This window comes from Bos indicus, chromosome 4, assembly GCF_029378745.1.
Source record: "Bos indicus isolate NIAB-ARS_2022 breed Sahiwal x Tharparkar chromosome 4, NIAB-ARS_B.indTharparkar_mat_pri_1.0, whole genome shotgun sequence".
NCBI lineage: Eukaryota > Metazoa > Chordata > Mammalia > Artiodactyla > Bovidae > Bos > Bos indicus.
Window position 1 is genome coordinate 76,853,827 of NC_091763.1, and position 140,273 is coordinate 76,994,099.

The 140,273-nt window shown below is 50.4% G+C and overlaps 5 protein-coding genes, 1 long non-coding RNA gene and 3 other non-coding genes across 22 annotated transcripts in view; 6 read left to right on the forward strand and 3 right to left on the reverse strand.

Moving 5' to 3' along the window:
- The window catches only part of TBRG4 (transforming growth factor beta regulator 4), a 9,171-nt gene extending 5,191 nt beyond the window's left edge, over window positions 1-3,980 (forward strand). For both annotated transcript variants that reach the window (XM_019958908.2, XM_070787995.1), the window contains exons 5-11: window positions 31-188; window positions 782-892; window positions 1,854-1,998; window positions 2,353-2,598; window positions 2,728-2,839; window positions 2,954-3,068; window positions 3,676-3,980. In XM_019958908.2, coding sequence (XP_019814467.2) covers window positions 31-188; window positions 782-892; window positions 1,854-1,998; window positions 2,353-2,598; window positions 2,728-2,839; window positions 2,954-3,068; window positions 3,676-3,777 — 989 coding nt within the window. In that variant the 3' untranslated portion in view covers window positions 3,778-3,980. The remainder of the gene's footprint in view (window positions 1-30; window positions 189-781; window positions 893-1,853; window positions 1,999-2,352; window positions 2,599-2,727; window positions 2,840-2,953; window positions 3,069-3,675) is intronic.
- A 5,703-nt stretch (window positions 3,981-9,683) lies between these two features.
- On the forward strand, window positions 9,684-20,675 carry NACAD (NAC alpha domain containing). Its single transcript, XM_070787994.1, has 8 exons — window positions 9,684-9,919; window positions 12,031-19,095; window positions 19,231-19,343; window positions 19,425-19,499; window positions 19,889-20,035; window positions 20,113-20,262; window positions 20,374-20,496; window positions 20,594-20,675. Exons 1-8 carry the CDS (start codon window positions 9,853-9,855, stop codon window positions 20,606-20,608), a joined length of 7,755 nt encoding a protein of 2,584 aa, XP_070644095.1. The 5' UTR covers window positions 9,684-9,852; the 3' UTR covers window positions 20,609-20,675.
- A 1,423-nt stretch (window positions 20,676-22,098) lies between these two features.
- On the reverse strand, window positions 22,099-75,592 carry CCM2 (CCM2 scaffold protein). 8 transcript variants are annotated; one of them, XM_019958914.2, is made up of 14 exons: window positions 75,371-75,529; window positions 74,787-74,879; window positions 74,185-74,241; window positions 72,896-72,959; window positions 59,120-59,275; window positions 52,809-52,982; window positions 32,127-32,210; window positions 31,444-31,627; window positions 27,169-27,305; window positions 26,211-26,346; window positions 24,879-24,936; window positions 24,415-24,553; window positions 23,607-23,745; window positions 22,099-22,613 (listed from the first exon to the last, which is right to left on the reverse strand). In XM_019958914.2, exons 5-14 carry the CDS (start codon window positions 59,216-59,218, stop codon window positions 22,333-22,335), a joined length of 1,431 nt encoding a protein of 476 aa, XP_019814473.1. In that variant the 5' UTR covers window positions 59,219-59,275; window positions 72,896-72,959; window positions 74,185-74,241; window positions 74,787-74,879; window positions 75,371-75,529; the 3' UTR covers window positions 22,099-22,332. The 8 variants fall into 8 exon arrangements, with proteins under 8 accessions (XP_019814473.1, XP_019814472.1, XP_019814471.1 ...); XM_019958913.2 differs by lacking the exon at window positions 74,185-74,241 and having other exon boundaries at window positions 72,896-72,954; XM_019958912.2 differs by lacking the exon at window positions 74,185-74,241.
- A 43-nt stretch (window positions 75,593-75,635) lies between these two features.
- LOC109557530 (uncharacterized) lies at window positions 75,636-86,382 on the forward strand. Of its 5 annotated transcripts, none has more exons than XR_011566275.1 (6): window positions 75,636-75,980; window positions 76,199-83,396; window positions 83,719-83,767; window positions 85,276-85,365; window positions 85,774-85,893; window positions 86,194-86,382. It is a non-coding gene; the product is annotated as an uncharacterized lncRNA (long non-coding RNA). The 5 variants fall into 5 exon arrangements; XR_011566278.1 differs by having other exon boundaries at window positions 75,636-75,962; window positions 85,771-85,893; XR_011566277.1 differs by having other exon boundaries at window positions 75,636-75,962; window positions 86,026-86,382.
- LOC139182846 (small nucleolar RNA SNORA9) lies at window positions 84,197-84,328 on the forward strand. The gene has a single exon (XR_011566415.1). It is a non-coding gene; the product is annotated as a small nucleolar RNA SNORA9 (small nucleolar RNA).
- Window positions 86,383-89,137: 2,755 nt separating the features above from the next.
- MYO1G (myosin IG) lies at window positions 89,138-105,114 on the forward strand. 2 transcript variants are annotated; one of them, XM_019958919.2, is made up of 22 exons: window positions 89,140-89,349; window positions 90,819-91,027; window positions 91,198-91,291; window positions 92,087-92,252; window positions 92,527-92,580; window positions 93,290-93,385; window positions 93,639-93,758; window positions 94,877-95,098; window positions 95,194-95,339; window positions 96,035-96,149; window positions 96,326-96,496; window positions 96,705-96,775; window positions 98,155-98,229; window positions 98,416-98,548; window positions 99,332-99,498; window positions 99,924-100,131; window positions 101,648-101,871; window positions 102,450-102,594; window positions 103,293-103,397; window positions 103,603-103,716; window positions 104,648-104,802; window positions 104,884-105,114. In XM_019958919.2, the coding sequence occupies exons 1-22, from the start codon at window positions 89,255-89,257 to the stop codon at window positions 105,038-105,040; spliced, it is 3,042 nt and encodes a 1,013-aa protein (XP_019814478.2). In that variant the 5' UTR covers window positions 89,140-89,254; the 3' UTR covers window positions 105,041-105,114. The 2 variants fall into 2 exon arrangements, with proteins under 2 accessions (XP_070644100.1, XP_019814478.2); XM_070787999.1 differs by lacking the exon at window positions 104,648-104,802 and having other exon boundaries at window positions 89,138-89,349.
- Window positions 105,115-107,869: 2,755 nt separating this feature from the next.
- Window positions 107,870-107,941, reverse strand: TRNAC-GCA (transfer RNA cysteine (anticodon GCA)). Its single transcript has one exon. It is a non-coding gene; the product is annotated as a tRNA-Cys (tRNA).
- A 17,529-nt stretch (window positions 107,942-125,470) lies between these two features.
- LOC139182878 (U6 spliceosomal RNA) lies at window positions 125,471-125,577 on the reverse strand. Its single transcript, XR_011566437.1, has one exon. It is a non-coding gene; the product is annotated as a U6 spliceosomal RNA (small nuclear RNA).
- A 12,227-nt stretch (window positions 125,578-137,804) lies between these two features.
- PURB (purine rich element binding protein B) overlaps window positions 137,805-140,273 on the forward strand; it is an 8,486-nt gene continuing 6,017 nt past the window's right edge. The window contains exon 1 of the mRNA XM_070788000.1: window positions 137,805-140,273. This exon is cut by the window's right edge and continues 6,017 nt beyond it. Coding sequence (XP_070644101.1) covers window positions 137,834-138,748 — 915 coding nt within the window. The 5' untranslated portion in view covers window positions 137,805-137,833 and the 3' untranslated portion in view covers window positions 138,749-140,273.

Below are 140,273 nucleotides of genomic sequence, written 5' to 3' on the forward strand. Positions count from 1 at the left end.
ACCAGTTAAATCTCAGGCTCTGTCCCCAAGGCAAACTCGGCTTCCACCAGACCCAGGTGTTCCAGCGCCTGGCAGCCGATTTGCTGCCCCACACGCCAAGCATGACGTCCAGCGAGGTAGCCCGCTGCACCAAGTCCTTCGCCTTCCTTAAGTGGCTCAACCTGCCCCTGTTTGAGGCCTTCGTCCAGGTGAGCTGGGGCGCAGGCATGAGGCCTGGGTTCTGAGGGCCCTCTTTGCCTGACCCCCTGCTTAGGCACACTCCATGGGCATTTCAGACGGGAGGCCCGGCCAGTCTAGAACACTTGCTAGTGGCAGATAATGGAGTCCTTACTCCAGTTTCTTTGGAGAGAAGCAGTATGACTCAGTTGTGAAAGAAAGCATAGTTGAAACCCTTTCATTCTCTCACCAAACTTTGTAGGTGACAGACTGTGTGTGTCTTTGGGTGACTGTGCAGGGAGCTAGGCCTAGAATCCACTCAAAACTCTCCCTAAACTTCCAAGAGCTGCAAAATGGGAGTTGTGAAGAAAGAGGATGTTTGCGTTGAGGTTTAGGTGCAGCAGGTTGCAGCTGTGTCTATAGGCTGAAGAGTATCTGAAGCTGTTGTCAGGGGCCTTTTGTGTGTGTATGATTGCCTCAGGGAGGACAGGGGCTAGCCCTCTGCCCATCGCCCTGTGTAAATTACCCCTTTGGGCTGGGAGCTCATGGGTTCTGGGGGAGGGCCAGGTCTGCGTACCACCGGGCCCCTCTCATCCTGCCTTTCTGTCCTCCCTGATCGGCCTAGCATGTCCTGGACAGAGCCCAGAGCATCACTCTGCCACACCTGTGCAACATGCTCCTGGCTTTTGCCCGTGTGAACTTCCGCCCGGAACGGGAGGATCCATTCTTCAGCCTGGTACAGTCTTCACACCCTCCACTGCTATGCTTGGAGCAGCTTGGGACTGAGAAGGAGGGAGGGAAGAGACCGGATTTGTACTGAGGAGCCCTAGGTGGGGAGGCAGAAATGAAGAAAGCCTGGTGGGAGTGTGGAAGGAGCCAGCTGGAGCCGTACATCCCAGGGGTTGTCTGGGGACAGGCGAGAGCCAGCATGGCAGCCAAGGACCAGGAAGGCATCCAGTGGCTCACTGGCAGTGGGGCTGGAGGACCCCTGTTCTTACTTCCTATGTGTGTGTTAGTCCCTCAGTCATGTCCAGCTCTTTGTGACCCCATAGACTGTAGCCCACAAGGCTTCTCTGTCCATGAAATTCTCCAGGCAAGAATACTAGAATGGGTTACCATGCCCTTCTCAAGGGAATTTTCCCCACCCAGGGGTCAAACCTGGATCTCCCACATTGTGATCAGATTTACTGGTTGAGCCACCAGGGAAGCTTTGAGCTATCTTACTTCCTGGTGTTCCCTTAATGCCCTGTTGGGACTCAGAGACTCAATCCAGTTGCCAGGGTGAGAGCCTCCTATGAATGAAGTGGGTATGACCCCGGCCCCCACAGTGGGTGTTCCCCCAGCCGGCCAGCTGCTTCCCTTTTCATAATCTCCAGCTCTTGGGGCCAGAAACACCTCCCCTGTGCTGGTGGCACGGTTTTGTGCATAGGTTCTTGCTAGTGGGTGGGAGGAGGGGGCAGTAGGGGTAGCCCAGCTGCTGTCCTGATTGGGCCTAAGGGAAGAGGAGGGTTTCTGGTACCTGCCACCAAGGGTCCCCCAAACCTGACCAAGGGTGCCTTGGCCAAGGTTATTCGCCTCACCCCCTTGGGCCTCAGCACGTCCAGGTCAATAGGGCCACTCCAGCTGCTGCCCGCCCAGGGATGCCTGCGGCTACTGAGCAGAACCTGCTTTCCCCACCCTGCACTGTTCTTGCCCAGGTGCATGAGAAGCTGGGGTCAGAGCTGGTGGGCCTGGAGCCAGCCCTGCAGGTGGACGTGGTGTGGGCCCTGTGTGTGCTGCAGCAGGTGCGGGAGGCCGAGCTACAAGCTGTGCTCCGCCCTGAATTTCACACCCAGTTTCTAGGTGAGCGGCGGGGGGACATCCCTCCCTCTCCTGAGTGATGGCGAGCCCGCCGTGTGTGCCCCCTCCCCCACCTCACCCAGGGACCACTGCAGCTGGGATGGCTGCCTGGTTGTCAGCCTTGGGCTCCACTCAGCACTGGGGAGATGGGGCAGGCCAGGGCGCACCCAGCATCTGCTCCTTCTCTGTCCACTCCTAGTGGGTGACCGGCAGACCCTCTTTCTGCTGCTCCTGACCCAGAGTCCAGGGTGAGACTTGGGTGTGGGGGAGGGTGCTGCCGACTCTCCCACCTGGCGCCTGTGTCCCTCCATCCCGGTCCTCCTGAGCCTCTTTTCTCACTCCATCGTCTCCCCTTAGGTGGCAAGTCCCCAAAGGATCAAAGCACCTTCCAGAAGCTGCTGCATATCAATGCCACTGCCCAGCTGGAGCACCCTGAGTACACGGGACCCCTTCTGCCTACCTCAGCCTTGGTCCCCAGCCCCTCAGCCCTTGAACAGAAGATGACCCCGTTGCAGAAGGAGCTGCAGGAGACGTTGAAGGGGCTGCTGGGGAGTGCCGACAAGGGCAGCTTCATGGTGGCCACGCAGTATGGCTGGGTTCTGGGTGAGGACCCATCGTCCCCTTCCTTCCCCACAGTCCCATCTGGTCATCCATCGTAAGGGCAGGGGCTGTGAGCCCCGTTGATCTCTGAGGGATAGTCCCCACCACATTTTCATTCTTTGCCCTCCTCAGATGCTGAGGTACTGCTCGACACCGAGAGCCAACTCCTGCCCCTGAGGGACTTTGTGGCACCCCATCTCACGCCCCCCTCTGGCAGCCAGCCACTCCCCCCTGGGGCCAAGAGGTAGGTGGCCACACCACCCTTGGGGGCCGTGTGCATTTGGTTCTGAAATTCCCTCTTCCCTCTGAGGGCCTGAGGGAGCTGTCAGCATCCACAGCACCCCGTCTGCTCCTCCAGGCTAGCCTTCCTTCGCTGGGAGTTCCCCAACTTCAACAGCCGAAGCAAAGACCTGCTGGGGCGCTTCATGCTGGCCCGGCGCCACCTGCTGGCCGCTGGCTTCCTGCTGGTCGACGTGAGTATCTGCTAGACCCAGCTGGCCGATGGGAGCCAGTGTCGGACCCTAGCTCTTGAGGTCACCTGTGTTGGGGTTCCCCCTTCACACATGAGAAAATAGGAACTTAGAAGGGTGTTAGATTTCTCCCAACGTCACACAGCTTTTAAGTATCTGATGCTGTTCACATCTCCACAGCCAGGGTTTCTGAGAGGAAGAGGTAAGACAAACCGGGTGCCCAGGGCCTTGTGCTGGCCTGCGCCTCCCGTGGGGCTCTGTGCTGAGCGCCGGCCCCAGGCCTGGCCCCAGGTTCTCACTGTGGAGACATCTGCACCAGAGAGCAGGCTCTCCTGTATGGGGCCAGAAAATACACAAGTGACTCGATTTTGAGTGTTCTATTTTGCTTTTGATACGGCTTTTAAAATCTTGAAGCCACTCTTGGTCCCATTTATTCATGGGCCTTTGCAGCTCTGAGCATGGACCAAGTGGGGGTCTCTTTCCCACCCATTCTGCTCTAGCTCTATAGGCGTCTTCCTTCAGGATTTGGGGGCCAGGGATGTGATGTGCAGGGCGGGGGGCATGACAGGGATCTGCACCTGCCCTGACTCATTTCCACTGCCTCCTCCAGGTCCCATACTATGAGTGGATGGAACTCAAGTCTGAATGGCAGAAGAGCGCCTATCTCAAGGACAAGATGCGCAAAGCAGTGGCAGAGGAGCTGGCCAAATGACCTGTCCCATAGCAAGGACTGTGTGCCCAGGGGGCCGGACTTCTCCAGAGGCCTAGCCATGGGCACTGGGTGGGCAAGACGTGGCACGCTTCAGGACAGACCTCAGTGCAGGACCTTGGCCTTGGAAGTGGGGGAGTGGGCTGGTGGCCAACGTCTCTGAGTAGCAGGTCATTTCTCCCATGAGTAATAAATTCTTAATCAACTGCCCGACTATCCTGGCTTCTCTGCCACCCACAGAGGATCCCTCTCATATACATTCGTGCACGGCTGGCCTGTTGCTCAGAAGCCTGCAGTCAGCCCCCATACGGGCTGAGTCCTGGAGTTCTGAACTCAGTCAGCGTGTGAGGACCTTCCCAGGGGAGGCCAGTTGGGTTTTCAGTGCGTGGCATCCTGGGAGGTCCCCTCCCATCCGTTGGTCTTGGGTGAGTGGGGCACCCTGATGGCCTGTGCTGCCATGTGGTATAAGTGCCAGTCCCTCAGGAGGCGCTGGCTCTGAGAAAAAGAAAGGAGTGTACTTGACTGACACTGCAGGGCCAGAAGAGACCCCTTGCTGTCACCAGACTGCCATGGTGGTGTGCTGCCGCCTTGGTAACCATCTGCCTGAGGATCCCAGAGCCCCCTTCACCACGTCAGCAGCAGCGCCACCAGGACTTCCCCGGCAGTGTAGGGGTTAGGACTCCTTGCTTCCACTGCTGGGGGCCTAGGTTCAGTCCCTGGTTGGGGAACTAAGATCCTACAAGCCGAGTACCAAGGCCCAAGAAAGGCTTTCTAGCTTCTAGTCCATCACAAGAGACTTTGTTGTGGAGCTGAGCAGAAAGGGGCCATCTGGCTTCTCTGGGCCCCCCTCTCAACTGATCCCCACTCCCTCTAAAGTGGTTCCTCAGGAAGCGAGTCACACAAGCTTTGGGTTAGAGGAGGAGCTGTAGAGCAGCAGCTCTGAGGATGTGGGTGCTTGGCACTCGGCACAGGCTGGCTGAGGTTCTTGCCCAGAGAACAAAACAGCCAAGATGGCTTTTTGAAGCTGGTGACTCAGAGCCCAGACAAGGTGAGGGAGTGGGGAAGAAGGTGCCAAAGTGAAGGGCCAGCATGGACAAGCATCAGGGGTGCTGAGCCAGGTTCGGGAGCCTCTGGGAGCACCCACAAAGGAAAGCTCGTGTTCACCATTCAGGATCTGTGGCTTGTAGTTGAGATACTTTGACAGATTACCCCCGCAGCTGAAAGAAGTTACACAGTGTCCCCTGTGCCCTCTATCAGTTGCCTCAAAGGTGATGGGCACGTGTCACACCAGGATACTGACAAGAACGAGCCCATGCGCGGGACACTTGAGTCACCATCAGGACACCTCATGTTGCCCTGTATGTTCATGCCTACCCCCTTGGCCTTGAGCCAACCGGCAGCTACCAACACATCCTCCATTTCTATTTTGTTACTTGGAGAATGTTCCATACAGGAATGATGCAGTATATGAAGCTTGGAAATTGGGTTTCTTCACAGGCACAGTTCTCTGGAGTTTGATCCAGTAGGTCCTTGTTATTGCTGTTAGACTGTGGTTCAGTCCCACGTGTGGGTGTTCGTGTAAACCCAAGTTTTCATTTCTCTGGGATAAGTGCCTGTGAGTACAGCTGCTGGGTCATACGGGATTTATATGCTGTTTGAGAAACTGCCACCGGTTTCCCAAAGGTGCTATGCCTTGTTATATTCCCACCAGCAGTGTGGGAAGCAGTGAAGTTCACATCCCAGCCAGCCTATGGTGTTCTCAAGGATTCCCAGAGCAGTTCTGATGGGTGTGGAGTCATCTTTTCACTTGCATTTGCCTAAAGGCTAGGGATGTGGAACACTTAACCTGACTTCTAGTCATCTTGGTGGGTATGAGGTGGTATCACTGTGGCTTTGATTTTCATTTTTCCATGATGACTAATGGTGTCTTTTCATGTGCTTATGGCCTATTTACATGTAATTTTTGGAGACATACCTGTTCAGACTCTTTGTCCAGTTTTTAACTAGTCTGTCTTACCAAGTTGTAAGAGTTCTTTATATATTTAGAAGCGAACAAACAAACAAAAAATAGAAACAAGTCTCTTATCAGATAGAGGACTTGCAAATACTTTCTCCCATTTTGTGGACTATATTTCCACTTTTTTTTTTTAAGAAGTTGAATATTTTATTATTAAATTGTTTATTCTCCTGCAAGGCTGTTGCTTCACTGTATAAAAATAGCACCAGCAAACACAGTGTATTGCAAAATTAAGATAGTAATATTCTTCACTGGACACTATACAACTAACAAACTTTTCTCCACTGGCAGTTATTTCTAGTGGAAAGATAATTTTGACCCAAATCCAAGGATAGCTGTAAGCAAGTTACAAGTCATATAAGGTTTAAGATAACCATGTTATCCTTGAATTACATAATTTTTGTAATTAGTTTTACCAGAGATAATTTCAGGAATTCTGAATATTATAACTGGAGCCTAGCCGTGTCCTTTGAAACACAAAAAGTTCCAAATTTGGGTGAAAGAGATTGTCCAAAATTGATGTTAATTCTACTTTAAATGAGAATTAACTACTCATTTAAACATGAGTTTAAGCAAGCTTCATGAGTTGGTGATGGACAGGGAAGTCTGGCATGCTACAATCCATGGGGTTGCAAACAGACATGACTGACTGAACTGAACTACTTTACTTCATCGAACTCAAAACTATCTGGGCCTGAAGATTTCTTGGGGGAAGCTTTTTTTAAGCTACAGATTCAGTTTCATGGTTTTAGGACTATTTCATCTTGTTTGAATTTTTGGTAGATTTTAATTTTCAAGTAATTGTCCATTTCTTCAAAGCTGTTGAATTTATGAGCATTAAGTTGTTTGTAGCATTCCTTTAGTATCCTTGTAATGTCTTCAGGCTCAAGTGTTAGCCCTGTTATTAGTCAGCATTCTGCAGAGAAAGAACCAGCAGAAAATGAGAGAGAAAAACATGAGAGATTTATTACAGGAATTGGCTCTGCAGTTACAGAGACCAAGGAGTTCCACAATTTGCTGTTCTCAAGGTGGAGAACCAGGAAAGCCATAGCCACTGGTGTAAATTCAGTTCAAGTGCAAAGACCCAAGAATGGGAATGGGTGGCAGGTGGGGCTGTGGTGTCACTGGTGTCAGCCCTGGAGGCCAAAGACTGGAGAACCAGGAGCTCCCATGTTCAAGGGTCAGAGGTGGACATCCCAGCTCAAGAGAGTGAATTCACACTTAGCCTTTTTGTTTTTCTCTGCCCCTACCCACCCTCCCCCCAGCAGCAGATTGGTTGATATCCACCCCGCACTGGTGAGACTGAATCTCTTCACTCAGTCTACTGAGTCATGCTCATCTCCAGAGATGCCCTTGCACACACACCCAGAAACATCATTTAATCCACTATCTGGGCATCCCTAAGCCCAGCCAAGCTGACACATAAAATTAACCATCATAGCCCCTGTGGCATACTGGTCATTTGTGTCATCTCTATTTTTGTCCATCTTGCAATTTTACTGATTTCTCAAAGAACTATTATTTTTTTTTGTTTCATTGATTTCTTCCGCTGTTTTCCTGTTTTCTGTTTCATTGATTTCTGCTCTTGGCTCTATTTCCTTCTTACTGCTGAGTATAGTTGATTTTGTCCTTTTCCTAGTTTCCTGAGGTAGGAACTTCGATGATCGATTTGAGTCCTTTCTTCTCTTCCAACGTGCTGTAAATATCCCTCAGCATTTCTACCTGCAGACCACATAATTTAATGTCTTTATTTTCATTCACTTCAGTTCTGTGTTTCTTAACATTTTTCTTATTCTCGTTGTAATTTTCCTTATTGTTGGGTTCGTCCCTGATTTTCCTGGTATGATGGGTGGTTTTTTTAAAAAAACACATACCCCAGATAGGCTGTCATGTTCAAATTTTAGCAGGCAGTCAGCCTGTTTGGGTTCAGGCTGCAGTCCTGGGCCACATGGCCTGTGGTTCTCATGACTCACAGCACTGTGTTGGTCTCCTGCCACTGGGCTCTCTGCTGGTGCTCTTGAATGGATATGAGGCACTTCCTGCTCTGGACCATCCTGTGCCCTTGTGGGGGGTCGGGGTGGGGTGGGGAACCCAGCTTACTGGGCTGAAAACCTGCTGTGGTGCAATTTCCTTTGCCAGTGGCCCCCACCCTCCAGAGACTCGGGTGGGGGGCAAGAGCTAGAGAGGGGGTGCATGAGGTGGGGAGGAATGGCTTCCCTTGGCCCCTTATCAGGAGGCTTCCCCTTGATTTTCAGTATCAGTTCTGCCACACTCCCTAGAGTTGTCACAGGCTCCAGTTCATATGAGGGTGAATGCCTGGTCCTCCCAGTATGTAGTAGCTGGTGGTGACAGGAAATGCCAGGCTTGGGTCCCCTTCTGTTGAGTAGGCTGCTCTGCTGTTCCTCCAATCCTGGAGTCCTGGACCCCAATCCTGGGGTCCCTCCCCAGCTCACCTTTCTCTTTTTGTCTTAGTTCAGTTCTGGTGGTCTCTAATTTACCACATCTTTATAGGAGGAGCAGAGAGACAAACTTGTGTCATCCTGTCCAAAGAGGAAGCTACTCAGGCACTGATGAAAGCCTTTTGTTTTCTGGAATGTCAGTGGTGTTGGCCAGGTGGTAGAGGTTGGCAGAACGGTGAAGACTTATGAAGGACTCAGCTAAGGCGATGAGAGAAAGGCCATAGGAAGAAGCAAGTTTTTTTTGTTGTTGTTGGTCATGACACAGCTTGTGAGATCTTAGTTCCCCCACAAGGGACTGAACCTGGGCCACAGCATTGAAAGCACTGAGTCCTAACCACTGGGCCACTAGGGAATTCCCTGGAGGAGGCAACTTAGAAACTCTTAGGAGGTGAGGATGAAGATGGGTGTGGAGAAAAGGGACAAAGAAGAGGAGCTCCCCATCAGTGGATAGATGGACAGATCTCCAGCGACTGAGAGGGATGCAAGATGCAGGGCTTAGATTGGAACATAATGGGTCTGGTGCCTGGTGTGTTGGGGAGATGCCCAGCAGGCAGCCCCTGGCTCCATGGGCTCCGGGGTAGAGCCAACAGAAGATTGAGGATAGAGGAGCCTCCCCCACAACAATGGCCGTTCTGATTGCCTACCCCCGCCTCCGTCTAGCTCTGGAATGGTGACAATGTTCAACTGTCTCCCAGAGCCTGGCACGGGGCGGATGTTCGGTGAATCTGAGTGCAGGAGGGCCTGTGTGGAAGCAAGCGCGCATCTCTGGAAAGCTCAGGAAGGGTTTGCAACCTTGGGGGTGTGGCAGGGAGTCTTCTGAGAATGGAGGAAGGCAAGCTTCTCCATCTTCCTTCCATTGCCCAAGAGCTGAAGGATGGGACAGCACTGAGCTGCGGGGAACCCCGGGGACCAGTCAACCCGAGGCTCCGCTGGGGCTGCTTTCCCTGATGCGCTCCTGCCTGCCGGCTCTGGTTACCATAGAGCCAAGAGGCGGTTGCCACGGAGACCGACGTGCGAGGACCGACCAATCAGTGAAGAGCTGCGGCGCCAGCTCACCTTTTGGATGGAGGCACCGGGCTAGGATGAGGACCCCTGCCCAGGCAGCTGGGAGCCGGGTGTTCGAGCAGGGGACCTGTGGCGCCGCCACCCCCAAAGCGCCGGTCCCCCAGAATCCCCAACACCCTCCCCGGTCCCGCACCCCGAATTCTGACGACCTTCTGCCTCTTCCCGACCCGACTAATGGGTGATACCTCCGACTGGCCCTGAACCCCTCTCCCGTTAGTGGAGGGGAGGAGGGGGCCCAAGGGCTGGGATGCTGCGGGAAAGGCGGGGCCGCGGACCGCGGGAGAAGAGTGCAGTCGGGGTGGGGTATGGGGAGGGAGGGAGGGAGGCTGTCCCACCCTCTGCGCTCCCGGCACACCGCAGTGCCTGGCGCGCCCGCGCAAGCTCACTAGCTCACTCGGGGCGCTGGGCGGGCGGGGCGGCGCTGACGTCACCCACTGACCCCTTTCACCCCCCGGCCGAGGGGCGGTGGCCGCGCAGGCTCCGCGGGACGGACTCACGGACAGACAGGGGACGGAAGGACGGGCGTACGGCCAGGCCATGCCCGGGGAGGCTGCCCGCGCCGAGCTGCTGCTGCCGGAGGCGGGCGGGCCGGGACCCCGCACAGGTGAGGCCGCGGCGCGCTCTCCCTCCCGCTTGCGTGTGTCTCTGCCAACCCCTCTCTTCGTCCCTTCTCGTCTCTACCCCTCTCCCTCTCCGACCCTGTCCCTCTACCAGCTCCGTCCCATTTTCTCTTCGCGACCCCCTCCCCGCCCTCTCTCTGTTCCCGTCCCTTGTCCATCCCCGCACTGTCCCCTTCCTTGGTCCCCAGTCCTCGCCCAACGTAGCCCAACCCTGGCCCCTACTTAGGACCGCAGGGAAGGGCGGGGTGGATTAGATGTCCTCCGGGAGCCAAAAGCGACTTGAAGGCGTGAGCTTCCCGGCTCCGGTGGGCGGGCGTCCCCCGCCGCGCCCCATTGTGGGGGGGGGGGTGGCAATGGGCCTCACGGCCCCTGCAGCGTGGGTTGTCACCTGCACCCCAGCCACTGGGGATGCAGATTCTAGGGGCGCCTGCCCTCCCCACTCCCTACCCCCCTCCACCCCCCCTATGCTTGAGAGCTGCCTCCAAGCGGCTGGCGGCTGGCGGGTGACTGGTTCTGGCTCGGAGGGAGGAACAGGGCTGGAGCTGGAGCCTGGGGAAGCCCGAGGGCTGGAAGGTGGGAGGCCCTGGGGGAGCAAGGCCTGAGGAGCATCAGCCCTGTAGTGCAAGCCCAAATCCTTGGAGAGACTTAGGGAGCAAGCGTTGGAGGGGATCTGCCTTAGGCCCAGGAAGACCAGCCAGGATGGCCACTGGGCAGGAGGTCAGCCATGTGTGGCTCCGGGAGGGCCAAGGGCACTTTGCTGTGGGTGAGAAGTCCCCTGGCGATGAAACCCATACTGGGCCCAGGGGCCTGGCCTCCCTCTGGGTTCAGTAAAGTGGGTCGGGACTGTTTCTGCTCCAACTGTTTAACAACCTTGAATGAGGCACAAAAATCTCTGACCTTTGGCTTCCCTTCCTCTGTCTTCTTGGCGCCCAACCCCACCCTCAGCCTGCCTCAGGGTCCTGGAGTCCAGTGAGGGTGCGCAGGGGTACCCTACCAGGCCAATGCCAAGAGCCTGGTCTCCAGCACCCAGCCCCGCCAGCCACACCCACCTCCAGGGTTTAGGTGTTCATCACACTCCCATAGACCCAAAGGACCCCCTTCTCAGGACCCTCTGGCCACGCCAGCACCCCAGCAGTGTGGCCCAAGGGCCCAGGGTTCTGCCACTGCTGCAGCAGATGGGCAGAGCCTGGGGAGGGGGTTGCCCTAAGCTTCACCTCCACTTTGCAGACAGAATGCTGAAGCACAGGAGATGTACTTGTGGGTGGTCATGGGTGAACGTGGAAGCCTCCAGAGAAAATGGCCAGAGCTGGGCAGCCCCTATCCACTGCCATGGGACCCACACAAATGAGCCTCAGCTCTGTGAGGGTGGCTGCTGCTGGCAACTCAGTCGGATGCACTCGGAGTCCCAAGAGCCCACAGCCCCTCAGAGCTGCTTATGGGGCAGGGCGGGGCCCCTGTGTGCTCCACCATTGGCCATCACCGTGCCAGCAGTGAGCTGGGATGTCCTGCCTGAGGACAGCACACCGTGGCCCCTGCTTTCCCTCTTGCATGTGCCAACTCTAGAAACAGGGGTGGGGCAGTGGAGCCCAGTGAGACCCTGACAGGTTGTCCTCAGGTGTAGGCAGCAAAGAAAGGAGAGAGATGAGGCAGAGAAGCAAGACTCCCACTTCACAGCAAGTGTGAGATCTGGAATGTTCCAGAGCTGAGTGGAGAGCAGGCTTCCTGCTCCCTGGGGGCCCACTGACCTAGGAGGTCATGAGCAGACCTTTCCTGGCAAGCCCGGCTGAGGCGGCACAGATTACGTGCATGGAGTCAGCAAGTTAGTGTCCTAAGAGACAGGAGCTGGTCTCATCTTTAACGAGCATCTTGGAGAAAAGCCAGACCCCAAACTGCTCGCCATGGAAGAACTCTTGGAAATCATCCCTCAGGCACAGCAATACCCTTTCCTTCTCCTGACCTCGCTTTTCAGCGGACACTCACCCTCGTGGGCCCCCACTTCTGTGCTCAATTCTTGTCTGAGAGAGGGGCAGCTGCAGCCAGGGAGCTGCCTCTCAGGGAAGATGCCTGCCCTTCTCACGCCCTTCTGTCTCCACAGATCTGTCCTGTGATGCAGCTGAGGCTACCACCCCTAAGGGGGACCGGCTGGAGCACTGTGCCCTGACATCTGGGCCCAGCACCCTGGCTCTCACGTTCCTGCACGGCAAGCCTGGTGCCCGGCCCCCACCTGAGGGAGCCAGCTGGGATGCAGGGCCGGGCCGCGCCCCCTCAGCCTGGACAGTCCAGGCAGAGGGCGGCCCCAGTCCAGGGCCTGCTGAGGTTCGGCCTACTGAAGGTCCTCTCCCAGCCTCCCTGGAGCCCCGGATTGTCATGGGCGAGGAGACATGCCAGGCAGCCCCATTGCCCAGGGCAACCATGCCGGAGCTCAGGGACTGGGAGGGTGGGCATGCTAATTTGAACCCACCCCCCGAGTTCTGTTCTCAGGGTGACCCTCCTGTGCCTTTCCCCGCCCCAGACTCTGATTCCTACTTCACGCCTCCCTCCACCCCCACCAAGACAGCCTCCACCCTGCTCCCTGGCCCCGGGCCCCACAGGGACGCCCAGGATGCCCAGGCTGAGCTGGGGGACTCGCCGCCAGCCTCGCCCACTGGCTCGTACATCACGGCAGATGGGGACAGCTGGGCCTCATCCCCATCCTGCTCCCTGAGCCTGCAGGCCCTGGCCGAAGGGCTGGATGTGCCCTCTGGCTGGGGCTTTTCTCCATCTGGATCTGTGGTCGATGAGAGGGAGCTGCCCCCTGCCGGGACCCCGGACAGCTCGTCCCCCGAGTCCAGCCTCTCAGCAGACAGCAGCTCTTCCTGGGGCCAGGAGGGCCACTTCTTCGAGCTGGACTTCTTGGCCAACGACCCGATGATCCCTGCTTACCTCCTGCCCTTCCAAGGCAGCCTGATCTTCCAGGTGGAGGCGGTGGAGGTGACACCCCTGCCCCACGAGGAGGAGGAAGTGGAGGAGGAGGAGCAAGAAGAGGAGCAGGAGGTCCCCCTCCCCAGAGGGGACCTAGCCGGGGAGGGCGAGGATGATAGCACATTCGCATCCTCCCTGCAGTCACTGTCCGACCTGTCCATCACTGAGGGCGTGGATGAGGCCTTCGCCTTCCGGGATGACACCTCGGCTGCCTCCTCTGACCCCGACTCGGCATCCTACACGGGGGCGGATGATGAGAGGCTGTACAGTGGAGAGCCCCACGCACAGCCCGCCACACTGCTCCAGGACAGCCCCGGGGAGGCTGCCTCCTGGGGCCCAGAGCTCGCTCTTGGGGTGTCCAAGGGAGAGGCTGGCCAGGCTGCCAAGAATCAGGAACCCATCTCCGAGATAATGAGGGTGGGTCCCGCTGCAGCCCAGGTGTCTTCTGCTATGGCCCCTCACATTCCACAGGAATCTCTGGACCTCACTGGGGTGAGCCCTCAGGCCCAGGGAGAAGAGCCAGGCTCCACCATGGGGCCAGTACCTGTTGCCCCAATCATGTCTCAGCCCCTGCAGGAGGGAGATACTGCTACTTTAGGCCCAGAGCCCTGGATTTTGAAGAGAGAAGCAGACCTCAACTCTCTACAAACCCTGAAGGAAGACACAGGCCAGGGGTTTGCCGCTGCAACCAGCCCTGAACCCCAGCCAGAAGTGGACCCAGCAGCATTCCCACCCTTTCAGGATGCAGGTATCCCCTGGGTCCAGGAATCTGCCTCCGAGACCAGCCCTGAGCCCCAGCTGGAAGAAGAGGAGCTGACAGCATCCTCACACCTGCTCCCCTTGGTCCAGGGATCTGCCTCTGAAGCTAGCCCAGAGCCCCAGTCAGAAGAAGATCTGACAGCATCCTTACCCCTGAAGGATGAAGGTCTCCCCTTGGTCCAGGGATCTGCCTCTGAAGCTAGTCCGGAGCTCCAGTCAGAAGAAGAAGATCTGACAGCATCCTCAACCCCGCAGGATGCAGGTCTCCCTTTGGTCCAGGGATCTGCCTCTGAAGCTAGCCCGGAGCTCCAGTCAGAAGAAAAAGATCTGACAGCATCCTCAACCCCGCAGGATGCAGGTCTCCCCTTGGTCCAGGGATCTGCCTCTGAAGCTAGCCCGGAGTCCCAGTCAGAAGAAGATCTGACAGCATCCTCAACCCCTCAGGATGCAGGTCTCCCCTTGGTCCAGGGATCTGCCTCTGAAGCTAGCCCGGAGTCCCAGTCAGAAGAAGATCTGACAGCATCCTCAACCCCTCAGGATGCAGGTCTCCCCTTGGTCCAGGGATCTGCCTCTGAAGCTAGCCCGGAGTCCCAGTCAGAAGAAGATCTGACAGCATCCTCAACCCCTCAGGATGCAGGTCTCCCCTTGGTCCAGGAATCTGCATCTGAGGTCAGCTCTGAGCCTCAGTCAGAAGAAGATCTAACAGCATCCTTACCCCTGAAAGATGAAAGTCTCCCCTTGGTCCAGGGATCTGCCTCTGAGGCCAGCCCAGAGCCCCAGTCAGAAGATCTGACAGCATCCTCAACCCCTCAGGATGCAGGTCTCCCCTTGGTCCAGGAATCTGCATCTGAGGTCAGCCCTGAGCCTCAGTCAGAAGAAGATCTAACAGCATCCTTACCCCTGAAAGATGAAAGTCTCCCCTTGGTCCAGGGATCTGCCTCTGAGGCCAGCCCAGAGCCCCAGTCAGAAGATCTGACAGCATCCTTACCCCTGAAGGATGAAGGTCTCCCCTTGGTCCAGGGATCTGCCTCTGAGGCCAGCCCAGAGCCCCAGTCAGAAGAGGATCTGACAGCCTCCCCACCCCTGCAGGACACAGATCTCCCCTTGGTCCAGGGATCTGTCTCTGAGGCCAGCCCTGAGTCCCAGTCAGAAGATCTAAGAGCATCCTTACACCTGCAGGATGCTGGTCTCCGCTTGGTCCAGGGATCTGTCTCTGAGGTCAGCCCTGAGCCCCAATCAGAAGAAGATCTCACAGCCTCCCCACCCCTGCAGGATGCAGGTCTCCCCTTGGTCCAAGGATCTGCTTCTGAGGCCAGCCCTGACCACCAGTCAGATCTGAAAGCATCCCCGCCCCTGCAGGATGCAGGACTTCCCTTGGTCCATGGACCTGCCTCTGAGGCCAGCCCTGAGCCCCAGTCAGAAGAAGAGGAACTGACAGCATCCTTACCCCTGCAGGACACAGGTCTCCACTTGGTCCAGGGATCTGCCTCCAAGGCCAGCCCTGAGCTCCAGTCAGAAGAAGAAGTGACAGCATCCTCACCCCTGCAGGACACAGGTCTCCACTTGGTCCAGGGATCTGCCTCCAAGGCCAGCCCTGAACCCCAGTCAGAAGAAGAGGAGCTGACAGCCTCCCCACCCCTGCAGGACACAGGTCTCCCCTTGGTCCATGGATCTGCCTCTGAGGCCAGCCCTGAGCTCCAGTCAGAAGAAGTGACAGCATCCCCACCCCTGCAGGACACAGGTCTCCCCTTGGTCCAGGGATCTGCCTCCGATGCCAGCTCAGAGCCCCAGTCAGAAGAAGAGGAGCTGACAGCATCTTCGCATCTGCAGGACGCAGGTCTCCCCTTGGTCCAGGGATCTGTTTCTGAGGCCAGCACTGAGCCCCAGTCAGAAGAAGAGGAGCTGACAGCATCCTTGCACCTGCAGGACACAGGTTTCTCCTTGGTCCAGGGATCTGCCTCCGATGCCAGCTCAGAGCCCCAGTCAGAAGAAGAGGAGCTGACAGCATCTTCGCATCTGCAGGACGCAGGTCTCCCCTTGGTCCATGGATCTGCCTCCGAGGCCAGCCCTGAGCTCCAGTCAGAAGAAGTGACAGCATCCCCACCCCTGCAGGACACAGGTCTCCCCTTGGTCCAGGGATCTGCCTCCGATGCCAGCTCAGAGCCCCAGTCAGAAGAGGAGCTGACAGCCTCCCCACCCCTGCAGGACGCAGGACTTCCCTTGGTCCAGGGATCTGCATCTAAGGTCAGCCCTGAGCCCCAGTCAGAAGAAGAAGACCTGACAGCCTCCCCACCCGTGAAGGATGCAGGTCTCCCCTTGGTCCAGGGATCTGCCTCCGATGCCAGCTCAGAGCCCCAGTCAGAAGAAGAGGAGCTGACAGCCTCCCCAACTCTGCAGGACGCAGGTCTCCCCTTGGTCCAGGGATCTGCATCTGAGGCCAGCTCAGAGCCCCACTCAGAAGAAGAGCTGACAGCCTCCCCACCCCTGCAGGATGCAGGTCTCCCCTTGGTCCAGGGATCTGCCTCCGATGCCAGCTCAGAGCCCCAGTCAGAAGAAGAGGAGCTGACAGCCTCCCCACCCCTGCAGGATGCAGGTCTCCCCTTGGTCCAGGGATCTGCCTCCGAGGCCAGCTCAGAGCCCCAGTCAGAAGAAGAGGAGCTGACAGCCTCCCCAACTCTGCAGGACGCAGGTCTCCCCTTGGTCCAGGGATCTGCATCTGAGGCCAGCTCAGAGCCCCACTCAGAAGAGGAGCTGACAGCCTCCCCACCCCTGCAGGACGCAGGTCTCCCCTTCGTCCAGGGATCTGCCTCCGAGGCCAGCTCAGAGCCCCAATCAGAAGAGGAGCTGACAGCCTCCCCACCCCTGCAGGATGCAGGTCTCCCCTTGGTCCAGGGATCTGCCTCCGAGGCCAGCTCAGAGCCCCAGTCAGAAGAAGAGGAGCTAACAGCCTCCCCAACTCTGCAGGACGCAGGTCTCCCCTTGGTCCAGGGATCTGCATCTGAGGCCAGCTCAGAGCCCCACTCAGAAGAGGAGCTGACAGCCTCCCCACCCCTGCAGGACGCAGGTCTCCCCTTGGTCCAGGGATCTGCCTCCGAGGCCAGCTCAGAGCCCCAATCAGAAGAGGAGCTGACAGCATCCCCAACTCTGCAGGATGCAGGTCTCCCCTTGGTCCAGGGATCTGCCTCCAAGGCCAGCCCTGAGCTCCAGTCAGAAGTGACAGCATCCCCACCCCTGCAGGTTGCTGGTCTCCCCTTGGTCCAGGGATCTGCCTCCGATGCCAGCTCAGAGCCCCAGTCAGAAGAAGAGGAGCTGACAGCATCTTCACATCTGCAGGACGCAGGTCTCCCCTTGGTCCAGGGATCTGCCTCCGAGGCCAGCCCTGAATCCCAGTCAGAAGAAGATCTCACAGCCTCCTCACCCCTGAAGGACGCGGGTCTCCCCTTGGTCCAGGGATCAGCCTTCGAGGCCAGCCCGGAGCCCCACTCAGAAGAAGAAGATCTCACAGCCTCCCCACCCCTGCAGGACGCAGGTCTCCCCTTGGTCCAGGGATCAGCCTTCGAGGCCAGCCCGGAGCCCCACTCAGAAGAAGAAGATCTCACAGCCTCCCCACCCCTGCAGGACGCAGGTCTCCCCTTGGTCCAGGGATCAGCCTTCAAGGCCAGCCCGGAGCCCCACTCAGAAGAAGAAGATCTCACAGCCTCCTCACCCCTGAAGGACGCGGGTCTCCCCTTGGTCCAGGGATCTGCCTCCGAGGCCAGCTCAGAGCCCCAGTCAGAAGAGGAGCTGACAGCATTGCCAACTCTGCAGGACGCAGGTCTCCCCTTGGTCCAGGGATCTGCGTCCAAGGCCAGCCCTGAGCCCCAGTCAGAAGATCTCACAGCCTCACCACCCCTGCAGGACGCAGGTCTCCCCTTCGTCCAGGGATCAGCCTCTGAGACCAGCCCGGAGCCCCACTCAGAAGAGGAGCTGACAGCCTCCCCACCCCTGCAGGACACAGGTCTCCCCTTGGTCCAGGGATCAGCCTCTGAGGCCAGCCTGGAGCCCCACTCAGAAGAGGAGCTGACAGCCTCCTCACCCCTGCAGGATGCAGGTCTCCCCTTGGTCCAGGGATCAGCCTCCGAGGCCAGCCCGGAGCCCCACTCAGAAGAAGAGGAGCTGATAGCCTTCCCGCCCCAGCAGGATGCAGGTCTCCCCTCCAGTCAAGTATCTGCCACCAGTGCCAGCCCTCAAGCCCTGATGACTGACACAGGCTGTACCCAAAAGACAGAGCCCACAACCACTGCAGCCCATAGGAAAGGAAGAAAGACCCTGGGACTGAGGCCAGCGCCTGAGGAAAGAGACCCAGACCACACTGGAGGATCAGACTCTCTGGCCTTGGATCAGATACATCTGGGTGGCCCAGACCTACCTGCAGATGCTCGGACACCCTTGGAGGGAGATGCAGGCCCCTCCAAGCCTGCCACAGAGATCCCAGACACACCTAAGCCTTTCACAGCCGCCCAAGGTCCCCCAAAGCCTGACTCCAGCGGGGAGGAAGTAGCGGAGGGCATTTTGGCACCTGAGCAGGAAGCCTGTCATGATATCTGTGCACATGGGGGTGATGGAGCTGAGTCCAGCTCACCCCCAAAGGTGGCCCTGGGGGTTGAGCACCAGGGGCATGAGGCCCTAAAGCCAGTGGTTCATGGCCCAGGGGTGTGTCCTACTGCCAGCCTAGAGGTTGGCCAGTTGGGGCCCCCAAGCCCAGTGGAGGAGGGAAGGGCCACTCTTGGGCACAGGCTTCCCATGGCTGTGGGCTCAGAGGCTGGGCTGGGCTCCTGCTCACAGTCTCCTTCAAGAGCTGTGCCCAGGCTGGGAGGGCACTGTGCCAAAGATCCTGCCCCAACATCTCCACTGCCCTTGAGGCAGCCAAAGCCTGTGCTGGGCCCGGGCAAGGGAGAGCGGGCTCAGGCAGCACTTGGAGTCCTTGGCCCCTCCCCACTGCAGCCTCCAGAAAGCCCCATAGGGGGCCTGCCCAGTGCACCCCAAGACAGGATCCAGGGCCCTGAGCCCCCCGCTCCTGGTATCCTCATGGAGGCAGTCCCAACCCCCCTGGCATCCCCTGCCCCCTGCCCTTGCCGGGGCCCCCGGGAAGACTTGGTGGAGGGCGCGGAGCCCCTGGGTTCTCCGAGCCACCCACCACCTCGGCCAAGAGCCCAGCGGGCGGTGGCCGCCTCCTCAGGGATCACAAACCCCCCTGGGGCTGGGCAGGTCAGCCTCCCACCCCACCCCACCCTCCTCAGCCCCAAGGCAGCCCCCAAGAGGGGTACCCATGCCAAAGACCCGGCCTCGAGGCTCTCGCCCCCTCGCCAAGTGCCTCCTGGCTCTGGGCCCCGGAGCCCAGCCGGCCCTCGAGGGCTCCCAGCCACCGAGCAGCAGGATGACGGTGACAGTTTGGAGGAAGGTGAGTGGGATGCAGGCGACAGCACTGTCCTGAGCCAGGGACCCAGGGGGCAGAGGGCTGGGCAGGGATGCCAGAGCTGCTCGCCCCGTGCCCCTGTCCAGAAGGGCAGGCCATCCTCATACTCCCCTTCCTCAGACTCACCCCGCGCTCTGGGCTCCGGCCAGCACTCGGACAGCCACGGGGAGTCGTCAGCTGAGCTGGAGGAGCAGGACCTCCCAGGACCACAGACTGCACAGTGCCCAGCCCAGGTGCCCAAAAAGCCAGGTTGTGAGCCCAGGGGAGGACTCCGTGCCCTGCCCTCGGGTGCTCAGACCCCCTTTCTTCTCCAGGCACCAGCCGGCAGCGGGAGCGAGGAGACGGTTGCCAAAGCCAAGCAGAGTCGCAGTGAGAAGAAGGCCCGAAAGGTGTGCTGGGCACCCAGCTGGGACTCTGCTCCCTCCAGGAGGGGCCAGGCTGGCCAGACAACCCCAGCCACCCCAAGAGTGGGGCTGGCAGCATAAGGGGACCCTTTCCCACCCCACAGCTTATGAATCCCATCGATGGGGGCCCTGGGATAAAGGGAGTAACTGGATGCCTTGGGTGAAGTAACTGGGGCCGGGCTGTCAGTTCAAACAGACACAGCCTGAGTCCGACGTCCTATTTGCTCACATGGGGAGCCACCTGGGAGGCTCCACAGAGGGTGGGTGGCGGAAACCCTTGTGTCCCTGGCGTTTCCCCTGGACTTGCTCCTCTCCCCCAACCCGACTGGGAACTTTGGGGCCCATGCCCAGGTCTGAGACCATTGTGCTTCCAGGCGATGTCCAAGCTGGGCTTACGACAGATCCAGGGGGTCACCAGGATCACCATCCAGAAGTCCAAGAACATCCTCTTTGTCATTGCCAAGCCCGATGTCTTTAAGAGCCCAGCCTCAGACACCTACGTGGTCTTCGGCGAGGCCAAGGTCTGAGCGGCTGGCCACGGGCGCGGGGAGGGGGTCTGGGGCGTGGGCTCAGCTGACAGCTGACCTCTGTACTGCAGATCGAGGACCTGTCGCAGCAGGTGCACAGAGCTGCGGCTGAGAAGTTCAAAGTGCCCTCGGAGCCCTCCGCCCTGGTGCCCGAGTCAGCACCTGGGCCGAGGGTGAGACCCGAGTGCGAGGAGGAGGAGGAGGAGGAAGACGAGGAGGAGGTGAGGCCAACGGGCCCACAGCTCAGTCTTGTGGAGGGGAGCAGTTTTGCCTGGGGGCCTCTCACTGGGGGAGGGGGCCATTCCAGCACCTCCCTGCATATCCCGCTCCAGGTGGATGAGGCAGGACTGGAGCTGCGGGACATTGAGCTGGTGATGGCGCAGGCCAACGTGTCAAGGGCCAAGGCTGTGCGGGCCCTGAGGGACAACCAGAGTGACATCGTCAACGCCATCATGGTGAGTGGCTGGCCCCTTCGCAAATGCCCTGCTGCTGTCTCATGCCAGGGACTGCCATGTCCCTCAACATGACCCTCTCCTTCTACAATTCTCACAGGAGCTGACAATGTAGTTGCTGACCAGACCCGGCTCCACCCCTGCCCCCTAGCTCTGCTGCTCAATAAAGTGGTGTCCCTTCATCGCCTCTCTGCTCCTCCAGCGCAGGCTCTGGCTAAACGGATTGCAGGAGGTGTGCAGACACTTCCTGAAGCCACACAGGTCCTAAGGAGGGTGGTGGTCCCTCCCCCACGTCCCAGGGAATCCACCTTGCCCAGGGATTGTGGGCAGTCCAGTCACTTGGCTGTGGCCCAAATCATGGGCCTGGGAATGGCAGTTTCTGGAAGGAACTCCCCAGATGCAGGGGCCCCCAAGCTGGAAGAGCTGTGGGAAGTAGTGTCTGCTAAGGTGAGCAGCACTTAATCTCCCGAAGTTCCTGGCCCCCCGCTGTGGCCCAACTCTAGGAGTCACCACCTCTCCCTGTCCTCTCTCTCCTACAAAGTCCAGGGAGCCGCAGGGTGGGGGTGACGTCCCAGGACAAAAGAGGGAGACCACTGAGTGCAGGACCATGTGTGGGTGGAGCCCCTGGAGAAGAGGAGCAGTTCCTGACCATCACAGAAGGCTCAGGGGACACAAGGTCCCCACTGTTCACAAGCACAGGGTGGGCTATGGAAGGGATGGCCCCTGGCCCACGTGGCTATCTTTAGCTGTTCCAGATGCTTCCAGGGCAGGTTAATTCACACACTCACCTAGAGACGGCATCTACCAACTGTCTCCCTTAGCTCTGCCCAGCCCAGGCCCACAACCAGCACCTGGTCCGCCAGGGCCAGAATGAGGTTTGAGATCTCTCCTCCAGTCCTGCCCCTTGTCAGCAGGGAGGGAGCCTAGGGGACTGCAGACCCCTGCCTGGTTCCCACAGAGCTGGACAGCGAGCCCACATCTCTGCCCTCCCTCCCGGGGGCCCACCGGGGCTTCTTGCATATGCAGTCAGGAGCCTCGAGGTGCGGTATCTTGGGGGTGAGGAAGGAGTCCCAGAGCTGGGCCTCCCCGCACCTGCACTGCAGTGCCCAGGCCCCAGCCTCCAGGGAGATGGCCCTGAGGTCACCCCCATGGCCTCCCCACGTCCCAAGGGCACAGGAGGGGCCCCACCCAGGGGGGACCAAGGCCACAGGGTTTGACTGGCCCCCACTGGCCTCCCTGATGACAGGGACCCTGGGCTCCAAGATGCTATGCTCTCAGGGTGGGGATGGCACTTCTGGTAAAGGCGTGGTGTGCAGGTTTGCTGTGAACCACCCTGACGGTGAATGTGGCCTGAGGTCATGGGCTCAGGTGAAGGGCTAGAGGACAGCGAGCCCCTCCGAGAGCCCAGTGCTCATGTCCACGTGTGCTCAAGACACCTGCTCCCTGCCCTGTGTCCACAAACCCCAATCAGGCCCTCCCTGTAGGTGTCGGGCACAGGTGCTCAGTCCACTGTGCCCAGCCAGGGCATGTGGGTCTGAGACAGAGGCCAGAGTGGAGTCCCCAGCTCTTGTCCCACTGGAGCAGAAACACAATGGCAACCAGAGATAAATTATTCACATTGCAGTAAACTTCTTTTAAGGTCTCTGAGAGTTTCAATAGAAACGTCGTGTGCAAAATGACAGCTGTCCAGGGTCTGGCTGACAGGACCCCCTCCCGAGGCAGGGTGGCATGCAGGTGGGTGCGGCTTGACTTTCTGCCCCAGCACGGGGGTGCCTCCTTCACAGTAGAGCCACCTATGTCCGGGGCCCAGGAGGGCGACTGGCAGGGGCCCGGGCACCATCAGGCCGAGTCCTGATCCATGCTGCAACCCAGCGCCTCGATGTCATTGCTGATGTCCGAGATCATGCGGTCCCACTCATCCCCCTCTGAGGGCACGGACTGGTCGTCAGAGCTGCCCGCGGCCCTGTTCCCGTTGGAGGTGGAGGTGGAGGTGGAGCTTGTGGCCCGGCGGTACCTGCCGAAGCTGTCCGTGATGATCCCACGGCCATCCTTCACCCCAATGGTCTCCAAGAAGTTCTCGAAGTGCTGGCTGTCTTTCTCAGGGATGAAAGGCCGCAGACCTGCAGACACATGGCCCACGTGACCCTGAGCCAAGCCTCTTGCTGAAAGCACACATGTGCCTGTCCCAGGGGGCCCATGGCCTGGATAAACCCACCCCACCCACACCATGTGTCTGCCCCAGTCCTGACAGGTGCTGTGGACTGGCCCTGCCTTGGCAACAGGGCTGGTGCAGGCCAGAAGCCACACTCTTACATCACTGCCCTTGGTCCTCAGGAAAGCCCCACTTCACAGGCTTCCAAACACAGGAGATGAGAGGGTGCAGGGGAGGCTGACACAGGGCTCCAAGCACCAGGCCCCACTGCCCAGCTCCCAAGTGACCACCTACTTCCTGGAAAGTAGGTGTGACAACACCTACTCTGATGTGAGAACAATATGAAACAGGCCCTGGACCCCAGGCTTAGCTGTTGGCTGACTCCAAGGGGCCTGTGGGGTCAGCAAGAGATCAGACTGGATGCAGGTCTGCACTTGACCCTTCACCTCCACCCCACCCCATCAGCATAGCACCCTCCTTGGATTGTCGGGGGCAGAGCCCAGGACCTGGGAGCCTCCACCAGCCATGTTCTCTGGGATCAGCACAGGGAAAGCAGTCGCTCCACTGTGCTTGTGCATGTGGACACACATCCAGGGCTGTGTCTGGCTGGCTGTGGCAGGCACTGAGTACCCGGCCGCCCTGCTGACTCTGCAGGCTCTGCTCTCGGGGCCTCAGCTAAAGCTGCTTTTCCCTGGGAATGGTGTCATCACTCCTCCGCCCAGCAAGTTCCTGCCCACTCCTCCAAACCTGTCCCTGCACCAACTTCCTCTGAAGAGCCTCCCTCAGCCCTTACCGGGCAGTACAGTGGCCACCTCACCCCGAGTCTGGCTCCCAAGGGGCCCCTCCTGCTTCCCTGGGGGCAGGGTCCCCAGAGCCACTGGGAAGCGCCATTGGAAGAACCACTTGGCTTGCTGGCTGGCTGGCCTCCACCCCTAAGGGAGCCCACCCACCCCGCGCTCACCGAGCAGCAGGAACTTGCGGCTGTCCCCATAGAGCTGCCGCAGGTTGATGCAGAACTCGTGCACCGAGGCGCCGTCACGGTATTCGTGCAGCAGCGCTGCAAACTGCTGGATCTCCTGCGACGACAGCTTGGTGCGCAGCTGCCGAGAGAGCGGGACCGCATGGGGAGGTGACTGGCGATGCCTCCACCCTGCCCACACCCAGCCTGACCCCTGCAGGAGGGCCAGCAGGAGGGAGAACCCCACACCAGCCCCGAGGTCCCCACACCAGCAGAGAGTGCCTCGGAGACCAGCCTACACCATCTGCTTTAACCTGCCACCTGGCTGGCCACCAGGTGGCTGGGTGGAGGCTGCATGTCTGACACCACTGCCAGGAGCCACCGAATTGTACACAGAGCCCAGAGTGATATTCGGTGTACTGACCAAGTTTTTAATGACGTGAAGTCGAGGGACAGGGGAAAAGTCTGCTGAGCAATAACAAGGCCCATCTGGCCCTTCCATGGTAGCACCCCATGCTACCATTCACCACCAGGGACCCAGAGACAGGTCTGTGGTTCAGCCCCAGAGGCCAGAGCAGCCCCAAGCTCAGGCCTTGGTCACCTCGCGCTCTTTCCAAAAACTGACCTGGTAGGAAAGACTTCAAGGCCCAGTTGTAAGCAAGGCATCCACGCTCCCCCCAGCTCCACCCACGGGGAAGCAAGCCTTCCTCCCATCTCTTCCAGGGAGCTCCTAGCCTGAAGGCACTGCACACAGGCCTGCTGGCGGGGCCAGCGTCTTCTGACCTTGGTGGGCGAGTGGCAGGCGGCGTACCGTGAGCATGTAGTCCTGCAGAAGCTCCGCAGCCGTGGCACTCAGCTCACTCTCGCTGACCGTCTTGGCGTGGGGTGCCGTCTGCATGCAGAAGGACAAGGGCGAGACGCCGCCTGCATGTGCACACTCGGGGAAGGAGCTGCAAGGCGCAAGCCAAGTCATGGGTGGGCGGCCCCCTAGCCCTGCCCCAGGCCTCACCCTCACCCCCCGGGATTCAGTGAGAGCCAGGGGCTGAAACAAAGAGGAGGCCTGTCATGGAGGAGGTGCTCGGGCAAAGACAGAGAAGGACATGTGCAGGGAAGGACCCAGAAGGGGCCAGCAGCCTAGCAGGGTCTCAGTGGAGCAGTGACATCACTAGTGTGACCCGGAGGAGCCCATTCACTGGAAGACTCCTGAAACTGGGGAAGGAAGGTGGGGCCATGCAGCTGCGTGGGCAGCGCTGAGACCCAGGTGGGGGTACTCACAAAGTGCTGGCTTCCGTCTCATATGGCTCCTTCATGTCCACCTTTGTGGAAGAGTCATCTGTGTGGAAATGCAGAACACAGAAGCTTCTGGTTATCTGAGGGAGGGGGCCCTGAGCCCAGTATTCAGATGCTAAGCAGAAGAGGCCGAGCCCTGGTGGTGGGGAGCCGCCCAGACCCCTGGGGTGCACCCTTTGGGCTGCACCCACACCTTCTTCTCCTGAGATGCACCACCTGCCGTGGGTCTGGACAGGAGCCAGGACGATGCTCTGGTCCCCAGAAGATGTGCCAAGTGGTGGGGCTGAAGCAGGCTCCCCAGTGGCCAGAACGAGAGAAGCTTCATCAGCAGACAGTGAACATCCCTATGTCTACTTTGTGAAAACTCATTCAGCTGTACACTTTCGATTTGTGTGTATCTTTTAGTAAAACAGTTTATTATAAAAACAAACAAACGCAAGGGCCAAAGCAATCACACTAAAGCTGAATGTTTAAATATAGCTCAATAAACCACCTGCTGCCCACTGGGGCCTCAACCTTCCCACCTGCCCATGAGGACAGACTACCAGCCTCACCAGGCTATCTTTGTGGGGCTGCAAGCAGCTCCAGCACAAACAGCGACACGAGGACGCAGCCAGGGAACCAGCCCTTTCTCAGAGAGCCCCTGCAGCTTCGTGTTTACACGCAGAGGGTTCTGCGCTGTTCACAGGATGTGTGAGTTGCAGTGAAGGGAGTGGGGCTGGACTCCTCTCCAAAGAGAGACCAGGGGCCTCCAGCCCTGGAGGCCACCGCTGAGCTGTCTCCAATATCTTTCTTCCTGTTCCCCTGACTGACAGAAGCCACAGATCCTCAGTAAACTATTTATTTGAAAAGTAGATGCTCCGGTGTTTAGAAGACTGAGCTTCAGTGGGCTACGTGTAAACTAAGTGTGCTGTGAGCTTACAATTCCCAGAACAGTCCTCTAGCTCCGAGCGCCAGTCCCCCTGCATTGCTTTTGGGCTCTTTGCTCTTCCTGCCGCCGCCCCCACCCTGCCCTGGGCAGCCTGCACCTGGGAAGGGGCCCCACACCCATGGTGGGGCCTCACTTCTAAGTTTGGTACAGTGACTTTAGCCACCTGTGGTTCCAGAGTAAGTGTTCTTGGCCCCCAGAGTTACGCAGGAAGCCACCAGGGGGCCTAAAGGAGGGAGCTGGGGGGAACACGTGAACAGTGAAGTCTGGAAACGAAGGGTGTTGACTCAAAGTCCGCCCTGGATGGTGGCCACCCAGGTGCTATTCTGCCAGGAGCTTGCAGCAAAGCCCTGGTGGGAAGGGGAGAGGGAGCTCAGCTGCTCACGTACCACTGTGAAGGGATAGGTGGTGGGTGGGTGTCGAGGCCCCATCAAATATGGCTCTGTCCAGGAAGTCAATGGTGGACTCCGTGTACACGATCTGGAAGACCTGGCCAAGCAGGGAGCACAGCTCTTCCGCGGCGACCTGCCAATTGAGGACAAGGCTGAGCCTTCCAGGTCACTTCCTAGGCATCCGACACCTCACTTGCAGAACGAACACCTAGAACCAGGGCCCACTGTCTCCCACTGCCCACTAGGGCCGCGAGGATGCCAGCCACACCCAGGAGGCTCTCCGGACCCGCAGGAGCGTCACCTCTGGCCCTCCTCCTCCACTGCTCTTCCACCCACAGCCATCTCAGCACTCGTGCCAGCCTCAGGAAAAGGGCAGAGAGCAGACAGCACCTGAGCCAGTTCACATGGACAGCATTCTGACACGTATGCTGTCAACGCAAGTCCCATCTGGGAAGGCTCTTCCCCCGAGACAGGGGACAACATCTGGAGGAGCTCCCAGTGGGGACAAGCCAAGGAGGCGGCCCCAGAAGGAAGAACTACTCAGGTGGAAGGTGGGCAGAGATGAGGAGGAGGGATACTGATCAGAGGCTGCCAAGACCACCATCCGTGTTTTGGTCTTACTAAAGGCGTGAAAATTAAACAGAAGGCAATCAAGGGGCTCCCTGAGGCTGGCAGCTCTATGGTGGGCTCAAGCCACTCCCCCAGAGTCTTCCCCAATGTCACAGCTTGGTGTGAAAACAACAGCCCCCACATGGGGGAGGGAAAGGGGGGTGCCAACCAAGAGAAGAAGGAACCAGCATGGAGATATCAGACTGGGACTCAGTGGGACCTGGGTCAGGTGGTGGGCAGGGCTTGGGCTAGAATGGGTAGAGCCTGGTCAAGCTATTGGTGGGGCTGAGTCAGGATATGGGTGGGGATGGGCAGGCCCTGGGTCCTAGGTGCCAACCCTGCTCACCTTGCTCTCCGCGGCCAGGATCACCAGGCAGCATGCCTCCACAGGCCCCACTCCACTCTCCGACAGGGAGCCTGTGGTGAGGCCTCGGGAACTTTCTGCACACAAACTCTGGCTGGGGGAGATGCCAGGGTCCTGGGCTGGGAAATCAACACCATGGCAGGTTAGGGCCCATGTGGGAGCTCAACGGCAGGCTCTGGGCAGCCCCTACCTGACTTAGGTGGGGACAGATCGAACCAGGCAAGCCCCCGCCCTCATCTTCCCTTCACAAGAGCACCCTTCCCTGCCACTGCCCACTCAAAACCACCACCTTAACATGACTGTCTAGCTTCTCTGCCAAAGACAGAGTGAATATCTCAGACTGAAACTGCGAATATTTAGCTGCTTCTGATCTTCACAAAAGAAGGTATTCACAGAGTTCTACTGACAGTCTTAAGACACAATCCTGACAGGAGATGAGGAAACTGAGGCAGAGGGGGCAGAGGGCTGGGTCTGAGGGTGCATGAGAGGCAGAGCCCAGGTTGGGATCTAGCCATGAGAGCACCCACCTATTCGTTAACACTACACACTGCCTCCTCACACACAAGGTCTGGTAGGACGTGTGGGGGATTCCTGAGGCAGGAAGTGGGGGCTGTGGCCCAGGGCTCCAGGCACATCCACGGAGACACACCCGGGAGCAGGAAGTGCCAGGGAAGGCTGGAGCTCCCCTGATGCCAGGATATCTCAGGGCAAGCCCAGCCCAGCAGGAAGACCACCCATAGCTCAGACAGTGCTGAGAGAGAGGACCCCAGCTAGGAACAGCCAGACTCTGGGTGTATGGGCTGGCAAAGACCAGGGCTCTGTAGGGCAAGGCTGGTGGTACCCCATGTGGAGGCTGAGCCCCATGAATCTCACTGTTAGAACATGACTGTACCATCTCACCGGAGAAGGCAATGGCAACCCACTCCAGTACTCTTGCCTGGAAAACCCCATGGACAGAGGAACCTGGTAGGCTGCAGTCCATGGGGTCACTAAGAGTTGGACACGACTGAGCGACTTCACTTTCACTTTTCACTTTGATGCATTGGAGAAGGAAATGGCAACCCACTCCAGTGTTCTTGCCTGGAGAATCCTAGGGACGGGGGAGCCTGGTGGGCTGCCGTCTATGGGGTCGCAGAGAGTCAGACATGACTGAAGCGACTTAGCAGCAGCAGCAGCAGTACCATCCCACAGCCATGGGCCACAGGCGCTGAGCTGTGCCCCAAACGAAAAGCCCCCACAGGGTTTGAGAATCAGGACAAAGAATACTGTGAGACTGCTCACTAGTGACTGCTACACTGACCATGCTGGCAAGGTGTTCTAGGACATTTTAAATAGCTTTATGGCTCACAGCCGTGGCTGCTCCCAAGGAAGCAAGTGTGTGGCTCTGAAGCCACGCACAGTGAGCCTACTTCTAATCGCCCAGCAGCATTCATCCCCAGTCCCACAGGCTGTCCCCACAGGTCCTGGTTCAGATCCACTGCCCACTTTCCTATGTCCACAGAAACACCCCTTAATGAGACATCTCCACAAGCCATGCTTGCCACACAGAGCCTCCTGCAGCCAGACCTGACCCTGACCCCCGACACAACATTGTCCCCAAGGCCAGCACAGCCCAGGCCAGGGGAGGCATAAAAGACAGGCCCCTATGTAGGAGGCACTTAGTAAGTGTTAGCTACCACTGCCAGTGCCAGTGCTGAGGACAGCCACGTGCATCACCTCACACACAGCCACTCGCTGTGACAGGTGCCTCTGGGAGACCGGGAGGCCCCTGGGGCTGGCGACTTCCCTCAGGAAGAGCCACTAAAATGAGGAGGCCCTCCAGAACACAGAATGGAATTCACTCTCCTTTTAACTGGAAAGCTCTCAAACCCTGGGGGGTCCTGGTTTTCATCTCTTTTTGGAAAGCTTCTCCTGTGGTGTTCATTCTGTCTCTTAGAAAATCGGTTACTCATTTTCCAGACAATGTGTTCTACAAATAACACTGACACATGTTCTGGACACAAGAAACCCAGGGGTTAGCTCCCCTCCCACCAGCCCTAAGGCCTGAGGCCCCCAGCCAGAAGCACTCACCTCACTACTTGGTCCCCAGGGAGGCCCCATACCACGGGCCTCCTGCAGGGACAGTCCCCACGCAGGGAACAGCAGTCACCACAGTGCTTCGCAGCACTGGTGGAAGCAGTTACACAGTACCTCAACCAATCAGCCACCATCTAACAACCGGGACCCTGCCAAGTCACCCAACCCACCTGCTCCCAGTGAGTCCACCGGTAAAGGTGGAAGGAAACAGAATCCTCCTTACAGGTTTCTTGTGGAGACTCAACAAGATCATTCATGCCACATGCTTTCTACTAGTTTGAGCCACATTAAATTGCATTTTTTTTTTTAGATTAAAATGGTTAAAAATTGGCAGCTTTGTGTTGTTCAAAATAATGCCTGCATTAACAGACACTTGCTCCTTGGAAGAATAGCTGTCAAACCTAGACAGTGTTTTAAAAAGTAGAGACACCACTTTAATGACAAAGGCCTGAAATAGTCAAAACTATGGTTTTTCCAGTAGTCATGTATGGATGTGAGAGTTGGACCATAAAGAAGGCTGAATGCCAAAGAACTGACACTTTTGAACTGTGGTGCTAGAGGAGACTCTTGAGAGTCCCTTGGACTGCAAGGAGATCAAACCAGTCAATCCTAAAGGAAATCAGTCCTGAGTATTCATTGGAAGGACTGGTGCTGAAGGTGAAGCTCCAATACTTTAGTCACCTGATGTGAAGAACTGACTCACTGGAAAAGACAGTGATGCTGGGAATAATAGAAGGCAAGAGGAAAAGGGGTGACAGAGGATGAGATGATTGGATGGCATCACTGAGTCAAAGGACACGAGTCTGAGGAAACTCAGGGAGATAGTGATGGACAGAGAAGCCTGGCGTGCTGCAGTTCATGTGGCTGCAAAGAGTCGGACATAACTTGGAGACTGAGCAACAACAACAACACTACTGAACACAATGAAGGGAAATGAAGAATAAGCAGAGCAGAGGGGACCGTGCTCAAGTGCAGTATGATAGGAGTGTGTGTGTGTGTGTGTGTGAACAAGTGAGCATTTGTGAGTGTGTGTGGGACCTGAGCACGTGAGTGCATGTGAATGAGTGTGTGTGGATGGGTGCACCAAGTATGTGCAGTGAGTACGTGTGGTGTGTGTGTGTGTGACTCTGCGGGGGACACTAAGCCACAGCCATACAAAGTCAAGGGACTATGATACACTCCAGCAGCCACCTTCAAAAAACCTTCCCATTACCTGTGCCGGTGGCCTGCCGCATCCCCACCAGATTCACAGGCCCTTTAATACGAACTTCCTTGAAGCTCAAGGGGTCAGTAATGAGAAAGCTCCTCGGGGCCCTGGCTCTTATAAGCCCTCAGATCCCTGTGGACTACCTACCTCAAGCAGAAACACAACCTTCCCTCTGCACTGGCCAAAGCAGTGTGTGGCCCAGGCTGATCCAGCTGGCCACCCTCATACACCGCCACCAGCCCCCTGAAAATGAACAACTCCTGGGTGCAACCCAGCCATTGCCAGTGCCTAAAGGAGCCCAGGGATGGCGTCCATGCTACAGTGACAACCTGAGAACCCACCTGGGAAGGGCATGGCATGAGTGAACCGTGATTTCTCTCCTCACTTCTCAGGGACTAATGCCGGGGCAGAGGTTCTAGACCCCGACAGACAGCTTGTCAGGAAGTGCCAAGTAAGGTGGTACTGTATCCTCATCAGGCGAGGGGAGTGGGCTGGGTGACGGGGACTGATGGCTCTCGGGTTCTCCTACAAGGACATGCTCAGAGCGTCTCACAGACCAAGAGCTCCTTGCTGGTCGGGTCTCCTCCCTGCACTGCCAGCACTGGGAAGGCTGTGTGGCCAAAGGAGGGCCTGAATGTTGATTAGGCTGAGCTAAGGCCCCACCCTCAGCCTCTGGAGCTGCCTGCGCCCAGGGTGTCTACTAGGCCTGGGTGCCAGAGGCCACTCTAGCATCCCCAAAGGGGGCTGCACCGAGTGACAGTGGCTGAGCTCAGGACCCAGAGACCACAGCCTCCTGGGTCACTGCCCTGCTCTGGAGAGAGGGCTAGTTCCCAGGCACAGCGGGCAGCAATTGGCTGACCCAACATTGTAGAAAACTTGTCTCCAGAGTGCCATGAAATCTACAATGCACGCCTCAGGACAGAGGTGGGGGCTGCTTCTGGCAAGGACCCTCCTGACCCCGCCCCCGGTCATACCTGTCTTCAGGACCACCAGGTGTGAGGCGTCATCTCGCACATAGGACACAGCGGCAATGTCATGGATGGGGACCCTGAGGATGGTGTCCTCCCCGTCCCTCCAGGCCAGCTTGACGTTGTAGGCAGACAGACTGATCACAGCGTCATGCTCCTGGGTCAGGTGTCCGGGGAGCTGGTGGGCTCTCTGGAAGGAACCACACTGCATCAGAAACACAGGGAACACAGGGCCACGGGCTCCCCTAGGACCCTGCACCATGTGTGGCGCACGCAACCCACATAGCCAACGCTGACAAGCAGGGTGCCACTCCCATGCTTGCTCCCGGGATACTGCTGTGTTCAAACCACATGGAGAATTCTTCTGGAACTGCCTTTAGATTCAGACCTGTGGGGTGTGGTTTGGATATCTTGAAAACATGAATTTTGAAAATAGTCCAAAACCACAAGGAGCAAGCCTGGAGAATAAAAGTTAATACGCAGGCTGAGGAAAAATAAGGCCAGGGGACCAAGTGCACCCTTAATGTGATAGGACTGGGTCACCCCTCATGGTCATAAAGGCCCAGGGTCAGAGGGCCAAGAGTTGGTGTCAGAAAACAAGGGTCAGAGGTCAGGGTTATGAGGTGGAGCAGGCTGAGGGTCAGAGGTCAGGGATGGGGGTAGAGCAGGCTGTCAGGCAGAAGGGTTACCTTTGCATTGTCTATGAAATGCAGGATTTCGGTCCTACTGGAAGGATTCAGGTATCCTGGTATGGACGTTAACTGACCTAAATACTGAAAGAAAGTGGAAAGAGGAAGTGCCATGAGCAAGGGAAGATGAGCCAACACCATCAAGGGCCATAGAACATCGCAAAAGCCTTGTATATTCCCACCACAGGCTGGTTGGCCGTAGTCCCAGCTCGCAGTGGGGGCCTCCTCTAGGCAGCATGCTCCAAATTTTTAGTAAAATCTCTACTGGCTGAGGAGGACACTCCCACGCTTCCCACCACACTGCATCAATGTTGTCATCAAAGTCCTGCAAAGGACACCTCAAAACTAGTTTGGTGGAATTTGTATTCTAAAAAGGCAGATAAGAGAATTCCCTGGCAATCCAGTGGTTAGGACTCCGGGCTTCCACTGCAGGGGCCCTGGTTCAATCCTACAAGCCACATGGTGTGGCCAAAAGATAAAAAAATAAAAGGATAAGACAAGGATGGCTTGTGTTCCCGGATCACAGTTGGAAATTGAAAACAATAGCTCTGAACAATCTGCTAAAAAGGAAACATATTAAATCATAAAGGGCCAGGCAGCTGAGCGATGAGCACAGAGAAAGAAGTGACAGGAGGCCATGAAGCACTTGGCTAACAAACCTCAAGGGTCTTGAATATGGCGTGGACACAGTGAGAGCTGTGTTCACATCACCACCAATTACCACAGGTGTTATATGTGCTTTAATGGATTTTACTGATTCCTCTCCAAGAACAGATCTCTTACACTCGACATTTCTGAGCCTCTAATTTTTAAGGTTGCTGTTAACAGGATGACAATGGACTTTGTGTATCTGGTTCCACATGTAAAGTCGTCACTACTGTTCTCAAGAGAAAAGAGCTGAACAAATGAACATGTCTTCTCAGATCCATCAGAGAATGAGGTCACAAATTGCTTCCCCCAAAACTGGAGAGAGCAACAGGGGACAGAGAATCACAGCCCCCAGGGAGAAGCTGCAGGGGCCAGGTGGGCAGGCGCATTGGAAGGGGGCTGACAAAAGGCTGGACGTGGGCATGGACGAGCTTAAGACAAAACTCTGGGGCCAGTCATACAGGGTCCCAGGTTTACTTAAGCTCTACCTCCAGGAGGCCCCCCTAGCCAGGATTCTCAGAAGTTGTCTGCAGCTTCTGGTGGGGCGGGGGGAAGAAACCACTTCCAACTATGACCAGTAATTTGCTCTCTTCAACAAGGGTCTTTTTTCAAGGAAAACTATTTGACCAGGGCCTGACCCACCTGGGGAAAGGTAAACACCAACTCCAGCCCCCCAGCAGCTCTGTCCCTCCTAAATAAGACATGTGTGTGACGGTCACAGCCCAGGGGCACAAGCTCACAGGACGACAGAGACCTACTCATCAGAGGGCTAGTGCGCTCCCCTCCCCAGCAGCCCCACTGCATCCACGGGCGCCTGTACAACAGGAGATGACATGTATCGGACCCTTTTAATAGCACACAGCTGCAGCCAACAGTAAACACAGCCTAATTCCTGGCCACATAAATACACAGCCTCACCTCTTTACCTCAGCTCCTCTCACCTGAATCACCACACCCAGCTTTCAACAAAAAATTACAAGGCATGCTAAGGCAAAAAAACACTGAACAGACAAGGCAAGCATCAGAATCAGACTCAGATACAGCAGAGGTTTTGGAGTGATCAGACCAGGAATTTAAAACATCTATGATTAGTAACTCCAGTATTCTTGCCTGGAGAATTCTACGGACAAAGAAGCATGGCAGGTTACAGTCCATGGGGTCGCAAAGAGTCAGACACAACCGAGTGACTAACAATTACTTAGCCTGGTGGCTCAGATGGTAACAAATCTGCAATGTGGGAGACTCAGGTTCGATCCCTGGATCAGGAAGATTCCCTGGAGAAGGGAATGGCAACCCACTCCAATATTCTTTCCTGGAGAATTCCATGGACAGAGCAGCTTGGCAGGCTACAGACCTGTAGCCTGTAGTCTGACTCTTTGCAACCTCATGGTGGCAACTAATACTTTCACGATTAATATGCTAAGGGCTATAATTAAGTGAACATCATCCAAGAGCTGATGGGCAATGTAAGCAAAGAGACAGAAATTCTAAAAAAATCGAGGGGAAATGTTAAAAACCAAAAACAGTACAACAGAAATGAAAAATGTTTTTGATGGGTTCATCAGCAAATGGACACAGACAAGAGAAAAACCAATGCGCTCAGAGATATGTCAGTAAAAAGTCTCAAAACTGAAAAGGAAATTGGGGGTGGGGGAGGAAAAAACAAACAAAAACGGAACAGAATATTCAAAAGCAGAAAATTACAAAAGGTATAAATAATAAATGTGCAATGGGACTACCAGAAAAAGGAGAGGGAAAAAACACAGGAAGGGACTTCCCTGGTGGTCCAGTGGTTAGGACTCTGCACTTCTACTGTCGGAGGGCCCAGGTTTGATCCCTGATCGAGGACCTAAGATCCCACCAGTTGCATGGCACAGCTAAAAAAGAAAGAAACACGAGAAATACCTGAAGTGATAATGGCTGAGAATTTCCTCAACACCAAAACCACAGACCCAGCAAGCTCAGAGGACATCAAGCAGGATAAACAGCAAAACGAAAAACAAAACCAAAAAACTGCACCTAGGCATATCATATTCAAACTGCAAAAAAAAAAAAAAATCAAAGACAGAGAAAACCCTGAAGCCACAAGAAAACAGCAAATAGCACCTTACCTACAAAGAAACAAGAATAATAATATAGCAACAACTGTATCAAACTTGTCCTCAGAAACCATGCAAGCAACAGAAGAGTGAGATACTAAAGCACTGAAAGAAAAACCCACCAACCTACACTTCTGTATCTGGTGAAACTTCAAAAGCGAAAGAGAAATCAAGATTTTCTCAGACAAACAAAAATTGGGGGATTTCATGAGTACTTGGCAAGAAATGAGAACTTATTCGGAGAAAAGGGAAATGATTTGGTCAGCAACTGATCTATTTCAAGGAAAAAAAATAAGAGAAGAAATACACAAAGGTAAAATAATACCTTCTACTTTTTTAATTGTAACTGACCTAAGAAATAACAGTTTGTTCAAAACAAAGATTGTAAGAGGTATTCAATGATTATAGCTTAGGGAAAAGTGAAATGAATGGCAGCACATTATATGGGACAGAGGGAGGAACTGGGAATATTTGGTTATGAGGTATCTGCACCACCTGTGAAGCAAGGTACTGTTATTTGAAACTGGATCTAAATTAGATATAAATGTATTCTGCAAACCCTTGGGCAACCACTAAAAGTATTCATAAAGAAGTAAAACTGATACGTTAAGACAGGAGAAACTATGGAATCATACAAAATGCCCAAATAAAACCATATAAAGGGGACTTCCCTGGTTGTGCAGTGGATAGAAATTTGCCTGCCAATGCAGGGGACACGGGTTCAATCCCTGGTCTGGGAAGATTCCACATGCCGCAAAGCAACTAAGCCCGTGTGCCACAACTACTGAGCCTCCGCTCTAAGGCCCGTGTGCTGCAACTCCTGAAGCCCGCGCGCCCCAGAGCCTGTGCTCCACAGCAAGAGGAACCACTGCAAGGCGAAGCATGAGCACTGCCGTGGACAGCAGCCCCTGCTCACTGCAACTAGAGAAAAGTCAAAGTGAAGTCGCTCAGGCCTGTCTGACTCTGCGACCCCATGGACTGCAGCCCACCAGGCTCCTCCGTCCATGGGATTCTCCAGGCAAGAGTACTGGAGTGGGTTGCCATGTCCTTCTCCAGGGGATCTTCCCGACCTGGGGATTAAACCCGGGTCTCCCACATTGCAGGCAGATGCTTTACCATCTGAGCCATCAGGGAATCCCTCCACAAAGCAATGAAGCAGAGAAAGCCTGCACAAAGCAACGAAGACCTAGTGCAACCGGAAAAAACAAAAAGGTGGAAGACCAAACAAAAAACAAGAACAAACAGGAAACAATTAAAAATATGGTAAATATTAATCCACTGATATCAACAATCACTTAAAGTGTGAACCGTCTCAATATACCAATTAAAAAACAAAAACTGTCAGATTCTAAAAAAATTCAAAACACAACTATCTTTTGTCTACAAGAAACCCACTTTAAGGACAGGTGTTAAATAAATACATAAAATAAAATGAAGTAATTTCACTAACACATAACAATCCTTAATGTATGTGCACCTGATAACAGAGCTTAAAATTCACATGAGGCAAAAACTGAGAACTACAGGGAGAAACAGATGAATCAACTAATACAATCAAAGACTTCAGCACCCACCTCCTCTCACAAACGGACAGATCCAGCAGGCAGAAAATGATTAAGGATGAAGGCGAACTCAACCTTCTCAATCAACTGAATATAACTAACAACAACAGACTACTTCATCCAACAACATCATTCAAAAGAATATACTTTCATTTCCAGTTTACATGAACATTCACCAGGATGGAACACATTCTGGGCCATAAAACACACCTAAATAAATTTAAGAGAATAGAAACCATATAAAGTTATGCTCTCAGATCCCAGTGGAATTCCTCGAAAGACACAATCTACCAAAATTCACACAAGAAGAAATGGATAATGTGAACAGGTATGAGTTATTAAAGAAACTGAATCAATAATAACTTCTAAAACAGAAAGTATCAGGCCAAGACAGGTTCCCTGGTGAATTCAACTTAATATTTATTTAAGGAAGAAATTATATCAAGTTTCTATACTCTTCCAGAAAACAAAAACAGAGAAAATACTCCCTAACCCATTCTATGAGGCAGCTTTACCTTAGTACCAAAACCAAAGATACTGTAAGAAAGGAAAGATCAATATTTCTCATAAAGAGATTAAAAAAATCCTCAACAAAATATTGGCAAATCCAATCCAATGTTTAAAGAGTTATACACCAAAAGCAAGTGGTATTTATCCAAGGTATGCAAAGTTGACTCTACATTCAAAATCATTTAATGTGATCTATCACATTAACAGGCTGAAGAAGAAAAATCGTAATATCAAACAAATGCAGAAAAAGCATCTGATGACATCTAATATTCATTCATAACAAAAACTAAGCAAACTTGAAACAGGGGAATTTCCTCAACCTGATAAAGAGCATGTACAAAATCCCTACAGTTAATATCAATACTTAATGGTAAGAAGTTCTAAGATGGCCTAAGATCAGAACAAGGACACAATGTCCCCTTTCACCACTGCTTTTCAATACTGTATTGGAAGTCCTAGCTGATGGAATAGGACAAGAGAGGGAAATAAAAGGTATAGATTGGGAGGAAAGAAATCAAACTTTGTTTGCAGATGCCTCTCTGACCGGGGAACCAAGCAGGCAGGTCACTCTGGGGATTATCAAATGCAAGGAAGGTAAACACAGAAGCTTGAGTCAGTTCACCAACTGCTGTGCCTGGCAACCACCTGCCCACGCAAAAAAGAAAACTGGCACAGAGAGGAGAGGAACTAGCAGAAGCTCACACAGGGCACAGTGGCAGACAGAGGCTGAATCTAAGCAGTCAGTTCCACTAAACTTCAGAAAAGCTGCTTCCAAAAGCTGTTCAGTGAGTGCTGGGGAACTCCATAAGGAAATGCATACTTATTCTGAAAAGTTTTAGAGTTTATCCTTTCTAAGGTGGGGGTGAGGGACAGAAAATAAAACTAAACTCTGTATTGGGGCTTCCATGATAGCTCAGTTGGTAAAGAATCCGCCTGCAACGCCAGAGACCTCGGTTTGATTTCTGGGTCAGGACGATCCACTGGAGAAGGGATAGGCTACTCACTCCAGTATTCTTGGGATTCCTCTGTGGCTCAGCTGGTAAAGAATCCACCTGCAATCGGGAGACCTGGGTTTGATCCCTGGGTTGGGAAGATCCCCTGGAGAAGAGAAAGGCTACCCATCCCAGTATTCTGACCTGGAGAATTCCATGGACTGTACAGTCCATGGGGTCGCAAAGAGTCAGACACGACTGAGCGACTTTCACCTCACTTCATTTCAAACTGTGTATTTATTTCCCCACTCTACAGGGCCGAGAATCCACTCCTCTGATAGAGCAGTTTAGAAATAAATAAGCGGCACATCTAATTACTGGCTCATACTTAGCGTGTCACAAGTGAACACTCCAGAACGTTTCTACAGATGTACAGTTAGCAGAGGTCTTTCCATCCTCTTCTTATGTGCTCATGTAAACCACATGCAGACCCTTGCATATCTATCCTCACATTTCCTGATTTCAAGTCTTACTGCTGCTGCTGCTGCTGCTAAGTCGCTTCAGTCGTGTCTGACTCTGTGCGACCCCAGAGACGGCAGCCCACCAGGCTCCTCCGTCCCTGGGATTCTCCAGGCAAGAACACTGGAATGGGTTGCCATTTCCTTCTCCAATGCATGAAAGTGAAAGTGAAGTCGCTCAGTCCTGTTTGACTCTTAGTGACCCCATGGACTGCAGCCTACCAGGCTCCTCTGTCCGTGAGATTTTCCAGCCAAGAGTACTGGAGTGGGGTGCCATCGCCTTCTCCACAAGTCTTACTACAAAGCCACAATAACCAATAGTGAAGTCTTACTACAAAGCCACAATAACCAATACTGAGGAACTGGCATAAAGACAGACATACAAAGCAATGAAATAGAACAGAGAGTCAGAAATAAACCTGCACACACAGTATCAGTTGATCTCCGACACAGGGACCAAGACCATTCAATGGGAAAAGGACAATCTTTTCAACAAATGGTACTGAGAAAACAACATTCCATACACAAAGAATAAAGTTGGGCCCTCACCTAACACCATATACAAAAATTAACTCAAATGGATCAAACACCTAAATTTAAGACCTGAAACTCTAAGACTCTTAGAAGAAAACATAAAGAAAAGCAGCTTCACGGCATTGGATGTGGCAGTGATTTATTGGCTATGATACCAAAAGCACAGGCAATAACAAAACGTGGAAACACCTCAATTCTTGGCAGAAGAATGGATAAACCCAATGTGTTATAAACAATGGGATATTACTCATTGTTAAAAAGGAAATTCTGACACATGCTACAACATGGATAAGTTCAGTTCAGTTCAGCCACTCAGTCATGTCTGACTCTTTGCAACCCCAGCACGCCAGGCCTCCCTGTCCATCACCAACGCCCAGAGTTTACCCAAACTCATGTCCATTGAGTCGATGATGCCATCCAACCATCTCATCCTCTGTTGTCCCCTTCTCCTCCTGCCCTCAATTTTTCCCAGCATCAGGGTCTTTTCAAATGAGTCAGCTCTTCGCATCAGGTGGACAAAGTATTGGAGTTTCAGCTTCAACATCAGTCCTTCCAACAAGGCGGATAAACCCAGGCACAAAGAGGCAAACACTACATGATTCCACTTATATGAGGTACCTAGAGTGGTCAAATTCACAGAGACAGACAGTAGAACGGTGGCTGCCAGACGCTGCGGCCAAGGAGACATAGGGTTACTGTTTAACAGGTACAGAGTGCCAGTATGGCAAGGTGAAAACAATTCCGAACATGAATGGTAGTAAAGGGTGCACAGCGATGTGAATGTCAAAACTATTCAAAAAACAAAACCCATTCAACTGTACACTTAAAAATGGTTAAGACAGTATGGCAAAACCAATACAATATTGTAAAGTAATTAGCCTCTAATTAAAATAAATAAATTATTTTTTTTAATAAATAAATTATTTTTTTTTAAATGGTGAAGATGGTAAATTTTACGTTATGTGCATTTTACCACAATTTAAGAAAAACTTTTAATGGGGGGGGGAAGCATAGGCAGCAAGAAAAAAAATATAATAAATCAGACTTCATCAAAATTTAAAACTCTGTACATCAAAATATAAATATTAAATATTAAATATCAAAGGACACAATCAACCAAGTCCAAAGGCAACCTACCCAATGGGAGAAAATAACTGCAATCAGATATCTGACAAGAAGTTAATACCCAGAATATACAAAGAACTGTAACTCCACAACAAAAAACTAACAACCTGATTTAAAAATAGGCAACAGACTTAAATAGGCATTTCTCCAAAGGTGATATACAGATGGCCAACACACAAAAGGATTCTCAATATCACTAGTAATTAGGGAAATGCAAATCAAAACCACAATGAGATATTACTTCACACCCATCTGAAAGGGCTAGTCTCAAAACAGAAAATAATACGTTGCTGAGGACATGGAGAAACTGGAATGCTTGCACACCGCTGGTGGGAATGTAAAATGGTTCAGTCAATATGGAAAACAGTATGGTCATAACTTAATAAAACACAGAATTAACCTTTGATGCAGCAAGTCCACTTCTGGATACACATGTAAAAGAATTCCAAGCAGACGTTAAACTCTTAGAAGAAAACATAGGGCAAAAGCTTTGTGATATTGGATTTGGCAATGACTTCTTGGTTATGACACCAACGGAACAGGCAATAAAGGGAAAAACAGACAGACTTTGAAATTTTGTACATTAAAAGATACTATCCAGAGTAAAACAGCAACCAGCAGAATGGAAGAAAATATCTGCAAATCATCTATCTGACAAGAGAACTCCTAAAACTCAACAAAAGACATCTGATGCCAAATGGGCAAAGGACCTGAATAGACTTTTCTCCAACGAAGACGTGTGTGCGGCATGCTCAATCACTCAGCTGTGTCTGACTCTGCAACCTCATGGACTGTAGACCACCAGGCTCCTCTGTCCATGGAGTTTTCCAGGCAAGAATACTGGAGTGGGTTGTCATTTCCTACTTCAGGGGATCTTCCTGGCCCAGGGACCAAACCTATGTCTCCTCCACTGGTAGACAGATTCTTTACCACTGAGCCACCAGAGAAGCCACAAAGAAGGTACACAAATGTCCAGTGAGCACATGAAAAGATGCTCAAGATCACCAGTCATTAGATACATACAATCAAAGCAACAATGAGATAGTGCCTCACACTCATTAGGATGGCTAGTGAAAAACAAAAACAAAGAAACAAAGGGCCTCCCTGGTGGTCCAGTGGCAAAGACTTCAAGCTCCCAACGCAGGGGCCCGGGTTCCACCCCTGATTGGGGAACTAGATCCCACGTGCCACAGCCAAGAGCTCGCAGGCCACAACGCAAATCAAAGATCCCATGTGCCCCAACCAAGACCCAGCACAACCAAATAAATATTAAAACACACACACACACAGAAAACAACAAGTTGTTAGTGAGGATGTAGAGATACTGGAACACCTATGCGCTGTTGATGGGAATATAAAACAGAATTACCATATGACCCAGCAATTCCACTCCACACACACACACACACACCTCATCCCCCAAAAGAATTGAAAGCACAGTCTCAAAGAGGTTTTTGTACCCTCATGTTCACAGCAGCATTATTCACAGTAACTACAACATGGAAGCAACCCAAGTGTCTACTGATGGATGAATGGATAAGCAAAATGAAGTATATCCATACACTAGAATATTGTTCAGCCTTAAAAAGGGAGGAAATTCTGTAATACATTACAACATGGGTAAAAATTGAGAATACTATGCTAAGTGAAATAAGTCCGTCACAGAAAGACTAATAGCGTCTGATTCCACTAATATGAGGTTTCTAGAGCGGTCAAATTCACAGACACAGAAAGACAGATGGCTGCCAGGGGCTGTGGGGAAGAAAGAATGGGAAGTCTTTATTTACTAGGCGCAGTTTCGGATTTACAAGATGAAAAGGATTATGGTGACGCTGCACAGCCACACGCGCACGTCTAACCCCACGGAACTGCACACTTCGAAATGCTTAAGATGGCATGTTTTATGCTATATTTTAACACAATTAGAAAAAGAAAAAAAATAGAAAGCAGATACCTGAACAAACTTTTGTATGCCCATGTTCACAGCAGCATTATTCAGAATAGTCAAAAGGTAGAAACAAACCAACGCCCACTGACAGCTGAAGAGAATATATATACAATGCAATAGTATTTAGTCTCAAAAAAAAAAAAAAGAATTCTGACACAGGCTACAACATGGATGAAACTTGAGTACGTTATACTAAATGTAATTAAAGCCAATCACAAAAGACAAATACTGTATGATTCCACTTACACGACATTCCTAGAAGAGTCAAATTTAGAGACAGAAAGCAGAATGGCGGTTGCCAGGGGCTGAGGGAATAGGAAGTTACTGTTTAATGGGAAGGGTTTCAGATTGAGAAGATTAAAAAGATCTGGAAGTAGATGGTGATGATGACTGCACAACTATATCAATGTACTTACTGCCACCGAAATATACACTTAAACATGGTTAATTTTATGTGATGCATATTTTGCCACAATGAAAAAATCTTTTCATTGCTTTACTCAATAACTGTATTTGCTAAAAGCTTTTTGAATTATAATCAATATTATACTATATATTAGTTACCACTTCTAGATTTGCAGCATCCAAAATTGCTAATTTTGTTTAAATTCAAATAGTTTAATAATAATAATAAAAAAAAACTAAGTTGGGGTCATATAAAAATGCCCCGGTATTACATCTGCATGGCTGCACAAGAACTGCCCCTGCCTTTACATGGCCTGGGGGACACAACGTCACCACCAGTCTCATCTTTCTCAAAGTGCCACAATGCTTCAAATTCAGGCTCACAAATCACCAAAAAGGATTCTACTGTCTTCACAGAGGTGAGGCCTCATTCATTTGAGATTTTTTTCACTGTACAACGTGTATTAGTAAAACAAATGTTACCAAAAAGGAAACGAGCAGCTCTGATCCCTGCTAGAACTCGAGATGGGACAGTGTGGGCCTTCTGGACAGATCTGACCCTGCCCTGGGCAGTTCCCTGGCCAGTGCTGACCAACATGCAGTGCCTCCGACTCCAAAATCAGGGACCAGTCCACACCTGCTGTGAGGTGACATGGTGTCGGATGCTGTGCCAATGAACTCAGAGGGATGAATGTGATGGGACAAAAGAGACCAAGGGAACATCTGACGAGCACTCACATCAGCTCCATCAGCCCTGGGATCAAAAGTGGACTGTCCTGGGCACTGGCTATCCCCACCGCTTTCTCTAGTGCCCTTATAGAGACTGCAGCTGACTCAGGAGCATGCTGGTGAGCTCACCACTTCAGCTCTAAACAGCCGAAAGCACTTCCAAAAATAATTGCTAATGAGATACAAGAAAAGTCCATTTGTACCTTAAGCCTAAGTCAGCCTCCCTAGAACATGCACCTCTCTGGCCTTGACCTACACGCTTCCTATGGCAGAGCATGGGTGCTGATGGGAGGGAGGGACTCTGAGACTTGGATGGGGGACCCCTAGGGAGATGCACTTGAGACCTACACACACACACCTGCCTTGCTTGCAAACTACACACAGGCCTCACCGGATGGGCAACTCTCTTGACAATACTTCTCCCTGGGGTCTGCCCTCTCCCTTCCCAGCCAAAGACCTGTTCCTGAAGTCAAATTTCAGCATAGCAGGACTGGGACCTGCTGGTCCTACTAAACGGAGAAGCCTGAACACTGATGGAGCAGCAGGTACCAGATGGAGGCGGATGGAGCCCTACTACTCCATGTAGACGAGCACTGTCTATGGAGCTCTGCCCATAGACTTTAACCCCGGTCAGGGGCCCGGACACGGCTCTCACTCGCTGCTCGTACAGCTTAGGAGCTCAGCAAACTTGAAGCCTGTGTTAAACCCAATGGAGATGGCAGAACTGTGGATAAAGGTTTCAAAACACGCCGAGAGGTAGGCCCGTTGGACGGGATCTACCGTGTAAGACACAGAACCCCAAGACCACCCCTGCTTCTTGGGAGGGCTAAGAAGACACCCCATTCTCAAGGACAAGCTGGAACAAATGAGCTGGCAGAGGTGCTGGCACCACCAGGCAGCTCTGTGGTGGCTGTTCTGAGGTGAAGGGAGGAGGTGCTTTAGAACCAGGCTTTGGGCTTCCCTTGTGGCTCAGATAGTAAAGAATCCACCTGCAATGCAGGAGACCTGGGTTCGATCTGGAGGTTGGAAAGATCCCCTGGAGAAGGGAAAAGCTACCCACTCCAGTACTCTGGGCTGGAGAATTCCATGGACTGTAGAGTCCATGGGGTCATAAAGAGTCAGACACGACTTTCACTTCACTTTTCCTGGAGTGAGGGGGACAACAGGACCCTGGGAAAGCAGAAGCCAGGAGGGCAGCTCTTAGCCACCAGGAGCACAGGCAGGCGTGCTCACTGCAGTGGGCAGTAACTTACTGTAAATGGTCAAATGGCAAGGCAGAGGATGGGAGGGCGAGGCTGGTATGCAGGCCCTACAGAGATACTAGAGTAGAGGGGTTCCCAGTGTCAAGAGAGCTGCTGGGAGCCAACTGGGGTCCCGCCTGATGTATACAAAGGACACCACCACTGAGTGCACTGCTCCAGTGCAGAGCAGCAATCTCTGAGCCGGACTCTAGTCTCACAAAGTGCCTGAAGGAGAGGCCAAGCCCCGGAGAGTGAGCTGGTAACACTGATACTGCAGGGATGTCCCACCCCACCATCCCATTCCATCACTTACTTCGAGGAAAACCTGTTCAAGGTGGGTGGAAGAGACAGTCTGAGACACTGTTGAAATTCAGAGGCCCAGGTGGCCAGCAAGGTCCCCTTCAGGGAGGGGGCACATCCAGAGAGGACATCTGAAAGGATGCCATCTCTTCAGAGATGCAGGGCACATCTGGATGCAACAGTCATTACACCACACTTGGTCCCCAGTGGACAGAATGCATGGGTCTGGGGGCCCAAAATAGGGCAGTGGGAGTGGCCCTGGTCACCATCAATCCAAGAGACACACATGAGGAGCGTGTGCCCCCAGCCCTGAGACTATTGGCTCTGTAGGTTCTGAGAGCCTGGCCCTACTGATAAAATGCTCCTGTGAGGGGAAACAAAAGGGATGTACACTTAAAACTGCAGTATCCTCCTGATGCCACAGACAAGCAAGCAGAGAAAGGCCGCATTGTACTGAAGGGTTGGCCTGGGTCATGAGGAGGAGGTAGGGAAGCTGCTGCATAATAGGGACAGCAAGGTGCCTGTGTGGCCTTCAGGTGCCACTTACATGCCCATAAGTGAGCAGATACGTATCTTTTTCCTCTGTCCCATCCTGCTTCCTTCCCTGCCCTTCTCCTGAGAACATGGCCTGAATCATCCAACACGATCTCTAGTTTCAGGCTCTGTTTCAGGCTCTGCTTCTTAGAGAACCCAGACGTCCCCGAACAACAACAAGCAACAAACAGGGAAAACCTACAACTCACTTCCCGGTGAAGGGGGAACTTACCAACCACACTCAGTGCTGGGGAAGATGTATGGAAAACCACAAACCACTCAACAGGAAAACGGCTACAGAAAGACACTTAAGAGATGTGACTTGGGAAAAGATATACAGCTTCACTAAGTATGAACTGTGATGAAACTAACTAAGACCACCAGATTGGCAAAGATCAAAAAGCTGCATGTACACTGTGTCGCTCCTTAGAGTGTGGATAACAGGCATTCTCCCAGACTGACAACAGTGTCTACCAGCTTAAATCTTACACGACGGGCAACCTGGAAACGTCTGTCAAAATAGAAAGAAAGCTTTACACCCAGAAATTCTACTTCAAATTTAACCTAGAGAGTTAGTAAAATGTGTGTAACAGAGACAAATATGTACGAACAGATCACTGGTTACATAAAAATATGGTTCCGCTAAATAATGGACTACTACACAGCCAGCGAAATGGACAAGGCAGCTTTATGTGCCCCAACCTTCCAAGATATGTCACGATCCATTGTTGCCTGTAAACAGCAAGGTGCAAAGGACCCACTAGGTAATCATCTGGGGACACACACGTGTGATCTTGTGTACTGACAAATCCCCCTTGCAGAGGCACACAAGAAGCTGATGCCAGGAATTCCTTCTGGTGGGGTGGGGGTGGGGACTAGGGAACCTCTTTTCAGAAAACCAGGAATCTCTTCACCATCTAAATTTTGCATCATGTCCATAACTTATGTATTTAACTTTTAAAAATACAGTAAGTAAGACACATTAAGAAACCAAGATGCTTGATGATGCTTCTAAATGCTTCATCAAGAAGCATCCCGGGGTGAGGTGGGGGAAGCATCCTGGGTTTGGGTTTGGTATCACACATGTGAGTGCCCACTGCTGGGCCCAGAATTCAAAGCCCGAGTGTGAGTTCACAGGGCCCAAGCCTGCACTGCACTGTGTTCCTCCAGGACAAATGTCAGCTTGGGATAGCAACTAAAGGAAGGATGCTTCTGCTTTAAAAAGGCAGGGTAGGGATTCAAGGAGAAAAAGAGTTAAAATGGTACAGTGTTGCTGTACACAGCAAGCATTTAACACAGAGAAAGCTACTACTACGTGCCTCTCACTTTCATGTTGCTGCTGCTGCTAAGTCACCTCAGTCGTGTCCGACTCTGTGTGACCCCATAGACGGCAGCCCACCAGGCTGCCCCGTCCCTGGGATTCTCCAGGCAAGAACACTGGAATGGGTTGCCATTTCCTTCTCCAGTGCATGAAAGTGAAAAGTGAAAGTGAAGTCGCTCAGTCATGTCTGACTCTTAGCAACCCCATGAACTGCAGCCCACCAGGCTCCTCCGTCCATGCGATTTTCCAGGCAAGAGTACTGGAGTGGGGTGCCATTGCCTTCTCCGCACTTTCATGTTAGTAATGTTCATTCTAAATACAAAATACTTTCCATAAAGAACCACACTCCAGTATGTGGGAGTAAAAGTTTCCTCACCACTAGCAGGCTCTGTTGCTGTCACAGTTTTTATTTTATCAAAGTATAACACGTGCGAAGTTTAAAGAAAGGTTACACAGTCCCCCAAAGTGTTTATTAACAAAGAACAATCTGGCCCCAATCCAGGCAACGCTATACACCGCTCCCTAGGGGCAGCAACTCTGGGTCTTCTGGACTAGGACTAACTTTCTAAATAAAGGTTTTACGTTGCTACTGCCTGATTCATCAATTTAAGACAGGAGCTGGTGATCTCCAGTTATGGCAAAGAAAGATTCACCTCTCTTCTACCACCACTCCCACTTCTTCCTTTCCTCTCACAATTTAGATTAGCTATTACCTAAGCATTACCTGGCACTTATATCATTCTGTTACGTACAATTCTACTTCATGACTGTGCCAAGACATACAGAAATCACAACTTTATGCATAACCTTTCATTTTTTTAAAAACCTTTAAGATAATCATAAATCACATGCAGTTGTAAGAAAGAATACACAGAGATCCACTGTACACCACACCGTGTCACCCCCTAAGGTAAACATCCTATGATCACACAGGACCACAACCGGGATACTAACTACATGGTCAATTTACAGAACATTCCATCACCAGGTCCCTCCCATTTCTCTTTTACAGGCATACCCACTTCCCACCGACCTGGTCTCCTCCTTAAGCCCTAGCAAGTCCTCTCTGTTCTCCATTTCAATAACTCTGTCATATCAAGAAATGTTATAAAGGGGAATCATACAGTATCTAACTTTGGGGATTGGTTTTTCTTCACAGAGCTTAATGCTCTGCAGATTCCTGGAAACTGCTGAAGGAATCAGTAATTCTCGCCTTTTTACAGCTGAGTAGGGTTCCACAGTATGGCTGTCCATCACTTGTTTAACCATCTACTTACTGAAGGACATCTGGGTATTTCCAGTTTCTGGCTATTATGAATAATGCGGCTTTTAATAATCATGTACACGCTTTTGTGTTGACTTAAATTTTCATAATTTCTGGGAGAAATACTCAGAATGCAACAGCCAGGTCACATGGCAGTTCAGGTTTAGTCTCTAAGAACCTGCCCAACTGTTTTCCAGTATGGCCGCACCATTTTACAAGCCCATCGGCCATGCAAGAGTGATCCTCCCCACCCTTACCAGCACTCGGTATTCTCACTAATGTTTTAACTTTAGTGATTCTGGTAGGTATGCAATGATGTCTCACTGTATTTTAATTTGCACTTCCCTAATGGCTAGTGATGCTGAACATCTTCATGTGCTTATTGCCATCTGAATACCTTCTTTTGTATGAAACGTCTCTTCATGACTTTTGCCCGTGTTCTAATCAGATTATTTGCTTTTCTATTATTAGGCTTTGAGAGTTCTTTATATATTCTAGATAAAAGACCTTTAGCAGATAGGTGGCTTGCAAAGCAGATAGGTGGCTTGCAAATATCTTCTCCCGGTGTTTAGCTCGTCTTTCCACTCTCCTGATGGATTCTCTGGCAGAACACAGGTTTTTAAATTTTATGAAGTCCAGTTTACCGATTGTCCCCTTTTTGGTGTCAAGTCTAAGGACTCTGCCTACTCTGGGTCCTGAAGATTTCCTCTTATGTTTTTCCCCTAAAAGTGTTATAGCTTTACATTCTACCTTTAATTCCATTGTCCATTCTGAGTTAATTTTTGTGTAAGATGTGAGGTTTAGAGTGTAGTTCATTTTTCTGCCCATGGGGGTCCATTGGCTCCAGCACCATTTGGTAAAGAGACACTTCCTCCACTGACTTGCCTTTGCACCTCTGTCAACAATCAGTTGGGTATATTTGTGAGGGTCTGTTTCTGGGTTCATGATGCTGTTCCACTGATTACTATGCTGATCCCTCTGATGCTACCACACAGTCTTCATTGCTGAAGCTCTAAAGTACATCCTGAAATCAGGTGAACTGACTGCTCTCATTTTTCTCTTTTCAAAACCTTTCCATGTAAATTTTAGAATATTCTTGTCCATATCTGTAAAATATCTTGTTGGAATTTTGATAGGAATTGTATCAAACCTATGTATCAGTTTCGGGAAAACTGACATGTTAACTAGGCTGAATCTTCCAAACCATGAACGTGGTATCTCTCTCCATTTATTCAGATCTTTGATTCTTTCATCAGTGTTGTGTAGCTTCCAGCATACGAACTCTAACGTGTTTCATTAGATTTATACCTAAGTAACTGTATTCATTGGAGAAGGCAATGGCACCCCACTCTAGTACTCTTGCCTGGAAAATCCCATGGATGGAGGAGCCTGGTGGGCTGCAGTCCATGGGGTCGCTAAGAGTCGGGCACGACTGAGCGACTTCACTTCACTTTCATGCATTGGAGAAGGAAATGGCAACCCACTCCAGTATTCTTGCCTGGAGAATCCCAGGGACAGAGGAGCCTGGTGGGCTGCCGTCTATGGGGTCACACAGAGTTGGACACGACTGAGGTGACTTAGAAGCAACTGTATTCATGTCTGCAATTTATTTAACCTTAGAAAATGAGTTAAAAAGTGTTCCCTCCATTCTTGTTTTTCTGGAAGATTGTGCAGACTGTTAACTCTTTAAGCACTTGATACAATTTTCCAGAAACCACCTGAGCCTGGTGAAGTTTTTTACGGGTGTTTTCAAATTAGATATTAAACTACTTTAATAGTTATAGGGCTCTTCAAGTGATCTATTTACTAGTGACCTGTGGTAGTCTGTGCCCTTCAAGGAACCAGCCCATTTCTGGGCTGCTGTTTAAGGGTGCTCTAGAGTCGTCTTTAGTGCTTTCTCATCAGCCCTTGTCTCCTAGCATTTGAAGGACGACCGTCACTTCCTTCTGGCCCCTGATGAGAAGTCTGCTGTCATTCTGTCTTCCCCATGGGTAAAGTGTTCCTTCTCACTGCTTTCAGGACTCTCTGTATTCACTTTTCAGAAGTTTCACTATGACAAGTCTTAGTGTGCACTGTGTTGGGTTTATTCTGTTGGTGGTGCACGCAACTTCTTGAATCTTTAAGTCTGTCTCTTTACCAAATCAGAGAAGTTTCAACCATGACTATTTTAATCAGTTTTTCAGCTCTCTCCACCCCACCCCAGCCAGCCATCTCTTCTCCCTCCAGGACTCTGATGACACAAATGTCAGAAAATCTGCTCTAGTTCCACAGCGGGAGGGAGCACAGGTGGAGGGGCTGACTCCCCACTGGCCCCTGCTGCCACCTGAGTTGGAGGGCTCGTCTTCCCTGCTGAGCATGGTTGGCCTTCCAGCTCCCCAAGCGGCCCCCACTGACAGGAGGGCTGGTGTGTGTCACTGCTGCTGTCTGAGGGCAGAATTCCAGGCTCCCCACGTCTCCACTGTTACCTCAGTTCCACTAGGCATTCTTCAGGGATAAGTCTCTGCTCCTTACTCAGCCTCCTCTGGGGTGAGTTCTGGTCCCCACCTGGCCTTTGCAAGCAGAAGCAGTGGTGGGGCCACAGGTTTTTAGTCACCTCTGGTTGGAACTGAGCAGGTACTGTTAAACATTTTCTGTCCTGCTAAGCCATTCTTTTCTTGGTCTTTTGGCCAGAGGGAGTGAATTTTGTTGGTTCTTCTTTTTTGCCAGCTTCTTCAGCTCCAGACTTGAGATACACGAGGGAAAACAGAACTGGGGAACTCACTGGGTCGCAGCTTGGGTCCTGAGGTCTGCTCTGCCATCTCTCTACCTTTCAGTCTTCTTATAGTTGTTACATATACAATGTCCAGGATTTTTAGCTGTATTTAATGGGAATAATAAGGGAAAATGTTGACTCCATCTTCCTGGAAGCAGAAGTCCCCAAACTTTTTTTTTTTCCCCCCAAAAAAGTATTTTGCTTATTTATGGCTGCAGAGGGTCTCTGTTGCTGCAAGGGCTTTCTCAAGTTGCAGTCAGCAGGGGCTACTCTTCACTGCAGTGCTTGGGCTTCTCACTGTGGTGGTTCCTCCTGTTGCAGAGCACAGGCACTGGAGTTCAGGCTTCAGTAGTTGCAGCACATGGGCTTAGGTGCTCCACTGCATGTGGAATCCTCCCGGACTAGGGTTCAAATCCATATCCTCTGGACTGGCAGGTAGATTCTTAACCACTGGACCACCAAGAAGTCCCCCAAACTTTAAATTTTCATGGTGTAATATACGCCTACCCTATCACTTGCTTTGTTTCCAAAGCACATTCTGTCTTCCCAATTCATCAGCAGCCTCTACCCCAACATATAAAACCATCCGCACTCTGTTCTCCCAGAGCTGCTCTAGTCTGTTTTTCAGATTCCTGTCCTGGGAATTCCCTCTGCTCCTCCCTGTGCCTAAACTCCAGTTCTGGACCTGTGTTTTCCATTCCCCTGGTGCATCCTTGTGCACTAAGGCAGTACATCCCCCAGGAACCTCGTCAGAATGGGCTCTGCAGGCTCATGTTTTAGAGAGCTGATTTGTCTGGTTATTATGACCAGAAAGGGATCCTTTCAATCTGAGAGTCATGTCTGTTGGCGAATTCTGCAAAACACCCTTGCTGTCTTAACAACTTCCTCCCACTCTCTTCCATTTCTTCTTCTCATGAGTCAGCTGCTAAACCTCCTGGATAGATTCTGCAATTTTTCTCTCTCCTCTTTGTTTACTTTATCTTTTGGTTATCCTTTCTGGATGATTTTCTTTACCTTTTGACCCCTCTAAAGAATTGTTTATGATATATAATTAAGATATTTTTAATTCCAAAAGTTCATTTCCACCTGTTTTCCTGTTATCTCACAGTTAACAGTATTTCTTATTTTTCCGACAATACCACATACTTTAATTTTTCCTCCAGTTTCTGCATTGTAGACACTGCATTCACGTTTACTTCTTGTGTTTGTGCTGGGCTCTGTCCCTAGGTTACACGTTTTTCCTCAAACATGTACTTCTCCTTGGCTGCCTATGACAGAAGCCATGAGCAAAGGCAGAGCTGCAGAGCATCGCTTCTTTCAGGCTGGCGGGGTAGTCACAGCAGGGTCATGTGAGGAAGCACTTCTGTGGGCTGCGTGGCTTCCACATAAAAGCATCCCTCTGAGGATCCCTCTTGGCAAAGGCCTGGTTGCAGGCCTTCTGAAAGCTTGAGGGAAACGGGGTTGGCGATTCTCACCGTTCCAGACAGGTTTTGACTCAATCTGCTCGTCTTCCCACTGGGTCTCTCCCCACCCTCCCCTGGGCCAGGCGCCCCCATGTCTAAAGTCCCCCTAGTGCTGAGTCTCCACCAGGGAGACCTCCCACTTCCCACCATGCCAGGTGAGAGCGGACCCCTCCACACGCTCACAATGTGCACGGTGCCTCCCTACACCCCCACACACCCCCGAGACCAGCTGGATGGCTCTGCGTCCTCTGAGGGACGAGGGTCCAGCTCCGAGGGCACCATGAACTTGCTACCCCACCTTCATCAGCTCCTTCTGCAAGTTTATGGGGCTCGCTCGTTACTGCTGCCCCCTTTCCCATTCTCTCTGACCGCACAGTTTTATACCTTTGTATTCATTTCTTCTCACTCCAGTGTTTAGAGAAAGCACTAAAAATACAGCAGTGCACGTTCTGTTAATCCACAAGCAGGCACAGTCTCTGACAGGATTCAGAAGCCTGTGTCCTAGGCTGTGACAATGACACAGGGGACAGCTCTAAGCCTTTACCAAGGAACTGAAACACACGGCCAGCCTCTACGAGTAAGGAGGCGGCTTGCTCCCGGAGAGAAAACCAGAAATGGGGCCAGAAAAGAGCAATCTGGGGACTGGGCACCCGGGTATCAGACATACCACCACGGGTGCACCACCGAGTGGGAGTCAGCCGAGGTGCACGTGGGGACGGGTCCCAGACCGCAGCGTGTGGCGCACTGAGAGCCTTTGCTGGCGACAGGCAAGGTGTGTCCTGTGGCCGTGGACTTACCTTCACCTCCTTCTCGATATAGTCGCTCAGCAGTCTGTCGGGCTCGACGCGCTCGGGCAGGGACAGCACCACAGTGTGCAGAGGGCGCCTCTCTGTCACCTTCTCATGGGCTTTCTTATCTCTACTCTTTTCACCTTTTAGGAATACTCGTTTAAACGGCGACACAATTCCAGGCTGCAGGCAGAAACGGCAATGGTTGGAGTTCATTATTCACAAAGGCTTGGTGTTGTACCCACGGCTAACAAGCAGAAGTGGCCCAAGCCACTGCCACATCCCCGTGCAGGCAAGGGCTGGCCATTGCTGCCACGGTGGGCCAGGCCGAGGGCTGCCTCGGGTACCGAGGGGCTTGTCCCTCACCTGTTCACAGACACTTAGAAGATTCAAAGGACAGTTCTCAAGGTGAGTAAACTCAGGAGACGAAAACAGGGCAGAAACGGGAGATTCCCCCACAAGACAAAAATGCTACATTGTTCCACCCCTCCCGGCTCTGCCGGGTCACTTCACTGCAGTCTTCGGAGAAGGTGGGGAGGTGTGCCCAGGGCTGTGGCACCAACAGAAAATGCAGTCAACAGTCGCAAGGCCACCTCTACACTCTCCTGTGAAAGCATGGCCTGTGCTTCACTGTCCCCTCCCTCTGCCAGGGCCTCAGGGGCTCAGGGCTCTGACCAACACCTAGGTGAGCAACCTCACCCCCAAATCAGTGTCTAGACCAGCCTGAAGGCCAATCTTGCAATCAAAGTAAACCTGCAGAGCAAGAACCAGGGAGGTCAGGGAGAATGAAGTCAGCCTCGCCTGCGGGCCCAGAAAAAGGTCTGGACCCCTCCCAGCAGCTCCGAAGGGCTCTTTGGAGGTGACCACTTCCAGTCACCCAAAGGAACATAAAAGCAAAGACAACACACCAGCATGCAGACCTGGCAGGGAAATGTCACTAAACACGGGAGCAAAACCCAGAGCTGGTGACCCATCCCAGACGGAGAAGTCACCTTTCACTGTCCTGTCTACAATGCTGCAGCTTGCCTGCCTGGGCAGGACCCACAGCAGGGATACCTCTGACCAACACTTATAGGAACAATGTACATGTCACCAAACATGCTCTAAAAGCTCTCGTTTCCGTTTCTCCTCTGCATGGGAAATTCAGCCACCCGCCATATCCCACCCAAAAGAATGCCACAGAGCCGATGATTCTGTGAGGTGCCTCGTCAGCCCGTCAGTCTCACAGATGGCAGGTGGAGAGGGGCAGTGACTCCCCCACTAAGGCAGGTGAGGCCTTGGGGGCCTCCCGGGAGATCCTGCAGGGCCTGCCCCACACCCACTGAGACGCTCAGCTATAAAGGCCACCCCACCCAAAAGACACCCTCCACAAAGTGAACCCCAGCATTCTTCCTGCTCCTTCTAGCCAGAGTCTGGGTTTTCTCCTCTGCTCCTTGGTCTGTGCTCATTACCCCTGAGTACTTGGCACCTGGATATCTGCCTTTTACTCCTCTGATCCCCCAGAGTAGTAATCCTGGAGAACCCCTTCCTTGTGGCGAATATCAGCCTAGTTGCTGCTCCACACCCCAGTGCAGCCCCTCAGCGCTTCATACTGGATGTGGGGTGGGGTGGGTGTAAAATAATGCTAATATGAGGCCCACAGGGCTAGGGATGATCATGACAACGTGCATGTGGGCCTTCATTTACTTTTTGTTTATATATGTGAAATTGTTCAAAACATTGTTATTTTAAGGATATAGTTCCCATCTACAGCTGCTTACACTGACATGAGTTTGGGTAAACTCCGGGAATTGGTGATGGACAAGGCCTGGCATGCTGTGGTTCATAGGGTCGCAAAGAGTCAGACACGACTGAGCAACTGAACTGAACTGAACACTTAAGCCATGACAAGATAATCAATACCATCATCACACAGACAGCGTCATCTCCACCGTCTCAGAACTGCTGAGTGGACAGAGGGTGCCCCTTGGAGGACCCCGTGACGGGTGATCCCAGCTCTCAGACAGACCACCCTCCTGGTCCTCTCAGGCTTCTTTCTCCTCCCTCCCACAGGCACTGTCAGCCCAGCACAAGTTAGGAGAGTGGGAGGGAAGAAGGTGGGGCACTTCAGGTGAAATTCGGGGGTGGGGGGCGGGGTCTGGACCAGGTTGTTGCCATGCAGGGCTCACATGGAAATGGTGGGAAACGGTCACCCACAATTTCCCACTCAAGCACCGATAGTAAACTTTACATTGAAAGGGAAGCTGGGAATGGAGTAATATAAACATCATGTTTCACCAGCATGACTGCGGCAGGCCAGGCCAGGCCATACTGAACTGTGATTCCATCTCTGGCTGACATCCCACACAGATGACGCTTCAGTCCTGTTCTCCCTGACTGTGTATCTGCGCTGAGAGCCTCCCAGCTTCTATGATGTACAAGGCACTGCCCTAGAGCTGTGGAAATACCAAGGAATGTAACACGTTACAGAGATGACCTATGTCTGAAACTGGCCAGAGTAAACATCTGTCCCTACACCATTTCTACCTATTAACCTCACAGAATTCACTCTCTCAGATCATAACCAGCGGGGGCACAGACATGGTTGATCCTGAATCTGACGGTGCGTGAAAACAGCTCAGTTCAATCTGTCTGATGTTCCACCTTGCCACTCCTCTACACCTGGGAGCAACAGGAAACCAATTCAGAGGTGAGAGGTTTTGCCAAGGTCAGCCAAACCACCAGGGCCACACACCACATGCAACCCAAGCTGTTGTTTTAACAATGAGGGACGGGTTATAAAGTCAGTCTGTGTTGGAAAGGACCCAGAGCCCAAGACCTACAACGCACCTTAAGGAGACACTCTGCCAGCCGAAGAAACCAGGACGGCCTGCTGCAGATGCCCCTACTGCTCAGGGATCAGCTTTCCCTATGCTGAGCCCCACCCCGCCTTCCTCTGCCTTTACCTCTTGTGACCCAGCACCCCTCAGGGGAGAAATAAAACTGGTTAATGAAGGGGTTTGGTGCCTCTGCCAGCCAGGCATCAGGAAGGTGCTGCAGAGGCATGAGACAGAATCCCCACCCTCAAGGCGGTCACCACCGAGCCCACAGAAGATGAACAGGGACTAAACCCACGATGAGAACTGCTAGTCAGGTGCCTCAAAGGTATGCTTCAGTGCCAAAATGTCCTGTATTTAAAGGAGCTACCCTGGCAACAAGGCATGCCCTGTGATGGAGTGTGGTGCCAGACCTCCACTGCTCACAGGCTAGCAGAGGCAAAGGGAGCGGCCCCTGCAACCCGGACCGCACACCAGACCACCTGGTCAAGCGTGAACGTGGCCTAACTGACTGGGAATCAGACACAGCTTCCCAAACTCAGTCCTTAGCCTTGCATACACAAGGCACCATGTGCTTTTTCTTAATGTCCCAAAGAAGTTTCACTGGTGGCTGAGCCTTTCTAGAAAGTGGAATGTTGAAACCATTGTGTAAAGAAAGACACCCTAGCAAACCTGCAGCCTTCCTCTGCTGTCTCGCCCCATTTTAGTGCAGAACGGGGGCAGCTGCTCCACCCAAAGAGAGCAGGCATGTGACACAGGAGATGCGCGCCCAGCTCCCACTGCAGGAGCTAGAAAGCACACCGGCTGGGAGTTGGGGTATGGCAGGCATGGTGGGGGCCCCTCAGCTTTTCCAGAAACACAGTGAACAAGACGGCACCTCAGGGTTTTGGAACTAATGGTGCTTTTAAACATGAAATGTAAAAGGAAGTTCCAGTTAATACATTATTGACCATGAGATTTTTGCAGAAACTAACACCTGTGGCCAGTGATTTGTTATGTAAGTGAAAGCTGAGATGTCTCTGGTCAATAACATTCAGGTAACAAGACATATTAACACGTCTCTGGTCAATAAGTTGCTTAAAAAAAGAATACACTGACAATTAAAAATATTCTTGACATGCAGAATCAGGACTCCATTAAATGATTGTGGATTCTTTAATTCACTGGAATAGCCTCCAAATCAATATAGTTTTTTAAAAAATGGTTTTAGCCTGTGCAACTGTTTACTCTTCACTCAACAGGTATATTTATTGAGCACTCGTGTTCATCATCACCATAACGATTTTATAATCTTCGACCCAAAAGACGGAAGAAAGAGCCCCTGGAAAGAGCACAACACCAAGCACAGTTTCTCTTGGTGAATGTTGCCCTGGCACTGATGCCACCCAGAGTGCATCTGCGTCCCAGTTTCTTGTGAAGAAATGGGGCCCTGAGTGTTGAAAGGAACTGGCTGAGGGTCCAAGGCACAGAGCCAGGGGGCGGACGCAGGGCTTCATGCAGACGTCGCACGTGCAACACACGCTGCTTCCTAGAACTAGCTCCAAAGTGAATCCTGCTGCTGCTGCCGCTAAGTCACATCAGTCGTGTCCGACTCTGCGTGACCCCATCCCTGGGATTCTCCAGGCAAGAACACTGGAGTGGGTTGCCATTTCCTTCTCCAATGTGTGAAAGTGAAAAGTGAAAGTGAAGTCGCACAGTCGTATCCGACTCTGAGCGACCTGATGGACTGCAGCCCACCAGGCTCCTCCGTCCATGGGATTTTCCAGGCAAGAGTACTGGAGTGGGGTGCCATTGCCTTCTCCGAAAGTGATCCCTAGATCCTTACAATACTCTTGGTAAAGGACTTCCCTGGGGGTCCAATGGCTAAGACTCCACACTCCCTATGCATGGGGCCCGGGTTCGATCCCTGGTCAGGGAACTAGATCCCACATACTGCAACAAAGATCTGGTGCAGCCAAAGAAAAAAATAAATATTTTTTTAAAAAACTTTTCTTGCAGTATTTTCCATCTTATGCTTGAAACAACTTTTGAAGTTGGAAATCTCAAATGTAGCTTTTAGTTAAACACACACAACTGACTCTGGTCCACTTAGTACTTTCCTAGAGGAAGGCCCCAGGGTCAGGCTGGCCTTGAGCATTGTTAGATTACAGCCTGGCCTAGACTTTCACTTGAGGTGATGAGGCTCTGAGTATCTGCATATCCTAAACAAATTCTCAGAGGCTATGTTCTCTGTCAGAGCGTCTGTTTATTAATTTACAGTAAGAAATGCATGTGCTGAGGAAGCAGCACAACCACTCCTGGAAAAGCAGCCTCTACCTGGAGACCAAAAGGAATGATAAGGTGAAAACACCTACCAACTCGCTCCTCGGGCACAACTCGCAGCTCAGCACGTTCTGGAGAAAGTGTGTGGCAGTGCAGGAAAGAAACCCGTGCTGGGAACCTCAAATGCCCCAGTCAGTGCTCAGGAAGCCTTATTTACTCCTTTAGTAGGTAACACAGAACTGCCCCTGAACAAAGGCTTCAAGAGCAAGGCCCTGGGGTCCTTCAGTGGGCATTCAGCAAATGTCTAACGGGCATCAAGCCTGTGCCCAGCACTGGGGCTATACCTTGAAGGACCCCTGTCCCCGCCCCAGGGCCCTTTCTGCTGAGGGAGGGAGAAGACAGCAGCTTGGCAACGCTCTGGCTCCACAGGGCTGCAGGGCAAGGCCAGGGAAAACACCAAGGCCAGAGGGTAGGGTGGGCAGAGCCACAGTTCTGTCCAGCTGGGCAAGGCAGTGGCTACTCCACCCAGGTTCAGACCTGCCAGGTGCGCAAGGCACCCTCACAAATTCTCTCCTATAAGTACACTGTTTAAAACGGCACCGCAATATTGCCTATCTTAACTCCAACTACCTTCCAACACTCCCTGTATGCAAATCAACAAATTTATAAAGTTAAGTAGTTCAGCGCCTACCAACAGAAAAAGAGCCTTTCTTAGGTGCCTCGGAGTCCTAAATAAAGAACAGGACACAGCCAGCGCCCCAGGACCTCTTTACAGACTCAAGTTCCCCATCTCAGGGCTGGGTGTGAACCTGCCCTCCACTGCAGCGGCTTGCTCCACTGACACCCAGCGTCTGACCCTCCACGGGCAGCCAAGACCACTTGGGCCAGGTACACGGCCCCTTCGTCTTCCCTTGGGCGTCATAAATGAAACTCAGGCGCGAGTCCGAGACTAGGACTGCACTTTTTCCTGACCTTTTCCCTAAATCATTTTCGAACTCAGATCTTGGGTCCTGACTGACTATAAATTCACAGCAGACCTGACACCCACAGTCTTTTTACTCCTTAGGCGAATATGGACAAACCCAACCACCTACAAAAAGCTCCTCAATCTCTCTCACCGGCCACCGGTTCTCAGACGCGGAAGCCAGCAGGAACCCTCCACCACCCCATGCTCGCAAAGTGAAGGTCACAGGACCCAACAGTCATTCTAGATGGCTCTTTCCACACTGGGCTTGCACCTACCTCGTTCTCCATGGGATACCCTGTCGGAAAGTCTGTCTGAGGAGGAATTTCTCTGGAGGAATTCTGGTTCCTCCCCCTCTGCCGACAGTTACTGTGCATTCTCCTCTGTTCACTTCTGATCTGGTTGAAAAATATGGTCAGATGTTCGCCCTCCCTCTGAAAAAAACATGTGAATGAACAGGAAGACCATAAACCACAGCTTCCTTCTGCAAACCCCACTGAAGCTGTTTAGTTTTTTGAAAAAGTTAAAGAGGCAGGCAACACCCTGAAACTCCTGACAAAATCCAAACAGGCTGCGTGCACAAAAAGATGCAAAGAAAACCCACGCATCTTCATACTAAACCAGTGCTTCTTCTACCTAACCCTACACATCTTCTTACTGAACCCCCACATCTTCTAACTAAACCAGTGCATCTTCTTACTAAACCAGAACATCTTCTAACTAAACCAGTGGATTTTTCTAATTTAACCAGCCCACCTTACTAAACCAGTCAGTCAAAGTAAACCATTACATCTTCTTACTAAACCAGCGTATCTTCTAAATAAACCAGCATATCTTCTTACTAAACCCAATACATCTTCTTTCTAAACCAGCACACCTTCCCTACTATCTCTAGCATGTAGAGCCTATAGGTGGCCTCCCCACATTTCTAGCCAATATGGTATAGCCAGCTGAAAGACATTATTTTGGAAGTCCAACCATTCTGCAAAACCAAACCACAAAGTTAGAAAGAATGAACAAGCAAGCTGAGCGCACTGTTGGGGCTCCCCCTCCTGACCACGAGGTGTCCCTGATGCAGTGGGAGCACCAACCTGCCTGTTTCAGGCTGAGTGTTGTCTGCTTTGGGGCACAGCAGTCCAGGGGTGCCTGGACAGAGCACACCTCCATGACCCCCAGCCTACAAAAGCCTGTACCTGCTTCCAGGACTCTTGAGTTTAAGATACAACTTTGAAACTAAAGAGTATGTCCCTGAGCAAGCTCACTTTTAACTTCTTCAAGGTCAAATCTGATTCTGAAAGGGGGAAACTGGGTTTGTTGATGCTGAAGATTCTTAAACTCTCTAGACAGTCCAAAATGGTTGCAAAGAGGAGAAGCTACTTAATTAACCATTTTGGTTAATTAGAGTGACCATATATAGTCACAACTCAAAACATAACAAATGTAATACAATTTTACTAATATTAATTAACATTAGATTCAGTTCAGTTCAGTCACTCAGTTGTGTCCAACTCATTGCGACCCCATGAACTGCAGCATTCCAGGCCTCCCTGTCCATCAACAACTCCTGGAGTTTACTCAAACACATGTCCATTGAGTCAGTGATGCCATCCAACCATCTCATCCTCTGTTGTCCCCTTCTTCTCCAGCCTTCAATCTTTCCCAGCATCAGAGTCTTATCAAATGAGTCAGTTCTTTGCATCAGGTGGCCAAGTTAGATTTGATCAAATTAAAGTGCTAATTTTCAGTGGTTTTCTGCCCATAAAAATGACTATTTCATATGGTTCAATTTAAACTGCAACAAAGTTTAATATTTCTAGATTCTGAAAAGACTGGTTCAGAACAGTCATTTCATGCCTTAATTACTACCACACATGCTGCAGATGTAGAAAATACAGTAAACCGGGAAAGCAATACCACTCTAGATTTGTTTGAACAAACATCTGGTACTGTCTGGAATATCTCTTTAGAGACACAGGGCACTGCAGGTACCGTCTGGGCTCCAATTTCTCCTTCTTTATAAAAGCTGTCCCCACAGAGCAGGATCAGGTGGTCCTGACGGGAAGGGAATCAAGAGTGAGATACAGAGACCTCAGGATACAGAGCGGTCCCCATGCCTCATCTTGGCTGACTGTGGGGCCTGAGTCCGCTGCCTGCTCCCCAACAGGTTCCCCTGCATGCACACACAACCCTTCCAAGGCCCCAAAGCTGCCACACCCAGGGAAACAGAGGAAACTAAAGGAAACCAACCAGCTGCACATGTAAGCCTACCTGTTCTGTTCTCACAGATGCAATGATCACCAGGGTAGGCATGGAAGAGAAAGGCCAGGGAGCACAGAGGGCAAATGAGAGCCTGGACAGGTGCTTAAATTCTAGAGGGTTTAGAGGCGTTCGAGGATAACAGCATTCATAAATGCAGTTGAGGGAGAGGGAGGGGCATTTCCTACAGACTGTGAGGCTCTATCTAACTCAAGTGTGATGTTTTTTGCAAGAACGCTTCCATCAGGGGGCACATGATATGGGGCAGTGACCTGCCTTGGATGGCTATGGACTGGCCCCTTTGCCTCATATTTGGATATGATATTTTTCAACATTCTAATTCCGCCATTCCTCCTTCTTCTATTAGTAGAAATATTTACATAAAGAGGGCTTTTCCCTCCTAGACTCTCGTAACCCTGAGGTACCAATCATTCAGAGAAGTTAAATGCATCATCCTTTCTCTTTGGCCATAGCTTTCACAGCAATGCCGGTTCCCTGAAACCACCCAAGGTGATCGGTCCATTCAGTTCAGTTCATTCAGTCGTGTTCGACTCTTTCCAACTCTGTGGACTGCAGCATGCCAGGCTTCCCTGTCCATCACCAACTCCCAGAGCCTGCTCAAACTTATGTCCATCGAGTTGGTGATGCCATCCAACCATCTCATCCTGTCATCCCCTTCTTCTCCCACCTTCAATCTTTCCCAGCATCAGGGTCTTTTCCAATGAGTCAGTTCTTCACATCAGGTGGCCAAAGTACTGGAGTTTCAGCTTCAGCATCAGTCTTTCCAATGAATATTCAGGACTGATCTCCTTTAGAAAGGACTGGTTGGATCTCCTTGCAGTCCAAGGGACTCTCAAGAGTCTTCTCCAACACCACACTTCAAAAGCATCAATTCTTTGGTACTCTGCTTTCTTTACAGTCCAACTCTCTCACATCCATACACGCTGCTGCTGCTGCTAAGTCGCTTCAGTCGTGTCCGACTCTGTGCACCCCACAGACAGCAGCCCATCAGGCTCCTCTGTTCCTGGGATTCTCCATACATGACTACTAGAAAAACCATAGCTTTGACTACATGGACCTTTGCTGGCAAAGTATTGTCTCTGCTTTTTAATATGCTGTCTAGGTTGGTCATAGCTTTTCTTCCAATGAGCAAGTCTCTTTTAATTTCTTGGCTGCAGTCACCATCTGCAGTGCTTTTGCAGCCCCAAAAAATAAAGTCTTTCACTGTTTCCACTGTTTCCCCATCTATTTGCCATGAAGTGATGGGATTGAATGCCATGATCTTAGTTTTCTGAATGTTGAGTTTTAAGCCAACTTTTTTAGTCATCTTATGGATGCGCCAGGACACCACAGGCCATTGGCGGCCTCTCCCGCCACTATTAATGGCATAGTGGAATCTGCCACTATTCCGATGGGCACTGCTGCTTCCGAAGTAAAGTGCTGTTCTCAGGCCCACCACCACTCACCAAGGGTGCTACTGCCTCCTGGGGCTCTGTGCCAGAGAGAGTGAGGAAATAAGCATTCTGTGTTTAACAGAAAAACCTCCAGAGTTTATAGAATTCAAATTTAGGATTATAAGCCGATTGATTATCTTCTTTGGTATTCTCTGCACCCACCCAATCCTCCTAGGATGAAAGCCAGTGAATAATATTGCTAATGTAACTATATTCCATAAATCCTAAAACAATTTTAACAGTTGCAAAATAACAATACCAGTATTATATTTCCCTGGTAGCTCAGTGGGTAACGAATCTGCCTGCAATGCAGGAGACTAGGGTTCAATCCCTGGGTCAGGAAGATCGCCTGGAAAAGGAAATGGCAACCCACTCCAGTATGCTTGCCTGGGAAATCCCATGGAGAGAGAAGCCTGGCAGGCTACAGGGCCTAGGGTCGCAAGGGTCGGACACAACTTAGTGACTAAGCCGCCACCACCATTATTACTAATACAATGATTACTGAAAACGATTTGTTTAAAGTTTCTTTGTGACTCTTCTTGTCCTTAGTGCATGTCCCACTGCCGGCCTGCTGTCAAATCTCTATGATTTAATTAACCGGAAGAATTCCTCTCTGTGAGGTTCCGTCTTGTTTGATTTTGCCATTTTTATAATTTGCTTTTGGTTTTTTTTAATGACTTTATTTTTAAAAAATGTTTGGATTCAACTTGTAGTACTGTAAAACATGGTTTCAAACTCACAAGGCCCATGCTAAGAGATCAACCCCTCCCCACTAGATAACAATCTAAAAAGCATCAGAGCATTCAGATCCATATCCAAGGACAAGGCTCCATGCTGCCTCCCACCCTGCTGAGGATGTACCACAGTTTGGTGAGCCTGTATCCTAGAAGTGGAAAGTGGCCAAAAGGAACAGCTTGGTACACAAACTGCTTCATGTTTTTGCCAATGTTTCCTTGGAGGTTTCTGGAAGTGAGATGCTGGGTCAGTCAGGGCACCTTAGTTCAGCCAGGCATTGCCCCTTACAAGTTGTCAGGGCTGTGCTGGTCAGTTCCTCATGCATGACCAAGCAGGGATTTCTGCTGGCCTGAAAGGTGAACAGGGGTAGCTCATTCTTTTTTTTCTTTGGTCTTAATTTACACTCCTCTCATTATGCAAGAGTCTCAGTTGCCTTTTCACACATTTAAAAGCCATTTACATTCCTTTTTCAGTCTTTTCCCATCTTCTGACTTGTTTTTTCCTATCAGGTCCTATTTTTGTCTTCCTTATTTTTAGAAGCACCTTACACAGGGAGTAGCTACTTTTTGTTCTGTAAGTTGCAAATATTTGTTGTCTTTTTACTTTGCTTGTTGTTTAGTCGCTAAGTCACATTCTTGTTTGCAACCCTATGGGCCATAGCCTGCCAGGCTCCTCTGTCCATAGGATTTTCCAGGATGAAACCTGGGTCGCCTGTGTTGCAGGCAGATTATTTACCACTGAGTCACCTGGGAAGAATTTTTACTTTTTGATGTTCATGTTATCAGATCTTCTGAATTTTTCCCTCACTGCTCTGAATTTTGGATAATGAAAGGTTCCACAGCGCCCACATCAATAAAGAATTCACCCATCTTTTTGCCTAGTACCTTTACGGCTTAATCATTTTTGCTTTTACTTAAACCTTTGAACCACCTTTGTTCACTCTAGTGTAGGAAGGATGGATCTGCGACCTGTCCAGTTACCCTAGTACCACCCATCAATCAATATCCCCACCGCTTCAAAATACCATTTTACTGTGCTCTTAGGTTCCCCATGGAGTGAGGTCTGTTTCTGTATTTTCTCCACTTCCTGAAGCTTATTCCAGGACAACCCCACAAGCTTTAATCAGGGGGATGACAGCATGACCCAATCTGGGGTTGTTCCCTTGTTTTTCTTCTTTTTCAGAGATCGTTCTTGCCTGTTTATAACACAAATGAGCTTTAAGTCAAGTGATGTCGCTCCATTGAGGAGTCCAAAGGTATATTTATTGGGATCATATTAAAAATTAACTCAAGGAGAACTGATACAGCCATGACGCCCTTATTTACCCGAAGTGTCTTCCACTCCTTTAAGTTCATGTTTGTATGTTTCAGGAGTTTCTCTCATAGAGATCTTAGTTCCCCTACCAGGGACTGAACCCGTGCCCTTGGCAGTGAAACCTGAAGTCTTAGTCACTGGACCACCAGGGAATTCCCTGGATGTTTCTATTAATTTTAACCCTAAAGTATGTATTTGTTATCGTAAATAGGATCTTCTATTGTAAGTTGGAATTCCAACAGAACAAAAAGAAAAGCCAAGCTGGCTAGGGAGGCTGTGGAGCAACTGGGTGGGAGGAGATGGCTACTGATACAGGAGCCCAGACTGGGATGTGAGAACTAGTCACGGAGGTATGTTGGGAGGAGGACAAGGTTTAGGAGCCTGATCCCCCATGGCCTACATATTCCCGCGTTGCTGAACTGAACACTGACTGTGGTTTATCCGTTTGAGCTGTACTAGCTGTTTTCATTGACCCATGTAACTGAGAGAGAAGCTGATGTGAAGGCCTGGAGACTGGTGGAGGTGACCCTGCATGGCAAGCCCTGTCAAATGCACGGCAAGAGTGGCTGGCAGTCCTAAAGGACCAAGACACACTACTGAACCCATGTCTGGGCTCAAGGTTCCACCGAGTCAGGGTAACAGAAGCCACTGGTCGATGGAGCCCTCAAACAGCAGGGTCACTGTACCCACCTGACCCAACATGGCAACAGGCCTGAATGTGTTGCTACAACAGGTAGCTCCCTATCTCCCGCCTCAGACGCCACCAGTGCCTTCCAGAAGAAAGCTGTGCCCTCTGGGAAGAAAACAAAAGTCAGTCTGCCTGCACCTGGCAAAGTGAGCAGTAGGTCTTTACTGTCTGAACTCTCCATCAGCCACCCAAAGCCAGCACATGCCGAGTGACGCTGGAGCTTCATTCTTGTGGGAGTCACAGCAGACTGACAGCCACCACCTCAGCACTAATCCTGTAAGGGTTCACAGGAGTTCCCAAGCTAGTTTTGCAGTTTTCCTTAACTTTGAAATTATCTCAAGATAAAAAGATTCTTAAACACACACAGCAAAACAACACACATTTTACAAGGGCATGCACAAACAAAAGGACCTGAGTGAAATAGGTAAGGATGGTTGTCAATAAAAGAGGGGTATGAAAGAGGAGTGAGGACTGGGTTTCAAAGAAAAAGAACAAATAAGTGAAGAAATAAAACCAACAGAAAACACCAGACAGGCCTGGCAGGAACCAATCATATGTATGATTAACTTATTCCTCTGCGTCTGAGATCCAAAAATGGAAGAAAAAAGACAGAGGCAAGAACACAACACTCCACTGCTGAAAGTGGGCGTTCAACGAGATGAGGCAGACAGAGGAGGCAAACCCAAAAGGGATGTGGTGCTCAGGAGTCTCTGGAAACAAGGATTTCCCAAGCAGGTATTTGGTACTCTGGGAAATTCATGGCTGTGGAATGTCTTCTACCCAGAGAATTCCACGTGATAAAATACCACCAAAAAAATGTGCTGCAATGGGTTTTTCTGCCTCTGGTAATTATAACAAAAACACAGCTCTGGGGGACTTCTCTGGTGGTTCAGTGGTTAAGAATCCACTTTGCAATGCAGGGGATACGGGCTGATTCTTAGTTGGGGAGCTAAGATCCCACATGCCATGGGGCAACTAAGCCTGTGGCCACAACTAGAGAAGCCCACATGCTGCGAAGAAGACCCAGAGCGGCCAAAAATTTAAAAAGAGAAAGACACTGCATGCAGACATGCAGCTGGTGTGGCTATATTAATATCAGACAAAAGAGATTTCAAAAAGAGGATTACCAGAAATAAAGACCGTCATTTCATAATGAAAAAACAACCATTTCAAGACACAGTAATCCTATATATGCATATACATAAGAAGAGTTTCAAAAATACACAAAGCTAAAACAAACAGAACTACAGGGAGAAACAAGCAAATCTAAAACAATAACTGGATATTTTAACACCCCCTCTCACCTCTCTCCCAATAACTGACAGAATTAGCAGACAAAAATTCAGTAGGAAATGGCTTGGCAGTGTTTTATAAAGTTAAACATATAGTTCCCATATAACTGGGCAAGTCCATTATTAGGTATCTGGGGAAGAAAAATGACAACATATGTCCGCACAATGAGTCATTCACAGATGTTCATAGAAGCTTTCCATTATAATACAGAACTAAAAAGAACCTAAATGTCCAATAAAAGGTGACAGAAAACAAATTGTGGTATATATGTAAAATAGAATACTGATGTTGTTGTTCAGTCATTAAGTTGTATCTGACTCTTTGCGACCCCCATGGAAGGCAGCACGCCAGGCTTCCCTGTCCTTCACTATCTCCTGCTGCTGCTGCTGCTAAGTCGCTTCAGTCGTGTCCGATTCTGTGCGACCCCATAGACGGCAGCCCACCAGGCTCCCCCGTCCCTGGGATTCTCCAGCAAGAATACTGGATCTTGGGTTGCTATTTCCTTCCCCAATGCACAAAAGTGAAAAGTGAAAGTGAAGTCGCTCAGTCGTGTCCAACTCTTAGTGACTCCATGGACTGCAGCCTACCAGGCTCCTCCGTCCATGGGATTTTCCAGGCAAGAGTACTGGAGTGGGGTGCCATTGCCTTCTCCCACTATCTCCTGAAGTTTGCTCAAACTCATGTCCACTGAGTTGGTGATGCCATCCAACCGTCTCATCCTCTGTCTCACCCTTCTCTTGCCTTCAATCTTTCTCAGTATAGTGTCTTTTCCAACGAGTTAGCTTTTCTTATCAGATGGCCACAGTATTAGAGCTTCAGCTTCAGTCCTTCCAATGAATATTCAGGACTGATTTCCTTCAGGATGGACTGGCTGGATCTCCTTGCAGTCCAAGGGACCCTCAACTGTCTTCTTCAGTACCACAGTTCCAAAGAAACCATTTACGGCGCTCAGCCTTCTTTATGGTCCAATTCTCACATCTATACCTGACTACTGGAAAAACCATAGCTTTGACTAGATGGACCTCTGTTGGCAAAGTGATGTCTCTGTTTTTAACATGCTGTCTAGGTTTGTCATAGCTTTCCTTTGAAGGAGCAAACATCTTTTAATATCATGGCTGCAGTCACCATCCACAATGATTTTGGAGCCCAAGAAAATAAAGTCTGACACTGTTTCCATTGTTTCCCCATCCATGTGCCATGAAGTGATGGGACTGGATGCCATGATCTTAATTTTCTGAATGCTGAATTTTAAGCCAGCTTTTTTACTCTCCTCTTTCACTTTCATCAAGAGGCTCTTTTGTTCTTCTTCACTTACTGCCATAAGGGTGGTGTCATCTGCATATCTGAGGTTATCGATATTTCTCCCAGCAATCTTGATTCCAGCTTGTGCTTCATCCAGCCTGGTTTTTCGCATGATGTACTCTGCATATAAGTTAAATAAGCAGGGTGACAATACACAGCCTTGACATACTCCTTTCCCAATTTGGAACCAGTCTGTTGTTCCATGTCCAGTTCCAACTGTTGCTTCTTGACCTGCACACAGATTTCTCAGGAGGCAGGTAAGGTGGTCTGTAATTCCCATCTCAGAATTTTCCAGTTTGTTGTGATCCACACAGTCAAAGGTTTTAGCACAGTTAATGAAGAAGTAGATGCATCCCATGCATTGGAAGGCAGATTCTTAACCACTGGACCACCAGGGAAGTCCCTAGCTAATGTACATTTAAGATGCATACACTTCACCATACATAAATTCTACAGTAACAGAAAACTGTAAACAAATATTGAACTCTAATGATATGTATGCTGAAGTGTTTAGATCATAGTGAACTGATGTCTGCAATTTACTTTGAAATGCATCAGAAAAATAAAATGGGTTGATGGATGGGTAGAAGGATGAAGAGATGGGTAGATATGGGATAAAACAAATACAGCCAACATTAATGGCAGAATACACTAGGCAGTGTATATATAGGTATTTGCTATAAAATTCTTGCAACTTCAGTGTATTCAAAACTTTTCATAATAAAATGCTTGGGTAGGGATTTCCCTGGTGATCCTGTGGCTAAGGCTCCGTGCTCCCCATGCAGGGGGCCTGGGTTCAATCCCTGGTCAGGGAACTAGATCTCACATGCCATCGTGAAGATTTCAGATTCAGTGTAGCCAAATAAATAAATACATAATAAAAATTTAAACCCTTTAAAATGTTTCGGGGTGGGGCTGGGTGTGGAGGAAGCAGACTATGGCTGCATACTCCTCTTTCGAGAAGTGGGGCTGAAGATTCTCAATTATTTGGGAAAGGAGCCTTAGAACAGAGCTGAAAAGGTCTGACATCAGATTTCCATGGGCAAGTCCACTCCAGACACTGTGCATATCTCAGAACAAAACTGAAGAGTGATATGTCCACCAGCAGTAATAAAATACTTAAGACACAGTCGGTCCCAGAACATTTCCTGACACGTGACAAGGAGGATAACATACCTAACACACAGGTCTGTTCGAGGCATTTTAATTAATACAACTGTATCCCCACCATGTAAACAGCAAAAGGAAAATGGAATATTCCAAACCACACCTGACTGCAGAGTTACTGTAACAACACATGGAAGCACATTATATATCTGGGGAAATAAGTGCGTGTAATTTCAAATTAGAATGAAGAATAAACGATTCAAATAAAAGTTTCTCTTCTCAGAGTCACAGGTAACAACACAGGTGAAACAACATACCCAAGCCCAAGCGGGTGACTCCCATAACAGGTTTTACTGAAGAACAGTAACACAATAGGGTCAGACTGACCATTTTTCTCACTTTTGGAATTCAACTATTCGTTCTGCCTCCTGGGTTACAAGATACATATGCACTGCAGTTCACCATACTAAGCCTCAAACAAAAGCCCAAACTCCAACTTCCCACTGCACTCCCTAAAGAGGATTACTTTCATGGCACTGTACACATTTAATGCCTGTGATCAAATCACCTAATTCTTAACACAATCCAGCAGAAAACTGCTACTGTTCAGGCATACTTAGGAGGAAAAACTGTAACATTTTTGGCACTGGCACAGACCTAAGAAAAAATGTCCTTTTTATCCCTGCTAAATTGACAAATCCAAATCTAAACTCCCTCTCAACTGCGTAACTGTTAAAACTGAGCACCACATTTGAAGAAGAGCCACTGGCCTTGGACTGAGAGATAAGAAAGAGCAAACAGAGTAGTTAGAAGGCCCACAAAAATCCCAAGCCAGGATGATAGCATGGAGGCTGGGCAACACGGCTCAGCCCCACGCCCTTCCACAGACCCAAGGCCACACAACCACAGACAGTGGTCAGTTTGTGGCCCAGAGCACATGCAGATGATGCCGCCTCTTAAAGCAGCTCATCCATGTCTAAGGTGACAGTGGAGACCAGGTTCCAGAACCTCTGGGCTAGATTGAGACAGGGCCCCACCAAAACCATCCTAGCACAGGACTGACTACACCAGACTCAGCACATCAACCTGATGTTCAGGGTCAGCCTCAAAATAGCCCACTGTCTTAGTCTGCCTGAGCAAAGCACCACAGACCTGGTGGCTTCAAAAACAGGTATTTCTCCCAGTGCTGGAGGCTGCGCGTCCGAGACCAAGGTCCTAGGGCCTCTTTCTCAGCTTAGAAACGCTCATCTTCTCCCTGATCCTCATGTCGTCTTTCTACTGAATGCACATCCCTGGTGTCTCTTTGTCCAAACCGCTTCTTCTTACAAAGATAACAGTCATATGGGATTAGGGTCCATCCTAGTGACCTCATTTATCTTTAATCACCTCTTTAAAAGCCCTTCTCTAAATGCATACCCATTCTGAGGTATTGGGGGTCAGGGCTTCACCACACGAATTGGCGGGGGGGGGCGGGCAGTGTACAGTTCAGCCCGTAACAGCTGGGGGGGCAGCGGTGGATGAGGAAAAAGTGTACCTGAAACAAGCTGCCCATGCACTGACGATACTTGACATTGAGGTACAGGGGCTTTGTTAGATTTTCTCTATACTTGTACTTGATGTCTTCGTAACAAAAATGTTTCCTTATTCACTCTTATCAAATCACACTCGTTAAAATCCATCCTCGTCTGTCTACTGAGCTTCCCCTCAAGCTCTGTGGCCACAGAGCTCACTTGTCTCCTTAGCATCTGCACCCAGCGCAAAGTCAATGGCAATGAACAGTTCTTTAAAGAATGAATGAAAACCCCCAATGGCTTCAGCTGTCCACAGGACCAAAACCAAACTCCGCCCTCCCATGCCCTGGGCCTCAAGCCCTCCCCAGCACCTCTCCTGCTTCTGCATATCACATCCATGGTCCCCCAGAGGAATTAGCGGATGCCTGTGTCTCTCCTGATATAATGGCACTGGCCCTCTCTCATTCTCTAACATAGTGTAAAGAGCTTACTCTGCAAATAAAATGCAATGTCTTCAGCCCTTCTCACTGCACTAAGCATTAAACAGGCACTCAAATATATAAACAGGATGATTTCACACAGATCAGCTAAATCTATAGTACTTAACTGAGTCACACCAGGGTGGTGATGAAGATGGGGCAGCTGGGTTATTACTGCTGACAGAAATGAAGAAATAAAAGACCACAGTAACTGCAGTGACCAAACCTATAGGGGACAGAAGGCACTTGTTCTTGACCACACAGGGCAGAATACTGACATCCCTTCTTATTCCAAAGCAGTTCCTTCTTTAGACTTGTCATAGAAATGTCTTCCCTTACTGTCTTCCTCTCAAATGATGATCAGAGCAGAAACAGAAAAGTACTACTAAGATTCTGATGAGCTTTCTAAGTCTAAACTATCATCATCAGTGGATTATCAACCCAACTGAAGAAGAACAGGGAATCTAAGTTCCTAAAGCAAAAAAGTAATAAATACATGATGCGACATAAATGGTAATTATCCAAACCGGAAAAGGAATGAGACCCATGTTTGCCAGTTATTCTGGACTCGTCAACTGATGGCCTGACATCTGGTCCCCACCAGATACCTCCTGCAGTGGTCTTCTGGCCTCCTCAGCCCAGGGCGCCAAAATGCCACCCAAGAATCCCTGTGGCAACTATTTGAGAGAAAACAAAACAAGGTATAGAGGCCTGAAGTCACTCTGTTAACCCATATTATGGCTGGGACACCTATAGAATCAATTTAGTTATAAAAGCAATTTACTAGGCCATAATCAGCAGTTCAAAAAAGCCAGCATGCACTACCTATAGTTAGAATTCTTTCTTTAAACTTTCATTTCAGCCATACAAACACTTATACATACCCACACATACCTGTGGGGAACGTATGGCTGCCTGAGGTATGGTCTACCGCAAGCTCCGAGTTCCTCACAGACATTAGCTAGGGGATGACTTGGCAGGTACATGAGCTGATAACAAGGGACCCACATCCGAGAGGAATTTTTTCTCCCTACTTCTTACACGGAAACTTCAAAAATTCACAGAAGTAGGCAGAATAACAAATAATGAATACCCATTGCCAAAGCACTCAGCTATCTCCCCTCTTTTCTCTCTAGTCTGAGTAAAGCAAACCTCAGAAGTCATCTTATTTCACCTATAAGTATCTCAGTGCATGTGTTTATCAGTTCAGAACTTGATAAAACATAATACAAACATTACACCCAACAAAATTAATAGTAACCCTTTATTATCATTTACACCTAGTCCTATATTTCTAGGGTACTTTATAATTATTTTTTTAATTTAAAGAATACAAATAAATGGATAAATGTAAAAAGATTTAACTTCATCCAGGCTGAAATCACGCGACCTCAGACCCAACAGCAGCATAAGCAGCAGAAACCAGGACCTGAACCTGGTTGAGGGCCAACAGTGACTTTCCACAACTATGTCTTCCCAAGGGCTGTGATCCTCATCTGAGTCAAGTGTTTTTATGAAAAGGCACACAGTACAACTCAAATGTACACCTAAATTTCCTACAAAAAAGAATTACACCTTGACAGAATAGTATCGAAATGCATGGATCTTGGGTCTGTTCTATAAAGAGGCAGCCTTATTCTCCAAATCCTCAAGCAAGACTTGTGGTCTGAAAGGCACCAGTTACTCTGGGGACATTTAGGCAGGAGAGGGACCTCCGTGGTCACTCCTACTCCCCGGGTCCCAGGCCTCTGGCAGCTAGTGGACCTCTCTGTCCACATGCTTACCCCTCAGGCCTCCCCACCTCCCCACCAGCTCCTCCCACACCCCATCACCCAGCGCCTTCCACGGAGCATTACTGGCTCAAGTCACCCTCATCATATGTGCCAGGGTAGCCTGAGAAAGGACAGGGCTGTACCTGCGCACTTTATATGAAATCCACTCTGGTCTACTGGTTCTCTGGCAGCTCGATGAGTCCTGTCCTGAGGAAATAGGCCACGTTAGAACAAGCCTGAATAACTGCTTGACAGAACACCGAGACAAGTATCTGAAGACCTGGAAAGCCTACAATGCACATTTTTTAAGGTTTAAATCTGCATTTTTTGAGGAAGCTAACTTGGAAAGAGAATTTAAATGTCCAAATGCTATTTTCATAAAAGTATTAAGTCTTTATTTGCTGCTTTAGCTTGAACTGGTGTTGAAGCTTTAAAATAGAGAGCTCTGATTAACTTACCATAATGAAGAACTTAAGCATCAAACTGATTGAGCTGTATGTGACCTCACATTGAATGGGGGAGAGAGCAGAAAGGTTCTGCTGGCTTGCAATTGGCTGAGAGTAAGAGATAAAGTGTGCTAAGTCGTGGCCTGGATAGGAATCTATGCCTCAGAGCCTTCTGTCTAGTCTGTCTGTGGGAAAATGGGCTAGGGCAGTGGCAAAATACAGAGAAAACACAAAACTCCTGGCTTAGGCAACTATGTAATTAACAGACTATCTCCTTTAATAGACAATGTAATGTATTAATCTTTTCTAGGCTTAAATCTTTCCGTTGCCCCCCATGATAAAATTCTTGAGTTTCACTGGTTTTTTACTTCTATTCCTAAAGCTCAGGAATGTCTTACCACTTCTCTCTCAATATGCTGAATATTCAAATATTTCTTCCAGAGCTGGTATAAAGTTCTAGAAAAAATTCAGTCATTCTCATCCTTCCCTGTCACAGACAGGCTAGTACCCACTTGAAAGGAGTAATTCTTCTTAGCAGACACTGTTTGGACTGATTGTGGAAGATACTATGTGGCTAGGATTGGTCCTCTGCTAGAGCTGAGCCAGCTAATCTACAGAATGCTGGCAGCCAAGAGTGCTGGTGACAGGCCTCCTGCTATTGGGCCCTGGCCCACCTGCCTATCTGTGACAGGGAAGGATGCAACTGACTGCATTTCTTATGGAGCCTTCTACCAGCTTTGGTAGAAACATTAAACTCAGATTTCTCCCTTTTTGGTGGGCAGCATCCCTCTGTGGTCGATTGCTTACAGAATCACTTTCTTGAGTTGTTTTCCAGACTTAAGCCAACTTTGCAGGTAACTGCAACTGATACCGCACTTGAATTTAGACAGGCATGCTAAGAACGTAACAAAGTAATGAGTAAAGAAAGTGAGAGAAGCAGGACACAATCTCCTGAAAACCATCTGGCTGCACTTCATTTGAAATACCTTTTGAAATGGGGCCCCTTGTGATGAGTAATCCTCAACTGAAGGACACAGCTGGCTCTGAAGAGCAGAAAATCAGAACATTTATAAAGGTCTGTTTTTAAACTTGTGCATAAAAGTGCACATACGTGAAAATGAAAATAACAAGTAAGACACTTGGGATTATAAAGCCTGTACTTAAGAAAGATACATTTCATTGAAATCCACTATTCATTTCAATGATAGCTTATCCCATGTGGTTATTTGACTCCTTAAAATGTTGAGTTTATCAATTACTCGAGCCTGTAATTAAAGACATAGTTTAAAAAGTACACAGACTAAGGAGCCTCTTGAACTATGTCCTAAATCCAACTGCCAAATATAACGTCACTGAAATCGCTCAGCTGGTACTAGGTAGAGCAAAACTCTGCCCGCGCCGGCCGAAGCGTGAACGGGCTGTATCATGTAGCAGTTTTTGTTTTTACTTGATACTCCAATAATGAAGTCAATTAAGCAGCAAATGTTTCTACGTTAACCTTACACCCCATTTTCTCAAAGACACTATCCCTAGAAAACTTTCTGGCCCATAATCGGGGCCAGCTCCTCTGCAGCCCCTGGTCACTCACCCGCCGGGAAGGCCATGTGGAGAGCCTAGGTTTGGGGGAGAGTCACTGACCGGAAGGGGCGGAAAGGCGTGGCTCCTTCCTCCCCCGCGCGCCCTGCAGGCAAAAGACCACCTAAACCCATTGTCCAGGGGCTCGTCTCCTACTCCACCGCGCGGAGACTGACTCCCGCGACCCTGTCCCGGGCCCGACCGTGCGCCGTTCACCGGGGGGCCCCGGCCTGCCCACCACTCTCACCTCCAACAGAGTGAGCCTCCCGGCCTCCCAACGTCGGACTTCCAACCTGGGGCCTCCCCACGCCGGACTCCCACCTCGGACTTCCCCGTGCCGGGCCTCCCCACGCCGGACTCCCGTCCTAGACCTCCCCACACCGAACCTCCTAAATCAGAACTCCCCTCCACGGAGCTCCCAAGCCAGACTTTCCCACGCCCCGTACCGGCCGACCGACGGGCAGCCCCGAGGGACCCTCCCATGTCCCCCGAGCCCTTCCCCGCCCAGCCCCAACCCCTCCGCCTTCCGCCTGCCTAGGTCTGGGGTCCAGCACGCCCCCGGCTCAGCCTTCGGGCGAACGCGCTCTGCAGGCTCACCTTCTTGCCCTTCTTGCCCTCTTCCTCCATGTCTCCGCGAGCGGCCCCCGCGGCCTGGCCCGCCCCGGGAGCGCCGCGCCGCCCGCTGCCGCTACATGCTCGCCTTGGCCCCGCGGCCACCGCCGGTCCTGCGCCGCTCGCCCGGCCGCAGTCTCCACCAGTGGCCGCCAGGGGCCGTCCGCGCCCTGCACCCCACACCCCGCACTTCCGGGCCGAGGGCGCGGCCCCGCCCCCGCGAATACGCCCCGCCCCGTGTGCGCACGCCCCTTCGGCCCACACGCCCCGCCTCCAACCCTTCAGAGCCGCTGAGAACGAGCCTGCCCTCCTCGCCCCTTCAGGACCGCGGGAGCGCGTCTGTCGCGCCCTTACGCACCACCACCCACGCCCGTCGGGGAGGGCCAGAGCGCGCCTGCCCCGCCTTCAGCCCGTCCTCCTGCCCCTCAGAGCTACAGGAGCGCCTCCAGCTTTTCAAGTCTGCCGCCATCTTTACGGCAGCCAACTTCCCAGCCTGCCTCGCGCTCAGGGAGAGGGAGCTCGGGCCGACAGGATACGGAGGGCGGGGCCGGCGGGACGGGTGGGACCTGTGGGGAAGGTAAAGGACGGGAAGAAGGTAGGGCGTGGTTCTATGGGAGGGGTCCTGTGGGAGAGGAAGGCGGAGCTGACGAAAGGTACAGGACCGGCGGAGAGGGCGGCGGGGATAGAAGGGCGGGGCTTGCGGAAAGGTGAAGGCGGGAAGCCAAAGGCCGGGCCTGCTCGAGGAGCCGGGCCTGGGGAAGGGGCGCAGAACTACAATCTTTTCTTTTCTCCCTTTACTTTCCATTCCTGCAGGCACTGGGAAGACTTCCTATGTTCCAGACTTCCTATTCAAACCTGTCAGGGAAGTTTCAATGCAACAGAACACGTCCGGACCCTACAGAATAAAACTTCGAACTTTAACCAGTCACCTAGAAGTAACAGCAGTCTTACAATGAGATCCGGACGGATTGGTTTGCCCAAAAGTACACTGCAAATTGGAGTTAGCCGCAGCAGGCCCTGAAGAAGGCGATGGCAGCCCACTCCAGTACTCTTGCCTGGAAAATCCCATGGGCGGAGGAGCCTGGTGGGCTGCGGTCCATGGGGTCGCTAAGAATCGGACACGACTGAGCGACTTCACTTTCACTTTTCACTTTCATGCCTTGGAGAAGGAAATGGCAACTCACTCCAGTACTCTTGCCGGGAGAATCCCAGGGTCGACGGAGCCTGGTGGGCTGCTGTCGAACACGACTGAAGCGACTTAGCAGCAGCAGCAGCAGCAAGCCCACTTTTTTGCCACGACTACGCTGCCAGTAAGAACCTTGCAGCACAGGTAGCATGTAAACTTACAGCAAACAAACCGCTGTTTGCCTCAACTGATCTTTTTAAAGAGTATTGCCTCCTGTAGCAGCGGTCAGTAGATTATCTCTCAGCTTCACATTCACTCTCAGTTCTCATCGCGGGATGGACCTGGGCCTTTTGAGCATTAGTCCTTTGCCAAGTAACCCAGTGTGAAGCTTTGCCAGGAGAAACTGCTTGGAGGCAGTGTGGGAGGGAAGGGGCTTTGTTACCTAGATTCAGTGAGTTTTCTTGGCAGGCACATGCCTAAAGAGGCCTCTGAGGCGCGCACCTTCCTACATCAGGGGTAGTTTGTCCAACTCTGGGTTTGCCCAAGCACTTGACGCTGCAGTGGGGGCCTGCCAGCAACACCCAGCAGCCGGCAGATTCCTCCAGTACTCATCTTGAGAAATTTTATATCCGGAGTGGTCAGCAAGACCCCCTCCATGAACAGTTTTCCCTGCACTCTAGAGCAGGGGTCCCCAATCCTCTGGGAGGCCTGTTAGCAACAAAGCCACCACACATCAGGAGGCGAGCATTGGGCCAGCAAGCCAAGTTTCATATGCCTTCCCCATGGCTCCCATTGCTCACAGTACCACCTGAACCATCCCAGCTACCATGCCCGTGGAAAAATTGCCTTCCACGAAATTGGTCCTTGGTGCTATGCCAAAAAGGTTGGGTGCCCCTGCAGTAGAGGGTAGACTTCAGCAAGCTTTGCCAGCACCTGTCTGCCATTCCGTGAGCTGTAGCTATGCTATCTCCAACAAAGTCTGGACCTCAGCCCCAGGGGGAGGAAGAGCCTGTGTTCCCTGCAGTAGCCTTCAGTATAATAGTTGCTCCTTATATCTACTATTCTTGTATTCAGAGTTCTCTTCGCCTTTAATACCGATTCCCTTGTTACCCTAATTTTCTGTTATACTTAATAATTCTTTATTAAGTTTTCCTACACTGTTTCTATCTCCTGATTGAACCCTATTTGATAAAGATACCAAAGAAATGAGTGGTCTCTAGTACTCCCTGAAGGCATTAGGGATTAGGCATTAGGCATTCCAGTCCCTTTGGTACATAAAGCCAAAGTGTGGGAAATGACTTTTCAATCTCCCTCCTGCAATAATTAAGCTTCCCACATTAACAGACACAAATAATGCAATGCATTCAGTGGTTATTCCCCCACCATTCACTGAAAAGAGGCCTGATATTTTAGATCTTCCACTAATGTACCTTTGCATACTCATCATGCTATAATGTTGTAAATAACCCTACTAAAACTTCCCTTAACCTAGTGTTAGGAAAAACTCACTCAATTCCTGTATTTCTCCCTTGCTTTTTTCACACTACCATATTTACACTTCTGACACCAGATGTGTGGGCTTTTTTTCCACACCAAGCAATTTTTTGACACCAGCTGTCTGTCCTATATTTAAATCAATTCTGATACAGCAACCTGTAGAGACCATTGGATCTCACTGGTAAAGGGCTCAGTTCCACAAGACTGACCTGCATCCCACTTCAGATGACAATTAAAAGCTCATATTGTTACTTGTACTTCTGACTAAGCAGCTATAAATTGGAAGTTCCCAGGATACCCTCCTTGAACGCAAATAATACGTTAGAATGGTTCACAAAACTCAGGAAAACAGATTCCTTATTGTTTATCAGGGTTGTTAGTTTGGCTGTGCCAGGTCTTAGTTGCAGCCCCTGGGATTTAGTTCCCTGAGCAGGGATCAAACCCAGGCCTCCTGCAGTGGAAGCGTCAACCACTGGACCATCACTGAAGTCTCCAGGTTGTTGTTACTCTCTATATATTCTTTTATATATATATATATATATATATATATATATATATATATATATATCCTTTCAGAGCCAAATCACTAGCTTTATTTCAAGGCATTCATCCCAATTGATTTGGAAGAATAAAGAAGTTACTCTTTGGAAATGTGGTTTTATTTTTATTTGTTTTTGGATGTGCTGGGTCTTAGTTGCTGTGTGCCAACATTCTCTAGTTGCCGTGAGTGTGGCCTACTCTCTGCTGCTGCTAAGTCACTTCAGTCGTGTCCGACTCTGTGTGACCCCATAGATGGCAGCCCACCAGGCTCTCCTGCCCCTGGGATTCTCCAGGCAAGAACCCTGGAGTGGGTTACCATTTCTTTCTCCAATGCATGAAAGTGAAAAGTGAAAGTGAAGTCGCTCAGTCGTGTCCAACTCTTAGCGACCCCTAGTTGCAGCAATTGGGCTTCTCACTGTGGTGGCTTCCCTTGTTGTGGAACACAGGCTCTAGGGCACAAGGGCTTCAGTAGTTGTGGCTCATGGGCCCTTGTGTGTGTGCTCAGTAGCTGTGCGGCTCAAGTTTAGTTGCCCCACTGCATTTGGAATCTTCCAGGACCAGGGATTGAACTTGTGTCTCCTGAATTGGCAAGCAGATTCTTAACCACTGGACCATTGGGAAAGTCTGAAGATGTGGTTTTAGAAAAAGTTCTTTTCAATATTTGTAGTTAAATACTGCTGACAGGTCTGTCTCTGTTTGTGCCAGCCTCATGCAGCCTCCTCATATAAGGCAGTTGAGCTTTGATTTTGTGGTTTTTAATGTTTTGGTATCATTTTTTATTACTTGGAGCATCTTGCCCTTTCTAGTGACTTTTGTTGGTTATCATTTCAGAAAAAAAATTTTCTTTCAGTCCTTGGCAAGTCCACCATTTTTGGTCACACACACACACACACACACACACACACACCCTCACATCCATACTCTGACCCTTCATAACCATTTACTTTCCTGGTTCTCTTTGATTATTTAATGGCAGTGACAGAATGGAGAGAGCAGTAAATTCTGAGCTTAAACAACCTGTATCAAGCCCTAACCTTCTGTGAGATCTTCAGCAAGCCATTTAACTTCTCTAGGTTAATTTCTATGTTGGGGCTTCCCTGGTGGCTCAGAATCTGCCTGCAGTGCAGGAGACCTGGATCTTACCTGTGTTGGGAATATCCCCTGGAGAAGGGAATGGCTACAAACTCCAGTATTCTTGCCTGGAGAATTCCACAGACAGAGGAGCCCAGCAGGCTACAGTCCATGGGTCACAGAATCAGACATGACTGAGCAACTAACACTTACACATTTTTCACACTTACTTTCCATGTTAGCAGACTGTTCCTACTCTGTCACATGACATTTAACAAAATAATGGGATTTGAGTACTATAAACTGAACATCATCAATTCACTTTAGTTGCTCAGTCGTGTCCGACTCTTTGCAACTTCATGGACTGCAGCATGCCAGGCTTCCTTGTCCATCACCAACTCACAGAGCTTACTCAAACTCATGTCCATCCAGTTGGTGATGTCATCCAACCATCTCATCCTCTGCCATCCCCTTCTCCCGCCTTCAATATTTCCCAGAATCACAGTCTTTACCAATGAGTCAGTTCTTTGCATCAGGTGGCCAAAGTATTGGCGTTTCAGTTTCAGCATCAGTCCTTCCAATTAATATTCAGGACTGTTTTCCTTTAGGATGGAATGGTTTGATCTCCTTGCAGTCCAAGGGACTCTCAAGAGTTTTCTCCAATACCACAATTCAAAAGCATCCATTTTTTGGCACTCAGCTTTCTTTATAGTCCAACTCTCACATCCATACATGACTACTGGAAAAACCATAGCTTTTACTACATGGACCCTTGTTGGCAAAATAATGTCTCTGCTCTTTAGTATAATGTCTAGGATGGTCATAGCTTTTTTTCCAAGCAGCAAGCATCTTTAAATTTCATGGCTGCAGTCACCATCTGCAATGATTCTGGAGCCCCCCAAAATAAGTCTGTCACTATTTCCATTGTTTCTCCATCTATTTGCCATGAAGTGATGGAACTGGATGCCATGATCTTAGTTTTCTGAATGTTGAATTTTAAGCCAGCATTTTCACTCTCCTCTTTCACTTTCATCAAGAGACTCTTTAGTTCTTCTTCACTTTCTGCCATAAGGGTGGTGTCATCTGCATATCTGAGGTTATTGATATTTCTCCTGGCAATCTTGATTCTAGCTTGTGCTTCATCCAGCCTGGTTTTTCACATGATGTACTCTGCATAGAAGTTAAATAAGCAGGGTGACAATATATAGCCTTGATGTACTCCTTTTCCTATTTGGAACCAGTCTGTTGTTCCATGTCTAGTTCCAACTGTTGCTTCTTGACCTGCATATAGATTTCTCAGGAGGCAAGTAAGGTGGTCTGTAATTCCCATCTCTTTAAGAATTCTCCAGTTTGTTGTGATCCACACAGTCAAAGGCTTTGGTGTTGTCAATAAAGCAGACGTAGATGTCTTTCTGGAACTCTCTTACTTTTTTGATGATCCAACAGATGTTGGCAATTTGATCTCTGGTTCCTCTACCTTTTCTAAATCCAGCTTGAACATCTGGAAGTTCACGGTTCACATACTGTTGAAGCCTGGCTTGGAGAATTTTGAGCATTTGCTCAAGACTGGGAGCTGACTGTGGCTCAGATCATGAACTCCTTATTGCCAAATTCAGACTGAAATTGAAGAAAGTGGGGAAAACCACTAGACCATTCAGGTATGACCTAAATCAAATCCCTTAGGATTATACAGTGGATGTGACAAATAGATTCAAGGGATTAGATCTGATAAACAAAGTGCCTGAAGAACTATGGACGGAGGTTTGTGACATTGTACAGGAGGCAGTGATCAAGACCATCCCCAAGAAAAAGTAATGCAAAAAGGCAAAATGGTTGTCTGAGGATGCCTTACAAATAGCTGAGAAAAGAAGCTAAAGGCAAAGGAGAAAAGGAAATATATACCTATTTGAACGCAGAGTTCCAAAGAATAGCAAGGAGAGATAAGAAAGCCTTCCTCAGCGATCAATGCAAAGAAATAGAGGAAAAGAAAGACTAGAGATCTCTTCAAGAAAATTAGATACCAAGGGAACATTTCATGCAAAAATGGCCACAATAAAGGACAGAAATGTTATGGACTTAACAGAAGCAGAAGATACTAAGAAGTGGCAAGAATACACAGAAGAACTCTACAAAGAAGATCTCATGACCCAGATAATCACGATGGTGTGATCACTGACCTAGAGTCAGACATCCTGGAATGTGAAGTCAAGTGGGCCTTAGGAAGCATCACTATGAACAAAGCTAGTGGAGATGATGGAATTCCAGTTGAGCTATTTCAAATCCTAAAAGATGATGCTGTCAAAGTGCTGCACTCAATATGCCAGCAAATTTGGAAAACCCAGCAGTGGCCACAGGACTGGAAAATGTCCGTTTTCATTCCAATTCCAAAGAATGGCAATGCCAAAGAATGCTCAAATACTGCACAATTGCACTCATCTCACACGCTAGCAAAGGAATGCTCAAAATTCTCCAAGTCGAACTGAATATATTTACTACGTACTAGACATAAAAATGGGCTTCCCAGGTGGCTTTAGCGGTAAAGATAGCCCCCCAACCGCTCCTGCCAATGCAGGGCTGTAAGAGACACGGGTTTGAACCCTGCATTGGGAGGATGCCCTGGAGGTGGGCATGAAAACCCACTCCAGTACTCTTGCTTGAAGAATCCCATGGACAGAGGACCCTCGTGGGCTACAGTCCATGGGGTTGCAAAAACCCAGACATGACTGAACCTACTTAGCATGCACACATACATAAAATGAGTTTCCAGTATTGCTTCCTTTTCTTTACAGAACTAAGTTCTTGCTTTCCTAGCCTGATGTTGAAGACTTGAATATGTAGTTCTCATATAAGACTCTTAAAATCCCATTAGTACTTACGGTATCTCCAACAAGCCATGCCCTTGCTAGTCTCAGTAACTTCCAATGTGCTTTTCTAAGCCTGTGTGGCAGAAATACTTGCTGAATTCTCCGGCAGTCCAGTGGTTAGGACTCAAGTGCTTTCCCTGCTGTGGGCCAGGATTCAGTCCCTGGTGGAGGAACTAGGATCCCACAAGCTGCGCAGTATAGCCAAAAAAATACACACACAAAAAAACAAAATTTCCTCTCAACTCAGAGAACCTCTCCACAAAGTTAGAAGAAAACAATTTTATTATCGGATAAGCATTAAACCAGAATGTGATGCGCATCACAATGAAAAAAAATGCAAACACAGAAATCCTACTCTTCTATATACCTAAAAGCACATAACCCGTTACCCTAGGCAGCTTATGCAATTTGAAGTCAGGCGACAAGTGGGCTCTTAACCTTCCAAGACACAAGGAGATCTGAGTTTCAGTCCCTTGACAATATTTCAGAAAGAGGGTTCCCAGGCCCTTTGAAACATAATCTTGAGTTGTGAGCGGCCTTCGGCCTGAACCAGCCTGCCCGCGCCCCTCTCCCCGCCGGCTCCGGTACTCCGGTTCCTTTGCTAAGCCCGCTTCCCCAGTCCCTCAGTCCCCGCCCCGAGATAGCAGTAACTCGGCGCGTCTCCCATCCACTTCTCAGGACAGCTGAAATGAGCAGCTAAAGCGTACCCCGCCTCGCCCGGCGCTCTCGTGACGTCATCTCCTGGCGCCGCCACGTGATGCACGTACCGTTGCCGGCGGGCGGCGTGATGACGCAAGGAGAATGTGCGCGGCTGTAGGCATGTGTGATTGCGGTGGTGAGGGTACTCCTGGACGTTGTTACCATCCACTGCCATCGAGGGTGCCAGCTGGTGCCTGCGACCTGATGAGTACAGGTGAGGATCGTGGAGGCTGGAGGTCCTGCTAGGGTGTGACGTGCCGGGCGCTGGACCCAGTGGGAGCTGGCGCGCTATCCCCAAGTTGTCCCGCTCTTGGCCCCGTCGGTCCGGTGCGCATTCCGGGTGCTCGGCCCCGGCGGTTTGATCCCGCGGTTGCAGGGGGACTCTAACCGATCTTCTCAGAGTCCTGTTTGGAGTATACGTGCGGGTTTGGCGGGCGGCGCCGGCAGGAATAGGGTCTTGGGTATGGCCTCCCAAGGGGCGAGAATTAGGGAGGCTATACGAGACCTGCCTCTAGCTGACTGTATGCCCCTTCCAGGTGGACGACCCTCGGCTCCTCCGCAGCAGAGCTCCTGTAAGATACGCTGGTAAGTGACGCTACTCCGGCCCAGCTCCCCGCTCCCAGAAGTGGGTCCCTGTTTTTGGTCTGCAGTTCCTAAGTATTCTCTGAGTAGTAAAAAAAAAAAAAAAACCCGAGAATATGGAAGACAGAGCTATTTTGTATAATGATGTGATGGTGAGGGTTTCATCTCGTAAGAAATGAAGTTAAAGTTAACCCTGTTCTGTCAGCTTCTTGATAAGGTTGCCTGCCCCAGGGCCATTTCCCTCACTCTCTGAGCCAGAAGAGATTGTTGTCCCTCGTCTGTCCTTCACTACTGTCTGTCTTATTTGTGTCCATGGAAAACCCAAGTAGGCCTAATTGAACCTCATGATCTCTTGCAGGTTCTGGTGCAGGCTGGTGCTCAGTGAAAGTACTGCTGTCTGCCCAGAGCTTTAGGGACTTGAAGGAATGTGGGCCGCAAGCCTCCAGCGTGCTTGGGTCTGCAGTGACCCTGTGCATTCCTACAGTGCTTGCAAGAAAATTTTGAAACGGTTTGAGGCCTTGCCCTGCTCCATCCAGAGCAAGGTTATAGAAATTTCAGACAGTTGCCTGTTCCCTTCCCTATCTGGCATTCTGGTCAGCGCACAGACCTGTACTGTTTGATGTGGTGACCACTCAACACATATGGTTACATTTAAAACTCAGTTTTTCCTTCACACTACCTACATTTTAGGTGCTCAGTAGCCACATTTGGCAAGAAACTACTATATTGGACCATGCAGATTAGAGAACATTGATTATCTTTGCAGAAATTGTTTTGGACTTTAGGTGTTAGCTGTGTTGCAGGCTCTTTGAAAATTTTATTATATCTTTCAAACAAAATTGTCGCAGAAGAAAATGAAGCTCAGAGGAAGTGGTAAAGGTGGAGTTAGACTAGTAGCAGGGAGTATAGAGTAGAAAGAAAGAATGGGGATAGGCCCTGCCCTGAGGGACTGACATACAGGCTGTTACTATTAGCTGGTAAACAAGACAGACCCAAAGGCTAAGTTCTGCAACAGTGCTGGGTACTCATGGAACTTACAGAGGATGAGGTCAGTATGCATTTATTGTAAAGGAAGAAGACCTCATGGGCTAGGAGGGCACAAATGTTAGTTGAACTCTGTTTTGCGCCCAACTTAATTGGGCGCAAAATCTTAAATCTTTGAGGACCCTATTTAAATCTTTGAGGACCACCATAAGATAGCCTTAGGTCAATGCAGATGAAGGAGTCATGGTCAGAATTGTGTGCCCAACTTTCCTAACCAGAAAATGGCAAGTCAGACCTCTCCAATCCTACAGTCTGCTCTTTTCCAGAATGCCAGACAGGGAGGGGAGAATGAAATCCAGAAATGGGTAGGAAGTTTGGATTGGAGGGAAATGCCATTGGTGTGAGGGCTGTTGGGTCCAGGCACAGAAATGCCAGGACGGAAAGAGTGACCAGCGTGGTCATAGCAGGAGCAGCACAGCTCCTGTGCTCCTGGACAGTGGGATCACACCACACCTTCTCCCCTGAAGGTCAAAGCTTCTAGCAAATTTGGATCCGTCCCTTCAGTGCAAGCGTTGAACACGCCCGTCTCCTGAAGTTGCTGTCAGAGGCACTTCTCGGTGAGTCTCATGTTTCTGCAATCCTCGGAGTGAGATGCTAGCTGCCTTTTGACTTTATTTTCAAAGATATTCAAGTAACACACAGCCTTGGGACGTTTGACGTAGTGCCTCTAGGGCAGAGAGCAGGTGTGCCTGCTGTCTGGTGTAAAAGATTTGGCTTTCCTGTGCTCAGAGAGCCTTTTCTGTGATGCATCCCACTGCATGTGCAGGTGCCTTCTGGCTCCCCTTGTGTCACCTGTGGGAAATGGGGCCAGTTGGAGAACACTGATGCTCTGCATGTTGCTGTGGTTAATAAGCAACTCCTACCAGCATCCATGTAACTGACAGGCATACTTTGTCACCTGCCTTTGGTTGTGGGTATATTAGGTCCTTCACAGTTCCTGACAGGCACTTCCCCCAACCCAGCAGACTCTGCACTGTGTTCCTGCTCCAGCTTCAGCAGCAGACATCCCAGGATGTGAGAGCTAGAAGAGACTTGAAAGGCGAACCCTTCTGTGGATGATAGATTATTCCAGGGAATCTGCAGTGGTGAGTATGCCGGGTCTGTCCTAGCAGATCATTTCTATTCATTTGCTGTAGGTCTCCCTGCCAAGAGGTTCAAAACCATCCACTTAATTTAATAATCCCTGGCTATATCCTTACATCACTTTATTTTTACAGCAGGCCTCCATGCTGTTTCCAGCTTGTTTTAACAGATGAAGAAGTGGGAACTGAGGTGGTGGCTTGCCTGCATTGATGCCCCTGGTGAAGGTGCAGCAGAATTTGAACTCAGGCCTTTGCACCACAGTTTTCTGAAGAAGTTTAAATCCTCACTTGTTCCCCTTCCAGGAGTCAGGAGTTTCTGGTTCTTGGCCCAGCTGCCATGTGCACATCCGACTGACCTCTGACCCCAGGTTTGGATGCCATATTGTCTACTTCCAGAACAAGGATCTTCGCTATACATCGGGACCCAGGCCCCTCTGACATCTCCTGAATGAGAAGCGATATTTAATAAAACAGTTTAAAATTTGTAATTCAGCCCAGTCTCTGTTTCTCTTTTTTGTGTGTTAGGTACAAAGAGGAGGGCCCTGCCCTTCCTGAAGGAGTTTCAGCCAAGTTTGAGGGAGCCCCTGAGGTGTCCCCCATTCTCATTGCTTTTGAGACTGCAGAGTGGTTGATAGAGCATTAGGACCTGTCATCAGGAGCTGTACCTTGCATCCCAGAGTGGGTTCCACTGGCTTGACAGGGTTCTCTGGCTCTTGTCCTCTATACCAGTGTGGGTCAGACTCGGTTACACACCGAAGTATTGAGACTCCAGCGTGTGGATTGATACTTTTATGATGAGTTGCTCCATCCTCATGATCTTTTTCATCTGATAAATTGTTTTATAATTGAAGTCTATTTAGCTTGTTATTGGTGGTCTTTTCAAGGAATGTCAGCAGGTTAGGCCAAGGCTGATTGAGCCAGAAAAAGTTAAGTAAGCCATATTTACATTCAGTTTGTTACTGATGTCATGAATGGAAAAGTACCAAAAGGTTCCTTCACCCTGAGTCACTGCAGCTACATCCTGAGGGGGCCGAGGCAGAAAGCCTCTCTCACACCTCAGAACCGCATACCAGGGGAAACCCTCCTGACAGCTCCCCGGTAGACGAGAAAAAGAGGTAGCAGCTCCTCACAGGTACCCTCAGGCTAGGTCATGTGGCCTTTGCGGATATAGGTGGCTCCAGGGCCCTTCGATGGACCTTTCCCTGCAACTAAAAACTAGCGTGCTCTGAGACATGGCGAAAGTAAAAGCAAATCCTAAAATGGGTACAGCTGTGTAGGAGAGCTAAGAAATAGGAACTGGAGTCCTGCTACACAGGTCAATGGCATCAGCAAGGGAGCCAGAGCAGGGGTTATTGAAGGGACTGGTTAGAGGGTGGCATCCTGAAATTGACCTAGATAACCAGTGAAACTTAACCCTCAGCCCCTAGGAGCCCCTCCCAGCTGTCCTTCCTCACCCACCTGTTAGCTAGTCACTGCCCCAGATTGTCACACCCTTCCCCGGGGGAAGTGGCAAATAGGGCCGCCACTTTCCCTGCCTGACAAGAGGCAGGGGCCAGCAGACCCAGAGGTCCAGTCAGATTCAGGAGGGGAAAGGAGTTTTGGTGTGCTGTCATCAGCCTCGTGAGATAAACGAGGTACTGAGTGGGGAAGTCCTTTTGCAAGCTGTCAGAGTGTAGAGAGTAGTCATGATTGCAGTTCAGGGTCACAGCAGTAGGATCTGGCAAGCTCCACCCACAGGCCAATCTCCAACCTAAGAACAATCTTGACATCTTTACATGGGAAAACTATTCTGTGACATGAAAATTTTATCAAGTTCAGGTTTCAGTGTCTCAAGTTTCACTGGAACAACCATATCATTTTTTACGCGCGTTAATTTAATGTAAACCCCGGGCCAGGAGGTTGGGGAGGCCTGAAGGTTGGGGAAGTGAAACCTTGAGGCTCTGTGAGAACTCCCCAGATACTCCTGAACTTTGGTCTGGAAAACCCTTCAAAAGCACCAGCCCAAGAGGCAGGGGATGAAGGGGGTGACTTTAAGAGACTGGGAGGATAAAACCTGACCAGAGTTTGCTCAAAAGAAGCTCCAGGCCTGGCACAGGGTGGAACCAAAGCTTGATCCTAACAGAAGGGTCCCCTCAGAACAGTGGTGTGTAATAATGCAAGGCTTGGTTTTTTCAGGCATTTGAAAATTAGCACTTTACAATTTTGATGTTGTTAATTCAGTCACTAAGTCGTATCTGACTGTGTGACCCCATGGACTACAGCACACCAGGCTTCCCTGTCCTTGACTATCTCCTGGAGTCTGCTCAAACTTACGTCTATTGAGTCATTTTAAGGTATTTGAAGCGAAAAAAAACCCTTGCATATCAAACAATATTTCAAAATAAACTAGCTCTTTGAGTACAGAATCCCAAAGGTAGTACAGAGATGACTGAAATTTGGGAAACATTGTCCTCCCTGTGTGAGGAGACGGATAAGAGAGAACCGTCCCGTCCTCAACCCCAATCCTAGACCCCACGTTGTCAAAATCTTAGCTGGCCAGTCTGGCCACTTCTAAAGGTGCTGCGTGGTCTAGAGCAAAGTCAGGCCACACCTCTGTGCGGTGAGGACCGAGGTGGGACGGGGGGCTCCTGAAGCAGTTCCTGTCCTTACTACTAGAGGGACAGGCAGGTGGTCCTCAAGGACACAGGACTCTTCCAGGAAGCATCCAGAAGCCTGGAAGACTGAATGTCAGCATGATGAACCCAAAACATCAGGCCCCTGGTCGTGGCGGGGTATGCCGTGAAGCTGGCTTTGTCATTTGTCATTTATCCTGGCGTGGTCTCGCACACTTCGAAAATTACTGCCTGGGTTTCTGCCCCAAAGGCCTGGGTATCAGCATTCTTTGACTTTTTCTCAAGGTACAATGTGCCTACCCTAAAAATCCACCTAGTGTTGATGTTGAGGTCTGAGAGTTGACAGACACACAGAGTTTTGTAGCCAGGACCACAGCAAGAAATCTCTTCTCAGGGTCCCACAAGTGACCAGCAGGGCCGGGGACTGCAGAGGCTCCTCTGCTTGGGGTGAGGGTGAGATCACAGAGGGTCGGAGTTTCCTTGACCGCCTCAACCTCAACCGTTAGGCACGCCCGGAGGGGAGGGAACCAGGAAGCAGGGGTCAGAGCCCCTTGGGAGGGGACAGCAAGCGGGGAGGGCAACCCCTTCCCGGGGCCAGAAGAACCCACTTCCTACTTCACCACACTGCTGGGGCGGCAGGCGGGGAGGCTGCGGGCAGGGAGGGCTGGGCCTGTGCGAGAGCACCCCTCCCCTTAGCCGCTCTGCACAGGAAGGTTGGGGCAACCTGGCCTGGGTGCTTCCCTGCCGGCAGGATGGAGGACGATGAAGGCCCTGAGTGTGGCAAGCCCGACTTTGTGCTTTTGGACCAAGTGACCATGGAAGACTTCATGGAGAATCTGAAACTCAGGTAGACCCAGGGCATGGGCTCCCCTTCTCCCTGTCCCCATCCCCAACTGGTCTCCATCAGCCCACCATCTGGGTGACCTCAGGGAGATGCGGGGGCTGGAAGGACTGTCCCCTCAGGGCCAGGACAGTCAGCCAGTGCTAGAGCAGGCTCCCCAGGCCTGTGCCTCCCACACAGCCCAGGTGTCTCCTGAGCCTTCCTCTTGGCAGGGGCAGGCAGGTGCCAGGCATCTGGACCGAGTGGCCGCTCCATCTTCCTAGTGAGGCTGTGCTGAGCCCTAGGGGCTCAAAGGGAAGTGGTCAGGCGCCTCCCTGGGGTGCAGATGGATAAACTGAGATGACACTCTCAAAGGGACATGTGGGGTGCTTCAGGGTGTGGCTGGTAGAAGTGACACGGGGCCCTATTTGCCGGAGGGCAGAGGGCAGGGAGGAGCTGCTGGTGGCGATGAGGGGTGGCAGCAGGAGCTGGCTTCATCCCTGAACAGCCATGAGGAGCAGATGGTAACCCACTGTGCAGAGCCTAGGGACAGGTCCCCCTGAGCCCAGATTGTTGAAGTCAGACACCACGGGCCCTGAGTCAAGGCCAGGGTTGTGGGATGGAGAGTCAGACCGGAAATGAGCTTCTCTGTTAGAACTAAGCAGATTACAAACTAGCTTCTGAGACAGGTACTACCATCACCATATTACCACTGGGACCCTGACCCCGGGGCCACACGGCTTGCAGGTGGAGAGTCTGTCTCCAGCAGGTCCTGGGTGTGCAGGGAGCCAAACCGGAGAACTCCCGTGTCTGAAGCAGTGGAGGAAGGGGAACCCGGGACCGGCAGTCAGGGACAGGGCGGGTCCCAGACACCGCAGGGAGCAGGGGGGCTGGGGCTCCTCCCAGAGCAGAAGGGTCAGGAGACAAGTGACACAGGCACCCTCGCAGGTGACTAGGTTCACGCTGAGGGTCGAGAGGTCTGAGGAAGTGCAGGGTGGGGCTGGCGGCACTGCTGCCCCAGGCACCCTCCCAGTGCCTCCCAGTCTGCTGTCTGGGTGGGGCTGGGCGGGTCCTGCTTCTGCTTCTGGGTCCCCGCCCAGGTCTTGAGACGGAAACAACTGGAGGTCCCTCCCTCCACCTCCCACCCCTATCTCCTCCCTGGGCTCAACTCCATCACCTAAGCTGCCTGTTCTGCCTGGCCCAGTGTGGCCTTGGGCAAGTCAGTCCCTTGATAAAACAGAGTCAGGATTCCTGTGACTCCACCCCATGGAGAGCAGCTTGGACCCCAACACTACCTTGTGTGTGGGTGAGGCTCCTAGCAAGATGGCAACGGAAGACTCAAGTCAACCCCACCACTTCCCCCCCACACACTTCTCTGCCCTCAGCCCTGGGGGTGGGCCAGGGCCCCAAGACTTCCCACCTGGGCCCAATGCCCCAGAATCTATGTGTGTGTCCCCTTGGCCCTGAACACTGAGGACCTGCCCTGCCTGTGCCAGGTTCGAGAAGGGCCGCATCTACACATACATCGGTGAGGTGCTGGTGTCCGTAAACCCCTACCAGGAGCTGCCCCTGTACGGGCCGGAAGCCATTGCCAGGTACCAGGGCCGCGAGCTCTATGAGAGGCCACCCCACCTGTATGCTGTGGCCAACGCCGCCTACAGAGCAATGAAGCGCCGGTCCAGGGACACCTGCATTGTTATTTCAGGTACCTGCCTAGCATCCGGGGTCCAGGTGCCGGCCCACAACCTCCCTGGGTCCCAGTATTTTCATTTGTCAATGATGGTGTGGTGGTTGGAGTGCCTGGGAGTACGGGTGGGCACAGGGACCTGGTTAAGGGGGAGCAGCCAAAAATTCTCACTGTCCATCTGTTGGCAGGCGAGAGTGGGGCAGGGAAGACAGAAGCCAGCAAGCACATCATGCAATACATCGCAGCCGTTACCAACCCAAGCCAGAGGGCCGAGGTGGAGAGGTGAGGCCAGTGGGGTGGGGATGGTAGGGAAGGGCTGGCCTGTGTCTCGTGCCTGATGGAGGGCAAGAAACACAATGGAGTCCAGCTCAGGCCAAGTTCAGTGGCTGTCAGTAAGACTCTAAGTGACCCACAGCTAGGACCTCTCTACCCAAGTAGAGGCGAGGCCCAGCATAGGGGTGCCCTTCCTCTACGGATGGGAAAGGGAGGAGGTGAAGAGGGCCAGCAGATAGGTGCTGGGCCCTCACGGGGACCCAATGGGAGCAGAGAGGTTGGCTGCCCGTAAGAAAAGCCCTCGATGCCAGGCCAGTGTCAGGGCTGGGCCAGAAACCCGGAAACCAGGACCTATCTACCTGCTGGCAGCTCACCAACAGGGATCTGTGGGAGCAGCTTCCTGTGTGAGAGCTCTGCCTCTTCCTGTTAAGGTGGGGTAAGGTGGGGTTCGGGGTAGGATTGGGGTGGCAGCAGCGATGGAAATTCCCAAGCACACATGCCTGGCAGTGCCAAGTGTCCAGATCCAGCTCCTCACTGGGCTACAACTTTGGTCTGAGAAGGCGGGTCAATGCCTTTCAAGGCTCAAGGCTTCACAGTCACCAGCATGAGTGCCTGGCAGGTGCATTTCCCAGCATCTCAGAGTCAAGCGCCTGCAAGGGGCAGCGCAGGGTGGGACCGGCCCTCAGACTCCCTCTCCTCCTGTGATTGGGAAGCCTCAGGCAGCTATCCTGCATGGGGACACAGTCCCGAGTGCAAGGTCTTCGTGTCATAGTCCTGGCCCCTCTGCCTCCCCACTCCATGCAGGGTCAAGGACGTGCTGCTCAAGTCCACATGCGTGCTGGAGGCCTTCGGCAATGCTCGCACCAACCGCAACCACAACTCTAGCCGCTTTGGCAAGTACATGGACATCAACTTTGACTTCAAAGGAGACCCCGTGGGGGGACACATCCACAGCTACCTGCTGGAAAAGGTGGGCCCTGCTACCAAGACCCCGGGCAGGTGGGCTGCACACAGGCCTCTCTCAGGGGGACCAGGCAGAGCCGTCCCACCATGCTGACTCTCCCGGCCCTGGTGCCGTGGACGCAGGAACAGACCTTCTCTGATGTCTCAGGTTCACAGGGCGGGGCTCCCTCCATAGCCAGGTCCACCGCCACCCCCTACCTGCCCTGTCCTGGGGGCTCTGGGACAGGTCCCTGGGATGGGGCCGGTCCCAGGCATGAGTCCAGCTGTCCCTTTCTCCACAGTCGCGGGTACTTAAGCAGCACGTAGGTGAAAGGAACTTCCACGCCTTCTATCAGGTGAGCCAAAGCTGGCAGGTGGGGACCTGCAAGGGGGGTCCTGTTGGCCCCACCCAGTCCATTCCCCTCCCCCCCCCTGTCTTTCCCCACCCCCATTGGGCTGGGAATTCCCTGGACATGGCAGTGTGTGTACCTCATCTGGCCCTGACGTGGGGTCTCCCTGGACCTGGGCAGGGAAGTGTCTACACTGTGTCTGACACTGAGGTGGTTTCTGGGCACTGATAGTGTCTATACTGGGTAAGACCCACTGAGAACTCAGGTGGTGTCTACACCATGTCTGACCTACTAAGGTGGGATCTCCTTGGATTTGGAGGTGGTATCTACATCCTTTCTGACTCACCAAAGTGGGTGCCTGGACACTGGCCATATTTACATATGTCTGATCACTGAAGTAGGTCCTCCCAGGACACAGGCAGTTTCTACACAGTGTCTGACACCAAAATGGGATCTCCCTGGATTCTAGTGGTGTCTACACCACATCGAGTGGGTTCTCCTCAGACTTGTTCAGAATCTACACCATGTCTGACCTAGAAGTGGGTCCTCCCTGGGCTCAGGCACTGTCCACACCATCACCGTGCTGACTCATACCATGCATTCGTTGGATCAGCAGTGGTTGAAGGATGCCATCTGTTTGTGGGTAGGGTGTATGGTGGGAGGGGGCATATCTTGGAGCTCAGGGGCCTAACAGAGGGATGTCTGGGTCCTCCAGGTGCTGCGGGGCTGTGAGGATGAGGAGCTGCAAGAACTACACCTTCAGAGAAACCCTGCAGTGTATAATTTCACCCGCCAGGGGGCGGGGCTCAATGTGAGTGGGGGCAGGGAGCCCAAGCTCTAGTCACTCCTAGTCCCAGGACCCTGGGGCTGGTGACCAGTGGCTTCAGCTGGGTCCAGGGTGGTATGAATGGCTCAGCAGGACTTGTGGGGCCTGATTCTGCAGGCTTTCAGTTGGAGGAATCAGGGCTCAGAGTGGGGAAGGGGTGCAATGGCGAGCAAGTGCACTGAGGCAGAGGAATTGAGGTTCAGTGTGGCAGTGGTGTGCTGAGCCCTTTCCCCCCCAGGTCCTGGACATCGATGAGAAGAGCCACCACCAGGCAGTGACGGAGGCCATGCGGGTGATCGGCTTCAGTCCTGAGGAGGTGGCCTCTGTGCACCGGATCCTGGCTGCTATACTGCACCTGGTGAGCCTGCCTGTGGGCACTGCAGCCACTTCCCCATGTGGTGCCCTGGCTGGGCACCTCCCGTGAAGGAGAAGACTGGCCTCTAACAACCCAGCAGTGTAACTGGCCCACTCCTCCCTCTGCTGAAACCCAAGTTGTTTCGATTGTGGGTTCCCATAACGTGCCTGGTCCACGTCTGGTAGTTTAGCCTGTACTTAGCAGGTAAGGGCAGTTTGGGCTCAGTAAAATGGAAACAGTGGCAGATTTTATCTTCTTGAGCTCCCAAATTACTGCAGACGGTGACTACAGCCATGAAATTAAAAGATGCTTGCTCCTTGAAAGAAAAGCTATGACAAACCTAGACAGCATATTAAAAAGCAGAGACATCACTCTGCCGACAAAGATCTATCTAGTCAAAGCTATGGTTTTTCCAGTAGTCATGTACAGATGTCAGAGTTGAACCATAAAGGCTAACCACCAAAGAACTGATGCTTTCAAACTGAACTGCTGGTCTTGAGAGTCCCTTGGACTGCAAGGAGATCAAACCAATCAAAGGAAATCAACTCTAAATTTTCATTGGAACCACTGATGTTGAAGCTGAAGCTCCAATACTTTGGCCACTTGATGCAAACAGCCAACTCATTGGAAAAGATCCTGATGCTGGGAAAGACTGAGGGCAGGAGGAGAAGGGGCAACAGAGGATGAGATGGTTGGATGGCATCACTGACTCAATGGACATGAGTTCGAGCAAACTCCGGGAGATGGAGAAGGACAGGGAAGCCTGGCATGCTGTAGTCCCTGGGGTTACAAAGAGTCAGACACAACTTAGTAACTGACAACAAACACACAGACCTGGCTCTTGCTTCTGTCACCTAAAAGTTGAGTGACTTTGGGCAGGTTACTCAGTGACTCTGAGCCTCTGCTCTCTCTCAGGAAACATGAGGTGTGGGCAGCACATAACCAGCTACAGGAGGACACGGTGGGCCCACTCACATGACATTCCCGGTGGGAGGCCTTGGGGAAGGCTTTGGTGTGCTCCAGGAGCAGCTCCCCATACCCCTGCCTTCCCTTCCCTGGGCATAAGTGTACAGGCTTCTCTGAGACACAGAGCCTGACTCTTGACGATTTACCATCACCAGGGAAACATTGAGTTCGTGGAGCTGGAGAGCAACCTGGAGCAGGGGCGCCTGGCGGTGACCGAGGAAGTGCTGGTGGACCACGTGGCTGAGCTGACGGCCACACCCCGGGAGCTAGTGCTGCGCTGCCTACTAGCTCGCACTGTGGCCTCTGGAGGCAGGGAGGTCATTGAGAAGGGCCACACTGCAGCCGAGGCCAGCTATGCCCGGGATGCCTGTGCCAAGGTATTCTAGGGGGTGGGTGGGGAACCCCGGAGGCCTTCCCAGAGGAGACAAGGCCAGAGGCAGTCAGAAGCAGCTGGCTTTTTGCCTCTCCCCAGGCAGTGTACCAGCGACTATTTGAGTGGGTGGTGGACCGGATTAATCATGTCATGGAACCCCGGGACCGGGACCCCCGGCGTGACGGCAAGGACACAGTCATTGGTGTGCTGGACATCTATGGCTTTGAGGTGTTCCCTGTCAATAGGTGGGTAGTTCCGACACCACATCCCACACTCTGACCCCCGCCCCAACTCTTAGTCCTGGGGAGCTTGGCTGGGCAGAGAAACAGGATGCCTAGTGTCCATCATGGTTGGTCCTTGGCCCCTAGGCTCATGTCTTCAAGCCTGCTTCAGCTGTGCCACCACCCCTGGTGCCTGGGATGGCAAGAACTTGGCTTACTTCCCCTCACAGGGACTCCTCAATCCACTTCAGGGCACATGTGCTGGGTGGGCTAGGGAGTAGGGACCAGGTAAAAGAGCAGCCCAGAGTGAGAGATGCACCCCTATTGGCAGGCCACTGGGGTGCCTGGCTCCAGACCCCTCAGGCGATCTTCAGGGCATCTATCTGGGGGGATCCCTGCTATTCATTGGGCTTCCCTGATGGCCCAGATGATAAAGAATCCTGCAATGTGGAAGACCTGGGTTTGATCCCTGGGTTGGGAAGATACCCTGGAGGAGAGCATAAAAACCCACTCCAATATTCTTGCCTGGAGACTTCCATGGACAGAGGAGCCTGGCAGGCTACAGTCCACGGGGTCACAAAGAGTTGGACACAACTGAACGACTAAGCACAGCACAGCACAGCTGCTATTGGTTGCACTCACTCTCCACAGAGCCAAAGCCTTAGTGTGGGTGGTCGAGGCATGACTCTGAACGGCCCTTCTGCCCACCCCTCCTCCAGCTTCGAGCAGTTCTGCATCAATTACTGTAATGAGAAGCTGCAGCAGCTCTTCATCCAGCTCATCCTGAAGCAGGAGCAGGAGGAATATGAGCGGGAGGGCATCGCCTGGCAGACCGTGGGTGCCCGGCCCTCCCTGCACCCGCGGGTCCCGGGTGGGAGGGAGATGGGGGGAGGGACGGTGCTGGGTCGGCGGGTGTGCAGAGGAGGGCTGCAAGATGTGGACACTGGGCAGGAACACAGGCAGGAGGCTGGCGGACAGGGCTCGGGAGCTGCCGTGCTTGCCTGCCGCAGGTGGAGTACTTCAACAACGCCACCATCGTGGACCTGGTGGAGCGGCCCCACCGGGGCATCCTCTCTGTGCTGGATGAGGCCTGCAGCACTGCGGGCCCCATCACTGACCGGATCTTCCTGCAGACCCTGGACACACACCACCGCCACCACCCACACTATACTAGCCGCCAGGTGCCCCTCTGCCCCTGCGGTCTCCCCACCCTGTGCCCGTCCAGCTGGTCCCGGCACTGGCGGGCACCCCACGGTGCCACACTGCCTGTCTTGGGGTGGGTAGGGGGTCTTGGTGGTGGCTCAGCCTCCTCTGCAGGGCTGTCTCCCCTTTCTCCCCTAGATCCCCCCACACCTTCTAGGTCTTGACCTGTGCTGTCCCCATCCATAGCTCTGCCCCACAGACAAGACCATGGAGTTTGGCCGAGACTTCCGGATCAAGCACTATGCAGGGGATGTCACGTAAGGGGCCCCCACTGGGCATCTGGTTCCCCCCCCCACCGCCCCCTCCCCTTTTTAAGACACTGGAAATATGCTCTTCACCAGATTCACAAATGAGAAATATCAATTAGGGCTTTTAAGATAGTGATTCTTAGCCCTGGCTGCATCCTAGAATCTTCTGGGCAGCTTTAAAAAAGAAAAAGCCAATTTCTGGTAGAGCGGCTGGAGACTCAGAGGTGCAGCTAGGGTGGGACCTCTGTTCTGAGCCCAGGGCCAGTACTTTTATTTTTAAAAAATTCTTTCTTTCTTTATTGGCTGTGCTGGATTTTTGTTGCTGTGTGGACGTTTCTCTAGTTGCAGAGAGCAGGGGATACTCTCTAGTTTTGGTGCACAGGCTTCCCACTGTAGTGGCTTCTCTTGTTGCAGAGCACAGGCTCTAGGGTTCACAGCCTTCAGTGGTTGCGGCTCCCAGGCTCAACAGTTGTGGAGCATGGGTTTAGCTGCTCTGTGGCACGTGGGATGTTCCCAGACCAGGGACTAAACCCACGTCCCCTGCATTGGCAGGCAGATTCTTTACCATTGAGCATCAGGAAAGCCCTGGGGCCAGTTCTTGTCACCTTTTGTCAGCGAGGAGGAACAGAGAGGCCAGATGATGTGTTTCTAATGAGCTCCCAGGCGAGGTGGACATGGCCAGTCCTCAGGCCACACACTGAGCGCCAAAGTCCCTACTGTCTTCCAGAAGTGGCCATGATTATTATTAATTCCCCTGTCACACATCTCACCCGGAATTGGATCTGAGGTGACTCACAGAGAAAGACACAAGTCTCCCACGTGTCCTTCATGAGGAGAAGAAATAGAATCGAAAAGACGAAGCTGCCAGGAGTCAGATCCCATGGCCCTGAGACTTTCTAGGAACTGCAAGTGAAGCCAAGATTTTGGCACTGAGCTTTCTAGCAAAGGCTAGAATGATGAATCTGAGGTCCTCCAGGCCAAGGAGCCAAACAGACCAATGACTCAGGATTTTCTGGTTGTAACTGCAATCGCTGACATTTATTTATGGAAACTCAGTAGGCACTGTTCTGAGGGTGTGATGTCTACTGAGGCACAGAGAGTTTAAGTCACTTGTCCCAGATCACACAGCATGTATGTGCTAAAGCCAGGATTCAGTGATGCAACATTTGGCTCCGTGGGCATAACCCCTTGACTCATCTTTCAGGAGAGAAACTTCTGAGGGAAGAGGTCTTATATGATGAGAGGGAAAGCAGACAGGAGAGGGGAAGGAAGAGGAGCACGTGAGGAGAAAGGAAGGGAGGCTGACCAGATGGGAGGAGGGGGAGGGGCATACTAGGGGGTCAGAAGCCCCTTACCTCCTCACTGGCCCTCCCCCGGACCTCCCCCAGGTACTCCGTGGAGGGCTTCATTGATAAGAACAGAGACTTCCTCTTCCAGGACTTCAAGCGTCTGCTGTACAACAGGTGAGGGGGGCTCTCTGGGCATGTGTGTGGATGCCAGACAGTGAAGGCCCAGGCACTCTGGCTGGAAGGGCCTTCAGACACTCGGTCTGACCCTCACAGCCCAAGGTCTTGAAGTTTACACATGGCCAAGCTTGGGTGGGGGCTGTCCTCCTGAAGGGCATCTGGGCATGCGGCCTATGTCCACAGCAAGGATCCCACCCTGCGGGCCATGTGGCCAGATGGGCAGCAGGACATCACAGAGGTGACCAAGCGCCCCCTGACGGCCGGCACACTCTTCAAGAACTCCATGGTGGCCCTGGTGGAAAACCTGGCCTCCAAGGTACGGCTCCCCCCCACCTTGAATCTGGATCCTTCCAGATCCTTCTGTCTGTGCCTGGATGTTAGGCTGGGTCCTCCATTGCCTTCGTGCATCATAAGAGGGTGTTCCTTTCCTGTCTGCTGTGAGCCATACCTCCTCCAGCAGAAAGGGACCTGCCACTGCTCAGGTTACGATGCCCTGAGCCGGGCCAAGGCTTGAGTAAACACAAGATCCTTGTAGCCTTCCCCTGGCCCCATTGCTTCTCAAGGATGGGCTAGGGGAGACCTCACCCAGAACTTGAGTTGGCCCAGCCCTCGTCCTGCCTGGAGCCAGGATTAGTTTTCTGGAAGCTGGAGGCACCAGGACAAGAAAGTGGCACTCACATCTTGCAGAAATTGGGGCCCAAAGTCAGAGAGGGCAGCGGGAGGATGCCAGGGCCAGCTTAATAGTAGAATGTCCAGAGACTCTGCAGGGCCTCTGGGAAGGCAAGAGGAAGGGCTGAGGGGCTCTGCTGCACTGTCAGGACCTGAATGTGGGCCAGCACCCTGCCCACACCCAGCACTGGAGCTCCCAGGTCCCATTCTGCCCACCATGCCCTCATCCCCACTCTCCTCCTGGCTGGCCTTGCCCTTCTGCCTGCCCTTGGTCCCTGGGCCTCCCTGTCCCCCTGAGAGATCCTCTACCCTATGGATGGCAGCATGGGAGGGATAGAGACAGGCCTGAGCTCCTCGCTGCCCCTGTCCAGTAACTGAGTAACTGTAGGGCTGTGACACTGGCCTCTCCGAGTGTCCTTTGTCCTCACAGGAGCCCTTCTACGTCCGCTGTATCAAGCCCAATGAGGACAAGGTGGCCGGGAAGCTGGACGAGGGCCACTGTCGCCACCAAGTCGCATACCTGGGGCTGCTGGAGAACGTGAGGGTCCGCAGGGCAGGCTTCGCTTCCCGCCAGCCCTATGCTCGATTCCTGCTCAGGTACGGCCCCTTCTCCCGTGGCGGGGGATTGGTCCTTGAGAAGTTCTCAGCCGGCAGGGGGTGCCCAAAGCAACGAGCGCTTTTCAGACGTCAGTGCGGAAGCCTGCAGGATGCTGCTGACCCTGGGACACTGCCAGTCTTGGAGGCCCCTCGCGTGACACAAGGGGTGGGACTAGGCAGGGTGGACTGAGGTGGGCGTGGCAAGGAGGGGTGTGGGCGTGGCGCGGGGTGTGGGCGTGGCAGGGAGTTGGCGTTGGAGTGGGAGTGGCTTGGGGGAAAGGGTCGGAGGGAGGAGGGGGAGGAGAGAAGGAGGGGGAGGAGAGGAGGAGGGAGAGGGTCGGGGGAGGAGAGGGGAGGAGGATGGGGGTTTAGGTCCACACCCCTCCCCAGGGCCCAGCGCCCACAGCCCGGTCCTGCCGTGACAGGTATAAGATGACCTGTGAGTACACGTGGCCGAATCATCTGCTGGGCTCCGATAAGGCGGCCGTGGGCGCTCTCCTGGAGCAGCATGGGCTGCAGGGGGACGTGGCCTTTGGCCACAGCAAGCTCTTCATCCGTTCGCCCCGGACGCTGGTCACGCTGGAGCAGAGCCGCGCCTGTCTCATCCCCATCATCGTGCTGCTGCTGCAGAAGGTGCGGCCGGCTGGACGCCCGCCAGGGCCGGTGTAGAGGGAGGCCGGAGAGCGCTCTGAGCATTACTTGCGGGTAGGGGAGAGATGGGTGTGCACCACTCGAGGCGGGGGTGCTGTGCGTGCACTGAGGGGACCACAGACACTGTTCCAAGTACTAGAGAAGTCCCCTGCTCACAGGTGACAAACGGAGATTGAAACTGACAAGCAAAAAGTTTGGATTTCTGTTCAGGTCACCTCTGTCCTGTGGCCACCAGCCTCAGGCCCAGGTGCTCAAAACAAGATAATCAGGAATCTGGCTCCTTTACTTCCTTCTTTTCCCTTCCTTTCTTCCATTTGTCCTAAAATATTTCAAACCTGGAGAAAATCGGGCAGAATGGTGTACTAAATTCCCACACTCTGACTGCCCTGCCTTATGACCCCTGTGGTTTTGTGTAGACACCTCACCTTCATTCCCATTATTTTGAATCAAGTCATTTAGTTTATAATCATTTCAGTATGCCTTTCCAAAGGATAAGGACTCTCCCACCTCTTCTCATAACATTTTACTTAAACATTTCAAACCTATAGAAACTGGAAAGATTCGTACAATGTACCATTCACCTGGATAGCTACAGTTATGTGTTTTCACCCACTGCTCCATCTCTGTCTGTCTTCATCTCTCTCCACATCCACATACAGATACCCATATATTTGTATTTTTTCCCTAGCCACATAAAGTAATGACCTCTAAATCCTTCATCAGGTGTGTATTCTGAGAACAAGGACATTCCCCTTTATAATCACACCGACATTAGCCCATTCAAGAAAACTAACACTGATAAAATATAACCTACATAGCTGAATATCTAACATGTAGGCCGTATTCAAATTTCTGAAAGAAATTTGAATGGGTCCCACTATGACCCGTTATGTCTTTTAAAAACCCAGAATCCAATGAATGATGACACATTGCATTTTGTTGTTACTTCTGATATCTCCTCTAACACACAGGGTTATTTTTAAGAACATGACACAATACCACACCATCCCAGAAATAGGATTTAGAAAGTTGTTACTGACTTCCTGTGTCCCGTCCAGTCAGTCACCACATGTCCCCAATCATATCCTCAGTCTGTTCAAGTCAGGTTTTAATCTGTGAGTTCACTGGGCTGCTTACCTTGTAGGGTCTCCAGTCTGGGTTTGATGGTCACATTCTCAGGGTACCCCTCCAATTTGGGGTCTCCCCATATGAGGGAGGGACTTCCCTGGTGGATTAGATGGTAAAGAATCCACCTGCAATGTGGGATACCTGGGTTTAATCCCTGGGTTGGGAAGATACCCTGGAGAAGGGCATGGCAACCCACTCCAGTATTCTTGCCTAGAGAATCCCCATGGACAGAGGAGCTTTGAGGGCTACAGTCCATAGGGTCACAAAGACTGGGGCACGACTGAGAGACTAAGCACAGCACAGCAGCACATGTGAGGGAGGTGGGGCCTGGCACGGCCTGACGGAGCACCACCTCCTACCGGCTCCCCAGGCATGGCGGGGCACGCTGGCCAGGAGGCGCTGCCGGCGACTGAGGGCCATCTACACCATCATGCGCTGCTTCCGGAGGCACAAGGTGCGTGCTCACCTGACAGAGCTGCAGCGGCGATTCCAGGCTGCGCGGCAGCCCCCGCACTATGGCCGTGACCTCGTCTGGCCCCCACCACCCACCGTGCTGCAGCCTTTCCAGGACATCTGCCAGGCCCTCTTCTCCAGGTACTTGCTCTCCGCCCCCACCCACCTTGGTCTTTTCCACTCAGCTAGAGCCCATTGAACACCTGGACCAGGTCATCTGAACCCCACAGAGCCAGCTAGGAGACACACAGTCCCATTGGATAAACAGGAAGACAGAGGGCTGTGCGCATCCGTTGACAGCCTACACCTCACAACCGCTAGAAGATTCCTAATGTCTCCAGCACCATTCTGGACATCTGGAGGGCTTGCAGGCCTTTATCTCCTTCCTAGGGCCCTGCAGGGTGGGTAGTGGGTTGAAGCTAGAAGTGGGGGAAACTCTGTAACTGAGCCAGGCTTTGAAGGCTGAGTTAGGAATTCTTTAGGACAAGGTGTGAAGGGCAATCAGTGTGCTCAGAACAGGAGAGGCCACCTTCCATTGAGACCAGGGAGGCTGGGACACAGAAGTCGGCCAGTGCCAGGCTGAGGGGCTTGGCCTTCTCCTACTGGGGTAACGGACGTGAAAAGTCCTTAACGTGTGTTCTCAGGAAAGGGAGCAGAACCAGGAGTGGGGAGGGGCAAGGCCTTCACAGCGGTCCATCTGACTACCTGGCCCTCTCCAGGTGGCGGGCCCGGCAGCTGGTGAAGAACATCCCGCCTTCGGACATGGCTCAGATCAAGGCCAAGGTGGCTGCCATGGCAGCCCTGCAGGAGCTACGGCAGGACTGGGGCTGCCGGCGGGCCTGGGCCCGGGACTACTTGTCCTCCGTAAGTGCGGGGCTGCAGGGGCTGGCTGCCAGGAAGGGGCTCCAGGCTGAGACCTTGCCTGTGACCGCCTTAGCTGTCCTGTCTCTGGGCCTGGCTGTCCTGTGGGCTGTCCCCCTGCGTCCTTGCCCCTTGCCTCCACAGTTTAAGGGTTTTCACTCAGAACCAGCTGACGTAGGCTTTACCGAGAGCCTCCTCTACCCTACTCCCACTCCCTTTCCTCCGTTCTCAACCCCCCCATTCTCAGGCACAGACCCCCTTGTTAGGCACAGCCCCCTGTCCAGAACCCAACACTGTGGCTCCCGTTGGCCCACATGGGCTCTGTGAGTGGCCCTCTCACCCAGTTCTGCAGGGGCCAAAGCCTCAGGGGTGTGAGGTTGGCCCAAATGAATGGCTTAGCATGGAGGAGCCAGGTCTTGCCAGGCCCCTTCCATCTCAGTGTCTATCCAGGCCTGGCCTGAGGAGCTGGGTGGGTGGGTGGGTGTGGGGGGCTCAGACGTGTGCCTAGAACCTTAGGGCTGCAGAGGTCTGTGTGGTGGGCTTCAGGGAACCCAGCGTGGTGGCTGGGCCCACTGGGAGGCCCGTGCATGACATGATGAGGTTTTCTGAGGTCAAGGATAGCTGTGCGGATTCATTAAGAGTCGTGGTCAATCACGCATGGTCCCACGACCTCACCCTAAGCAACCCCCAACTGTCCCCAGGCCACAGACAACCCCACAGCCTCAGGCCTGTTTGCTCAGCGACTGAAGACGCTTCGGGAAAAAGACGGCTTTGGGGCCGTGCTCTTCTCCAGCCACGTCAGAAAGGTGAGCAGTGGGTTCAGGGCTGCTGGCTGATGACAGCCCTGGTTCAGGCCCAGCTAAGAGGTTTCACAACTACTCTTGAACTTCAAAAACTTCAGCTCCAACCCAGTTAGTGAGAGAATGGCTTCACAGAGGGGAGGCCTCCAGCCACACCTCCTGGGGAGCCCCCCCGGGCCAGGCAGTGACCCTGAAACCACCCGTCCTACAGGTGAATCGCTTCAACAAAAGCCGGGACCGGGCACTGTTGCTCACAGATCGGCACCTCTACAAGCTGGAGCCAGGCCGGCAGTACCGGGTGATGCGGGCCGTGCCCCTGGATGCGGTGAGTCCTGTGGGAGGGCAGAGGCATTCGCCGGGCTCCAGCGGGCCCAGTGTCCTGCTGGGCACTGCTGCTGGGCCCCTCCCCTCAGGCCTCCCTGGGATGACCAGAGCCATCTAGAACTCAGCATCGGCTCAGGATGGCAGCTTCCCCTCAGCCCCCACTGAACAGCCTGCACATGGGTGTAGGGCCCCAAACTCCATGCTCAGCCTGCTCACCCTCCTCCTGCTCTACTCTTGGGCAGAGCCAAACGGCCCCTCTTCCCCACATCTGCGCCTGAGCCTGCCTGGGGTCCTCCCTACCTGGACCACATGGTCCTGGCTGCAGTGTGTGGCTGCCACCCATGGGACCCTGGCCCTTCCCTTCACCCCTCTGCCCAGCTCTATGGCCCACTACTCCCTGGAGTTACAGCTCATACTCCCTCAGGACAAGGGGCAACCCAGGGCAGAAACTGAGGCTGGGGGTCCCTATAACTCTCCGGATGAGGGACCATCTGGTACCATGGCCACTACCAGTGTGGATATTTTAAATACAATTGACAAGTAGAGAAAAATGAAAGTTCAGCTTCTTAGTTGCACCAGCACATTCAGGTGCTAGAAAGCTATAGGTGAGCAATGGTGCCATGTTAGACTTCGCAGATCTAGAATATTCCATCACGGCAAAAGTCCTCTTGTGCGGTGCACCTTGCCCAACCCTCTCCTTAATGGGCAGGACCAGAAAGGGAGGAAGGGGACCTAGAGGGGACACAGGACTGTAGAGCCTGAAGGGAGGATGGAGGACTGGAGCTCGAAGAGGCTTTCCGAAGAGGGCAGAGTGCTGGGAGGGGAAGACAGCTGGGCGGACATGTGTTCCTGGGATGCTGGGGCCCTCCAGAATGCAAGGTCGGGGTGGAGGGCCTGCTGCACACCTCACCCTGCGACCCTGCCCCCTTCAGGTGACCGGGCTGAGCGTGACCAGCGGGCGGGACCAGCTGGTGGTGCTGCATGCGCGGGGCTATGACGACCTGGTGGTGTGTCTGCACCGCTCCCAGCCGCCACTGGACAACCGCATCGGGGAGCTGGTGGGGGTGCTGGCTGCGCACTGCCAGGGGTGAGTCCCTGGGCACGGGCAGGGCAGCGGCTGCCTATCTGAGGGGCCTGGCCCATCCTGACCCTGACCTCCTTCCTTCAGGGAGGGACGGGCCCTGGAGGTCCGCGTGTCCGATTGCATCCCCTTGACCCAGCGCGGGGCCCGGCGCCTGGTATCCGTGGAGCCCAGATCGGAGCAGCCAGAGCCGGATTTCCGCTGCAGCCGTGGCGCCTTCACCCTCCTGTGGCCGAGCTGCTGAGAGGTTCTCCACCTGCACCCACACCAGTGACAGATCGCAGTCTTGCTGTGCAATAAAGGATGCTGAGTCTGTGATGGGCGTGGCTTATGTCTATGGGTATAGTCTCCAGCCACGGCCAATGTGGCAAATGTCATCCGTGTCCTCTGCTGATCCCTACATCTGAGGCTGCCCCTCTTGGGTTTCCGACTGTCCCTACAGCCTTGGTCTCTTTCTCTTTCCCCCACTCCTGTAGGCCCATTGTTCCTACTGGGCCATTGGGGAAGTTGGGGGTCCCAGGGCTGTCTTGGGGCAGGGCTTGGGCAGAGAACACACTGGGGAACACACTGTCCCAGCTGCTGTCTGTGTCGGTGCTGAGTGTGGCCATCCCAGGCCCTGAGAACACTACTTCTGGGATGCTGGGAGCCAGGGCCTTCCAGAGTCTGGGAGGGCATCCCTGTGCCTGGGCTTCTACAGGAAGCCAACCCAGGGAAAGCCAGAGTGGACACACCTCTACCCGCTCTGACGAGTAGATCCCCTCCCCAGCCCCTTGGGTCCTCCCCACCCCCCTGCCCCTGAGCCCTTCGCACCAGCTCTCCAGCCCCTCCCCTCCCAGCCCTTCACCAGTCTCAGACCTTCTCCTCTCTTGATAGGTGGCCTCTCTGCTCTGACAGCTGCTCCCTTCCTCTTCCTGGGGCACTCTGATTTTGGGGGCATCCTTGCTTAATTGTGACCCGCTGGCGTGGACAGAGGTCGACCTGTTTGCTGTAGTTCTGGCTGTGTCATGGAAGGGCTCAGAACTTAATGAGGCTTCCCCTTGTCACACCTCTCCTCTCCTGGAGGTGGGTGGGGTAACCTCCCCACCATGCAGGTCTGTGTCTGTCTGCTCCTGACCTGCAAGAGCAGCTTGATTCGGAACCCAGACCTGAGGCCCACCCCCAAAGCCCCCACATGGCATACTCCAGAGTCTCTCCCCAGCGCTGATGGCTAAGCTGGCTCCTTCCTTCCAGTGTTCTTGTCTTAGGGCATGCGCCTGCCCCAAGGCTCACACCATAATCCTGCAGCCTAGCTTCACCTCCATTCATTATTTGTGGCTCCCATCAAGGCAAACTGGCTCCACCTTTAAGTAACATTGAGATCAGCACACTTATCAGCCATCACCCTGGACTTCCACCTTCTCTCAAATTCTAACCTGCTGCGGTCTCATTCCCTGTGGCTACCAGTTGTCTGTGGAGAATGCTGCCTAGTTTGAAACCCCCCACCACCCCCCACTGCTCTTAGGAAGAGGGCAAATCCTAATCAGATAGAACTTCCAGAATTACCCCCACCACAAGCTCAGAGCTCTTTCAGGCAGCAGGACCCCAGCCCCCTCCTTCCTTGGGACCTTTGCCCATGCGTCTACCTCTGGGAAGAGTGTCCCCATTGCCTCTCTTCACCTGCTTGAGCCTCCTTCCTCAGGTCCTCTCCTACATGTTCTCTATTCCTTGAGAACCCCTCATGCCCCACCCCCTTGGCCCCCTTCTGCGGAGCACCTCGTCATGAAACAACCATCATGTAACAGTACACCTCTCATGCAGCACCCCGGTCACCTGCAAACATTTCATTGGTTTTATTATTGTTTGCTCGAGTCAGTCCTCAGGGCTGGTCATGGTGGCTTTGATTGGACGCTGCTCTGCTCACCACTGAAGCTGTGGCTCCAGTGCAGGGCTGGCCCTGATGGGGCACGCAGGAACCACTCACTGACCAAGGATAGGAGGTGTTTGCTGAGTGGCATCCTGACAGGGAAAGCCCCCATCAGTGAAAAAATGAAAACAAACCTAAGCTTGGGTCTGGAGAGGGTTTGCCAAGAGGGGGCTCAGTCCCAAGAGCCCCTGAGCCCCTCCTCTCTCAGGAGGGCTGGCTGTCTTCCACAGAAGGGGCTGCTCTCGCAGTTTCGTGCTTTGACCTGCTGAGGTTTCCCACGTAGGATGGGACATGGTCACGAAAAAGAGTTTTGATGCCCAGAAGGGCCGTGTTCCCACAAAACAAACCTACTGGCCCTGAGGGCCATTCCCTGAGATGACACTGAGGTCAGGGTCTGAAGCATCCACCCCGAAGTCCCATAGAGCGGCATCAAGCTCGGCTCTTTCTGTTAGAATTGTGGACCCCGGGCATGGAAACCCTCCTCATGTCTTCCGATCAGCAGAGTGAGTCTGCTAGAACCTCCTTCTCAGGCTGTTTGGAAGACTACATGAGGCTGTGGGGAAGAGGCCCAGCATGCAGGGTTATCCAGACGCAGGGGCAGGAACACCTTGTATGTGGCTTGGTCGGTGGCTTCCCTCAGTGTGTATGGTCCCTTCACAACCCCAGGAGCAGAAAAGGTGATCTCCATTTGGCAGATGAGGAAACAGAACCATTAAGGTAGCCATTTTTTTTTTAATTTGAAGTTATATTGGTCTCCCCTCAAAAAATGCTTAGACTTAATTCTTTCAATTAACCTTGCATACACTTCTGCCACTTATTTTATTGATGTATAATTCACACACTGCAAAACTCACCATTTTGATTTGGGCAATTCAGTGGTTTTTACTATATTCACAAGGTTGCACAACCAGCCAGCACCACCATCATCATATTAGAACTTCTCATCACACCAAAGAGAAGCTGCCACCCACTAGCAGTCACACCCATTCCCTTCTCCCCAGCCTCTGGCAACCGCTAACCTACTTTTTGTGTCTATAAGTGAAGTGAAGTCGCTCAGTCGTGTCTGACTCTTTGCGACCCCATGGACTGTAGCCCACCAGGCTTTTCCATCCATGGGATTTTCCAGGCAAGAGTACTGGAGCGGGTTGCCATTTCCTTCTCCAGGGGATCTTCCCGACCCAGGGATCGAACCTGGGTCTCCTGCATTGCAGGCAGACGCTCTACCCTCTGAGCCACCAGGGAAGCCCTGCCATTTTTGTGTCTATAGATCTGGCTTATTCTAGACAGTTCACACAAATGGAATTATACACTATCTAATCTCATTTGACTGGTTTCTTTCACTGAGCATAATGTCTTCAAAATTTACCCATATTGTAACATTGTATCATGTGTCAGTACTTCATTCTTTTTTTTTTAATTAAAAATATTTATTTATTTGGCTGCATGGGGTCTTAGTTGCTGCATGTGGGATCTATTTCCTTGATCAGGAATTGAACCCAGTCCCCCTACATTGGAAGCACAAAGTCTTAGCCACTGGACCACCCGGGAAGTTCCAGTACTTTATTCTTTTACAGACAAATAATATTCTATTGTTAGCATATACCACATTTTGTTCATCTGTTAGTCAGTTGATGGACATTTGGTTGACTATTATGAATAATTGTGCACAAGTTTTTCTGTGGACATAGGTTTTCAGTTCTCTTCATATGTACCTAGGCGTGGAATTGCTGGGTCAAACAGTAACTCTAAGTTTAACTTTCTTGAGGAACCATTAATGGTTCCAAAGTGACTGCACCAGTTTACATTCCCACCACCAATGCGTATAAGGGTTCTAGTTTCTCCTCATCCTTGCCAACATCTGTTATTTTCTTTTCTTTTTTTTTTTACACAGTAGCTCAGACACTTGAAAATTTTTCTTTTTTAATATTTATTTATTTATTTGGTTGTGCTGGTTCTTAGTTGCTGCATGTGGGATCTAGTTCCCTGACAAGGGATCAAACCTGGGTCCCCTGCATTGGCAGCTCAGAATCTTAGCCACTGGACCACCAGGGAAGTCCCAGAATTTTTTTTGGAATATTTATTTATTTGATTTTTGGCGTCTAGATCTTGCTGCTCATGGGCTTTCTCTAGTTGTGCTGAGTGGGAGCTCCTCTAGTTGCAGTGCTTGGGCCTCTCGTTGCTGTGGCTTCTCTTGTGGAGCACAGGCTCCGGGCACACAGGCTCCAGCAGCTGTGGTGTGTGGCTCAGAAGTTGCAGCTCACAGGCTTCAGAGTGCAGACTCATTAGTTGTGGCACATGGGCTCAGTTGCCCCGCAGCACGTGGGATCTTCCCAGACCAGTGATCAAACCCAGTGCAGTGTCCCTTGCATTGCAAGGCAGATTCTTAACCACTGGACCACCAGGGAAACCCCAACGTTTGTTATTTTCTGTTTTTTTTTAAACAGCCATCATGAAGAGTATGAAGTGGTGTCTCACTGAGGTTTTGATTTGCATTTCCCTCATGACTGGTAATATTGGGTAACTTTCATGTGCTTATGGCCATTCATGTACTTTGTTTGCAGAAATGTTTGTTCAAGTTTTTGGTCCTTTTTTTTTTTTTTGGCTGTACTACATAACATACAGGATTGTAGTTCCCTGAACAGGGATCAAACCAGCACCACCTGCAGTAGAAGAGTGCAGTGTTGATTACTGGTCTACCAGGGAAGTTCCTTTTGCCTATTTTTAAATTGAGTTATTTGTCTTTGATTATTGAGTTGTAGGAGTTCTTTATATGTTCCAGATACTTTGCTACTTTTTAAAAATTAATTAATCAGTCCTTGTTGCTGCATGCAGACTTTCTCTAGTTACTGTTCATTGTCGTGCACAGGTTTCTTGTGGTGGTGGCTTCTCTTATTGCAGAGCATGGGCTCTAGCGCACACAGACTTCAGTAGTGGCAGCACACAGGCTCAGTAGTTGTGGGACATGGGCTTAGTTGTTCCTTGGCATGTGGAATTTTTCCGGACCAGGGATCAAACCCGTGCCCCCTGCATTGGCAGGCAGATTCTTATCCACTGTACCAGCAGGCAAGTCCCTCTGTCACTTTTTAAATATTTGTAAGGTTTCATTGTTTTATATTAATGAATAATGAGTTTATGTGCTCAGTTGTGTCTGACTCTTTGCAACTGGACTGTAGCCCACCAGGCTCTTCTGTCTATGGGATTTTCCAGGCAAGAATACTGGAGTGGGTTGTCATTTCCTTCTCCAGGGGACCTTCCCGACCCAAGGATTGAATCCATGTCTCCTGTGTCTCCTGCATTGCAGGCAGATTTTTTACCCTCTGAGCCATTGGGGAAGCCTCTGTTTTATATTGTGCGTAGGCTAAAACCAGAGTTACACTGACTATTGGGAGGGAGCACGTCAACAAATGTGTGTCTGAAGTACTAGGAGAGACCCACTTCTCAGCCCAATCTGATTCAATGAACCTCCTCCTGATTCTAAATGAAGGCCTAACCTGAGTGTTTCCCTAATGGCTTGTGAGCTGGTGTTCTGCCTCACGAGTCTGCGGGCAGAGGTGGACTCACGTGAGCACCATTTATCTCAGAAAGGTGTGTGCTGTGAGATGATGTGTGGGCTGTTGACCCTTCCTTAGTGGTCACCGCAGTGCTCCTCCAAGCCAGGAGCAGCTGGGTCTGGCCCCTATTCACCGAGACCCCTTACCAGCCGTGTGGAGTGGAAACCCAGAGCTCGCCCAGACAGCAGGTCACATAGGTGTGTGTGGTCCTACAGGTGAGCATGGGTGTTGGGTGATCTTACCGCCCCCTCCTGAACCCCAGAAGGGATGAAGCTTTGCCCACACCAGTAAGTGTGCTCAGCCCACATGCTCAAGAATGCCGCAGTATCTTCTAGAAGCTCTGTTTTGATCCCAGGTAGGATGGTTGGTGTTCCTAGGTCTGCCATCCCATCTCTGAGAGTCCTCCAGCCACTGCAGGTACCCCCCACAGCTTCCCTCCCAGAAGCCCAGGCAAGGCCTTGGGCCAGTGAGATGGATCAGGAACAGTACGAGAGGGTAGAGCCGGAGCCGGGGGGTGGGGGGGGTCCACATTTGATATGACAGAATAATGTGTGCTGTCTATGTGTCTCCTGTGTAGAAAAAGATGGGAGGAGATACCAAAATGTTAAGGGTGCTTGTGTCTGGCTGTTGGGATTATAGGTGGTTTCTAGCCTATTTTTGCAGGTGCTTTTCATTTTTCTCCAGATTTCTACAATAAATATCACCAACCTGAGCTGCCCTGACTGACAGGGCACTGGGCAGGCTGCTATGAGACCATGAAGCCAGTGTTGTCAACCCCATGACACCTTCCCTGAGAGCCTTGCACAGATGCCCAGCATTTCAGCACAGGGTCTTGATGGAGGCAGCCCAGAGACAAGATGCAGCATGGGGTGAGGGCAGCTCCCTATGTCCCACACCCACCCCTCTGCCTGGTTTGCCAGAACTGTGCCCTGTTCTCTCCTCCCCCAAGGTCATTTGGCAGACTATGCTTTTTACCTTTGCTTGGGGGAAAAATACCCTTCTGGCCTGCAAAAGGACAGAATATTCCAGAAAGCAAATCTGAACAAGCCAACCATCTGTTCTGTTTAAATCTTCACTGAGCTGAGCAAACAGGAGAATGATGCTGCAGGTGGAGAAGGGGCATGATGCAAAGGTCCCCATCACAGTGCTGTGCAGTCATGGCCCCAAACCCACTTTCCCCACACCACCCCATCACTCTGCCCTCAGTTTACCAGGGTCAAAAACATGCCACCAAGCATTCCATACATTTCCCAAGTGAAGAAAGCAGGACAGAAACTCTCCACTCTCCTGCTCTCGCCCTGAAGTCAGGCAGGCTGGATTCCTCCCCAAAGCAGCATGGGCTACACCAGCTGGCTGTCATGACCCCATGTGGAACTGAGAGGACCAGAGAGCTGAAAGAGGCTTGGTCTGAATGGCAGGCTGGACGTGGAGGTGAGAGGCCAGGGCAAGGAGCAGCTCAGGGATCTGAAAACCCCATGAGTTTCGGGACTGAAGCTAGTGACGGGCAACACAGGCTGGAAGGGACAGGAGAGAGGATGATGGAGTTAGAGGCCAGAGTGGAGCGGAGGCCTGGGGACATGAGGCTGTCAGGGTGATTCAGGTCTTGTCTGGAAATAAGTAAGTGTTCATAGGAGAGGCACGGTCTTTCCAGAGTCTTGGAAGAGTTTCAGCAACAAAAATCTGGTACTGGCAGCCTGTCTGACGGGTGTCTGATTCAGCCCCTAGGATGTATCACTCAAGCCTCAGTGCTCACAGGGCTACACCCAAGGGAGTGAGGGTGTGCCCACCCTGAAGCCTTTAGTCAAGGAGAAAATCTGTCCCAGGAACCCCTGGCCAGGGACTGGGTTCGTGCCATTGCCCGAGGCTCTTGTTGGCTGGGAAGATGGCAAGACCTTGACTGGGGTGCAAATACCTAAATACCAACCAGAAGAGGAGGGCAGAAGTGTGTGTTCAGAGCTGCCTGTACTGAGGAAGTCGCCCTCATCACTTGGTCTGGCAGAGACTCATGGGCCAGCAGGGGAGTGGGCAAGCCTCCTGGGGGAGAAAGGGGTGCAGGTGTGCCCCGGTGGCAGCTGGGGGCCTGGGGAAGCTAGAGGCACCATCACTGGAAGGGGGCATCTCATGTGCTTGGTTTGGGGGAGGGCGCACGTGCTTGGCTTTCTCTGCTTGGTCCTGAGTTGAAAGTAGGGACAGCAACTGGGGAAGCTGTCAGTTATTGACAAAGTGCTGGCCATTTGGGGGCCAATCATTACAGGGGTTATTGTTTAGCTTCCTGGGTTGTCCTTAGAGACAGTAGGCTGGCTTCCTGCAGGTCCGACTTAACAGCAGCCGACTTCCTGGGCTGGCTGCTGTAGAGAAGGGGTTGGTTCCCTGGGCTGACCCCTGTGGCTTATGGGTCAGAGATCAGTTTTTATAAATGGCCTGGCCATTGTCTGTATATTCAGTCTCTCATTGGCTGGGGCTAATTGGCATCTCCTCGGCTGTGGGGACCCTTGCCTCAAGTTCAAGGGACATCTGAATGCAAGAATCAAAACAGTGGGGCAGCGGCCACATAGAGCAGTCTTCCAAAGACACTTTTTAGCAATGGTCTCATGAATGGTAGCCAGGACTATTTCAATCACTAGTAAATGGGTGACCCCACTGAAAAACGGAACCCAGTAAATTAATAGGCCAGTGATTTGATTTTTACATTTACCTGTTAGATTTTGATTCATATGAATCAGTCCTCAAAACTCAGGTCAGCTCTGTGTGCACGCTGGCAGGGGTTCCAGAGAAAGATCACACAAGGATCTGGTAACGGGATCAGAGTATCACACAGGGAACCTTCCTAGAAGGGGTACCAGTCTCTCTGAAAACCAATATGTGGCTTCTACTTAGAATTTCAACATTCATAGCAAGTTAGGGGGAAATGTGCCTATCAGCACGGGTCTTTTCATCTCATGACATAGTGGAATATAAACATAGTGACAGAGATTTGAGTTGGATTATTTATTCAAATCAAAATTGAGAGTAAAAGAGTTAAGTTTCCTGTTGGAATAGTATTAGGTTTAAGGATAAATTTAGTGCTAGAGGTGGCACTGGGCTTGGGGTTAAGTTAACTTTAGGATTGGAGTTTGTTTTAGCTGTAGTTCTACTGGAACAGGGCCCACACGTATTTATTTATAATGTTATTAACCCTCGGGCTTCCCTGGTGGCTCAGATGGTAAAGAATCTGCCTGCAGTGCAGGAGGCATGGGTTCGATCCCTGGGTCAGGAAGATTCCCTGGAAGAGGGCATAGCAACCCACTGTAGAATTCTTGACTGGAGAATTCCATGGACAGAGGAGCCTGGCGGGCTACAATTTAAGGGGTTGCAAAGAGTCAGACAAGAGTAACACTTTAACTTTTATTAACCTTCACTACGTCTGTAAAGGCCCATCTCTAAATACAGCCACAGTGGAAGTTGGCCCTTCAACATGTGGGTTTGGGGGGCACACAAACATTCAGCCTTAGTTAGTCTCAGGATTTAGAATGGTTGGCTGCTTAGGGTTAGGGTTAGGGGTAGGCTGTGGTCACTACTAGAGGTAATGTTAGACTCACGCGAGAGTGAGGAAGCTACTGTTAGGATTAAGGTAATTTTGGGGGTGGAGTGCCTGTTAAGGCCAGGGATTAGAGAGAGCTTTAGGATTAGGACTCAGTTTGAGGGAAGGTTATGTTTCTCTTTCTTTTGCTGCCCTAGGTCTTCGTTGCAGAGTGAGGGCTTTCTCTACTTGTAGCACATAGGCTTAGTGGCCCGGCAGCATGTGGGATCTCAGTTCTGACCAGGGATAGTACTCATGTGCCCTCATTGAAAAGGGAAGTTCCAGGAAGGCAATGTTTCATCTACTGTGAGTGGTAGGTTCCAAGTTTGAATTAGGGTTAGGATTCAGGTCAAGTTAAATTAGGCTGGAATCAGGGTCAGGGTTATAGTTAGATTTATGATTAGGGGTAGGAATGAAATTTAGAGTTAATGACAGCTTTAACTTTTGGGTTAATGTTAGTTACCATTAGGTATAGGGTTAGTGTTAGTGCTAGGGTGGTAAAAGTTTAGGGTTAAAGTTTGGTTCAGCATTAGGGTTAGGTTTAAGGCTGCTTCCCTTGTGGCTCAGCTGGTAAAGAATCAGCCTGCAGTATGGGAGACCTGGGTTCGATCCCTGGGTTGGGAAGAAACCCTGGAGAAGGGAAAGGCTACCCACTCCAGTATTCTGGCCTAGAGAATTCCACAGACTGTATAATCCATGGGATCGCAAAGAGTCGGACACAACTGAGTGACTTTCACTTTCATTTTCAGGTTAGGCCTAGGGTTAGAATTAAGGTTAGGACATCCTTGGTCATAAAGTGGATAAGAATCTGCCTGCTAATGCAAGGGACACAGGTTTGATCCCTGGTCTGGGAAAATTCCATATGCCTGTGCAACTAAGTGGAGCAACTAAGCCTGTGCACCACAGCTACTGAGCCCGCATGATGAGACTACTGAAGCCCATGTGCCTAGGGCTTGCACTCTGCAACAAGAGATGCCCTGAGCACCACAATGAAGAGTAGCCCCTGCTTGCCATAGGTAGAGAAAGCTGTGCACAGCAGCAAAGACCCAGCACTGCTAAAATAAATAAATAAATAAAAATTTTTAAAAATGACAAAATGTACCTTTAAAAAAATTAAGGTTAGATTTAAGGTTAAATTGAGTTTTAGTGTCAAAGGTTGGATTAGAATTAAGGTTAGTTTAGGATTAAGACTGTGTTTAGAGATGCAATGATAAATCTTAACTGAGACAATGTAAGAATTCACTATGGTGAGAGGATAAAAGATTAACACAGAGAAATGCAGAATAGCCTTCACATACACAAATCACAAACAGCCTTCATATACAATGGTAGAGCAAATGATATGCAATATCACGAAAGAGAATAAACTACTTAGGAAGAAACTTGAAAAGGATTGTATAAAGCCTGTAGAAGGGAAACATTAAAGTATTCCTGTAAGACACAAGCCTAGATGTGAATAAATGGAAGATATGTATTTCTTATTCTTAGATAGAATGTCAATATTATTTTGATGTCAGTTTCCCTAAGTTAATTTATAAATTCAACACAATTCCCATAAAAACACCAAGATCTTTTGTGAACATGGATGAGTTGATATGAAAGTTCATAGGGAAAAATTATCAGGATACAATAGCCAGGAAATCACAAGCCAAAAGCCCTACCAAACACTGAAACATGAAAAGTGGGGTAGAAAACAAAACTTAAATAGTAAGCAGGCAGTAAAAGTCATTATCTCCTTGAATTCAAAGGGAATGCCTATATAGTTCTCCCATATGGTGGGTTTGGCTTTGACCTGAGGTTATTAATAAAACATACACATTTCTTATACTATTGAGTAACTTTAAATCGTCAATGCAGTTGAATTTTGTTCAACTATCTGTCTTGTATCTATGGAGAGGCTTGTCACATATTATTTAAATTATATTGACTATATTAATTATATTACTATATTTCAAATTCATCTGGAAGGCATGAATATATGAAAATAACCAGAAAAGTACAAGTTAGAAGATAAATTAGGAGGACAGACTCTACAAATTTTAACATATTGGTACTAATTTTGAGCCTTCTTGACACCAGGGCAAATATAAAAAACAGACCAATGAAATGAATTAGGAATTCCAAAAGCAGAATTCTATTATAAAGATAAGAAATATGACAAATACAGCTACAAAGAATTGCTGCTTTCTTAATAAATGTTTTGAGGATAAAACTGCTAGGTATCTGGAAAATGGTTTCTATTGCACTACATGTTTTGTTGTTCAGTCGCTAAGTCATGTCTGACTCTTTGCAACCCCATGAACTGCAGCACACCAGGCTCCTCTGGCCTCCACTATCTCTCAGAGTTTGCTCAAATTCTTGTCCATTGTGTTGGTGATACTATCTAGCCATCTCATCCTCTGCCATCTCCTTCTCCTTTTGCCTTCAATCTTTCCCAGGACCAGAGTCTTTTCCAATAAGTTGGCTCTTCGGATCAGGTGGCCAAAGTATTGGAGCTTCAGCTTCAGTATCAGTCTTTCCAATGAATATTCAGGGTTGATTTCCTTTAGGATTACTGGTTTGATCTCCTTACAGTCCAAGGGACCCTCAAGAGTCTTCTCCAACACCACAGTTCGAAAACATCAATTCTTCAGCGCTCAGCATTTTTTATGGTTCAGCTCTCACATCTGTGTATAACTACTGGAAAAAACATAGCTTCGACTATATGGACCTTTGTCAGCAAAGTGATGTCTCTGCTTCTTAATATGGTGTCTTGGTTTATCATCGCTTTCTAAAATTAATATAGGTTGAGTAAGGTTTTAAATGAAAAAGAAAACCATTAATAATATATATCAAATTTTATATTATCTTGGCAGTGGGAAATCTTTTTAAATATAAGAGCAAAACATAAAATATTTAAAAAAATAAAGGCATAAAATACAGCAAAATGTATGTGTGTGTATATATGCACATACATATGTGTTGCAAATATGTATATATAACTGTGTAAAAAGCAATGGAGAAGGCAATGGCGCTCCACTCCAGTACTCTTGCCTGGAAAATCCTATGGACAGGGGAGCCTGGTAGGCTGCAGTCCATGGGGTCGCTAAGAGTCGGACACGACTGAGCGACTTCACTTTCACTTTTCACTTTCATGCACTGGAGAAGGAAATGGCAACCCACTCCAGTGTTCTTGCCTGGAGAATCCCAGGGATGGGGGAGCCTGGTGGGCTGCCATCTATGGGGTCGCACACAGTCGGACTTGACTGAAGCGACTTAGCAGCAGCAGCATGTAAAAGCAAAATTCTCTAATACACACAAAAAAACCCCAAATTAAATTAATGAGAAATGATGAAATTAAAAAATCATAGCATATATGTAAAGTTTTTATTTTCATATATACTGTCCTTTTAACAGCTGTTTGTAAGGCCTCCCCAGACAGCCATTTTGCTTTTTTGCATTTCTTTTCCACGGGGATGGTCTTGATCCCTGTCTCCTGTACAATGTCACGAACCTCTGTCCATAGTTCATCAGGCACTCTGTCTATCAGATCTAGTCCCTTAAATCTATTTCTCACTTCCACTGTATAATCATAAGGGATTTGATTTAGGTCATACCTGAATGGTCTAGTGATTTTCCCCACTTTCTTCAATTTAAGTCTGAATTTGGCAATAAGGAGTTCATGATCTGAGCCACAGTCAGCTCCTGGTCTTGTTTTTGCTGACTGTATAGAGCTTCTCCATCTTTGGCTGCAAAGAATATAATCAGTCAGATTTTGGTGTTGGCCATCTGGTGATGTCCATGTGTAGAGTCTTCTCTTGTGTTGTTGGAAGAGGCTGTTTGTTATGACCAGTGTGGTCTCTTGGCAAAACTCTATTAGTCTTTGCCCTGCTTCATTCCGTACTCCAAGGCCAAATTTGCCTGCTACTCCAGGTGTTTCTTGACTTCCTACTTTTGCATTCCAGTCCCCTATAATGAAAAGGACATCTTTTTTGGGTGTTAGTTCTAAAAGGTCTTGTAGTTCTTCATAGAACCATTCAACTTCAGCTTCTTCAGTGTTACTGGTTGGGGCATAGGCTTGGATTACCGTGATATTGACTGGTTTGCCTTGGAAACTAACAGAGATCATTCTGTCTTTTTTGAGATTGCATCCATTTTGGACTTTTTTGTTGACCATGATGGCTACTCCATTTCTTCTAAGGGATTCCTGCCCATAGTAGTAGATATAATGGTCATCTGAGTTAAATTCCCCCATTCCAGTCCATTTTAGTTCGCTGATTCCTAGAATGTCGACGTTCACTCTTGCCATCTCCTGTTGGACCACTTCCAATTTGCCTTGATTCATGGACCTGACATTCCAGGTTCCTCTGCAATATTGCTCTTTACAACATTGGACCTTGCTTCTATCACCAGTTACATCCACAACTGGGTATTGTTTTTGCTTTGGCTCCATCCCTTCATTCTTTCTGGAGTTATTTCTCCACTGATCTCCAGTAGCATATTGGGCACCTACTGGCCCGGGGAGTTCCCCTTTCAGTATCCTATCATTTTGCCTTTTCATACCGTTCATGAGGTTTTCAAGGCAAGAATACTGGAGTGGTTTGCCATTCCCTTTTCCAGTGGACCACATTCTGTCAGACCTCTCCACCATGACCCTCCCGTCTTGGGTGGTCCCACACAGCATGGCTTAGTTTCACTGAGTTAGACAAGGCTGTGGTCCGTGTGATCAGATTGGCTAGTTTTCTGTGATTATGGTGTGAAAAGAAGAGAAGTGAAAAACAAAGGAGAAAAGGAAAGATATAAGCATCTGAAAGCAGAGTTCCAAAGAATAGCAAGGAGAGATAAGAAAGCCTTTCTCAGCGATCAGTGCAAAGAAATAGAGGAAAACAACAGAATGGGAAAGACTAGAGATCTCTTCAAGAAAATTAGAGATACCAAGGGAACATTTCATGCAAAGATGGGCTCGATAAAGGACAGAAATGGTATGGACAGAACCAGAAGATATTAAGAAGAGGTGGCAAGAATACACAGAAGAACTGTACAGAAAAGAGCTTCACGACCCAGATAATCATGATGGTGTGATCACTCACCTAGAGCCAGACATCCTGGAATGTGAAGTCAAGTGGGCCTTTAGAAAGCATCCCTATGAACCAAGCTAGTGGAGGTGATGGAATTCTAGTTGAGCTATTTCAAATCCTGAAAGATGATGCTGTGAAAGTGCTGCACTCAATATGCCAGCAAATTTGGAAAACTCAGCAGTGGCCACAGGACTGGAAAAGGTCGGTTTTCATTCCAATCCCAAAGAAAGGCAATGCCAAAGAATGCTCAAACTACCTCACAATTGCACTCATCTCACACGCTAGTAAAGTAATGCTTAAAATTCTCCAAGCCAGGCTTCAGCAATATGTGAACCATGAACTTCCAGATGTTCAAGCTGGTTTTAGAAAAGGCAGAGGAACCAGAGATCAAACTGCCAACATCCGCTGGATCATGGAAAAAGCAAGAGAGTTCCATAAAAACATCTATTTCTGCTTTATTGACTATGCCAAAGCCTTTGACTGTGTGGATCACAATAAACTGTGGAAAATTCTGAAAGAGATGGGAATACCAGACCACCTGACCTGCCTCCTGAGAAATCTGTATGCAGGTCAAGAAGCAACAGTTAGAGCCAGACATGTAACAACAGACTGGTTCCAAATCAGGAAAGGAGTACGTCAAGGTTGTATATTGTCACCCTGCTTATTTAACTTATATGCAGAGTACATCATGAGAAACGCTGGGCTGGAAGAAGCACAAGCTGGAATCAAGATTGCCGGGAGAAATATCAATAACCTCAGATATGCAGATGACACCACCCTTAAGTGAAAGTGAAGAGGAACTCAAAAGCCTCTTGATGAAAGTGAAAGTGGAGAGTGAAAAAGTTGGCTTAAAGCTCAACATTCAGAAAATGAAGATCATGGCATCCGGTCCCACCACTTCATGGGAAATAGATGGGCAAACAGTGGAAACAGTGTCAGACTTTATTTTTCTGGGCTCCAAAATCACTGCAGATGGTGACTGCAGCCATGAAATTAAAAGACGCTTACTCCTTGGAAGGAAAGTTATGACCAACCTAGATAGCATGTTCAAAAGCAGAGACATTACTTTGCCAACAAAGGTTCGTCTAGTCAAGGCTATGGTTTTTCCTGTGGTCACATATGGATGTGAGAGTTGGACTGTGAAGAAGGCTGAGCGCCGAAGAATTGATGCTTTTGAACTGTGGTGTTGGAGAAGACTCTTGAGAGTCCCTTGGACTGCAAAGAGATCCAACCAGTCCATCCTAAAGGAGATCAGTCCTGGGTGTTCATTGGAAGGACTGATGCTGAAGCTGAAACTCCAATACTTTGGCCACCTCACACAAAGAGTTGACTCATTGGAAAAGACTCTGATGCTGGGAGGGATTGGGGGCAGGAGGAGAAGGGGACGACAGAGGGTGAGATGGCTGGTTGGCATCACCAACTCAATGGACATGAGTTTGAGTGAACTCTGGGAGTTGGTGATGGACAGGGAGGCCTGGCGTGCTGTGATTCATGGGGTTGCAAAGAGTCAGACACGACTGAGCGACTGAACTGAACTGATACTGTCCTTACAAATCACTTGTAATATTGCCAGACTTCTGGAAAACTGAAAAAAGTACACATATACGACTTGCACAGAGAAGAAATACAAATGGTCTATAAATTCATGAAAAAATATTAAATGTTGAATGTAATAAGACACGAGAATGAAAACATGAGACACCAACTTTCACACTTTCACATGGCTTATGACAAGCAGGGATGCATCTTAAAAAGTAGTCTAGGGAAACAACATTCATTTCAAAACTGACACAGCAGAAATATCAAGTCAATATTGTATTTAAACTTAAGACCTTGGAAAAATTTTAAATGTTCAAAAATGAGTTCAGTAAACTGTGGTTGAGCACAGAAAGGAACATAATGCTACCATTAAGACTGTTGAAATAATATTTAATGACATGGGAAGATGTTAACCTAAGCAAAATGAAATAAGTAAGTATAGAATAATTATAGCTTACAGTTTTGCAAATTATACGGTTGTGTGTTAAAGAGGCAGGACAGGAAAGAGATCTTACTGCTAAAGGTGCTGTCTTTTGTATGACCTCATTGTGTCTTTATTTCCTTTTACTCAGCTCTATCCTCTGAAGTTTATGCTCTGAACAAATTTTATGTGGCAGTAAGAAAAAAAGATATTTTGAGCCCAGATCACACCCGTGACAAGGAACTGTGCCAGTGAGCCTGGGGATGTGGGTCTGGAATGCAGCCTTCCCTAGCATATTTCTCTCCTTCCCTAGCATATTTCCCTCTACTCCTGAGCAGAGTAGGGTGGGCAGCAGGGATCAGGGGATAGTGATGGGATTCTTAGGGTCTAGGGACTGAGCCTACCCTTTCTCCTGGGAACTGATTACAGCTGCCTCCATCTCCTCTCAGCATTGCACCATAGGCATGGCTCTAAGGACTGTGTGACATCCACAGACCCACGGTCTGCAGTTCCCTGCCTCCTCAGCTTTCCGGGGTCCCAGAGCCTCGTGGGGCACCTGCAGATATCGGGCTGCAGCTGGTGTGGACACTGAGAAGGAAGAAGGCAACCGAAGCCCCTTAGAGAGCTGCCCCACTTTCAGTGCCTGACGCAGTTCAGTGAGAAAAAGAATCGATGGGCCATTGAGTGAGTGGTTCAGCGGGCTCTCTACTCTTGACCCTGGCATCCTGCCTCCCTAGTAGCAGAAAGCCCATCCTTACTGGAATAGCGGGGTTAGTACTTTTTAAAACATCACTTAGCAAAGTAGAAAACTGGTAGTCACATTTGGGGAGCTTTTGCTCATCCGTGAAATCCCAGGCAATCGATGGTCTAGAGACAGCGCTATCCAACAGAAAGAAATAGGATTCAGCCCACATATGGAATGTTAAGCTATCTAGCAGCCACGCTGCATTTTAATCATATTTTGTTCAACACAATTTATTGAAAATATTATCATTTCAACCTGGAACCAATATAAAATTAATACCACATTTAACTTTGGAGGTATTGTCTTTGACATCCAGTGTGTGTTTTCCACTGGCTGCACATCTCAGTTTGGACTCGCCCGATTGCAAGTGTTCATAGCCCTGTGGCTGCCGGCAGAGAATACAACTGGAGAGCTCTGGAGGCCCGCAAACCATTAAGGACCAACCACTGAGTGGACCAAGAAACCCAGGGCAAGGCCAAGTCGCCAGAGATCTTGTCCAGAAGAGGAGCGCCGCGCGCGGTGCAGTCGATGGCCAGCAGGGGGCGCGGGCGCTCTGCGGCCGCCGGATTTCTTGTGTTTCTGCTCAATCCGTTCTGGTCCCTGGTCGGGGGCTCCTTTGCAAAAACCCTGGTAGCATCTTCACCCAAGAAGAACACCCAGACATTTGGAGGTAGTCTGCGCCCTCTCCATTCCCCTTCTAAAAGTTGAGGACCTTTCCAGAAGGCCACACGCAGCAAGTGGTGGGTAAATATTCATAATCTAACAGAAGGCCTGAGTGTTCATTGGAAGGACTGATGTTGAAGCTGAAACTCCAATACTTTGGCCACCTCATGCAAATGGGCTGACTTATTTTAAAAGACCCTGATGCTGGGAAAGATTGAAGGCAGGAGAAGGGGACGACAGAGGATGAGATGGGGATGGCATTACCGACTCAATGGACATGAGTTTGAGTAAACTCCAGGAGCTGGTGATGGACAGGGAGGCCTGGTGTGCTGTGGTCCATGCGGTCGCAAAGAGTCGGACACGACTGAGCGACTGAGCTGAACTGACTGAACAGAAGGCCATGCTCAGTGGGAGGCCAAATGGGATGAATGAATGATTGTCATCCAAGGCTTTAGTGGGATGAATGAAAGATTCGGGTGGCTACTCTTTATTCCACATCTGCCATGTTAAGCTCAATGTCAGTATTTGAATACAAGGGCAGAACTGGCTGGAAGGCAAGACTCAAGACACTTATTGGGACATTTCCAAAGCACTTAACACACAACTCAACTGATCATCTCAACTAACTTCAAAGTTAATGCCCTCATTTCTCAGCTGAGGGAAATGGGGAATCCATCTTCCTGGGGACCCTGGGGAGACAGGAAGGGAGATGTGCTACCCCCATAGAGACTAGCCACCCCTGAACAAGACCACCACTTCTCCCATTCAGTCATTCCTTCAGCAAATATTTATTAAGAAGCTGCTGTGTGTCAAACATTGTGCTCTGGAGCAGGATTGTCAAGAAGAAGAGCAGAGCCCTGCCTTGGAAGGTCAGCAGTACCTGGAGGACAGAGGCCAGCCAGGCCATAGGGGTTAAATCCAATCAGAGTGACTCTAGGACACAAGTAGAGTGTCTAGTCCAACATCTCTGGTCCAACATTCCTCCCTAACATGGCCAAGGCTGAGGTGGGGATTGTGTGCAGAGGGGAAGGCCAACCCTTCCACCCACTGGAGCACCCTGGAAGTCACTGCTGTGAGCCCCACACAGTCATGCTCCAGTGACTCCAAGACTCCTGTAGGTGCTGTCCTGGCTGTTCCCAGGAACCTGGTTGGAAACCTCTTTGGTGAGGCTTGCTCCTCGTCCCCAAAACCCTGGGTGGGGAGACTCACCCATGATGAGCCTTCCTAGATGAAGGAAGGAACAGTGATCCTGCCTGGGAGCTTGGGGGGGCTGGTCAAAGCAGAGGTGAGTTAGGACACGTATAGGCAGAGGGGGCCCCTAACCACCACCCCACCTGTGAAAGCCAATGGCAGAAGCTCCTGACTAGTGGGAGGCTGCTGTGTGTGTTCTGCAGCCAGTAGAGTCCCTACCCCAGGGAGCCTACGCTCAGAACTGTACTGAGCTCCCAGAGTTATATAGCTGCTGATAGGTTGAACTCTGACCCCAAAGCCCCATGCTGATGCCCTAACCCCCAGGACCTGAGAACCTAACAGTATATGGAGATAGGGTCTTCAAAGAGGTGAAGAAGGTAAAAAGAGGCCTAATTCAACAAGACCAGTGTCCTCATCAGAAGAAGAGATGAGGACACAGACTCGCACAGAGGGATGACTGCGTGAGGACACAGACAAAGGGCCTCCATCACCACGCTAATGGGAGGCCTCGGGAGAACCCCGTCCTGTAGACACCTTGATCTTGGACTCCCAGCCTTCAGAATTCTGAGGCAATTAAAGGTCTGTTGTTTAACCCCACCGCCCCGCCCCTCCCTACCCCGGTCTGTGGTATTTGTTATGGTGACCAGAGTTGACCAATACACAGCCACCCTCTGGTCCCTGCAGGCTCTGCCTTCCCCCACAGGCATCCATGGATGCATCTCTTCTTTGTCTCTTTCTAGCTTGTGAGGGAGGTTCTACATCAGACCACTTGTACCAGGGTTGGAATTCTGCAGACACTTTCAGCAGCCCAACCTCCATTCAAACTGCCCTACACTCCCATGAGAGGTGGCCCCTGCCTTCTGACTTGTGTCTAGTTCCAGTCACTACCCCAGTTTCTCAGAGGCACTGATGTTCCTGGGAGTCCTGGCTGGTCCTAAACCACCAGACATGTGTAATCCTGCCAAGAGGGAGGAGGTGATTCGAGTTCTATCTAGGAGATTGAGGAGTAGCCTGGGGGAAGTGGAGGATGCTCCCGACCACAGAATGTAGAACACAGGGCACTTAAGTTTTACCATATGAAGTTATTAGTTTCCAATCTATTAAAGTCACATTTAGAGGAAAATGATAAAACAGACTGTGGGGAAGCAGACTTAGAAATCTACACTGGGACTTCACTGGTGGCACAGTGAACAAGAATCTGCCTGCCAACGCAGGCAGGGGTCGTGGGTTCAATCCGTAGTCTGGGAAGATTCCACATGCCACAGAGCAACTAGGTTCATGTGCCAAAATTACTGAAACACTTGCACTCTAAGCCCGCAAGCCACAATTAGTTAAGGCTTGTGCAAAGCAGTGAAGACCAAGCACAGCCCCCTCCCAAACCCCTACAAATTAAAACAAAAGAAAATAAATCACTGTGAGCCACAGAGGTGGAAACGCAGATGTCCAAGCGCTACCTCTGACCCAGTGGGCCAGCCCTGCAGATTTCCCAAGTAAAAATAACTGGGCACAGGAACATTGCTTATAACAAACACAAAACTGGAAACAACCTAGATTCCCAGCCACAAGACACTTAATGCTTCCAGCTCATTTAAATTGGCGATCATTAAATGGGCTTCCCTGATGGCTCAGTGGGTAAAGAATCCACCCGCAATGCAGGAGATGAGGGTTCGATCCCTGGGTCTGGAAGATCCTCTGAAGGAAGAAATGGCAACCCACTCCAGTATTCTTGCCTGGAAAATCCATGGACAGAGGAGCCTGGCGGGCCACAGTCCATGGGGTCACAAAGAGTTGGACATGACTGAGTGATGAGAATACCCACACATAAGATAACAATAAAAATATGGCGACAATAAAAATATGCCATGTAAAGTGTGGGGGGAAACTATTCATATTCAATATACTATATATAACTACATGCTCTAATTACAACATAAAAATAGATATGCATGTTGATAGAAACTAGAAGGGAACAAGAAAAATGAAAAGGAAAGATTATGTATAATTTTTTTTCACTTTAAACTTCCTTTAATGTTTTAGGAAAGTTTTTTTTTTTGGAACGCTTCACGAATCTGCATGTCATCCTTGCGCAGGGGCCATGCTAATCTTCTCTGTATCATTCCAATTTTAGTATATGTGCTGCCGAAGCGAGCACTTTAGGAAAGTTTTAATAGATGACACTTTAAAAATATTTCTATCTTCTGAACTAAAGCTTGTGTTCAACAAAGAAACAACTCAGTAGAAGGATAAGAAGGGGGATGTCTCATTTGCTAAACCCACTAGGCAGGCAGGAAAATACTGTTTGAGAAGAGAGAGAGAAAGTATAACCCCGTCCCTGGACCTGGAGCTTATCCCTTTTTACTCTGAAGACCGGAGAAGCCAGACTTTGGAAATAAAAGCACATTCAAGGCTCTGATCCATGGCTCTGCCTCTTGGTGTCAGGTTCCATTTTGGGGTAGATTCAGCTACAGCCGATGGCTTGGGAGCAGATGGTGAGGCAGAGGCTCCAACAGTGGGGACAGCCAGGACCAGGGCTAGAGAAAAACAGGGGTTGGTCTCAGCCACACAGAGTCTGAGATGGAGACAGGACAGGCAGCTCTATCCAGCGAGTGAGAGAATCCAACACAGGCAGAAGGTCAAGGGCTATGGTGAGGACATGACCCATTGGAAAGCAGTGAGAGCTCAGAGTCCCTCAACACTCAAGGACAAGGTGTGACGGGCCACTGGGACCCCAAAGGGGTGGCAGTGGGAGGTGATCAGGGCAGGAGCACAAATAATTGTGTTAAAAATGTATACAGAACTCCTAGCCCAATGGAAATGTAGACAAAAACCACAAACAGGCATTTCACGAACAAGGAAACACCTAGAGCCAACAAGCACACAAAGAGATGCCTGGCCTCCTTGGTTTTCTGTTGTTGCCGATTGTATGTTTTTAAAACTTTTATTTTGTACCTGGATATAGCTGATTAACAACGCTGTGACAGTTTCAGGAGAACAGAGAAGGGACTCAGCCATATATACACACTCATCCATTCTCCCCCAAATTCCCCTCCCATCCAGGCTGTCACATGACATTGAGCAGAGTTCCATGCGCTATATAGTAGGTCCTTGTTGGTAATCCACTTTAAATACAGCAGTGTGTACACACCCATCCCAAACTCCCTAACTATCCCTCCTCCTCTTCCTTCCCCTGCTCCAGCAACCATAAGTTTGTTCTCTAATTCTGTGAGTCTTTGTTTTGTAAGTAAGTTCATTTGTATCATTTCTTTTTAGATTCCACATATAAGGGATGTGATACAATATTTCTCCTTCTCTGTCTGACTTACTTCATTCAGTTTGACAATCTCCAGGTCATCCATTTTGCTGCAAATGGCATTATTTCATCCTTTTTAATGGCTGAGTAATATCCATTGTGTATATGTACCACATCTTTTTTATCCATTTGTCTGTTTATGGACATCAAGGCGTTGCTTCCAAGTCTTGTCAATTGCAAACAGTGCTGCAATGAACATTGGGGTGCATGTATCCTTTCAGATCATGTTTTTCTCTGGGTATATGCCCAGCAATGAGATTGCAGGGTCATATGGTAGCTCTATTTTTAGTTTTTTATGGAACCTCAATACTATTCTCCATAGTGCTTGCCTCCTTGTTAATCAGGGAAATATAAATCAAGGCAGCAAGAAAGAAGCATTTTTCACTCACTCTATGACAAATGAAGAATCTGACAATGCCAAGAGCTAGAGAGGTTGTGGACCAGCAGCCTCTTCAACACGGCCAAGGAGAGTGAAACCAGTGTTAACAACCACCTGGATTTTCCTTGTAAAGGAAACTGCCCCTTGGTGTATTACCCAAGACAAAGCCCCAAACACCTACCCCAGGAAACAAGTTTCAGAGAGTCCTCCAGTCTATTTGTGACAGCAGCCGTGACCCTGATGCCCACCAGCAGAAGGTGAAATAGGGTAGGGGCATTTTCTAGCAGTGAACGTGAATCAACACCAGCTTAAAAAACAAAAGTATCTGGATCTTTATAATATGATGTGTTGTGGAGAAGATGAAGTCCAGGAAGCTACTTAGGTGATGGCTAATTTTATGTGTCAATTTAGCCAGGGCACTGTACCCAGATACCTGGTCAAATTTGTTGTTGTTTTTTAGTCCCTAAGCTGTGTCTGACTCTATCACCTCATGGACTGTAGCCCGCCAGGCTCCTCTGTCCATGGGATTTCCCAGGCAAGGATACTGGAGTGGGTTGCCATTTCCTTCTCCAGGGAATCTTTCCAACCCAGGGATTGAACCCATGTCTCCTGCATTGGCAGGCAGATTCTTTAGCACTGAGCCAAATACCAGTCTTGATTCTGTGATGATATTGTGTAGGCGAGATTAATGTTTACATAGTCAACTTTGAATAAAGCAGATTACTATCCATAATGTGGGTGGGCCTCATCCAATCAGTTGAAGGCCTTAAGGAAAAAAACAAACCTGGTTCCCTTGAATAAAGGCTTTCCCTAGTGGCTCAGACAGTAAAGAATTTACCTGCCAATGCAGGAGACACAGGTTCGATCCCTGGTTTGGGAAGATTCCACATGCCTTGGAGCAATTAAGCCTGTAGGGTTGAACTACCAAGCCCACACATTCTAGGCCCCATGAGCCACAGCTCTTGAACCTGTGTGCCACAACTGCTGAAGCCCACACCCCTAGAGTCTGTGCTCAGCGACAATAGAAGCCACTTCGATGAGCAGCCCCTGCTTGCCACAACTAGAGAGCACTCTCTCACAGCATCAAGGACTCAGCACAACCAAACAATAAAAAAGCAAAAAAAAAATTTTTTTAATATATGGTAGACCAAAGATTTTGATCAATCTAATTCTATGCATAAAATAAAAGTGTCATACATCAGTATGTATATTATGATTATATGTATATACACATATATGTGTAAATTCGCATTTAAAATTTTGCATAGGAAAAGCTCAAAAGGACAGACACTGCTGTCTCTGGGCAGGGGGTGGCTCTTCATCAGGGAAGAGCTGATGATGCAGTCTAAGTCATTTATATTCTCTTACTTTTGCTTTTCTGTATTTTCCAGTTTCCACAATAAAAATATATTTTTTAAAAGAGCTTACTTCCTAATAACAGAAGGGGAAACTCAGTAACATTACCAGGATGCACAGCTGTAACTTAACTGTGATTGCCTATTGTGTGCTATTTTCATGCAGTACCGAGTGGTCAAAGACATGGGGAGTTGAAGATCTCATTCTTCTTTTCAACTTAATTCTGTTACATATTTACCAAGCGTTCACTGTAAAGTAGACACAAAGATAAGACATGGTCCCTACCTTTAAGGAGCTTGCAGACCAGTAGGAAAATAAATCTTGGGAAATAACTGACCACAGAACAGAGCATGTAGCAGCTGTGAGAATACCCCGACTGCTGTGTGTTTCAGCCAAGCAAGGTGGCCCCAATGCCCAGAGGTGCTTTGAAAACCTTTATGGAAATTCTAAATGGGCAAGTGACCAGTCCAGGGGATTGCATGCTGAAGCAGGCAGTGAAAATGAAAAGGTTACAAGAGGGCAAGGAGGGTAGCAAAATTTATTTGGGATTTTTTTTTTTTTTTTTGGCTACTCTGCATGGCTTACAGGATCTTAGTTCCCTGACCAGGCACTTTTCACAGTGGTGAAAGTGCCAAGTCCTAACCACTGGACTGCCAGGGAATTCTTCTATTTGGGATAATTTATACAACATTTCAACAACTTGAGGATTTACTTTTAACTTTTTATTGGACATAATTTCAGACTTAAAGAAGTTTCAGGACTTCCCTAGTGGTCAGTGGCTGAGACTGCATTCCCAATGCAGGGGCTCCAGGTTCGATTCCTGGTCAGGGAACTAGATTCCACAAGCCACAACTAAGAGTTCACATACTGCAGCTAAAAGTCACACGTGCTGCAACAAAGATCAAAGACTGTGCATGCTGCAATTAAGACCCAATTAGTGCAGCCAAATAAAGAAAGAAAAAAATTTTTTTAAGAAAAGGCCAGTTAGAAACACACAAATCCATTAAAAAAAAAGTTGTGGGGCTTCCCTGGTGGCTCAGTGGTAAAGAATCCACCAGCGAACTCAGGAGACAAGGTTCGATCCCTGGTCGAGGAAAATTCCACACGCCACATGCCACAGAGCAATTAAGCTGGTGCACCACACTACTAAGCTGTGCTCTAGAGCCTGGGAGCTGCACTACTGAGCCCACTACTGAGAAGCCTGCACACCGCAACTAGAGAGTAGTCCTCACTCACTGCAACTAGAAAAAAGCCTGAGCATCAGTGAAGACCCAGCACAGTCCCCCCAAAAAAGAAGTTGCAAAGTTAGCACAAGGAACTCTATACACTTCACTCATCCTCCAACTGCTAATGTTTTCCCATATCTACTTCATTGCACTCTGTACATGTGTGTCTTTTTCTGAATCCTTTGAGTGTAAATTACAACCATGATGCCTGTTTTACTTCTAAATATTTCAGGGTGTATTTCCTAAAAACAAGGATATCCTCTTACAAAGCCACAAGGAAAATGATCAAAATCAGGAAATTAACATTAACACAGTATTATTTTCTGATCTACAAACCTTATTCGGATCTCATCAATAGTGTTCTTTATGGCAAAGAAATGCCCCAATTGAGTTGTCGCATCTCTTCATCCTGCAGTCTTCGTCTCTCGTGGCACTGGCATTTCTGAAGTTAGTTTGCAGCCTCTGATTCTGTGGATGTTCGTTCAGTGTAGGTTTGTCAGCTGTTTCCCCCAGACTAGATGCAGGTTCTGCATTTCTGAGAGGAATACTACAGAAGTGATATGTGTCCTTCTCGGTGATTGTATCAAGAGACACCTGAGGTTGATTTATCCCATTCAGGGTGACGTTATCCGTGATCACTTGGTTAGGGCAGTGGCTGCCAAGCTTCTCCAATGCAGGGTTACTGTTTTTCCTTTTGTAATTAACAAGTACTTCAGGGAGATTCTTTGAGACTAGGTCAATATTCACTTTACTCAGCAAATTTTCACTTACTGTTTTTAGTATCCATTGATGATTCTTGCCTGAATCAGTTGTCACTGTGATGATTGCTATTATGCTTCATATTCCATCATTTCTTCTATACTTGTCACTTTGCTTTCTACTGTAAAGAGCTTTTCTTTCTCTCAATTACATATTAATATCAGCACATATACATGGAATACATCTTGTTTTATTCACTGGCTTATAATCTGTTACTATTATTCTTTATTTGATGCTTAAATTATCTCAGATTTGGCTAAGAGGGGTGTCCTTTTGACATGTCCCACTTATTTTTTGAGCATTTGCTTACTTTCTGACACAAGAGATTCTAGGCTCAATTTGTGCTTTCTCTCCTCCAGCCCTGAAATCAGCCATTTCTCCAGGAAACTCTGGTTCCTTTCAGTACAGAATGGTATTGAGAAACCAAGGTCTGGGCACTAGGAGTGCTCATTGCTCCCGGGGCGTCATTGCTTCTCAGAAGTATGTATATAAATAAATACATCCATACATATGTCTGTGTGTGTACTGCTACATCTCTGTATGTGTCTATTTCCATATTTATCTGTGTGTGTATGTTCATATGTTTATTTGTATGTGTATGTGCATGCACATGCGCATGTCTGTGTAATGAAACCACTAGCTCGTATTGATACCTCTGATTCTAAGCCAGTGCCCTACAGGGCATGTTCTTATCTTTCCGGGCTACATTCCTAACTTTTACCGGGTAAAGATTTCTTTAAAGGCTATGGATGGAGTTCAGGTCATTCATCATTACTGCTGGCCCTGGAAACCTCCTTTTCCCTTCCATATGGCCTTGCTTGTGCTCAGCATGGACTTGGGCATCGCCAGTCATTGTCTAACTGAATGAAGGGCAGGCGGAGGAACCCAGCAGGGGCCCGGTTCAGAGCAAGACAGCCTTCTGGAAGATACAGAGGAGGCTGAAGCAGAACCCCTAAGAGCAGGGGGGTAGAACACTGGGATTTTCTGGATGAAATGAGAAGCAGAACAGATGGCTGTTGGCTGGCTCCATGGAAAGACCACAAGTGACCTAAGGGTGCTTGGAAAGGGCAAACCTGTTCCCCATGGCAGCTGGGAGAAGAGTCCTGACTAGAGGCTTTGTGGGCACAGCTGGCTGTAGCTGAGCCACTAGGACAGCTGGGAGGAGGCCCTTCATATCCCCCTGTCACTGAGGAGGCCAGCTCCCTGCTACTTAGGGTGTGAGTGGGTTCAAACACGAGTGACCTGAGTTACAGCCTCCTCAGACCTGCTTATCCATCGCCAGCTGATACATTTTCCGACTCTTCTATTTTAGGGATGCTGTTCCTTTTTACAATAGTTGTATTTGGGATATCAACTCTCTTGTCCAACAAATGTACCTCCTAAAGAAAGATGAAAGTCCCTCTGGGTTTTATGTTCATGGTCTCTCAACTCAACACCGGGTCTCTGCAGAACATGGAGCCTGGAGGAGAGGTCTGGAGGAAGCTCAGTCACATCCATGAATTACACTCACAGGGCAAGGCCATTTGGGGCCCTCGTGTGCCAGCTGCACCACTGAATGGTCTGCACACATCTCACCGCTGGGAAGCAGGAGTGAAACAGTGGAGGCCTGCCACATTCCAAAGAACACATAGCTCTTCCTGGGACTCAGGGAGCTACGTGGGAGGTGGTGGATGTGAGATAAATAAGCTTGACGGGTGTGCGAAAAGCAGTCTCTCAGCCTCTGGGAGTGCCACAAAGGTTTTATTTTTTTAAGGTCAAGAGAAGCTATAAATCAGGGAGGGGGAAGGCTATTGAGTTAAGTCCCAAGGCTGAGAAACGGTACCCCTTGGAACCCAACACCAATGCAAGGAATTGATTTTCTACCTCTTGGAAGACAAAAATCCCTAGAATAAACAGCAGGTGCAGGCCTTCTTCCCAGGCCGGATGCAGTGATCTCTTTAGATTATTCTAGAAGAACACACCTGCTTCCAGACACCCAAACTCAAGAAAACATCCCTGGAGACTTCAACACATGCCAGCCGACTTCTGGGCCCAGAGCATCAGCTGAGATGCATCTGCAAGGTTGGGTGCCCTGTCTGGGGATCACTGTGCCAATGCCCTCAGGGATGGCGCCCCTCCACACTGGATTCTGCTAAGTTCACCTTCTTCCCTTTTTTCCTTCTAGATGGGAAAGGACAGAACAGGCCAGGAGGTCATGCGGCTTCTGAGCAGCTCACAGCAAAAAGGCCGCTACAGATTTGACCACGAATACATTTGACTCCCCACCCCCACCCAGTCTCTCCTGCCTTCCTTGCTGACTCTGGAATCTTCTACTACCTCATCCTCCCCCCTGCTCTGGCACCAGGGCTCATTTAGGTGGTGGGCAGCACTTCGCTTGCTGTGGGGAGTTAGGTTAGCCAGGGCAAGGACATGCATTCAGACTGAGGTTGAGAAGTGCCTCCCGATGCAAAGTGGGAGACAGTCTATGAAATAAGGCCCCTTCACCCCTCAGATATGTCAATGCCAAGGACACAGACAGGCAGAGGCGGGAGCAGCTCCAGAGTGAAACAAGGAAGGGTGAGGGCCCCCTGGATGCAATGGGATCTTCTGTTGCTACAAAGGACATAATTGGGACATTTGGCAATATCTGACTCAAGTCTGTCAATGAACTTCCCTTCCACCTCCCATCGCCATCCCACCCCTCTAGGTTGTCACACAGCATTAGATTTGAGCTCCATGAATCATACAGCAAATTTCCACTGGCTATCTACTTTACATATGGTAATGCATGTTTCAATGCTGGTCTCTCAATTCGTCCCAGGCTCTCCTTCCCCACTGTGTCCACAAGTCTGTTTTTTATGTCAGCATCTCCTTTGCTGCCCTGTAAATAGGACCATCAGTACCATCTTTCTGACTTACTTCACTTGGTATTACAGGCTCTAGGTTCACCCACCTCACTGTGTTCATTTCTTGTTTTTGATCACTATACTCTGGTTAGGCAAGAGAAAAATCCTTGCTTTGGGAAAGAGATGCTAAAGGGCATCACACAAGTGATTCTCAAATGGTTCAGGAGGAATAAAAACTAGAGAAAGAGAGGTGATGAGGCAAATGTGGTACCATTTGGGGGATCTGGGTGAGAAGGACTATTCCTCAACTGTTCTGAGTTTCAACTTTAAGCATAATAGGAAAAAATAATAGAAAAACAAAGGCGTGACCTACAATGTCTGACCCCTTTCTCCTTCTCCTGGCCTGAAACCAGGAGAAGGCTCTGGCCATCTGAGGACACTGGCCCCCAGCCTCCTCCCCTTACCCCCCTGACTCACAGGTCTCCCCAGCCCTGGCAAGGCTCACTGCCATCTGCTGCCTCCTGCTCAGCCTCCAAGCTGCTCCAAGTGGCTGGAGACAGTGTGCTTCTGCCGTGGTCTTAGCAGGATCCTGAGCTGTTTAGGGATTCTCATCCCAGCCAAGCCTCATAGGTCTTCTCGGCCTCCTTCTTGGCATATGGCCTCGCTCTTGGGCACTGGAGCAGACGCAGGAACAGTTCCAGCTTCTCTGCTGTCCACCAGAAGCTCCTGTGTCTCTCCTCCACTCTCCCTGGTATCATGAGCAAAAGGACAGATTCTTGCCTCCCATGGCCCAGCCACACCTCCTATACCCATCTCCAGGTTCATGCTTTTCTTTGTTGGTTTCTATTCCACATGGCACTAGCAGTAAAGAACCCAACTGCCAGTGTAGGAGACATAAGAGACGCGAATTCGATCCCTGGATCAGGAATATCTCCTGGAGGAGGAAATGGCAACCCACTCCAGTATTCTTGCCTGGAGAATCCCATGGACAGAGGAGCTTGATGGGCTACAGTCCACGGGGTCACAAAGAGTCGGACACGACTGAACGACTAACACACACAATCCCCTCTCTCACCCGGGCAGCTCTTGAACCCATAGTCCTGCCCTCACTAGCAATGTGACATATGGCTTCCATGCTCTCCCCCAAGGTGGCAGCGTCAAAGACAGAATTTAGAATTGGAGACTTGAGCTGCAGCCTCTGCTCCACTCCTTAAGAGCTGTGTGATTCTCCACCTATTTCTAGGACGGGCAGGAAACGTTTGTCAGGTTCAGTGTGAACTGTGACACCTGACCCCTGGCCTCATTCTCTCCCCATCTTTCTCACTTGTCCTTGTTTTCTCTATGCGGCCTTCTGGGAGCTGATGTCAAATCCATGCTGTCTGCTGGCAGCTCCCAAACCAGCATTTCCACAGGTGCCCCTCGTCTTGACTCTGCTTCTCTGGGTCCCACAGCTGCTTGGACACTCCCTGCCCAGCACCCAGCTGGCTGCTCAGACTTCACATGCCAGTACTTAAGATTCACACGCACTCATGCTGGATTTGCCAAAAGGCAGTCCCAACAAGTGCTTAAGGCCACCAAGAGGTAATAAACTTCCCAGGGAAGAATTTGGTATTCCAAAAATGCATCAAAGCAGTTCTTCCTGTTGGGTCCTGTCTATTGTGAATTTCATAGGGGAGGAAAACCTCACATTTGCAGCATCTGAATCTCTGAAGTCTTAGATCAGTGCTCTTACCATCTCAAACAACAGCCTTGAGAGCAGTCACTCAGAACACACACTCTAAAACCACCCTTCACTCTTCTCCCCCGTTTACACATCCAGTTTTTAAATCTGGTCCTTTCTCATGTCCTCAAAGCCCCAGTGGCTCCTTCTCACTCAATCAGCTGCATCCAGCCCCCGCTGGCTTGGGTCTGCCAGGTGGTTGCTGCCTCCTGACTAAGCCCATCCATGCTATCCTCTGCCATGGTCACCTCCTCTCTGTCACACTCCTGTTCACATAGCTCCAGGGGCTCCCCCTCAACTCAAGCCCAGTCTCCTGCCAACATGTGAAGGCCTCCCCACTGGGCCCAGGTTTAACTGCCTCCAACTCTTTTGTTCACCACCCACTCCTCACAGACTTTGGGCTCCAGCCAAACTAGACTTTTCACCATCTGGGAACACATGTTCCCTCTGCCCAAAATAACCTACATTCATCTCCACCTGTCGAGATCTGTCCTTGAAGGGTTATTTAATAAATAGTACTGGGACAATTGGTCATTTGAAGGAAATTTTTTAGATTCTTCACTTGATACTATTCACCAAAATGTATTCAAGATAAACTAGAGTTAAAGATGAAATAAAAATATATGATATAATCACACCTATTAAAAATTGAACTGTAAAAAGTCTGGAAAATGTATAATTTTCAAATAGATAAAAAGGGAGAAGATGGTAAGCTTAAAATCCAAGAATGAAATTTCAAAGGAAACAAAGCAGGAACTTCCCAGGTAGTCCAGTGGTTAAAACTTGCATTCCCAATGCAGAGGGCACAGGTTTCATCTCTGGTTGGGGAACTATGATCCCGCACAGCACAGACAAAAAAAGGAAATAAAGCAATGTGTCTAACTCATTAAATAGGATTTGACATTAAAACTGAACTGATAAGGAATGAATATATGGGTAGAAAGTCCTTCACATGAACTGAGTGTTGGGGTCCCCTATGCAGAAAGTGGTTTGGTTAGCAAGAAATTAGAGGAGCTTCATGGACATCTTTTATGAAGGTTAAGTGATGCCTGACATCAGATTTCTTCCCTAGGGATTTCATATGTCCAAATTCACTCCAAGACTGAAATGTTCAAGACCCCAAATTTGATGCTTTCCCCTGGACTCTTCTGTGTTTAGTTGAGAGGTATTACTCTAATTTTGTTTGTTTGGGTCTTTTTTATGAATCAGGATGAAGAGTGATTAAACACTTGGGGAGGGGCTGCCCAGTGGTTAGGTCTCAGAACTTCCAGTATAGGGAACACAGGCTGGAGAAGTAATATCCCTCATGACACATCCAAAAAAAGAAAAAGAAAAACTTGGGGAGTGCTTCTTCTGTGCCAGGTGAAGTGCTTTATGTGCATTATCTCACTTAATTCTTATAGCAACTCCACAAGATAGTTACTATTATTCCTATTTAACAAGTTATGCAACTAAGGCTTAAGAGGTTAATTGACGTACCCAAAACCTCACAACTAGTATGGGATTCAGACCCAGGCAGAATGACTCTTAGCACACACCTCCCCCCATCAAAAGATACACATTTTACTTTTTTTTTTTTTTAATATTTATTTATTAGGCTGGGCTTCCCTGGTGGGTCAATTGGTAAAGAAGCCGCCTTCAACGCGGGAGACCTGGGTTCAATCCCTGGGTTGGGAAGATCTCCTGGCGACGGGAACAGCTACCCACTCCAGTATTCTGGCCTGGAGAATTCTATGGACTGTACAGTCCATGGGGTTGCAAAGAGTAGGACAAGACTGAGCGACTCTCACTTTCACTTTATTTGGCTGTTGCCGGTCTTAGTTGCAGCATTGAAATCTTTAGTTACCACAAGTGAACTCTTGGTTGAAACATGTGGGATCTAGCCCCCTATATTGGGAGCATGGAATCTCAGCCACCAAACCACCAGGAAGTCCCACTGTTCACTTTTTAAATCCATTCCTGTTTCTCCACACAATGTAACACATGAAACAAGTATTCTTCCAAGTTAACGTGTAAAACGGTTACCAGTCCCTGTACGTACGTGCTTTATAAAAATTAACTCCTTTCCTAAACTCCATCCCCACTACCACTACTTAGTTCAGGCCATCATTTTATCTTACGCCACTGAGACGGTGATGATGATGTTACCAAGCATGTTCCAGGCACTATGTACAGTATTCCACGAACTAAGAGTACGTATTTATTGAGCACTCACTATAACTCAGTCATTATACTAAATATCACTCACGGATTCTTATACAGCAATCCTATTAGGTTAGTTTTGTTTTGAGTACCCCAACATCTTCCTCCCTTTAATTCCTCTCGTAAATAATAACTGTAGTCCGGTATAATCTCCCTAGAATAAACCGCATTTATTTAAAGCGTAGTTTGAATCACTTTCGGCTATCTGTAAAACCACCACCACAAACAAGATGCAGACTGTTTCCGTCGCCCGTAAGCTTCCAGAGTTCCTTCCCAGTTTGGGTCTCCAGGATCCCCAGACCCCCGCGGACCCGTGACGTCACTGCCCTGCGCCCCGCAGCCGCCGCCTCGCGCGGCGCTTCCGGCAGCAGGAACGTGGGGGCGGGGCGGGGCGGCGTCACGGAGGCGCGCGCCGGAAGCTGGCCCGGCGGAAGTGGCGGGGCGGGGCGCGGGGGCGATGGGGGGGCGGCGGCGGCGGCTGCCGGCGATGAACAGCGGGAGCGCGTGAGCGGGCCGGCGAGCGAGGCTGGGGGGCCCGGGAGAGCGAGCCGCAGGGCGGAGGGCAGGGGCGCGAGCGCGGCGGGCGGCGGGCGGCGGCCTGGGCGCGGCGGCGGCGGCGGCGGCCGAGAAGATGGCGGACGGCGACAGCGGCAGCGAGCGCGGCGGTGGCGGGCCCGGCGGCTTCCAGCCCGCGTCCCGCGGCGGCGGCGAGCAGGAGACGCAGGAGCTGGCCTCGAAGCGGCTGGACATCCAAAACAAACGGTTCTACCTAGATGTGAAGCAGAACGCCAAAGGCCGCTTTCTCAAGATCGCCGAAGTGGGCGCGGGCGGCTCCAAGAGCCGCCTTACGCTGTCCATGGCGGTGGCCGCCGAGTTCCGTGACTACCTGGGCGACTTCATCGAGCATTACGCGCAGCTGGGCCCCAGCAGCCCGGAGCAAGTGGCAGCGGCGGCGGGCGCCGAGGAGGGCGGTGGGCCGCGGCGCGCGCTCAAGAGCGAGTTCCTGGTACGCGAGAACCGCAAGTACTACCTGGACCTCAAGGAAAACCAGCGCGGCCGCTTCCTGCGCATCCGCCAGACGGTCAACCGCGGCGGCGGTGGCCCGGGACCCGGCGGCCTGCAGAGCGGCCAGACCATTGCGCTGCCCGCGCAGGGCCTCATAGAGTTCCGCGACGCGTTGGCCAAGCTCATCGACGACTACGGCGGCGAGGATGACGAGCTGGCGGGGGGCCCGGGCGGCGGCGCCGGAGGCCCTGGGGGCGGCCTGTACGGGGAGCTCCCAGAAGGCACTTCCATCACGGTGGACTCCAAGCGTTTCTTCTTCGACGTGGGCTGTAACAAGTACGGAGTGTTCCTGCGCGTGAGCGAGGTGAAGCCGTCCTACCGCAACGCCATCACGGTCCCTTTCAAGGCCTGGGGCAAGTTCGGGGGCGCGTTTTGCCGATATGCGGATGAGATGAAAGAGATCCAGGAGCGGCAGAGGGATAAGCTTTATGAGCGACGCGGCGGGGACGAGTCAGAGGGAGAGGAGGTGGATGAGGATTGAAACTCGCGGCTTCCTCCCTTACGGGCCTCCCCACCCCACCACCGTCTCCTTGGCTAGAGAACTCCCCTTCCTGTTCATCCCCAGTGAGCTAGTGGAGGGGAAGCAAGGGAGGCCCCGGAGGGGGAAAACAAAATTTTAAATAATATAGTTAATTAAGAGAAATAACCGTAAGAAAACAGTCAGGACAATTAGAGAAAAGCAGTAAAGTTCCAAGGAATTGACAGTAATCTGCAAAGAGAGGACAACAGCGTCTCCTCACCTGAGCAGAAGTCTCAGCTTCTCTTCCTTCCCAGCTAAGGTTCCTAAATCCATCAGGATAACCCTGGATGGGATAGATCCTTGCACGCTGGCCAAGGAACACCTCATCAGTTACCCAGACCCGTTGATGACAGCTCAATTTGTGTTATATTTGGGTAACTTGATCTAAAGATCTTTCTAGACCTCATTGTGCAGTGTCTATCCCTTCACCTCCATTGAAATCAGCGTTTTGGATCTAGATCTTCATGGAATTCTTGTGAAGAGAGAGGCCTTTGCAGTTACCCAGTCCTGAGGGTACAAGTTTCATGAAAAGGAATGCAACTTTACATAATCATAGACAGGGCAAAATAAGAATTAAAGAAGCCACCAGGGACAGAAACAAATTGGATCCATTTTTAAATGGTTTTGCATAGAACCTGGACCAAGGCCCGTGTCTTGTCTTTGCAGAATTATTTTCCGGGATGCAAATGGATTCAGATGTCAATCCTTGAACTAGAATCCCTTACTATAATGTTTTGGAAGTTGGCAGATTTTTTTCAAAGATAAAAGCAGTTTTACATTGGGGGTTGCTGAGGTAGGCACAATAAGAAATCAGGCATAAAGCACAAGGAAAACTGTTTGAGTGGATTGGTTGCTGCTCACTAAAGTTCTTCCCCGATCTCCAAATATGGAGGTCATGGCTTAGATATGAATGAGAGCCAGATACCCGTGGCTCCACCGTGTGAGCCAGTGAATTATGGCTAATTCGGCTGTTTCGGCCACTGGTTGGCTGGATTTTAAACCATAAAACTTGGACATCTTTACAAAAGGAACATTGTGGCTACAAGCCTGAGCTTTAATGGAATATAAGTCCACACAGAAAAGTTGGAAGTAACCAAAACTGAAGTCATCTACCTTCAGTTTAATCTGTGGATTTGTTCAAATACTAAGATCCTCAGGTCCAGAATTCCAGCATCATTTATTCTTTTAAAATAAATTTTTAAGAACTTGGTCCATTGTATCAGTACCTCACAATCAAAGTTGGCAAATGATGGATGAGTGATTCAAGCAGCGTGCCCTTTGAAGCTGAAATCCATTTGAATGGAGCTGAAATGAACGTGAATATGCTGACTATATCCTGGAAGCATTTTTATACCATCTTGAAATTTCAACAAACTGGCTTTTGCCAGTTTATCCAGCTGTCTTTCAAGAATAAAAGTTGGGGTTTTCAAGGATCGCCTCTTCTATATTTTAAATGGATTTTCAGTATGATTTTTACTAATCAAGT

What these genes read in the sequence shown, in the direction of transcription:
- MYO1G (XM_019958919.2), top strand. Translation starts at nt 89,255, where the DNA reads ATGGAGGACGATGAAGGCCCTGAGTGTGGCAAGCCCGACTTTGTGCTT. An exon ending in GAGGTGTTCCCTGTCAATAG is followed by an intron (nt 95,340 to 96,034) that starts GTGGGTAGTTCC and finishes CCCCTCCTCCAG; the next exon opens with CTTCGAGCAGTTCTGCATCA. An exon ending in AAGCGTCTGCTGTACAACAG is followed by an intron (nt 98,230 to 98,415) that starts GTGAGGGGGGCT and finishes CTATGTCCACAG; the next exon opens with CAAGGATCCCACCCTGCGGG.
- CCM2 (XM_019958915.2), bottom strand. Translation starts at nt 59,218, where the DNA reads ATGCACAGTAACTGTCGGCAGAGGGGGAGGAACCAGAATTCCTCCAGA. An exon ending in ATTTCATAGACAATGCAAAG is followed by an intron (nt 31,628 to 32,126) that starts GTAACCCTTCTG and finishes GGTTCCTTCCAG; the next exon opens with AGAGCCCACCAGCTCCCCGG. An exon ending in TGCAGGACTACATGCTCACG is followed by an intron (nt 23,746 to 24,414) that starts GTACGCCGCCTG and finishes CTCTCTCGGCAG; the next exon opens with CTGCGCACCAAGCTGTCGTC.
- NACAD (XM_070787994.1), top strand. Translation starts at nt 9,853, where the DNA reads ATGCCCGGGGAGGCTGCCCGCGCCGAGCTGCTGCTGCCGGAGGCGGGC. An exon ending in CGGGCCGGGACCCCGCACAG is followed by an intron (nt 9,920 to 12,030) that starts GTGAGGCCGCGG and finishes CTGTCTCCACAG; the next exon opens with ATCTGTCCTGTGATGCAGCT. An exon ending in CTGCACAGTGCCCAGCCCAG is followed by an intron (nt 19,344 to 19,424) that starts GTGCCCAAAAAG and finishes TTTCTTCTCCAG; the next exon opens with GCACCAGCCGGCAGCGGGAG.